The sequence below is a fragment of the Haliaeetus leucocephalus genome, unplaced genomic scaffold, assembly GCF_000737465.1.
Source record: "Haliaeetus leucocephalus isolate CR32 unplaced genomic scaffold, Haliaeetus_leucocephalus-4.0 Scaffold213, whole genome shotgun sequence".
Classification (NCBI taxonomy): domain Eukaryota; kingdom Metazoa; phylum Chordata; class Aves; order Accipitriformes; family Accipitridae; genus Haliaeetus; species Haliaeetus leucocephalus.
In genome coordinates, this window is record NW_010972649.1 from 9,586 (window position 1) to 114,687 (window position 105,102).

Here is a 105,102-nt window from a genome sequence, read left to right on the forward strand (position 1 = left end):
GTGCGGTGGGGGAAACCCCCCCCCCCCCCCCCCCCCCCCCATGTGCACGCCTCTAGGGTGAAAACTGGTGCAAAAATGTATTTCTGTTTTTCGGAAAGGGTTAAGAAACATTCTTGCTGAACTGTTATCAACGTGATTTTATATAATGAACCATAATCAGGAATAGTATGCAAGGCTGATTAAGGCTGTTGATGCAGTGAAACAGGAATACACCCACACATGTACTTTCTGTAGGTAATTTGCTTTTGAAGGGTTAGTATTGGAATCTAAATTATTGCAAATCTATTTTCATTTTATAAAATGTTTTGCATGCATGTAAACGGGGAACAGATGTAGATATTTCCCTTTACTGACCATGGCCGGGGGAAAAAAAAAAAAATCGCATAAGGAGAAAAGGTTTTTGCATCGTACTTCCTTAGTTTTTAATGCAAAACCCTCAAGTAGACATGCTGGACTATGTTTGAGATTCAGTTAGAAAGAGGTAGCTTTATTTTTTTTGTTTCTACCAGATATTGTAGCTCAACTTACAGAAAACACAATAAATTTTCTAAAGAATGAATTTACTGGTCTTGGGCTGGAAGGGCAGTTGGCAGAAGACATCTATAGTGTTGTGAAACCTGAGGTGTACCTGCATGGAGAGGTGGACAGGCTGGACACACACAAGTTTACTTACGCTTTGAGATAACTAGCAACATCCAACCATCCACCTAAATTTGTGCCTTATGTTTAAAGATGTCTGGATGAAGTGCCAGTACTGCTGGCATATGTGTGCTTGTAATAGACTGATTCTTATTTAAATTGCAAAGTGTGTTTTTTAGGTGTCAGTGCCACCTTGCTTGCTCTTTTCAGTTTGTATCCTGCTTTGCCAGCTTGACTGTCTGGATTCGTGACCAGAATTGCTTATGTTGCTTCTTCCTGGTATTCCGGTTTGGTGTAGGTTGCTTTATGCAATGGGTTGTGCAGAGATTTTCACAATCACTCCTTAAGAGTTGATGTATATGGCCAGCTAGGTATTATTTTCCCTTTGTAGTTGCTGGAGATAGCTGTGTGCCTTCAGTGGGTCGCTTGTATAGCTATCTTTAAAACTTAAGTACTGCCTATTTGGATGTTTTCAATTGCTTTTATTATATAGTAGATGTTAGAACTATAGAACACAATGTACCTATGCCATCAAACCAAAAGATGTCATCTACCTGTCGGTCACTGCTAAGATATCTACATGAGAGAGGATTTCTAAATAATGAAAAAACCTTTCTCAGGCGTGTACAGAGTTGTTCTTCTGTTTAAGTCTTCTGAAATCCAACCTGAACACCCACTCATAGTGCAGTGCTCACAAGAAATGAATCAACCAAAATATTTATATCTAACTTTATTATTTTCAAAACCATAAATGTTGCAATCCTGCAGTGTGCAGATTTCTGCTGAGTAACTGCGTATTTTGGCAGGTAATTTTTTTCTTCTTTCCACATTGTTTTATTCATTCTTATTAGAACTTGAAACATTTTAAATGTAAAATAGTAATTTATGTACAACCAGTCTGGCTTTTGTCTTGTGTTCTTGTGTACATTCCCATATGTAAAAGGAGAGTACCATTGGAATATTCATTCATTTAGCAAAGTACAAGGCTTGTGTAGTTGTACTTTGTTCTCTGCTAGGTTTTGAGAGCTGTTTACTGGTTTATCCATCAGTCTTCTGCATTTCACATTGAAAGCTTCAGACATCTCTCTCAGTTTTTAAGGTGATACCGTTAACAGATGCAACACACTCATCTTTATTGCCAGATGCTTAGTGCTCAGAAATTCATTTCAGTTGCTTACAGATCCCATCCATATTTTTCTGATAGATTTTCATACCCCCCCAAATTGGTGAATGCTTGCTTAAAACAGTGTTTGTTTTAGTCTTAATTTTAAAAGGATGTTGGAAGTATCTACAGGAAAATTAACAAGAAAAGCTATATAGAGTCCTACGTAGAGGCTGAGCTGTTTATTCCTTTATAGCCATAAAGATGGTATTTTTGAAAATAAATGTATAATACGTGTGGTTGTCAAAAGGACAAAAAACCTCTTTATATGTGTTTTCTTAAAAATAGCAAAGTGAATTATCTCCAGGGATCTCTGATGTCGTGCCTGCTTGTGTTATATAAGAAGCCTAAAAGCTTGTTTTTTTCTTGTGGATTTATGGTGCCTCATAAGTTTAGGTATACACAGCACGTGTGTCAAATGGCAACGTGACATGGTTTTCTTTTTTTTGGTCTGTGGGATGATCCCCATGCTTAGCTCTGAATGAAACCAAACACAGTAAAAAATGTATTCATTGTACAAAGTTCGCAACCTTTTTAGTTTAGGAATATCCATTATATCAGAGGACTGAGAGGGGTTGCCATAAGCACTGCTGAAAGAACAGGTAGTGACTTAATGAATCGGTTGCCATGCCTTCTAAGTGAACAATTTAATCATCTGAAGAAAAATGTTATTTCATCTGGTTATAGTTTTTACTTGCATGTATGCATAAAGTAGGCTTTAGACAACACTAAACATTGTTCCAGAAAGAAGATTGGGCCCCATGTTTAGTTTCCCCCTTTGGGGTGGAATACATTGGAGAAATTCAGCATACAGTAATCCATCAACTGGTCTAGATGTTTCTTAGTGGTAGTGATTTAGAGTCCTTTGCAAATTAATCCATAACTAATTTTGAAGCCTGTTTCAGTGTTCCACTGAAAGGGCACCAGAGTCAGGCTTGTAAATGGCATTGCATGTTTGTGAGTTAAATGATCACAGGCAAAGTATGAAGCTGATGGTCTAAGAGAAAAATGAAAAGACTGGAGAAGGTGAAGAGCTGCTGGAAACTATTCTTGCTTTCATATAAAATCCGTTGCTTACTAATTTTTTGGTTTTATGTTCTAAGATCAGTATCTAAATAAGAACACAGTTAAAACTTTTCTTATTTTTTCTTTAAACCCTTTCTTTTAACCTACTTTTATTATTAAGGGGAGTTTATTTCTTTGGGGTTTTTTATTCTACACTTTCAAATAAAGTTCTTTACACTGATACACCAGTATTCTTTTGAGGGCTTATAAGTATAGTAATACAAAACTTGTCATTTAAAAAAAGTAAATTGGCATATTGTTGAAAAGAATATTACTGAGTTTTCAGGGGTTTTTTTCCCCAAAGGATTTATAATGGAAGGCTGTGGAGGGTTCAGCTGAGTGCATTTCAATTTGAATGTTCCGGTTGTCCACAATCATTTAAAAAAAAATAAAAATTCCAAAGTATTGTCCAAGTTTTTGCTTGCAAGTCTGTATCTTCCTTTAAGGTTTTTAATTGGCTTCCTTTCTTGGTGTTGCACACTTGACTGAATGTGGCAGTCGCTTGAAACAGAAGCCGCTGTACTTCTTGCAAGGATTATTTGAGGATTACATGCTTCCTGAACTGTTCAAATATGTGAACTGTTAAAAGGATCTCTCTCTCTCAATCTCTGTAGCCCTTGTATGACTTTATAGTCTGGACTATGATTTTTCAGTGTTGTTATTTTTATGCTGTCTTTACATGACCAAAGTTTGAATAATCTGAATACCTAATACATTTCTGCTGTGGAGCCTATCGCAGGTTATTAGGTTCTGTAATTCAAAATTTCCCATAGAAACATACAATGAAAATTCAGTGGTGTTAGGTTTATATTTGTTTGTTTTTCTTCGTATAACAGTAGTGAATGCAGATTCATTAAGCATGTAAACTATTAGTAGTTGTGGGAACTATTGTTTAAATGACATGAGGATTCATTATGTTTGCTTATGTTATATTTATGTACTTCTGTCTAGACTATTCTCAGACTTGCTTTTGAGAGATGGCATTAACATCTTGTGTGTAAATACATGTAGATATATGTATACAAAAATATACATGGTATATATACCTACACACAAAAGCAAAACATCTTTTTTAGGGGAAAATACTTTGTGTGTGCTATAAAAGAGTACAATTTAGATAGACCAATGGGCATTTTTTTAATAGGTTATATGGGGGGGGACACCACATTTTTTTAGCTGTGTGCTTTCAAAATACTGTATTTCAGTGATAGCTTGAACTTGTTTTTCACTTTACAAACACAGTGCTGCATTTTATCTGTGTAACTTCCAGTTGCTTTCTGTTAGTTTTTCTAATATACAGGAACTGTAATAGACTCGAGTAATGACCTACTTTGTATTTTCAGGTCAGTAGATAAGGAAGCAAATTCAGTGAACACCTATTATTTGGAAGCTTGAAAAAATGATCTTTTGCTTGATGAGATGCTCAGCTGTCTTTGGAGTGGGTTTTGTTGAGGGAGCAAACTGAGGTTTGCAATTCAAATCTGATGTCATTTGTTGTATTCCATTGGGGGCCGTGGCCAAGCAGGCTGCATGGCAGAAGGAAGGGTCGCTGGGCTGAGAAGGAAGGATTGTGGAGGGTGATAGCTGAGCGTGTCAGCAGCTGGGCTTACACTGAAAAGTCAGTGTGTGTCTGGCTGCTGAGGAGGCCTGGGGCACAGGTGATGGAGTGATGGTGATGCGGGAGTCAGGAACACCTTGTGTGGGCATCTAGTAATAATCTCTCTGCTCCTCGTTCTCCTCTCCAGCACTGCAGCAGTACCTTTAAAGCAGGAGCAATAGTTGCAGGGGCATGTTCAGGAATGTGAATATGAAATACTCTCTAGATGGTTAATATGGGGGTTGTTGGAAATAAAGGCTATTAATTTTAGGTAAAATTTAACTTTCACTTCTGAAAAGCTGCTTTTGTTTCTCCCTTAAACACATGACTCTGTGATCAATCAGCCTATGCAGAAATGGTGCTCTGTGGAGGTCTGGGAGCTGGATGACTTTCACGAAGACAGCAGAACAACTCTTTGCAATTCTTTTGCCAAATCATGAGTTTAGGGAGAAGCAACTGTAGTGGTAGAGCAAAGGAATAAAACAGCGTTGGGAAAAATATCTTAAACACTAGCAAAATGATGGGTTTGTATTTTTTTAATAATCCTATTATCAAATTAGTGAGACGGTCTAACACCTGTCATAAAAAAATAAGCTTTTGAGTTGCACTCCAGACTACTTAGAAGCAACTGGAAGTTTAGAGGTAGTAGGTTAAACAGTCTCTTTTCCCCTCATCCAAACTGAGGTCTCTCACTCAGCTCTGATATTTGTGGGATGTCATGAGACATGTGGTGATGACTGCCAGCATCAGCATGCCAAGTGTGGCCAGCAGGAGCGTAGCCAGCAGAGCAGCACAGAGACCACAGGCTGAGCTCCGTCTTTGTATTGGTACCAAAGCTATGCTGGAAACAAACTTGTGGCCGGGCTGGAGGAGGAGGGCAGTGTACGAGCCTTTCTGCTATGGAAGTATGAGAAAGGATGCAAACCTCAGGAAAGTGCGTCCATGGTGCTTACTGTAATGCACGGCAGTTACGCTGAACTGTACTCGTACCAGCAAGTATCAGCCCATTTCCTTTGGGGTTTGTTTCTTGGTCTGGGTTTTTTTGTGTTTGATGTTGGTTTGTGACTATTCATAGGTCAGAGTCTTGCAGTATGAGAAATTAGTCATTGATTAACTCGGGCACTTTGCAGATGAGTAACTTTTACCAGAGTCCACACACCAGAGAGAGCAGTCTGTTTCTGGAACCATTACCCAGGGATGCAATATATCAACAGCTAGAAACTGAAAAAGAAACACAGAAGAGAAGCCTTTTTTTTTTTTTAAAGGGGTGGGGGGACGTAAGTGGAACTCTCTTTTGTAGTTGCTAAAAATTTTCTTTCTTGAGAGATGGTATCTGTGAACTAGAATATTTTGCTCTCATGTTTTGGCACTGGTTTGGAGTTGCTTCCTAGAGAGCAAGCGCTGCTATCAAAAATAAACTATTGCTTTTAACAATCTCATTCCAGGAATAGAATACAGTATAGCATACAGTAAGACTTGTCAGCATCTTTTTTTCAGATCCTGTAAGTTAGCTTCCAGGAAGGGGATTCTGCATTTTATTAACCAAATGAGTGACACTCGTACCAAAACAGAACATGAGTGTTGAAGTGGGAATGACCACGTGCAGTGCCTTTTCTCTCTCTCTCTCCCTCTCTGTCTCAGTTAAAAGGAATTTTAAAGGGTTTGCTTCAGCAACAGCTACTTGTACACTTGAGTATTGTGATATCCTTCTCTTGATTAGTGGTTACAAAATCGATGTGAAAACAGAGGACACAATTCTGGCCTGAGATATTGTAGTGTTTACATGGAGAATAATGAGTGGAAGTTCATAATGGAACAAAATGTGCTGAAATGCGTAGGTAGGGGATTACTGTCCCGTGTTCCTGTTATCTGTCTCAATTTGGTAGCTTTTATTATGCTTCATTTACCATCCTGTTACGTCATGGACATTTTACCACTGACTGCAAGGGCGTATGACTATTGAGTGTGACTTCATGGTCTTCTGCACAGGGAGGCCAGCTGGTTCATTGTGCTCCAAGATGACTGATGCTTTACGACCGTGGTTAGCAGGGCTCGAAACCTGAGGGAGCAAATTCTGCCAAGCACCACAGCGCATGAGCTCAACCTCTCCACCCTCCTCTAGTGACCCTCCAGTTGTTTCACCATATTGCAGAGCAAACTTGTGTTTGCCTGTAGAAAGGCATACTGCAAGAGTACAGAAACTGATGGTAGTAATTCACATTAATTACTGTTGCATCTTAAAATCAATGTAACCTTGCCTAAGTTCATATAATTTAGTGTGAGCTACTTCAACAGAGAATGAAGTTAAGAATAAAGCTCTGTTAAATGTCAGCAGATCAGTGCAGGTGATAGTTGTGCCATCTGTTGCCATATACACTCAATTTCCTTAGAGCAAAGGTTTTCTTCTGAGAGTTAAGGATCAAGGAAGCATTCCAAAAAAAGGCAAAAATGCAGACTAACTGATGTGTAGATCAGTGGCAAATTTTGTAGACAACATAAACTGGGGAGGTGGGGAGAGAAGAAAGAAAGGTTAGGGGAATCTATCTTTCATCCTATGCAGAGCTGACAATTGTTGCAAATTCAGTTAACACAAAACCGGCAATTCCTCTAAGTGTAACAAAAATAAAACTGATAAGCTAGTAAAATACCAAATACTATTCTTCAAAAAGCCTTTCAGTTGATAAAAACTTCATTTGAAAGATGAACCTTCTAACTTTCCTTCAATTATAAAGATGAAAGTAATCCTGTGAAGAAAAGGATAAAGTTAACAATAGGTAACCACATAAAGCAAAGTATTTCTAAAGACTAAATTGAATTTTTCTCCTCTGGGGAATTAATTTTATGAAATCAGACATCAATTTGTACATATAATAACTTAATTGGCTGATAAATGAATATTCCCCCCCCCCGGGATTTGATCTTTGTTGTAATTCAGGTAAGAATTTGTGACACAAATAGATAAGCTTCCATATATAAAATATTTTTTGTTGTTCTCATTTATTTTTCTGGTTTCAGAGGAGCTGCTAGTTTTCAGGTTTTATGGCGATGCCAGTTATTTTCCCAGTAAAAGTTAACAAGGGTTACTGCTAGTAACGTGTGTGTTGCATTGCATTTCCTAAGCTGGCTAAATTTCAGTAGACCATGTGGAATAGAGATGATTTCATTTACATTTTTAAAAACTGCTTGCTGTAAAATGTTAATTCTAAGCTCTTATCCTACAGTTCTCAGCATTTTAAAGTATCCCTGGTAACATGGTTCATTTACTATCCTCTATTATATTTTATTGTTTGGCGTGGGGTGGGGGAGTGGTATGGAGACTTGGCAAAAGTGAGACTTTTCTAGAATTTGAAAACCGATTCCCTCACTCCCAAATTTTTAATTATAAAATGCCACTTTTTAATGAGGGCTGATGGTGAAGTATGAAGTCTTTCCTCTGGAACATTATGAATCATAAATAATTTGGTGCCCCCAAATCTATCACTGTCAGCATCATAGTATTAAGATCATTGGCATCTGTGATCCTGCAGTCTGAAGTCTCAGCATGTTCCCAGCAGATAACGGAGTAATTATTAAATCTCTTCAGTAAGACTCGGTTGTGGGTAAAGTCACTACTTTGTAAGGGAAAAGAGCATGATCCCACATAAAGGTAAATCTAGGAAAAACTGTAATAGAAGGTCTCCAAATTGATGCGTCAGTCTTGATCTCCTTTTTCCCATTCATCTGAACAAGTAGATGCTGTCTTATCTTGTTTGGCTACCTGAATCCAAGACAGAAACTGATTAGTGTGCTGTAGTTGAGGATTTTTTACTATCCTGAGCTGATTTGAGCGAGACATTTCTTCTCAATCAACTGCTTCTGTTTGCTGCTTTGTAATCCAAAGGCCTCTGGACGAAGTCTTGACTGGTAGGTCTTCATTTTCCTGGTGGCTAACTTCAGTCACAAGGAATAAGAAACTAAGAGTTACCTGCCTTTTAAGAATGACGTAGAACTGCAAAACTATCTTGGGATTCATCTACAAGGACCTTTTAAGTTTGATCAGAATGGTCCTTTGTCCTACAGGTGGAACCCCAGTTTGGGAGGAGGGAGCAAAGTGATCAAAGAGGTATGAATAGAAAGGGAAAGAATGAAAACAGGTTAGTTTGTAGCTCATTTTGAGTTGAGAATAGACACAAGGACCTCTGGTGCTGGTAAAAAGCAACGAATAAACTTTGTCGTAAGGATTCGAGACCCATTTTGAACAGATCCTTGGACTGCTTTTCTAGTTACTGCATGCAATCTGATAAGCAGATCATTGGTTTTCCAAGCTTGTTCTCTTAACAGGTTTTTAATTGGTACAATCAGTACTAAATTTTCATGTACCTTTTTTTATAGCTTTTGCATAATTTTTCATTTACAGCTTTTTATACGTAGCTCTTCATCTGAGTATTTTGTTGGTCTCCTCAGTAAGTTCAGATGAATTGGAGAAGCACAGTTTTTCTTGGTTATGCTAGTTTGTCCTCACCATATTCTGTTCATGTAGCAATTCTGCTACTTAAATATTTAACTTCCTGCAGGTTTTCCAGTTCATAATATCATCTGACTATTGGTAACTGATGGTCATTTAAATCAAGTGTAATTCACCCTATCTTTGATTCCTTCATGTCTTGCAGGTAATGAATACGAGAAGAAGTACAGATTGTCATTATTGTTCCTTTTCCATTAAATCTGATGACCAGTGTACCCAGGACCTACGCATTAGCAGTTTTTAATGTTATCAAATGTAATGTTTTTACTTCATTGAAGCTAATCAAACCTTTTAGATCAGACTATTAGGTCTCAAATTAGACACCAGGACAGGAAGGTCTAGGGAAGCAACCACAGACAGGTAGTTACTGTGTCCAGAAAATCTGACTGAAGTGATTTAATTCATATAAAGATAGACACAGGCAAGGGAGGAGTTCAGTTCTTCAGACTATGATATTAACTATTACCTTAATCATTAATTGCCTGTATTCCAGCTGCTACAGCAGATGAAGTAGGACAGTTGCAAAAACCTGCAGAGCATGAAACAGCTGGTCCCCAGGGTGAGACATCCTTAATGCTGAGTCAGGAACAGAGAAAGTATTTTCTTTGGAAAATGTACTGTGTGGTCATGTAACTAATGACTGTACTACACATACAACAGGTCAAGAATAAGTTCCACGTACCACTTAGTTATATTTTTTTCATACATGATTTTATACAGAGAGAGAGAGACATACACACACACATCTCCTTAATTATTTAGGATTGTTGTCCTACATTTTTAAAGGGGAAAAAAAAAATAATCTGGGGGGGGGGGGGAACTGGTAGCATTTGGGATGCTTATATGGTTAGCACCAGGCTTGTCAATTTTTAGAGCTGCTGCATGAACTTGTGCCCTTAAGTTAATGAGAAACTTGTATTAGTAGGTTATCTGTTGCTGTAAGGACCAGCACTTGAGGGGGAGGAGATGTATACTTTGCTTTCAGAGATATTGATGGTGGAAGGGGAACGGTGAGGGACAAGAGGTCTTGGGTTTCATTGCAGGCTATGAAGAGGAGCGTACGGTAGTGGACACACTTCTGCCTGTTTTGTGTTCCACCCTCATCTTGACTCTTCCTTCACTATCCCTTTTAGCCTGTCTTCCTCCTGCCTTAAATCCTTACCAGTTTTCATATGATTTTTCTTTCCATTCTGCCTATAAAAAGCAAGCCTGTATAGCTCTTTAGAAAGGGCTATGCAGTGTTCCCATTTCACAGAGCTTATTGCATAAATGATATTTCCTATGGCACTGTTGAAAAGCATAGACAGAACATTAGGTTATGTGATGGTGCACAGTGTTTGCGTTTTTCCTTCCATGATCTGATTTGTGCACAAAGTTGTTTCACCAGCTTCATCACTTCTTAGACTGGAGAGTGTTTGAAATTTGTAAAAAGTTGCAGCTGAAAATTCAGTAGTTTTACAACAGCTGCATGGATAGACTGCCTTTCTAAAGTTATTCTAATTATATAGGTAGAAAAAACCTGTTATTTCATCAGTATCATTGTAGCAGAATTACAAGGAAAGTAACTGTAAATGTAAATGGCTGTGCAAATATAATAATACTCTAGATCACTTGCACTCTTCTTGTTATGTGTGATGCAGTCAGCTTGCATTTTAGGTATTCCTTATGTGTTCAGCTTTATATAAATAGCAGCTATTTCAAAGAGGTGTTGTCTATGGCAAGTGAAGTTAAAACATGCTGCATTTGGAGGCAGAAAGTGCCCTGGCCAGATATTTAATTGGTGTGGAGCAAAGTACTCCATAGTTTTGAGAAGAGACTGCAGAAAGTACTAGTTTCCCTGGAAGCATCAGAAAGCCTTGATTCGTAGACAATACTGTATTGTCAACATGGTGCTGGTTCAGCAGCATCTCTCTGCACACATTTGGCAAATATTTAAAGGCCACGTTTTGTGTAATTGTTTTAGCCTTTGAAAATTATTAACCCCTTTGTTAAAGGATGCACACAGCAGTGCAAGATTTTATCTTGACAATCTCATGTTTGTCTTCTACTAGCAAGGATGTATTAATGGATTATTTTTTTTAGCTCCTCAAAGGGTAGTATACTAAATGCTTTGTAATCACTTCGGTACTGATGAGGTATGGGAAAGCATTTAATTTGCATGGCTTTGTAAAGCTGAATTATACAGGAGCTGTGGCAGACAATATTTTGTTAGACAGGGAAATCAATGGTACTTTTCATATCAAGTTATTTAAAAGTATGTGTTTCTGTTTAGCTTTAGTCTTTTTATACGTTGTGAAATCTGGGCAGAGGTTAATACATGCTTTCTGGATCCAGCTAATCTGCAAATAAGGCTGTGCAAAACACAATAAATGTTATTGACAGCCATTCTATTATCGTTTTGTAATCTTTTTGCAATTAACTTCCTTCCTTTTTTTTTCTTAGCATATCATAGTTATTTACATTAATGGAAAAGTTGAATAGGTATTGTTAATACCTAATTGCAACCAAGGATGTATGACTTGTAAATGGTAAATTCTTTAAAGCATTTATAAATAAAATTTGGAGTACTCATCTGGCTCCTCTATAGTCTCTACAGGAAATGTATGCTATATGTGTCCTTCAGCTGAGGAAATTAGCTCCCTACTTGTGCTTTGTAAGGCTGTCCGCTAACATCGCTAAAAAGTATTACTTATCAGTCCATAAGGAAAAAATTGTATTTAGATGTGGAATCCAAATGTAAAAGTGTTTTTTGAGAAAGCAAACCAACAATATCTAGAAAACTCTTCATCACTGCATAACACAACAAAACTCTGCATTTTTGAGATAATCAATGGGATTTAAAAGTGTGTTTGTTAGAAATATTAATTCTGTGTAATAATTACTTTAATAGTTTCAGTTATGAAAAAAGTTATAAATGAAATGATTAATGCTTTTATCTCCCCTTTTCTCTGTTCTAGGCTTAAAAGAAGTATAAGTGATTGGATTACAACTCTGACATTTTGGAGCACAAGTGATGTTAAAACAATTTGAATGTAATAGAGCATGGCTACTTCTTAAAATGCAGAAGTTAAAGGAAGTTATTGCTTATCAAAACCTACTGAATATCTGAATTCTCTAGACATCCTGCATTTAACTGTGTCCTTAAATGTCAATGATTAAGATCTCATGCAACCATTGTATATTTTGGAGACTATTCTCCAAAAGAGAACTGTGCATTTAAAAAGCAGAAATGACTGTTTTCTCTCTTGGAACTTACTAAGGTTGAACATACTGAAGGATCATGACCAGCTTGAAGCGGTCCCAGACCGAAAGGGCCGTTGCCACTGGGGTATCAGTTGGAACAGATGGCACCTCAAAAGTCCACTCGGATGACTTCTATATGAGGCGCTTTAGGTCACAGAATGGCAGCTTAGGATCTGCAGTCATGGCGCCAGTTGGACCTCCTCGCAATGAAAGTTCCCATCATGTTACCTCTACGCCTGGCGTCCCTAAAATGGGGGTCAGGGCAAGGATTGCTGATTGGCCCCCAAGGAAGGAGAACATCAAGGAAACAAGCAGATCTAGTCAAGATATTGAAACATCAAGTTGCCTTGACAGCATGTCTTCTAAAAGCAGTCCTGGGAGTCAGGGAAGCTCTGTTAACCTGAATGCTAGTGATTCTGTCATGTTAAAGAGCATCCAGAGCACACTTAAAAACAAGACCAGACAATCTGAGAATCTAGACTCCAGGTTTCTTACACCTGATGGCTATCCCAGTTCCCCAAGGAAAGCTCTTCGCAGAATAAGACAGCGCAGCAACAGCGACATTACCATAAGTGAGCTTGATGTGGATAGTTTTGATGAATGTATTTCACCCACTTTTAAATCTGGACCATCTCTGCACAGGGAGTATGGCAGCACATCTTCCATAGATAAGCAGGGAACTTCAGGGGAAAGTTTTTTTGACTTACTGAAGGGCTATAAAGATGAAAAGTCTGATCAGAGAAGCCCAGCCACAACTAAGCTCAGTGAACTCCTGATTGCCAGTGGAAGCAAGGGTTCAGGATTCTCTCTAGATGTGATAGATGGACCTATTAGTCAAAGGGAAAACCTGAGACTCTTTAAGGAAAGGGAGAAGCCACTCAAGAGACGCTCAAAATCAGAGACGGGAGATTCATCCATTTTTCGTAAGCTGCGCAATGCCAAAGGTGAAGGGGAGCTTGGGAAGTCTTCAGATCTTGAAGATAACAGGTCAGAAGATAGCATCAAGCCTTGGACTTGTCCAAAGTGTTTTGCTCATTATGATGTACAGAGTATTTTATTTGATTTAAATGAAGCGGCAATCAACAGGCATAATGTTATTAAAAGAAGGAACACAACCACAGGTGCATCTGCTGCTGCTGTAGCATCACTTGTCTCTGGACCCTTGTCCCATTCTGCAAGTTTCAATTCTCCAATGGGCAGCACTGAAGACCTGAATTCAAAAGGAAGTCTCAATATGGACCAGGGGGATGATAAAAGCAATGAACTTGTGATGAGTTGTCCTTATTTTCGTAATGAGATTGGTGGGGAAGGGGAGAGGAAGATCAGCCTTTCCAAATCTAATTCAGGTTCCTTCAGTGGATGTGAAAGTGCCTCGTTTGAGTCGACTCTGAGTTCTCATTGCACGAATGCTGGAGTAGCAGTTCTGGAAGTTCCCAAGGAGAATCTTATTTTACATCTAGACAGAGTAAAAAGATACATCGTTGAACACGTAGACCTTGGTGCATATTATTATCGAAAATTCTTCTATCAAAAAGGTAGGTAAATTTTATTTCTCCTTGTGTTTTATTGATGATTTTTTTCTTACTGACATAAAAAAATCAAGCTGATATATAATAGTATTTGCAAGATTTTTTATTTTTTTTAATCAGCAGTGCTTAAACATGGTATATTTTACCAATCAGTACATGCTATGTCTAATAGAGTCCTTCACAGTGCTGGAGTAAAAAAGTTGATGATTTTTAGTACTGATACACATAACAGTTAGAAATGGCTATGAATTATAAATGTCTTGAAACACAGCTTTGGTATCCATGGGAGTGGGCAGGGGTTGGCACTTGAAAGATTAAAAAGGAAAGTAAAATCCTAAAATATGAGAACTTTCTTCCTTCCAAGTCAAGACTTGATGTACTGAGGATTTAATGGAATGTGCAGCTTGGAAAGTTAGCATTTACAATAATCTTTGGACATTTTAATATCTTAATTATCCATTTCAAAATGGGGGGGTCTGTTTATTTTAAGTCAATGATACCATATAAATAAAAATTAAAATTTTACTCACTATTTTCATTATAGCCATCACTCTAGAAAGAAAATTCTTATTTGTCAGATTTTGCAGAAGGAAACTATCACTGTACATACATAACTAGATATACACATACATATGGGTTGCAGTGACAACAACCTGTCTGAAAAAACAGAGTACAATTCTGTATCACATGGCTCTTTAAACCAAGGATTGTAATTTCCATCAATGCTTTTGACCTATAGAAACAAGCAAAACTCAAACATTACCCAGATACCCCCCTCACCAAAATGATGCTGGCACCATGAGATGCAGATCTCACTGTCTTTTCTTCCTGATTCTGAAAATGATCAAAAAGGAGTGCAGACCAAGGTCCTTTAAAGTTTAAAAGAGTTCTCTCTGCAGGATTGTGTGCCTTGCTATGGTACGTTCTGATGGATAGAACCGGTCTAATGACCAATGCTTGTTCCTTAGCTACCAGTGATCAGGCAGGATTGGGTTTCATCTCTTCAGTGAAAGCAGCTCGAAAGAGCTCATTTCCTGCAGATTAAAGCAACAGTAATGCCTGGTTAAAATAAGTGGATGGTCAGTTCAAAAAAACTTCAACTCATTAACTGTATGTTACAGCTCATCTCCCATTTTTCCCTTGCCTTGAAATAGGTCCATCTCTTGCCTCTTTTTCCCTGCATTGTCCCTTGGTTGGGTGGCTCTTGTCACGCTTGCCATAGTCTCCTTTTTCTGCAGTCTTTCTGGGGCTGAGAGATAGCCTTTGCTGCATGGTTTTTGAGAGTGGCGATCCACATCCTTTGGAGAGAAAGGAGTGAGGAAAAATATTGGTTTTCTGAGAACAGTAGGACAGACGCGCAATATAGGATGAGGCATGTTTGGAGGGGAGAGCCTGAGATTAGAGACCCTTGCCTGCTATTACCTTCCTTTCTGTCTCCCTCCAGAACAATTTGATTCCTTATCACTCAGGTGAGTTTTGCAATCAGCAACTAAGGGTGCAGTTTTGTGTTACAGCTGACCTGATTTAACAGCATTTCAGCACTAAAAGGGGAAGGCTTTATTTCTCCCCCTTCTTTGTACTAGTACTCTTTGTTTTCTGAAAACTTGATAAGCCAGTTTAGTTCACTAACCAAGCAGAAATCTTGCCATCACAATAAATTTGCTTTTTGTTGCTGGGTTATTTCTCTCCAGTTTTAGTGAGTCAAATCAGCTTTCCTTGCAGTCAGAGAAGTGCTAAAGCCTAGTGCCGGGTAAACAATGAGAGTGAACAGCAGAAGAGGAAGGAGGTGTGAGTGGGATTTCAGCCATTAGGCAACAGCAGTTTATTAGTTTGGCTTATCCTTAAGGGAAACCCTCACCCTCATGCTACTGCAATGCCAGTCACCATTATATCTCCACTTCTTTCTAGTTGTAATTAAGATTAATTAGATAAAATCAACACAACCTAGTCCTAAGGGTATTGGTGAGGGGTAACCAGATATAAAAGTGTCAGTATATGTATGGAGTGGGTTTGGAGGGAAAGAAGCATCTGTGATTTTTTTTTTTTATTTTTTTTTTCCCTTAAGCCCTAAAACTGGATTTTAAATTCACTGTGCTCATGTTCAGTCCAGCAGGCACAAGCCGGGGGCATTGTTCCTACCATAGATTTTTTTTGTCTGAAAAGAGATATACTTCAGAAGCCTCATCAGATATGCCCAAACACCACTTTTTACAAGTACCAAACACATTTTGTTGACCACCCAGTGTATTGTCTTTCCCCAAGCAAACTTTAGACTGATCTGAATGTGATGGGATAGTGACAAAACTTAAAGCAGCAGGAAAAAAAATCAAGGAAGTCAGTTGTAACTGGAAGTTTTTATACCATGAAGCAAGTAATGATGCAGAAACTTCCTTGTTTAAAGAGGTTTGATCTTTATTATGTTATGAATGGAATAGACAGTGACAAAAGACAGTTTCAGCAGGATCAGCTAGTCGAGTCAGCAGGCCTTGGGTAATTTTATAGTCTTGAAAGCATGAAGCAAACAATTCTGATTCAGCAACGATAACTTTAAAGGTCTGAAACCAGGAAAATTTCACAGAATTTGAGAACTACGGACATAATCCTAGAGCTTGTAAAAAATAAAGTGATGACCCAGAGAATTGTAATCCTTTAGTTTGTTTTCATGCCAACTTGAAATAACAAAGCAGGTAACTATCAACAAAGAACTGCCAGTTAAAAATCATTAATGATGCTAGTCAGCATGATTTAATGAAAAGTAAGTCTTGTCACAAAAAAAACCCACACACTGTTAATCTTTTATGTCATATAAAAAAGAAAAAGAGTGAAAGCCACTGCATTGATAAAGTCCATTTTAATTTCTCAAAGGTAATTTGGTGAGATGCTGATGGTGACTTGACTGAAATCTTTAATTATATGGAAGTAATAGCTCATTCTTTACAGGTATTGTTACTTGGATGATAGATGCATCTCAATTTTTAGCAGTGTACAGGGGAGGTATCAGTGAGCTGGAATATTACTAACATGGTCCAAATTAATTAAAATATCCTAATCTAGTTAGTGTAAAATATTTGCCTGTGACATTTATGGATGACTCTTGTGTAAGTTCATCGATGAACGCAAATGGATGAGCATTTGTATGTGAAAGAAATACTAAGGTGAAATCAACATATTATTTGACCCTTTACAGAGCAGTGGTAAAACTATAGATAAATAATATTCTGGCCTGGTGTCCAGAGTTCTAAATGTGAGAATACTGGTGGAGACAGCTTAGAGGAGGTTAGAAAAATAGTACAGATATTGGGAAAAGAGCCTTATAGCTGTAGTTCCCAAGGTTGGATTTGGCTCCTCTACTTTATATCTGAGCTAATTGTTCAGACTTCCTTTGTACTGAGTGGAGAGAAAGGAACCTTGCAGGATGATACAAGTTGCAGTCTTATTTCACTCAATTCTCTACAGAAGCCTTATACACAACTAACTCATGGAGATGTTTATGCTTACAGGAGCCAAATGCTACTCTTATATTGCAAAAGATGTATTTGCAAGGTGACTATTTAAAGGTCTGTTTGATAGGGGGACTTGTAATTAGAAATCTTAGTCTAGACATTTATAAGCACTGAGGTATGTGCTAATGCTAGTGCTTAAAAAAACAGGGGGGAGAGCGAAGCCAGCAGAAGAAAAATTTGTGAGGGTTGCACAAATTTGACCTTGAAATAAGATTAAGCTTTGAAAAAAAAAAAGGATAACTGTACATGGGAAAAATTTATTAAAGGAAGTTGTTCATTTTACATGGCAGTCATGGGGTTTTGTATGATATTTCCCTTCTCCTAACTTCAATGCCTGAAAGGACAGTTTCTGACCATTTGAGTTAAGATAACAAGGTCTCTTCTGGCAGCTCTGTTTCTTAGTCTGACAGAGTCCCATCTTTTAAGATGCGTCTTTATTGGAGGGGTTTGCAGTTCGTATAGATCTAGTAAGTAGCTGGACAGAGTAAGGCTGGCTTCAGTTCAGTATTGGTGTGCTTTCTCGCTTGTGCCATAATGTATATGTGCTTTCAGCTCTTGCTGCTTGGTTGTGTCCAAGGGCAACTTTGTAATCTGGAGCAAAATCAGAATACTGGCTGAAATACACAAATGAGATCATTAATAACAATAAAAATATTTCAAAGATGCTGGTACTGGGCTGTCCTGGTTTTGGCTGGGATAGAGTTAATTTTCTTCCTAGTAGCTGGTACAGTGCTGTGTTTTGGATTTAGTGTGAGAATAACTTTGATAACACACTGATGTTTTAGTTGTTGCTAAGTAGCGCTTATCCTAAGTTAAGGATTTTTCAGTTTCCCATGCTCTGCCAGTGTGCAGGTGCACAAGAAGCTGGGAGGGAGCATGGCCAGGACAGCTGACCCGAACTAGCTAAAAGGAAATTCCATACCATAGACCATCATGCTCAGTATATAAACTGGGGGAGTTGGCCAGGAGGGGCAGATTGCTGCTCGGGTATCGGTCAGCGGGTGGTGAGCAATTGCATTGGGCATCACCTGTCTGTCTTGGGTTTTATTTATCTTTCTCTTTGTTACCTTACTTTTCATTAAAATTATTATATTTTATTATTAGTGATGTTGTTGTTATATTTTATTTTACTTTATTTGTTAAACCATCCTTATGTCAACCCACAAGTTTTACTTTTTTTTTTTCTGATCCTCTCCCCCATCCCACTGTGGGGGGCAGTGTGTGAGCAAGTGGCTGCGTGGTGCTTAGTTGCTGGCTGCGGTTAAACCACAACATGGGCAAAATTTAAAAAAAAATGGTCGTTATTGAAATAAAAGATTTTCTTTCTAAACATGGTGCTTTTAGAATTAATCAGAAGGAAAACAGGTTGGACTTTTTTTTTTTCCTACACAGTGGCACCAAATGTAAGGGCTGGGAGGGGGAAGGGAAGATTTCAAGAAGCTGCCTGTGAATTGTTCTGGGGCTACTTTCTGGACTATTTTTTTCCTTGTAGAGCATTCTAACATTTTTGTTTGTCCTATGATTGTGATGAGTATAAAACCTTGCAACTATTCTTCTAAGAAAATACATGTTAAGACATCTGATGAACTTCAGTTTTGATAAAAAGTATATTTTTTGACAGAAAGGAGGAACAAGTTGTTCAGGCCTTCTTACTGAAATGTAAGAGAAGATGTCTTTTTGTGTGAGAAAGTGAGGTTCTTTCTTACATAACTTTCTACCCCCCACAATTCATTTTGTACTATGGACTGCAATGCTTCAGTTCATTTTAAGAAAAAAAAAAAAAAGGCAGCAAAACCCTCGAACTCACGGCTTCTGGACATAAAATTACAGTTGCCAGAGAAAGGGAGAGTCGTCTTAGGTCAATCCAAAACTTCTAGTCCTATCTTCTGGTAAAGGCCAGCAACACATACTGAAGGAAGAGTAAGAACAGGGCAAAAGCATAGCGTTAGTTTCCGGGTGTGCTTTGCCAGCCTCTGGACATGCCTGGATAATGGACTTCATAACCTGGTGATAGTATCATTTGTGTTTAGTAGTCTTTGGACTTACCTTTCAGGCATTTATCCAGTTGTCTGTTACCCTGAATAAACTTTCAGCCTTCACAGTACTCCTGCAGCAAGGAGTTCGGCAGCTTGAATACAGCTTGGTCATAAAGAGCCAATTTTTACTGCTTTGTCTACCGGCTTCCAGAATGAAAACTAGGGTCATCAGATTAAACAGTCTCACTGCTAGGTGAAAAAGTTTGGTTTTCTCACCTTTCTTTGCTATGTGTTATTTCATAAGCCTCAGTCATGTTTTGTTGCCCTTCTCTGAACCTTTTCCAGTTGAGATCAGGGCACAGTATTTAAGACAAGCAAACAACAGATTTACATACTATCATAATGTTTTCTGTTTTCTACTTAAAAATTCTGAATATAGGGCCATAACTTATCATCGAGACTTGAATTTCTTTCCCATACATGGGTAAAAGCTTTGCGTATATATTCTGGATGAAGTCTTACAAATGTTTGTACATTTAGGGAATGGATTAATTATTAGCAATAAAGTATTTTTCAAGGAGAACCATGCTTATTAGCCTATCTATAGTGCTTGATATTAAAGACTTATTTATTAACAATAATAAAACCACGGCGATGGAAAAAAAATTCTTCCATCAGCTTGTCTAAGTGCTGCTTAGAAAAGAGACCATATCCCTCTGGAGGAGCAGTCTAATTCTCTCTGTGTCCCCCCAGTTGTGTCTGGGAATTAAGGTTCTCATGGAAAGAACCGAGAGCATCTGTTTCGCTTTGGTCATCCTCAGGCAGTAGTTGCTAACATCGCTACCATTTAGGACAAATTTGAGTTACTGGCTTAAAATGAAAGACTTGACTGAGAAGTAAATAGTTTCCTGAGCTGGCTTTATAATGAGTGAGCTGTTGGTCAGCTTTCCTTTAACTGTTGGCAGCCAGTAAAAAACCCCTTTGCTCTAATGCTTTAAATTTCTGCATATTCTATCCCCAAATCAGTACCTTTCAAGTATGTGGCTAGACTTACAGAAAATTTACAGTTAACAGTCTGGTCATGAGCAACAGTCTGAAGACGTTAGGACTGAGCTCTAAAAATGCTGCTCTCTTGTTCCCGGAGAACTACTGGGCAGAGTTTTCCAGTGCCATAAATGCTGCGGTAGGATTAGAGGAAAATGCTTGATGCAGAGTTTCATTCTGAAGCAAAATGTTTGGGATTTTTACTTCTAGTCTGATTACAGAAAATACATCAGTTGAACATGATATTCAAAGGTAAATATGATAAAAGCACAAAAAAACTCATATCAAGTGCATTTACCTGGATTTCCTTTGCAAGGGAACTCACAGATATTTACACTTAGGTTCTTTCACTGGAAGTGTCTTTTGAATTATATGATAAATATTTAACTATTTTAAAAAGTATGTATAATCTGTTCTGATGACCAGGTACAAGCAATTAATTACTTCTTTTTGGCATGGATTTATAAATTAATTTATGACTGTTGCTAGTTGTTTCCTGAATGTCTCTTAGTTAAATAATATTTCAACAGTAGTTTAAATGAAATAATGTCAAGCTTGAGAAGTGTTGCTTTCAGTGAGATTCTGTGTGGGGTGGAGGAAAAAGCTGTCTTCTATGCTATTCATGTTTGGCATAAAATTCTTGAATTATAGTTGTGAAGTAACCCTTGTTTTGACAATAAATCTCCTTATTAATTACCTTTACATTGGATATTGAGCTGTGTGCACTTAAATTCTAGTACTGCTTTTCCTGCTACAAGAAAGAGAAAATGGTTGGATGCAAGGAAATTCAGGATGTAGTGGAAAATCAGGTGGAGGTGCACGAAACCCTGTACCACAGGGAAAAGTAGTCAGATGCGGGGATATATACTGTAGCTTGCAGAATGAATACAGACACGGGGTAGAGGAGGAGAAAGAATAAAGACAAAGGTGAAGACTGAATGAATGTAGTAAATGTGAATGGAGGTAAGGACAGTGTGAATAGAAGAGAGGACTGAGGAGATGCCTAAGAGAGCAAGACAGACAACTGCCCAGTGTAAAGTGAAGGGAAAGAGGATAAAAGACATTTCCTGTTAGCAGAGAAGTGTACAATTCCACACTGTGCATTTTTCCAAATAAATAGGAGCTAGATAAAAAGCTTAATCAAATGATACAGAATTGTACATGTGTGTTAATGCAGCTTCAAACATTCCTCTTACCAGCCTTCCTAAATGTATTTTCAAGATGTAGAATAATTTCTCCTGAGAAAACTATCTGAATTGCAGGCTAGACTGGTTACAAGATGCACGAATTTTATCATCTGTGCAGTTGTCAGTACAGAAAACTAATGTAATTTTTGGACCCTTCTAGTATGTACTACCAACACATCTTTTTTCTTTAAAATTTTCTATTGTATAAACAAAGGTACATCAATGTTTTTAAGTCACTAAGTAGTTTAGCGTGGAGATGGCCAAGCTAGCTCAGGTTTTGGAAGCTGCATAATATGCTGATAGAAAATTGGTCTCACATTCTGAATGACTGTGCAGCTTCTGCATTGAGCATCTTTGCCATAAACCAGTGAGCTATAAACATCTTGAAACAAGCAAGTTACTTAGTGGGGGAAGAAGAAATGCTAGGGTGCTAATAAGATGGTTTGGGTTTTTAAACAGTGGAAGATCTCTGTCGTGTTCACAGGGCTCATATCAGTGGAGTAGTATAAAGATTTAATTAGGCTTATGTGGATGGTCTAATTTATTCATAATTTCCCCACTCATGACTAATTCAGTCACCCAAAACTTAAGCCAATATTATTCCACAAGATATTAAAAGAATTTTGAATCTTAATTACCTCTGTGCAGAGTATTGGCTTTTGACGACTTGCAGAGGAATTTGGTGGAAAGCAAGCTTTTTAATGCTGTGAGCATGTTTCTTTTATGTCGTGCATGCTCTGAAATCTTAAATGGAAGACATTGAGAAAAGGGTAATAAAATACCAGATACTCAGGAATAAAATAGAGCCCCCAAGGGCTTAAAGGGGTGGACAGCTGTGTGAAGACAAAGGTGTAATTCTAGGGAGAAGTAAGTTCATAAGGAGAGAGCACCTACTTGAAAAACATATAGTGTGTTGGAGGAAAGTATAGCAAGAAGCAGTAAGTATAATTTTAAAAAGAAATTGGATAAAAAATGAGGCACTCAAATTTTTAATGCCACAAGCGATTTCTCATTGGAAAAATTACGGCCATTCACTTTGGATGGAGTGTATTTCAGTAGCTATTTTTTTGGTATTTTTAAAGATGCAGTTCTTGGTGATGACATTAAAATATTTTACATTTTATCTCTATAGCAGAATGGCTCATATTAGACTGTTTTTAAAGTTCTTGGTAAGTTCTGGTTGTTCTAAGAATAACAAGTAATCTGTATATAGTAGATCAGGCAGTATGGTTACGTTTCCTTTCAGGGCAGTTACATCTTTTTTTTTCATTCCACTGAATTTCACATTTCTTCTTTGAATTGTTGAATTTTCAGATAGTTCTGACTTTCTATTTTTGTGCATGTTTAAATTCATTCAGATATGCAGCGTATGGAAAGTGATGACATAGGACTTATTTTTCTTGTACAATGCTTGACTTCCATTTTTTGACAGTTTCTCTTAAATTTTTCTTTCAGGTATTGTATGCTTAAATTCAGTTGTTGTCACTTAAGATATGTGCAGCTTTATTTGTATGTTGCTGCATTTATGGTGATATACCTCTGTCATCAGTCAAGATAGTCTGTAACACTCAGAAGGCTCAATAGAAGAGCCTTCAACACTAATCCCTTAAATTGTTGAGCTTTAATTTTTGTAAACGCACTTTTCTAATATTTTTTCATGTAAAGCCAAGCTTTACGTGGGCATAGTTAAACAAATATAAAAATGTATCTTAAATAATCTACTGTTCAGCTAGTGAGCAATGTCTCCAGCCCTGTAGTCTCCTTTCTGCCACCTTCCCAACTAGGCTAGTTTTAGACTCATCTCTTAGCACTTTAAATTTACTCTTAGGGTTGTTTGACATGTTACTGTTAAATATTTATGCTAGTCACTTTGTTTCTTGTGCTTTGTTCTATTTTTCTATGGTACTGTGCTTTGCTGCCTTTTTTTTTTTTACGATGAACAAGTCTTTAACTTCTTTTTCAGCTTCATCAGTTTTTCCCCTTTTATAATGGAGTAACTTGTTTGACTGTTCTTTGCTTTTTCCATGCAAAAATAAGTAAGTTGCATCCTTTGCTAAGTACAATTGTTTGCCACTCCCATTTTAACAAGGAGTGGCGAGTTTCCCACTTCGGTGCATTTGGCTTCTTTGTTTTTATCTTTAAGGGGGGTTGTACTTATTTAGCTCAATGTGAATGAAACAGATTTCGATGTAAGAGCCAATGTAAGTGGTGTATCCTGTTTTAGGCCTCTTTAAGCAGAGATGCAATGTTGAATTTCAGCCTTCCTGTGTAAATGGGGCTCATTAGAGAACTGAAGCATGATAATGAATTCCTGAAGACATGCTCTTACTGACTCTAGTGGAGCTGGCAGTTAATTTCCAATATAACAGCTAAGCATGAAATATAGTTGAAGTGTAAGAAGTAAGATGGACTTTTATTTGTGTGTTCTTTTTTTGTTGGTTTTTTTTTTTGTATTATGCAAGAACACTGGAACTATTTTGGGGCAGATGAGAACCTGGGTCCAGTAGCTGTGAGTATAAGAAGAGAGAAGCCAGAGGAAATCAAAGAAAATGGACCTCAATACAACTACCGGATCATATTCAGAACCAGTGAGGTAAGCAGTTCAGGAATGATAGTAAAAGACACTAGAAGTCAGCAGGGAAAACCAGATGGTATGTGTGAGGTTTGTGTGCTTTTCAGCAGAATCTCCTGACAAAGTTATGCCACATGTTTATATTACACAGAATACAACTAAGTGTATCAGTGAGTGAGTTATTCCATAACATCCAATACAGAGGAAATTGTGAAGGTTGTTTTAGTTACAGCTTCTGTAAGTTTCTCAAGCTTTATTAGCTAGAAGCCAGCAAAGAGGAGGGAAATTACATCCTCCACTTTTATACGTGACAGTGGGTAGACCTTAGAAACGTACTTTTACAATTTGAAATGCTTTGCTAGAAATGGTACTACTAATCTTTTCCAGTTATTAGTTTCTTGTAAAACTTAAATCTGTTGAATCATTTGAAATATTCTGACTACTCTTAGCTATCAGTGAGTGACATTTTGTGTATCAGTGTCTGTTTCATGCAACATAAGTTATTTAGTGTCCTCAATCTCTATTGAGAATTGGAAAAATAGTACATTTTGCTCTATTGCTATTGCTAATCAACCTTTTCTCAGGGCATAATTCAATATATAAGCTATTTTTGTTTTGTGTGCTTAGCTGATGACACTAAGAGGCTCTGTGCTGGAAGATGCTATCCCTTCAACTGCAAAGCATTGCACAGCCAGGGGACTACCCCTAAAAGAAGTGCTGGAGTATGTGGTTCCTGAACTGAATATACATTGCCTAAGGCTGGCCTTCAACACTCCGAAAGTCACAGAACAGCTTATGAAGCTGGATGAACAAGGGGTAAGTGCAGAATTATAGAATGAGACAAATTGTCTTAAACTGTCAGATTATTGCCAGGAACTGCAAAATTACCTTTTAGCTTTAAGTGATTATTGTCAGTGTATTAAAATGCCTCATTTAAACTAAAGCTTGTCATCTGCAGGGAGAGTTATGTTGCATGTCTTTCCCCCAAGTTTTGCAGAATCTTTGGTATGTGTCAAATCAAGTTCGTTGCTCTAAGTAGTCTAAAGTTTTAGATTAATGTTATGGCAATTGTCCATTTTAGTTTCCTTTAAAAGAGACTAAGTGATTCTTTATCGAAGACTGTGGGGAGGAGGGAGTTCTGTTCTGGTTTTCTTATTGCTGTTGTAATGAGAATAGAAATCTCCCATGTTACTAAATGTTCTGTTGTAATATTCTATTGGGACAAGCTTTACCAGGGTGCTGCCTGTCTGTCTGTTCCCCCCCCCCCCCCCCCTTCCCTCCTCCTGAAACAAACTATGTGGTGAAATATCCTAAGCCTCCTCTTCATACAAGTGTTTTTCAATTAGGTGATAGTCCACCTGGTCTCTTAAAGAAGGAACCGAGGCTCGTTAGCTATATAGCTTAGACTTAGCACAATGAAAGTCCATGAGTAAAGTGAATTTTATGATTAAAAACTTCGACAGTGACATTTAACAGCCCTGAGTAGAGACTGTCTCTTTCTCCTGGTCATTTTTGCTTCTCATGATCAGTCTTTCCTGCACAGAATTAACATCTATGTTGTTATTTCTTCTTGCTGTCAGTCTAACATTGCCATCATAAAATTGAAAAGGACTAATCATTACCTGCTCCACAAGGGACAGAATATAGGTATTCTAAACAGGTTTATGAGTGACTATCATGAAGATTTTGTCAGCCTCCTTGTAGTTTGGTTATTAAAATGAACAAGGTAGAGAATCCCCAAATAAATACCTATCACAAGCAAAACTTGAGCAAAACACTTTGTCCCCTAGTTAGTTTCAGAACCTCATCTATTTCACTAAGAACACAATAGAATAGGATGAAGAAATGGGTAGCCGTGGCTCTCACAGAACATCCACACTAACATGGGAGTGGTTATGTGTGATCAGCCCAAGGTAGGTGCAGCCCGGAATTGTCACTGACCATGACCAACAGTGGGTGCCTGGGTAAGAAATAAGAACATGACGAGCATGGAGTGATACCTTCCTAGCTCCTAATAGCTTGTCGGCTTTTATAGGGCTCTCCATCCTACCCCTCTGCTTTACCAGTTTCATGAGTCCTAGTTTAGTTAGTTTTTTTCTCATGTAGAAGTTGTTCTGTACTTCTGGTCATGCTTTTGCCTCTCTCTGGAGTTTTTCCAGTTCCCCTTCCCCTCTCCCACATCCATTTTAAAACAGTGCAGTTTTGAAAATGGGGAAAAATTTTGGTTTAGTATGCTTTCTTGTCTCTAATAATTACTGGTATGTTTTTTTGCTTTATGGCTACTACTGAACACTGGAAGTATCTTTAAATGAACACCTAAGATCCTGTTCCTTAGGGCTATAAGTCAGAGCTCATTGCTGTGGATGTAAAGTTGGCTATCTTTGTACCACATGGATCACTTCAAGCTTTACTTTCACTAATGTTCATCTGCCATTCTTTTGCCCAGTTATCCACTATCAAAGGTTCCTTTGGTAGCTCTCATAGCCAGTCTTCAACTCCAATACTGTAGAGTAATAACTCAGTAATGTTAGCTAACTTGATTACCTTACCGCTCATCACCTCTATCAGATTGCAGAAGTGTATGTTGAATACTGTATGTCCAAGTTCAGATCCCTGCCTTACTCTACTGATCATTTTCTTCAGCTCCTTTTTGTCTTTTAGCCAGTTACGTGTCTAAGGAAGTTCCTTTTTCTGTACCCTGGCTAATGAGAGTTTTTGAGACTTTTTGAAGAAAAAGCTTTGTTAAATGTCTCTTGGAAATTCAGGTATACTCTGTATCAGCTGTATCCCCTGCATGTGCCTATTGGCTCCTGCAGAGAACAACACTGCAATGATCCGGCAAACACGTAAAGGTTGAGGGGAGATGGGTTTACTGTATAGCCTGCTAAAAGAAGGATGGAATCTTTAGATGCTTATGCTGCTCAGTGTAACTATTCTCTTTCACATTATGAGATCCTAATAAGTTGGAGGCCTGAGTGTTTTCCTTAGATGATTAGAGCAGTGATTCCAAATATGCACATATTCAGTGTTTATGATTTGTTACCTGAGCCTAAACCTAATCTGCACTTCATCCAGAATCAAATTTATCAGGCTCTTGGAGACTTAAGGGTATCTTTCAAATCTCTTGCCAAAGTTTTCTGTTTCAGCAGAGGAAGCAATAGAATTTAATTCAACATGGCTCCATAAGTGAGCCTTTGGATTAGGATCAGTACCTTCCAGATATGACCATCAAGAACCTGCAGTGGGAAAATTTTCACAAAGAAAAAAAAATCTAGCAGAAAGTTCTACTTAAAATAATAAATTCCAAAGTTATTTCTAGTAAATATCTAATTTGAAAGGCAATTTAGCATAATTTGCTTCAGGAGTCGGTTATCTAAAAAAGTGTGAGATTAAATTATCCTTATTTCATATCCTATATGTCATTAAACTCCCACAATATGGTGTATAGTATAGTTTTCTGTTACTACTTAAACTTTTGAAAATCATTAAGGATAAGCAATAGTTAAAATTGTATTATCTACATCAAAGTATTTTCTGTTTTTTGCAGTAATGAAACAGTTTGACACTTCTAACAGAAAAAGATAAGCATGCTCTGTACTAATTAGAAGCTGCATTTTTTATCAATTCCAAGCTAACAGAAAAATTTGGGTAACAGCTGCTCTACTAATTAGGTACACAGAATGTTTATCACTTCTTCTTGCTGAGTGTCACACTGTTTCATTACAGTACAAACAGGTGCCTGTTTGATATAGCAAATAAGATGTCTTGTAATTTTAAGAGTTAAGACTATAAAGTGACCTTAGCCTGACTTAGCCACTGAATTTCACCCAGTAAGCCCTTCATTGAGCCAAATTCACATGCACCAGTTTTCATTAAGATAGCCTATCTTTTTTTATATATTTGAGTGAGGTTTTAAAGCAGTTGGTTGTTTTCATATTTAAGAATTTGCAGTTCTTTATTTGAATTGATCTGCTTTCAGCTTCCAGACTTCTGATAGCTTTCTCTGCTACATCTTAAGAGTCATTTTGGTGTGAGATTTTTTCCCAGCAAAGGTTTTTGTGTGCAATGATTGAATCATCTGTTGGTCTTGTTTATGATAAACTAAACAGATTGCACTTTTCAAGTCTTTCACTGCAACATATTTTCTCTGAATTTCATATCACTTTTATGGCTGAGCTCTGTCTCTTCTGCTCTTTCAATATCTGCATATGACATCCAGTGTCAGAATGGGAATATTCTTCTTGCCCCAATTTTGTATCAGCGTTGTATGTCAAGCTGCATGTTCATTACTTCCCCTTAGATTGCTAGAGTCATAGTAACATCTGCTGTTCTGTACATATGGCCCCCATTGTCACCTAGCTGTTCTTTTATTGGCTTTATTAAAATGCATTCATTTGAATGGTTCTGTGTTAAAAAGCAACACAATTGTTCCATAGGGCTGTGCTAACTTCCTGGCTAATTACCATCTACTAATCTTTGCCTTGAATGCAGAGTTCACAGTAACTTACTTTAGGTTTACTTCCAAGTATTATTTAAAAATTTGAACATCAGGGCAGTTACTGATTTATTCCAGTAGAAGTTTATCTTTATGGCAGTTCCTCATTCACAGAAATACTGTGAAATGTCAGTCGGTTTTTAGTATAATTCCATATTTGTAATATAAACTTGCTGACTGCTTAAATCCAAGATAGGCTTTCCGCTGTCTTGCACTGGGTGCTAGACAAATACTTGAAGTGTACTTTTCCCACATATATAAATATGTAAATACTTCTAGATTATTAAAATGAAGCTGCTACTTTAGGAGGTTTACCACAGCAGAATTCATCCTTCAACTCCTTTTTTTAGCTTTTACTTGGAGTTATTACACTTCTAAGGACCCTAGATTTATCAGAAGGAGGTGTAGTAATGGGGACTGCATGCCTTTCTTCCCCCAGATCCGCTTTTTTGAATCAGAAATACCAGCTTGTGTTGTCCTTATGAAACTTTTTTTTTGACGTTCAGCAAATCTAAGAATATAGCTAGAAGGCATATCCTGCTCTTTGTATAGTTCTTATTTAGCTTCTTAGCTAAATTTTCATTTTCAAAGCATTTTTCAAAGCAATAAAGGACAGTTGTTTGGTTGCTTGTGGATGCTGTGGATCCTCTTTATGTTTATGCCCTTGAAAATACTTCCTTCACCAGAAATTGAAGCTTAAATAGTGTAGGTGTGCTTGGTGAGAATGGTTTTCTTTGTCCTTATTTATTCAAGTAAAATTACTAGAAACTATTGTAATTAGCAGTGCAGCTAAGGCATTGTGGTCCGATGAAACACTTCCACCCATTGTATTTCTCTGGGAGTGGACAAAGAGCATTATCTGAGCAGCAAACGTTGCCTGAACAGTCCAAGACAGGATCTGCTACTAATGATACAGAAATTGATGGCAGTGGTTCTGGCAGGAGTGACAGCAGTGCCACCTCTCCACCACCCTTCTTCTCTCCCCTCCTGTCTCCTCCTTTCCAACATGTCAGCAGTAGCTGGTCCAGGTTCTCTGTGAGAGCACATAGCCCTGTCGGCAAAGGCACGAAGTTTGGCTGCTGTGAGGCAATAAGCTTGCAGTGAGCGGGATCACATAGTTTGCTAGCTAAGCAGAAATCATAGAAATGTACCTGCAAACTTCATCTAGCTCCCATGATTCCTGAGCAAATTTAAATCTTAATCAAACAGTCGTCATGCAGAATGTTTTACACCAAAAAAAAAAAAAGCATGAGCCATCCATCTGTATCTGGATTGTTTTGAGTATTGTGTACACTGATGGTTGTTTTGATTTTTTTGTATTTTTTAGTGAACGGAGAGTTGAAATAATAAATTGTAACATTAATTTGCATGTGCTCAGTATTTGTTTTACAAATAAGTATCTTTGCTTCCAGTCTTAATACTTCGATGCCCAAAATATGCAGTTTTTATTCTTAAAGGTGAATGGTTTTGGTTTGGTCTCTAGTGCTGAAAGAGCATATCTCCTTTATAGTTACACAGAAAGCATTTCAAATAGTTAATGAGAGAAAAGGAAATAGAAATGTTACTTCAATGCACAAAATTGATTCCCCCCTCCTCCCTCCCCCCCACTTTCAGTTGAAATTTTGGAAGTTGGCCCGTGAATGTTTCTTTCATAAGGAATAGATTGAGATGAGGATGGGTAGAGAGAGTGGGGGTTGTTTAGCCTAGAGAAGAGAGGGCTCCAGGGAGACCTTATAGCAGCCTTCCAGTACTTAAAGGAGACCTATAGGGAAGATGGGGAGGGACTCTTCATCAGGGAGTGTAGAGATAGGATGAGGGGTAATGGTTTTAAACTGAAAGAGGGTAGATTTGGATTAGATAATGGGAAGAAATTCTTTACCATGAGAGTGGTGAGACAGTGGAACAGATTGCCCAGAGAAGCTGTGGATGCCCCATCCCTGGCAGTGTTCAAGGCCGGGTTGGATGGGGCTTTGAGCAACCTGGTCTAATGGAAGGTGTCCCTGCCCATGGCAGGGGGGTTGGAACTAGATGATCTTTAAGGTCCCTTCCAACACAGACCATTCTATGATTCTGTGCTGTATTCATATTTTATTATAAGAAATTTGGATATATTTAGAAGGTGCAAGTTGGGTAGTCACTGTGTCAAATGATAAAATAAGGGACATCCTGGAGGGGAAAAAAAAGAAGCCTAGAACTCTGACTTATTACATATGCTTAACTTCTCTAACAGGAGTAATCAAGCCAGGTTGCTCTTCACCCTTCTTTTTTCCCCTCCTTATTTTCCTACTGCTAATACTTTATCCCTGTCACCATTCATCCTTGGTAGTAAAAGAAGAATACAGTAAAATTGCAATTTTCAGAGGTTTTTTAATTTTAAAATTTACTTTTAGAGACAGAGTAGGATGGCTTCTGAGGGCTTTTAAATTATCCCACCATAAACATAAGAAGTTAAAATCGATTAATTTCGGTTTAATTATGTGTGTCCACATCGTCCCAGCAAGTTCCAAAACCTTTTGTCTCGCAACCTGTGACAGAAGCTTTGAGAGCAAGTCACAGTATATTCAGATGACACTGCTTCCAGTGCCCTTGCAAATAACTGTTTTCACTTCCCACTAACCTGTAGCCCAAACTTGCAAATCTCATGCCAGTTTCGAAAGACTTTCTTATGATGTTGCTCTGGCAGATCTGCTTGGTATTTATGTAAAATGGAGCCTCTGCAGAAATTTGTGTGGAGAAGGAAAGATTATTTACCCTGCAATAAGTATGCATTTTTACTAGATGAATTTCATGCGTAAACTCCAAGGCTTTCCTTTGTACTCTGCCAGTCAGAGCTCCTGCCTGTGAAATTGGTTTTGGTGATCGCAGTAAATGGCTGTGGGTGCTGCTTTCTTCCCTTCTGTTTCTGTAGTCCAGACATGAAGGGCACAGGTATGATCCTTTTTGCGTGTGCATCAATTTGGAATTGGTGGGAATAGTTTGCTTTGAAAAATCACAATTATGGTTGAGTAAAAAATTACTTTATTCACATCTTCAGTTTCTGCTGTATTGGGAACATCCAACATAAAATTAGAGGAAAAATGGAACTAAAGACCACAAATATAGTTGAAGGTCTATGCTAGTAAATAATATCTCTAAAGTATTACCAGCATTTCTCAATTTAGTTCTTTTCTTTGTTACTGCATTTCTAAGTCAAAGGCGTCCAACTGAATGCCATGGCTTCTTTCAACATTACTAACAGGTGAATGCACTAATAGGTGAATAATTTTTATCTTGTCTTACATGCTGTGCCCTACCCTTCTGTGTGGAAGGTTTAGTATAGGATAGTAACCATGGTACCAGCCTAGGAGTGAGAGTCAAGTTCTGGCATTACTGAGCCAGCGCTTTCCATGTGGCTCAATGCAAGACATTCGCCATTGGCAAGCTGCAGTGTTGTCTTCCTGAAAATAAGGAACATAAATGTTTGTTTCACTTCAGAAAGCATTTTGACATCTTCTGATGAAATATGCCATCATCAAGGCAATTATAGGGGAAGACAATGAGAATATTTGGAACTAGGCTAACATTTGAAATCAGACTGATAATTAGGTATTTTTTTCTTTGTGAATTATGAGTTTATCAGAAAATGTGGAGAATTCAATAAATAAGTTGCTGCATAACTTGGTATACATATAAGATTTTAACCTTCTTCTCTTTGCAGTTAAGTTACCAGCTTAAGGTGGGTATCATGTACTGCAAAGCCGGGCAAAGCACAGAAGAGGAAATGTATAATAATGAATCAGCAGGTCCAGCCTTTGAAGAGTTTCTTCAGCTCTTGGGAGAACGAGTTAGACTCAAGGGATTTGAAAAGTATCGTGCTCAGCTGGATACCAAGAGTAAGGCTTTTTCATTTATATTTTTTTTCCCTTAAGTGAACAAAATGCATCATATGGTTGCTAACTGACTTTTTATAGAGAGTTCTTAAAAATAACCTCTTAGCTGTAGGAAGACAGTTGCTCAATATTAGAAGTGAAAGCAGAGCAAGTACGTAATTTGACCCATACCCATATGGTCTTTCAACTCTGGTAATTATTGGGTTTTTGTACTAATTTGGTAGGAAATTATCACTAAAGCTGCAACAAGAAACCAGTAACTATGGAACCATTAATGGTGTTGCAAATCCATCATCAGTGTCTCGTCTAAAGAGTAATCAATACAGTTGGTATGTCATAATTTTTTTTAATGATATGCTAAGAGACTGTCACCAAAAAAGTTTTGAGAACCCATCTATGTAACTCCACCTTGGCAAGTTGATCTATTGCTTTTGTGCTGTGTCTGTTGCATGTAGTTTTTCTTCTAGGCAGTTTTGTCTTCCTCCTGCTATCAAATGTATTCCTCCCTCTGTGATTTCTTTCTTCTGAGTTATGGAAATTAGACTGGATTTGTTGGTTAGGTTATCAGCTTTAACTGTAAAACATATTGGAACAAAAATGCAGCTGAAAGATGATCTTAGGTGACAGTATCTATAAAAGAAACTCCCTACTTTTGGAATCAAGCTTGTGAAATACCTGTTTATCAGCTAGCGCATGCTATATTCAATTTGTAAATCTATTTTAAATACTTAGGGGAATTTTTGGCCTGTCTTCCTTTTCTTTGAGTATTGGAACTAACCAGTGGAAATATTGCTATTTTGCTCCCTTGCAGCAAAGGAAAATAATGAGTTGATTTGTGAAAGCTGAAAAGCATTCATCAACTTCAGTGCAGCAAAAACTGTGCTCTTGTTATGGGTCTCCTATCACAAAGACAGTAACTTGCTGTGCTTTAGTGCTGCACCATTCTACCTTGTGTCCTTAATTCTTACAGGGATCATGTTGCCATCTCTTCAGGCTGTTCTCAATCAGTCTTAATCATCACTCCTCATAGGGTTATTGTTGTGGTTTAAGCCCAGCTGGCAACAAAGCACCAAGAGGCCACTTGCTCACTTTCCCAGTGGGACAAGGAGGAGAAAATAAAACGAAAAGCTTGTGGGTCGAGACAAGGACATGGAGGGATCACTCACCAATTATTGTCATGGACAAAAAAAAGACTCCACTTGGGAAAAAACCCAAATCAATTCAATTTCTTACCAATCAAACCAAACAAGGATAATGGGAAGTAAAACCCAATCTTAAACCACCTTCCCCCACCCTTCCCTTCTTCCCAGGCTCAACTCCACTCCCCATTTTCTCTCCCTCCTCCCCCCAGCAGCGCAGGAGGACGGGGAATGGGGGTTGGGGTCAGTTCATCACACCTCGTCTCTGCCGCTCCTTCCTCCTCAGGGGCAGGACTCCTCACGCTCTTCCCCTGCTCCACCGTGGGGTCCCTCCCACGGGAGACAGCCCTTCACGAACACCTCCAACGTGAGCCCTTTCTGCGGGCTGCAGTTCCTCACAAACTCCCCTGGCGAGGGTCCTTTCTGTGGGCCTCGGAAGGAAGCGGCTGCTCCCGGGCGGGCTCTCCCACGGAGTCCCGGCCATCTTGGGGGGCATCCCCCTGCTCCGGTGTGGGGCCCTTCCACAGCCTGCAGGTGGGCATCTGCTCCCCCGCTCCCCTCCGTGGGCTGGGGGGGACAGCCTGCCGCCTCACCGCGGGCTGCAGGGGCATCCCCTCATCCTCCTCCTTCCTCCCTGACCTCGGTGTCTGCACAGGGGTTCCTCTCACATCCCACTCCTCTCTCCGCTGCAGGTTCCCCTTCTTAAATCCGTTCTCCCAGAGGCACTGCCACCGTCGCTGATGGGCTCGGCCTGGGCCAGAGGAAACTCTGACTTGGAGCTGGGGAAGCTTCCAGCAGCTTCTCACAGGAGCCACCCTGTTAGCCCCCCTGCCCTGCTACCACCACACCCCCCCCCAACCCAAAACTGTTATAAAACTTTCTGTGGTTTTAAACCTAAATTAATACCACTTTTGCACACATTTACTATTGAGCCTGCTTTCTTTTAGTTGCAATACTTATGTTTCCTCTGTTGTATTTACTCCCTTGAGTGCATTTACACATTATGGTTCTATCTCCTCTATGCTTTTGTGGTGGTACCCTTAATAAGCCAAGTCTCTCTTACTCGTATGGGACACATGGATTTATCTGCTTCCCACACATACACACACATGCAGTATTACCTGGTAGCCTTCCTCCGCACTCATCCAAGTCTGAATTCAGTCTCTTTAATTTTAGCGGCTAGGATTATATACATGATTCCAGATGAGATCCAGGCAGTTTATTGCTGTAACAGTTTCTTCCCTTTACTGGAAATATATTGTACAATAATTCTCAGGCTGGCTTTTCCTTTTCTGCAGCTCCAAAGTGTTATTTTATCAGTTATAAAAATAAGCTAGGTCAAAAATCAAATGTGTATGGAAAACAGAGAAAATGTTTATTATTTCATAGCTTCTGGGTTTATATTGTGACCTCCTTGTTACTTTCAGTAGTTCAAGTAAAATCCTTTCTTCCCTTTCTTCTAGTTTAGTTAAGACACCTGAAAAAAAAGCCCTCTTTTTGGTGTCAGTCCACACACACTGGTTTCTAGTACATATAAATGCTCTTATGATTAAGGGTTGATTCATCTGTTCAGATATACCCATGAAAGCTGTAACTGTGTCTCAAGTACTTGCTTGAAATTTTCTTCTAAAAAGCAGAATTTTCCAGTAAAGTTTGTGTTCCTTCTTGTTGCTTCTGAGTCAGTGAAAGAATTTTGTCAGGTTTTCATTCTGTGTACTACAATCTAGCACCTGTTGAATGGACATGTATGTAAACTTTTAGTTGACTGAATCTCTCCTGGTTTTAGGATTTGTCTTGTTGTAATGAAGGTTTTCTACTCCATGTTGAGAGCCTACATGTCTTTTTACATTGCCCCCTAGACCTGCCAGCTCCATTCTGTATCAAAAGATACAAAAAGGCTTTATGTGAACACTTCAGTGTGGTCAGAGAGGAAGGAGGATGCTCTGGGTGGAAACTGCTGCGTTCATGAAGGGTTTCCTACATTCTCTTTCAGTCAAGGTTTACAAGCTCAGGTGTAGGACTGTGGGACGTCTAGCTGATGTGGGATCAGCTAGGACTGCTTAGGAGCTCCTAAGTTGTCTGAAATCTTTCAGGTTATGTTTTCTGCAGGCTTACTGAGGAAACACGTGACTACACAGCATACGTGAGTTCTTAACGAGCAGGTTTAGACAGCAGCAAACATTAACAGTTGCAATAGTTTTTTTTAATTGATCTTGATGGTGCTATGTTTTCCTTTCTGCAAGTATGCAAAGCACAGACTGGAAGTGGTGGAAGAGAAGGTGGTGTTTTGGGGCCACAACACTAAGCTCTTTGGATAGCTACGTTCAGAAACCCTTATTGCATATTCTGCATAGGAAATGGCAAGGGAAAAAAAGCCACCTTGTGGTAGGCAAAATGCTAAAGACCAGAGATGGTCACAAGAGCTGCACCTCCGGTGTGGGGAATATGTGAACAGCAGAATACATACAGGTAATACATCTTTGATAGCTACCCTAAGTAATCAGTCAGGCTTTTCTGCCTTGGCCCTAACACAGAAAGGCCTGCATAGGAGGAGATTGTGGTCTATACCATGACATAGGTTTATAGGGTTTTGTTGAAATGGCTAGGTCTACAGCTAGGAAGCAAGCTTCTCCCTTCTCCAGCTCTGTGCTCTTCCCTTGCTAAAGATTGCTGTCATGAAATAGTTCTTGCAGTCTCATTACTCAGGAAATTTTCCTGCATAAAAATTCTGTTTAATGTCAGCACAGTTGATTGCAAAGATGCTCTTAAAAACAAATGTATGTTCATTAACTTGCAAGAAAGGTCAGAGCTATGTAGGCTACTTTACTAGTTCCTATACCTTTGACAATACTTTGCAACCTATGAAGAGCAGATGTATGATGTAAGATATGATGAAGGATTTTCTCAGCATGGAAGGAAGCTGATTTGTATACATACTCTGGAAATTTTCACAAGATGTTTTTAATTTATGCAAATTTAGAAAAGTAAAGTTGCTCTAGCAAAAGGCAGTTTCACAACAGTTGTTGTTCTTAGAAATTTTTAGAATTAGGGACCTAATTGGTAAGTATTTGTAACAGAGCCAATTTTAAAAGGAGGAATCTCATGCATCCTATTAACTGAAAGCCTGTTTAAGTATATTGGATCTTTCAAGGGCTTTAGCTTTGGATCTCTGCCAGTGCCACTGTGGAAAAGAGCTGCTACTTCTAAAGTTTTGTTTGTATATTTCTAGAATTACCAGAGGGGAAGCAGTCTATCTCATGGCAGCCTGCAGACTTTGGATAGGAAATAGAGCTTGAAAATGTCATCTATCCCATGGTTGCTAGGAAGTTTATGGGTATCACTTTAAAGTAATAAACATCACAGTAATCTTTCAAATTATAACTTCAGTCATTTTACTTTATTCTCTAGTTGTAATGCATGCTTTATTTCCCTCCCCCTCACTTAGTCTGATTTCTCAATGTTTTAAATTGGTAAATGCGATCAGCTGGATAATGCTAGGCCTGGTAACCTGGCATGTGTCCAGCAGAGTGGTAGCATGGTTGGTGCAGGAAATGAAGGAGATTGATTAATGTGAGTTGTAGGAGTTCATGAATTATCTATTTGATGGGATTATATATATAGCTAATAATGGTATATTTCTGTATTAGATGTTTATACTGCATGACTTTTTGGTTAAGACATGAGAAGAATATAAAAACTACAGAAGATACTAAATAGATTAAAAATCTAGGGAATTAATGGACTTCAAATTGTCATTTCATTTAGGGGTTGTCAATAACCCCCCATGTTTCTAATGAAATAAATCAGATAGATTACCTTATCTTGTACTATTTAACATCTTTTCAACCACATGGAAGTAAGAGTAGACTTACTGTTGGGTCTGAGACATTTGCTGGGAGACCAATAGCCAATGGAGGTCGGAGGTTCCTCAATTGCTTAAGAAGCAGAAATGGGTGTGCGGGAAGTCCATCTGCATTTCTCTGTATTTGTGTTACCCGTATACTTTTGTATGTTACAAAATAAAGGATTCTGTCCTCAGAAATAGTGTCTGAAAACAACTTGAATATTACAGAAGTCGAACATGAGTGCTTGGTGTAATCCTTGTGTGTAACAGAAAGGAGAGCAGGTTTGACAGGTACTGAATTTGGGCCAAATAACTAGGAGAAACTAGAAATAAGGCAGGGCTTTTTAGCAGCAAAGGTAGACAGGAACAACATTAAGCTCTGAAATGACTTGTTCTTGTGCATCTTTTATTGTGAGCACTGCTGCAGTTTGTAGCAATGGCTGTTCCTTCTCCTGACTCATCAATATAACTTATTTTTTGTTTTCCTGGAACTCCTTGCAACATGTTTTCCTTTGAAACACTGAGTTAGATTTTCTACTCATACTGTTTTGTATACAGTTTTCTAGTACAGAGGTTTTAAAAGCTGCTGTAGAAGCAGGATGACAAAGTCCTGTGCCTTCAGTGAGGTGAACTGATCAGCAGTAGTTTGTTAGTGTCAATCACAGTTTTGAGCACTGTTGGTGTTAGAAAAAAACACTTAAATGGGAGTCTGTTAAGAAAGTCCTTGTGAAGATAGCTGAGAAACATTGGAAGGAGAGAAGAATAAGGTGGGTTTGTAAAGGTGAATAATGATGGAAGGAAAAGAAGATCAGATAAGTCCTCAGCTACTAACCAAATCCAGCAATGGGACAAGACTGAGAAAGCAGCATTAATAGGTGCGCCATAAACTAATGGCAGGAAGAGATGTCTTCAGTGTAAAAAGGTGCTAATGAATTTGTAGATCCCTCAGGCCTCTGTTAAATGCAAGGAAATCAAAGTAGATTGTAGTGCTGGCTTACAGTTCTGACCTTGAAATGATGGATACTATTCCAGTGCACAGTCTTGGATTTTACTGCAATGGCAGTGATTTGATTTAAAGCAAACACCTGTAATTGTTGTGTTGTACTTCAGAAAAAGTATTCTAGATTTGTAAGAAAGAAGAAATCTGAATGGTGAGAAAGATGCACAGTCTGCAGTGGATATGGACTTCTGTTTGTAGTTGGATTTGAATAACAGGGATTTAAGCTCTGCAGTACTTGGAAATAATTGGAATCATTAAACATGTCATTTGAATTGTAGCCTTATTACTTAGTTTGCAGAATTGGTGCTGTTCTAAGAAAGAACCCTTTTCTGCCTGAAATGAAGTTCATCCAGGAAAGTTGAAAGTTTGGTTTAAATGCATAGGTGTTGTTCTAGCATATTATTTGTCAGAATTGCTTCATTCTTTTCTTCTTCCCCTCTTTTGGCACCTTCCTTCCCCGTCTGTCATCTTACCGACTTCCATTTCTTTTTTGCACCTGCTCCCCCTTTCCAGTTCTTCATAATATTTATGTATGCTTTGTTTATGAAAGGTGATGTACAAATTAGCGTATTTACAGGTAAACACAAAAAAGCCAGTAAGGAGTTATGTTGATGTTTAGGTGACTTTCAGTTGCATCTACCTCCTTCAGCGTTCATTGTAATGATCAGGCAGAGGATGGAGGCTGCTGTGAACTGAGTGCAAGATGAAGTTACTACCGTTCAGCCGTTGTGCTGTTGTAATTAGCATTAAAAAGAAAATGTTTAGCAGGTAGCTAGTTTTTCATAATGGCAGTGTTGGATGCTGGAAAAGAGAGCCCAATCTCCTTGAAACAGTAATTGGGGGGGGGGGTTTACAAGATTCCAGGAATTTTTTTTTTTTTCTTATTCCCTTTTTATTCTATCTAGATGATTTGGAAATGCAAAATCACTATGCAGCTATAATGTAGAAAACTTACTATTTAATTTTATGGATGATGTTGCAGTTTTTAATTTACAGCAAAGCTACCTCTACTTTATTATTACAAATTTGACAGGAAACGAAAACTTCTTGTCAAAAGCTTATACCCAAAATCTGGGTAAATAAACTGTATTTATGCTATTGTAAATGCCTCACAAATCTCAGAGCTATTATCTCCTTAGTAACATGATTTCTCTGCTTATAAAAACTGCCAAGGTGTCATACTTAACAGCTTTTTAAAATACATTGCTATAAATAGCTGAGATTATATAATATAGTAGCATGTTTATATAACTTCAAATAACCAGGATGCTTTTTTCCATATATAAATCTAGTTACTTTTAAAATTCTCTTTGAAAATGGGCTTTTTTGCACTTTGGACAGCAGTTATATTTAATAGAATATATTCACTATTTCAGCTTTAAGTGTGTTACTACTTAAATTAATGGAACATTTTTCAAGGTCTTTTTTTTTTTTTTTTGTGAGAGAAAGAAAACGTAAAAACAGAAGTTCCCAGTTTGTCTGTAATCAAGTGTTGTCTTCAACCAACACTTTGTAAACTTTAATAATATCCCCTCTTCTTTTTTTCTTTCTAAACTTCATAATCCTAGTTTTTATCATTTTCTCTCCACATGGAAGTCTCTCCATCCACGTATAATTATTTTTGTGGCCTGTTTCTGGATCCCTTCTCTTTCTTCTATAACTTTTAAGATAGGGTGGCCAGAACCCAAAACAGGTGAGAGTACCTTTGATTAATATACAAGCATCATGATGTCATTGTTGTGGGCTTTTTCCATCATCAGCTGTAAGCATGCTAGCATCCTGTTTGGGTTTTTGACTGCTCCTATCCATAAAGCACCTGTTTTAGTGAAGGTTTTATCTGACTTCATTACAGTTAATGTAGAGTCCTGATATTTATGTTTAAAAGAACCCATTCTGTTCTTTCATATATTGTGGATTATATGTCCATTGATATTTAATTATGCATGAAATCATGGTATTCATTTGCAGTATCTGTCTACCTTCCTTTCTGAAATCCTTTTCACATTCCTTACAGTTCAGTTTCATTCCGATTAGCTTGAGATATTGGGTGGTGTCTGAAAATTATTTCAGACTTTGTTATCACTTTTCATGCTTAAATAGGCTTTCTTCAGGGTTTTCTGGTATAAATTCCCTATTCCTAACAAGTTCTTCATTAGGAAAAGTACACAAAATTACACATGCCATCTATTTGTGTCATTTGCTTTGGCAGGTGAATAAACTCTGGGTAAGTTTTTACTTGCTGACATTTCAGCTAGGATCAAGGGTGAATAGGAATTCTTGTCTTGCCTGATGATTTTCTTTGATAATAATGAAACTTTGGTTTTAAACTTTTTTAAACAATGCTTTTCTTTTCTCTTTTTTCTTTAACTGAAGCTGATTCGACAGGTACTCATTCTCTATACACAACATACAAGGACTATGAAATCATGTTCCACGTTTCTACTATGTTGCCATATACTCCAAACAACAAGCAACAGGTAAGGTAGACCATGCCTATTTAGAATTAGTTTTTCCTCCATCTCAAAAGTAGCTGAACTATTAAACATTTATGACAACTTTCATTTGTAACTAGCAAAGAAAACACTTGAAGAATCAAAAGTATCAAAAGTAAAACTGGCCATCTTTGTGTCAGAAAGATGAGCAAAGCAGATCATTGTAGGTACATCATAGGTAGATTTTCTGCATAGGACTGTTTTCTATTTAAATATGCATTATTTACTGAAACTTTGATGTAAACATTATACAATTATGTCAGTAGCACATCTGTGTTACATAAATAAGAGTTCGTATCTTATGTCAAAAGGACCATAGTGTACTTTACATGATTTTTCAACCTTCTGCAGCAAAGTCCACTGTGCTTTAAGGATTGCATTCAGCAAATTGTAATACACACAGAATCAGAGGTGATGAGTGGGTGGTTCAGCACACTACACAAGAAGACATGAGACAAAATATGTTTTTTGTTTTAAATTTTTTTTGTTATACTGAAGAGCTGTGTAGGCTGACCTTCTTTGTTACTCTGAAGTACCTGATCTTGTTAAATACTAGGCCATCTTGCTGTGTGTGATGTATATGCATTTTACTCTAGAAACTATGTTATTTTGTGTTTCTGTGAATAAAATAGCATTTTCCTTTAACAATAAAAGGTAACACAGCATTCTTTTTAGTTTGCTTTTGTCCACTAAATGTTAGACTACTTTGTAGTTTACCTTTCTTTTTTGCTGTAGTTTTGGATGTACTGAAAGAAGCCTATCAGAAAATTATTATAGTATGTCTTAAGCACAATGACAACTATTTTCCACTTGAAATAGAGCCTACTTGTGGCTTGTAAAAATGTGTGAAGTGGGGAATGTTTTCCAGCTTCCGTGTATCACTAACTACTCTGATACTAGCAGGTTTTGTTGTTGGTTTTCCTCTTTGTTTAGCTTAAAATTTTCCTTAACAAGATCTTCCTGTGTGTTACATGTAGAAATTAAATTGTTATGAAAATGAAAATGTCCATGCCTGAAATTTATTAGATGAGTAACTAACATTCTGGTACTTCTCATATAAATCCTCAACTGTTTTCGTTTCTGGCTTGAAGTATCATTTGAAATAAAAAAATTGAACAATAGTAATTTATAATAAAGATAAATAAATAATTGAAAATTGTGAAGAGCCTGTGTTTTAACCTATGCATCTTTTTTCTGTTAAAGCTTCTGAGAAAGCGACATATTGGAAATGATATTGTGACAATAGTTTTCCAGGAGCCTGGAGCACAACCATTCAGCCCAAAGAACATTCGATCCCACTTCCAGCACGTCTTTGTCATTGTAAGAGTGCACGGTCCCTGTACTGACAGCGTTTGTTACAGGTAGCTATTGCTAGTTTCACTGAAAACATGGAATTTGAGTGCAAAGGGAGGAGTCATTCCTCTTTTAAATTATCAGTAGGGAAACATAGTGAAAGATAGGGGTGGAGGAGATTTGGGGTCATGTGAATTTAGAACACTTTAAAAAGTCAATAGACACACATGAGTATGGAATGGAAACACACCCAGTAAGGAGATTAATGCTGTCAGTATGTGTGTACACACACACACGTGTGCACACACAGACGCATGCACGTACACACACATCAATCATTTGGGAATGATTTTGAAATTCCATTCTCACTTCTTTTTTGTTCTCTTCATTAAGAGTATGCTAGAAGAGTATTTCTGTATTGATTCTTACAAATTCACTTTTTGTTCAGATAATTGGGCATCAGCTTATGTTACATTTTTGAAATTTAGACAGTGAAAAAGTATGACTAACCTTTCAGAAAGAAGCTAAGCTCTCTGAAATATTTTGTCTGAAATATCTTCATTTCTTCTGTCATTTCAGTCCAACAAATAAATTCCGCAGCTTTATGCAGCAAAAAAAAAAAATCTTAGTGTGATCTTAAAGTCAATATGATTAAAATGGAAGATGGTAATTGGTAGTAACATATAGTAAAGAATTGCAAGATGAGATTCATATTCAGCATAAATTTTTTAACCAAATTGAAAGCATAATGTTTTTGAGTTACACTTCTTTTTACAATCAGTGAAACTTTTTACCTTTGGTGTATCCTGAACTCTTAATGTATTTTTATTTTAAATGTTGACTGTCCTCAGCAAACTTTTCTAAAGCTTCTTTATTTAAAATATGAAGTATCAGAGTAATGGATTTAGAATGGTTATCTTGAAATGAGGTAGCCTTCAAATTAACTTGTCTTTACTGAAATACAAATGTTCACCTAAGTGTTTCATTTAGTCAAGTGCTTATTTAGAGGAAGAGCTAAAACTGCAGTGTCTGAGATGGTGTATTCGTGTTTTTCAAGTGAGTATAGTAAGGTTTAAAGGCTTTTCCCTCCCCCTGAGTTTTTGGTAAGGCTCACACAGCACTTCTGGAACTGGTGCTGAACTTTGTACATGTATTAAAACTCTCCTGGAGTAGGCATGTTTGTGTTAATACTCATTTTAAGGCAGCTTATTGACAGATTCCACTGCTACATAATTTATGTGGACATACCTTGTTCTTAAACTTTTAGACATATGTTTCGGCTCTTATTCTGTACAGAAACTGATTTTGAAGTAAAGGAAAAGTAGGAAATATATCCACAAGGGCTACAGATGCATTTCCCATTTGAATTGGATATTACAAACACAAAGAAATATCTGCTTTTGGTTATTATTTTAAATAATATAACCACATATTTTCAATTTCTTTCTTTTAAAAGGCATAGGAAAGATTTATATACTGTAATAAATTTAAATATCTCAGGGTTCTATTTCTGACCTTCAGACTTCTGAATTGCTTTCATTTTTCAAGTCTTCATAACTACAAGGACTGGAACCTTACTGGTTACTATTAGTAAATAAAATTTGAGAATTTCATCTTTAGTGATGCTACAGGCTTAAATTTTAAGGGGAGGGGGAGCAGGTAGGAAAAAAAAGTTGTGAGAGTGTCAGTGTTCATTTCGATACAGGAGACCGCCAGAGCATTGTATGTTCTGTGTACTGCCTTTAAGATTAAAATCCTTTCTTTTTTTTTTTGTCCTCTCAGTGCAGACACTTCATTTAAATTTATAGAATTCCATTATAAAAAGTTTTTCTAGGAAACTTTTCAAACTAAGTTTGACCTCTTTTTCACTGAATTATTTGGAACTGTGTCATAGATTCATAATTCTAGACAAAACAGGAAGCCATATAGCATAAAAATGTACTGGAATTTATATTAAAAGCTACATAAAAGGAATAAAATCAAGCACTGTCTTGGCCAGTGATTCTCCCTCCCAACTAAGATAAACAGTATTTCAAAAGCCTGGGTTCTCTGTCGGCATCATTCACTTTTTAAAACTTCTCTAGCATATGTTAAAGATTAAATTCTTATCCCTATGATTCATGATACTCAAAACCTAATCAAACAAAATGTCACTGGTAGATTTCATTACATCCAGTAATTGTGCTTAAGGCTTAGGCTTCTGTCTCTTAATAACAGACCCTTTAGGACCACTGGAGATGATCGAGAGTCAGATGGTTGCATCGTGAGCACCCCCTGTTGCATACTTCTAGATATATTGGCATACATTTGAAGGAAATATGACAGTCAATGACATCTTTCAATATCAGTTGCCAGAAAATATAATTAAAAACAACAAAAGCAAACACACAAATAAAACACCCCGCCACCCAAAACCAGAAGATATGGTTAAAGGTTGGGCAACTTAATTTTTATTTTTGGTGTTCCTGTGTGTGTCCCTGCCCCAAAAGCTTTAATAGTATTTCTGCAATCTCAGTTGCTGATTTTTGCGGGGGATTCTCTGATTATGTTTAAGGATTCAGATAAGTTAGAGCAAAGCGCAAAAATAATACCAGCCAGTCTTCCAAATGAAACACCACATACATTTCTAGTATGTTCAAGTCCCACCCTATTTTTCTTTATAAAAGTCCATTACCGTGATATTTTTGCCAAAATTTGTTAATGCTTTTTCAAATCTAGTTAATAGATATGTGGTAAATCATATTCGAACTGTTGGAGCATTTCTTGTCACAAAACTGTTGAAGTGCAGTTGTCAGTCTCTTCTTAGGACAGGCTGCCAAGGGAATGATACTGGACTGGAATGGCAAATCTTCAGTAATGCCAAACAACTCTCATCTGCTCTGTATCAAAAGAGAACTGACCGTGGAAAATAGCTAAGCTTGTCGGCATTGCCTAAGGCAACCTTATTGTCAGTCCATCATTTGATACGGAAACTAAAAGGAAGAGTTGAAAATGAAAGCATCTATTTCTAATATATGTCTCCAAACTTCTAAGAGATTTCTTATTTCTAATCTTTTTGGAGTCTGCTTCTATCACTAGCATGCAGTATCAGCTACTGCAGTTTTCAATCCAGAAACTTAAAACATAATCAGTAGCATGATGTATATATGCATTCAGTCACCAGAAGATGATTCTCAAAGTGAAACTGGCCTTGTGAGATGACTTTATTGTCTTTATCTTTTTAATGTGGCCATTTTGTCTGTATTTCTACTATTGATCATATACTTCACATTGCTTTCAGATGAGCCTTTCAGCTTTAGGTAGCTAAATTGTAAGCTAGCCTTTGTAACAGTGTGTGTTAGAAATTTTCTGTTTATAGTAAAAACAAACAAAATTTAGAACTACCATACATGAGTGCTTAATTTGTCAAAAAGCACTATTTTGCACTTGAAGCTCTCTTTAAGCTGTGGTACTGAGGATGACTCAAAAATGCCTAGATGCAAAAATAAGTGGCCTTGTGTTTGTACAGTAAGGGGGACATAATCTCCACACTGGCACCATTAAAGTGTAAATATAGGCATATTCCTGAGAAAAGGAGAGAAAAATTGAGGGCTTAAGGAAAAAAGGAAATGTATTTTCTGTATTCAAAAACTGCTGAATTTGCATACAGTGAAACACTCTGCTTCTTCCTTATTCTTTTATTTCTTTTAGTGTTGCTGTGACAAGATCCAGAGATGTACCATCCTTTGGACCACCTATTCCAAAAGGTGTCACGTTTCCTAAATCAAATGTGTTCAGGGACTTCTTACTAGCCAAAGTCATTAATGCAGAGAATGCTGCTCATAAATCAGAAAAGTTTCGTGCGATGGCCACCAGGACCCGTCAAGAGTACTTGAAAGACTTGGCAGAGAAGAATGTCACCAACACACCTATTGATCCTTCTGGCAAATTCCCCTTCATCTCACTTGCTTCAAAAAAGAAAGAAAAGTCCAAGCCTTATCCAGGAGCAGAGATCTATAGCTCTGGTGCTATTGTATGGAGTGTCCATGCAAAAGACTACAGCAAGGGTATGGAAATAGACTGTCTCCTAGGCATCTCTAATGAGTTTGTAGTCCTCATTGAACAGGACACGAAAAGCGTGGTGTTCAATTGCTCCTGTCGAGATGTGATAGGGTGGACTTCAACAGACACAAATATCAAAATATTCTATGAGAGGGGTGAATGTGTTTCTTTGGAGAGCTTCATCAGCAACATTGATGATATCAAAGAGATCGTCAAAAGGCTGGAGGTTAGAATGTGTTCTCTTGTTTGGCTCCCCTTCTTTGCTTTCTCCTCTCGCCCTCCGCCAAGTAAGGCTTCAACTTAAGTAATGCTTGGGATCCCTAAAACTGTCCTGATTGTCTTTCGTGAAATCTGTAAGGACTTACCTGATTTTATTTCTGATAATCCAGTATTGCTTTCACTTTTATCAGGTATCAGCCAACCTCAGCTGGTTGTGTGTGTGTCAAAAAAGTCTCAATATATTAAAAAAAAAAAAAAGGCAAGCAGGGCCTTCAGTTGCTCCCACACAATAAATACAGAAGCATCACCTTATTTCTTTTCCTTGTTTTCCTGCCCTTTCTCTGTTTTATAGGCTTTTTGTACCTTGTTTCAAATGAAGCTGTAATATCTTTGATACTGACTATGTTGCCAGCAGGGTGCAGTCCCAATCCCTATTGCAACCTTCAGATATTCTCTGAATGCATGTAATAAACTAAAAATGCAGTGAATCATGGTATCTGTCTATAAAACATCTGTCCATGCGCATTTTTTATCCGATTAAGTTCTGAAAGAATGTGTTACGTTTCACTGTCTTCCCTGTAATTTCACAACTGTAGCTGTATAATGACCAGGAAAAAGGGAAGACCAGGCCCCATTAAATTGGTCTTGACAGTTTTCATGCTCATGGTAGGTAGAAGAGTTGTCATAGACCCTGGTTTACTGTGCTTAAAGTAGAGATGCTTGTGTAACTCCATGTGTTTTTCTGTTGTGTGCTGCCATGTATCTTCTAAAATTCCTGTGGTTTCAGTAAAAATTTCAAGGCAGAACTTGGGTAACCAGACTTTACTGAAAATACTAGTTTGAGTGACAAGACCCATTTCAGCTGACTGTGTACCCAGGACTGTGATAAATATTCCTTGATTGTGTCCCACCATTGTCTTGGGATTTGGTTGATAGTACAAAAATGGAGCCCTTAAACCTCTGTTAGCACTGAAGGTCTCTCCGTGCGTTAAATTCTGTCCTCATTTCAATTCACAGCTTGTGACTAAGGGCTGTGAAACAGTGGAGATGACTCTGCGTAGGAATGGTCTGGGTCAGCTTGGTTTCCACGTAAACTATGAAGGCATTGTGGCAGATGTTGAGCCGTACGGCTATGCGTGGCAGGCAGGACTGAGACAAGGCAGCCGGCTGGTGGAAATCTGCAAGGTGGCTGTAGCCACTCTGAGCCATGAGCAAATGATTGATCTTCTCAGAACATCAGTAACAGTGAAGGTCGTCATTGTCCCTCCGTATGAGGACTGCACACCACGCAGGTATTGTATAATAGCTACATTTGGTCTGAAATTACATCTTGATATATGGGGTCGGGGCGGGAAGAAGGAAACACCACAGAATAAGTGTTAACCTCCAGAAACCATGGTATAATCACAATACAGCATCCAGTACTGTAAGGTGAAAGAGAAGGGCAGGAAAAACTGCTCATATCCAGACTCCAGACCCCACAAAATATTCATTGAATACCACAGTTCAATAAAATGTGTGAAGAATCTCATGTAGCCTTTAAATTCCATGGAATTTAACTTGGAAATCAAACAACTTTTTGTTGACAGTTGCATGTTTATGATGCATCAAAATTAACTGTACATTTCCTTCCCTGCTTTCCCGTTTGTTGATAGTTTACAATGTCTGTGGATGTAATTCTTGAAAGCTATGAATAGACTTATGTTCTTCTACTTCTGCAAAAGAGTAAGGCTGTAAATGATGAGAGTTTATCAAAGGTATGGATCTGGCCAGAGAAATTGCTGCAAATTGCAATTCTTCTTTACTCAGTAGTAGATCTTGCTGCATCTCTCTTGTATCCCATCTGTGTTAAGCTTGAGGCTTGTGTCAACTGTATTACTGCTTTTATAGCTCTAAAATGTTGTTTGATCAGAAATAAGCAGTAATACGTGCTTTTTTTGTAAGTTGGACATTGTCCCTCCGTTTTTCCTGAACTCACACTAAAGCTTTTTATAATTTTTGCTGCTCCCATCTCAACTGTCCACAGTTGTCTGTAGCATTCAGCCACATCACTAAATCGGATTCCCGTGTTCCTGACATCCTGTGTTAATATCTTGCAAATGCTATATGATTAAAATGGAATGATCTTTAATAGACTGAATTTGCCTGCAGGCTAGCTCAAGGTTTATGCTAGATTTGCCAAGAAGAAGCAAATACAGCTATCAAAGTTAAATGTGTTCCTTGCAATGAGAGACTGGGAGAGCGTTTTGCACTGCTGTTTTCTAATCAAGCAATATCTTTGTCAGGGTAGATGCAAAATCTTTCTATACTTAAGGTTGGGGCTGAACTTAAATGCATATTTATTACATTGATGTGAAATTGTGTCTCCGAGCAAAGACTTGTACTTGCATAAAAGAAGAATCGATGTTTGTTTTTACTGTGAGCCATGTTAACTCCTTTTGTAACTGGTAGCAAAACAGGAACAGAGAGAAAAGGAGTTTTATTTGTCCTTTAGTTGTCAGTAGAAAATTGAATACATGTCAGAGATTAAAATGAGCAGTGGCATAAGGTCACCCATGAGGTATTTGGAAAGCTTTTGTACAGTATTTAGCAGCCTGAGCAAATGGAAAGTTCAGCTGCAATCATAGCAAAAGGATTAGAGCAGAAAAATCTGTGTGGAAAGCACAGATCCTATTATTCCTGAACTAAATTAAGTACAGCCAAAAGCAGGCTTAGCTTTAGTGTATCCAAACCCATAGCAGGAAGAGAAATTACTGCACTTTTTGAAATACTGTACTCAGCATCAGAGAGTGGTGGTGTTGTCCGGTAGTGAGCAAATGTTCATGGTGGATTATTGCCTAGTTATAACATTTCATAACACAACTCTTTGTCCTGCTTTTGGTATCCAAAATCATTAAGGTTTAGGAACCGTGTCTTGAATTTGTTGCTATCCTACATATATTACTAGAGACTTGATTTAAATCTTTGCACAAAGCAATTTCTCTTTTGGCAATCAGTTTTCCAAAATTGGAGTCCTTTCATTGTGTCCTCTGGAGGTCATTCAGTATTTCTACTACAGTAACTTCTACAGACCGTAATTAAAATGAAGATCAGTTCTGCTTGGTATAGCACATTCATATGAGAACCATTCCCTATCCTAATGAATTGATTGGCATGAAGTTGGAGAAAGAGCAGGGGTGCAGTTAGATAAGATGACTTGCCAACACTCACGTGTACAAGGTCAGCAGCAGACACAAAAATATATCCAAATACCATGATTCAGAATCTAATGCCCGACACAGAGGCAGGCGTTGTTATGGTAACATCTCTACTAAAAGATGGTCATTAAAATATTGCCACTGAACTCATTTAGTGGACTGATTGCTGACCTTGAAGTAGGGACACAGCAGCAAGATGAAATTTTGTCATCTTGCTTCTTAAACTGTAACTATGTCTGCAAAAAAAAAGAGAAACCCAAACTACTAAAGTGTATGATCACTAGGGAAAGAATAGCAGAGACATAAAATATGAAAAGAAAAGAAGAGAAAAAACAAGGGTATCGAGATTTTAGTTACGTTGTGAGTGGACTTTGAAAACAAATCTCCTGATCATCCCCATCTACCATGCAGTGGTTCACATCAGAATGGCCTGGGAGCACACAAACATTTCCTTCAGATGATGCTAAACTACATGTGCTTCAGAAGCATACCGTGTGCCTTCAAACTGCTAATTTAATTTGCAGGTGAAGACTAGAGGGTAGGTCAAAGTAAAACCACGAAATGTGTATATTGTGGACAGTAAGACCTCAGTGCTGACTGTTTTGCTTTGTTCACTCCTATTAGACTGCACAACTTGCTAATGTCAGCATAGCCAGATAACAAGTTATCTGTTTTGTTTTGTATTTTACCTGGGAAGAGATATTGATATTTCTCAGCTGTAATGGTGTAATCACTTAGAGGAAGAGGTAGAAGTAGAAAATTTTGCACTGATTGTTTATTTTTCCTTCCCATAGATAATGTGCATAGATAAAGTAATCACAATAAAAAATTCACTTAAATAGAGATATATACATTTGTCAAGAGAAATACCAAAGTTATCCTCACTGAAGCTGAAGGTCACATCTGCTTTCCAAACCTCTCATTTTAAACGAATGCAGAAGTTTGTCTTGCATCTTATGTGGACTGCATTAGCTTATATCCTGTTTTACTCCAGTTTTTATGCTGTCCTGTTCCTGTACATCCTCAGGAAGCAATGGACATCTTTTGGGCTTGGCATCTACAATTCTTAGCAAGTGTTTTGTTTTCATAATATGCTAATTTATCAACTGAGGTACTCCAAAGGCAGAGATCTTTGAAAATAAAGTGTAATGCATTATTTCATGGAAATCTTGTCTTATCATGGATGTCTGTGCATCAGAAAGATTTATCTCAAAAAGAACAAACATTTCACATCTTATTTGTCTGGGTGCAGGTAAGTTGTAAAACCCATTAATTTTTTAAATTAGGAAGGGGAGATACCCTTCTAGCAGATTTTTTTAGCTTGTATAACCTAGTAATCAGATGGAGAAGATCAAAATTTGTTAAACATATGTTTCTCAAAAGCAAAATCTTACATTTACTGTTTCATAGAACTGATTCAGCTTCTGTCTTCAGATTTCTATCTGTGTGAACAGTATATATTTATTTTAATTTTTATAGCAGCATGTTAAATTTCTTCATTTCCAGGAGTTCTTCAGAAAACTACCGTATGCCCGTGATGGAATACAAAGTGAATGAAGGAATGTCATATGAATTCAAATTTCCCTTCAGAAATAATAACAAATGGCAGCGAAATGCAAGCAAAGGACAAGGACCTCATGTGGCTCAGGTACCATCCCAAATACAAAGTCCGGTAACATCTAGGATTGGCTCTGGGAAAGGAGAAGGGAAAATGCCACCCCCAGAACGAGCAGCCAACATCCCCCGAAGTATCTCTAGTGATGGGCGCCCGCTGGAGAGCCGGAGGTACGTGTCTTCTCCACAGATGGCTTTTCATTGCTGCTCAGAATCTTGTCTGGAACAAAGCACAGTAGATTTATCTAAGTATCTGAAGACTGCTTTTTACCTTGGTTTTAATTAGTCAAAAGGCAACATGAATATGAGTGAAACATTAGCCAAAAGGAAATACCTTTCCTGGCATGATTAACCACAAAATGAAGTATTATGGGATTGTTAGGCTATGTTTCTCTGTGTTTGATGGTATTCTAAAACTGCTGTATTGTTATTTACATTTTAAATGAGTAACAGTCAAAGTTTTTTAGATCTAAGTGTTCCTGAACTTCTGCATTTTGAAGAAGTAAATCAAAATTTTAGCTTGTTTATGGGCTTGGTGGAATTGCCTAAAGCTCCCAAGGCAGAAATTGCATCTAACAAGGTGTTTTAGCAAGAGAACTCTGACTAGCACAGAAAGCAAATTTATCTGATTGGGGAGTTTTCAGACTTTTTAGGCTAGAGAAGAGATTGTTTTAAGTTTGCATTTCTCCAGGGTGGTTTGGGGTTTTTTGTTGTTTTGTTTTTTTTAAACAGGAAAGCGATTATTATTAAGATAAAGGTATCAGGCACATCCTGTCACAGTATTTTCATTCTTTCATGGAAGAAGGTGTATTTGATAGTATTCAAATGAACTGTCATTGTTTTGATTATCTATACAAATCTGTCACTGTCTCTGCATTTACAAAGAGATCTGTAGAGGGAAACAAGCTTGTAGCTTATATTTCTTATTTTGGACAATTCCTTAAAAAAAAAAAAAGCTGTAGACATATTCTGATCGTGCTTTATGTTGCTGAAAAATATAAAGCAGTGGAAATAAGATGCATATTGTAGAAAAATTAGAGAGTTCTAATAAATTAACTTAAAAGCATTTTTCATGTCCTGAAGAACTGGGGATAAAAAAAAAAATAAATCAGAGATGGTACAGCCAAGACCAAGGAAATTACCAAGGTGAAATTGAAACTTCTGAGTAGGGACACCTTGTTAGGAAATTACAATAATTGGTACGGACTTCATTTTCTTACTTTCTTTTTCATTAGACGCTATCGTATTTCTGCACTCAAACTGATTAGAGTGTGCCCCCCCAGTTATAGCTTTATGCAAGTTCAATTGATGTATACTTAAAGCTCCCATCAGTGTGAGTTGCAAAAGAAAATTTGCAACACCGAAAGCTCTAATAATTTCACAGACAACCTGATAAGATTGACTGTGAAAAAGGTTGCAGAAGCCACTGAGACACTGGACTTAGCTCTCTAATGGTATATTTGGACCAACATAAAAATTGCATGGCTAGGCCATATCTGCCTGCTACAGCTGAAGAGATGCAGATATTGAATTTGAAGGAACAGGAGTTGGGGTGGTGGTTGGTTGTTTTTCTCCCTCTAGCGCTGTAGAATCTCACTGTACTTATGGAAGGCATAGTAATACCTGGGCAAAGTTTAAGGCAGTGGCAGAAGCTTAGATTCAGTTGAGTTGCTGGTTTTTTCAGACGCTTCCATCTCTTCGTGGTATAAACCAAAGAGTTTTGTCTAGAGTCTCAAGTTGGCTGTTCCACAACTCATACTGAGAAGAGTGAGCCTTTGACTGCACTGAGAGATGGAGTAATATTCACTGTGTTTTTCTTGTGCATAAAATCCTATGTGGGCAACATTGCATACCTAAAGCATCCAAGATTTATCCAGTCACTGGATGCTTCTAAAGGGGGGTTATGGCCTGACAAATGTTTGCAAAGTGAAAATTACATTTCCATATACTCAGCATTTGTTTTCAAAAAGTGAAACTTTGACTTTCCATTTCCTTCGTTTTCAAGGCATGTAGCTGGGCTTTTTCTCCTCCAGACATTCTTTTAAGTATTTTTTTGTTATTATTATTCAAAAAGGGTTCTATTGGATCTTTTCACCCTTAAAAGTATATTATCAAAGTAGCTTTTAAGTTTGGCTGGGAATTTTTTTGGATGCCTGAAAAATGTCTTCTCTCTTATCTTTCTCTCTTGTCTTTCTGGTCTGCTAAACATGTTAGTCTTGGCTGGATCAAGTTTAAATATAACAGCAGCTGCATAAGGTTAACGTGTTTCCAGTTAAAGTAAAGAAAAATATATTTTTGTCATTTTAAAGGAATACTAGAGGGAGGGGAAGCAATAAGCTCACTTTGAGACTCATTTGTCTTTTCTCTGCATGATAAGAAAGCTTTGCTTTTGAGGAAGCTCAGATACTTCTATTGTTATTGTGTTAAATCTAAAAAATTAACAAAGATGAGATTTTCATAGCCCTCTTAACTACTGTCTCATTTAATTTTTCACCACTAACTTTCATACTTCCCATAGTGTAAAGATCACATATCAGGGAGGTGCTGGGATCTGTGCGTGTTTCTGGTGCAGGTAGCAGCAATGGTGCTCCGCTGTGCTTTGCTCCCTGCGATTTGTTCTTTGCTCAGTTCTCAGTTGGTTGGGGAAACGGAGGACCAAGGGTAACCTGGTAATATGGGTACCGGGATCTGTACTGGTGGTCCCTGTGATCCAAAAAAAGCCCTCTTATTATAAACCTGACCCCACCGTACACAAGATGGCTACCTGAGTGTCTGTGTCTCTGCAGCATTTATGTTCTATCGAGCAATTTTAAAGGGTTTTAGAAAAAAAAACACCTGACATGGCTCATTAGCAAAGCAGTACAGATACCCTAGATTTTCTTACTACATTAGAGTTTCACTTTCAAAAAGAAGGTACTGCCTAAGTGTCAGTGGGGCTGGAAACCTATCTGTGAAGATCAGCATCAATAATTTCAGTACTAAATTATAGCTGCAATCTCAATTTTAATCTTTGGTTGTGGTCTACATATCCCTAGCTATCACTTGTGTTTCTGTGGTGCTGAGCCACAGTTGAGACTTGCTGATGTTTGACTGATCGTAATACTTAGTTGTTTTGAAACTGGAGCTGGCATTTATCCCTCTGTGCTCCTGCCTTTTGACTGCATGTTCTTCATTTATTGAGCTGGGCGCTGTGACAGTGATGGCAGATCTCATCTGCCACTAAGAAACAGCGATGTATAGTTTGTGATCTATGTTTTAAGGGACATGGCAGCTGAGAAACCCATAGTAAATTGATCCATGTGGCTCTTTGAGCTCTGAATCCAAGATGATTTTTAGAACTAGCATGATAGCAGTCACCCAGGACCACAGGTCAGAACCATCATTAGCCGTAGCTCTAGTAGGTGGGATTTCAAAGAATGGCATAGAGGCATTATAATATTTCTGAGGTATCAGACCTGACATGGTACTCATTTTAATGGTAACATATCAGCAATAAATCCATGAATTAATATATATTGAGTATTTAGAAAAAAACTGAAGATTTGAGGGATTTAATTTAAACAGAAACACCCTAACAGACAAGTGTTTCCCTCTTTGAGTACAAAGTGCTCTCAGAGTACAGGGAGTACAGGTGTAACTCTTTTTGAATTACACACTAGTGATAATTGACTGATGAAGTTAGAGCCTCTAAATGTGCGTACTGAGTGAAATAAATTTATTTTTTACCCTTGCTGATATTTCCACTTTAGTCAATTTAACTATGTTAAAAATAAATAAAAGCTGCATTACCGGTCCTGAGAACAGGAGGATTTCACTTCATATACCTAAAAACATCTTGCTCCCTATGGAGACTGCTGTTAGTAGGTGGGGAGAGTAGCTTGCTTGACAGTCCCTGATTCTGAGAAGCCAGACAAATGCCCAGTCCTGTGCCTAACTAGCAGAGTACTTAAATTTGCCTTTATTGGATTGTCTTCATGTGTCCAACTCACTAGCTTATACTTAAACTCTCCCTGTTTCTCGTAGTATCCTGGGTCCCTGAATGTATTCATGATTGATGTCCACATTTGTAGGCGGGAAAAATAACCCAAAACTTTATAAATCTTAAAATAAATCTCTAATGTTACTGCAACATTAAGACTGAAAAAGCTAACAATATAAATGCAGTAGTCCCGAGGTATGGCTTCTTTCACAATATTAATTAGTCCACGTGGGACACTCTGCAGCCTATAACCCAGAATAAATATCAGTGATACATAAAGTAAAACAACAATAAACCACATATATGTGAAATATGTCAGAGCTAATGTTATTGGAGAAGATGTAGTCTTAGACCTTGATTTATTTTTTTTATTCCCCTCCCAATTTTCAGTTTGTATTTTCTATACTTGGTTTCGAGACTTTATTAAGAAAAAATGTGCAGGGAAAGGAGATGAGATAGTGTTAGATGGTAATTGCTTCTTAATTAACTTATTATAAGCTGGAACCAGTCTTAACTAAAACTTGGTTCAACAAACAGTTGAAAAGTGTGAAAGCTAGTGAGAAAAGCATGCTGTTGGACTTGTGCAGTTCAGTACTGTTCTGGATGAAAGCTCAAGGCCCTAACTAGAAAATTTCTGAGCACAGTCAATATTTTAAACCAAATGGAAAACTGAACGGCATGACTGCAGTTGAGCACTGGCTGTAAAATTCCACAATATGGAAGTATTAGAACAATATTCATTAAAGCTGGTTTTAAGTCTTATCGAGGACTTCGGAGCACAGTCTTACCCTAAAACTTCATACTTCTTTGAACGATGGCTGTGTGTTGTCAGTGACAGTAACTGTGCCAGTAGTAGTTCATAGGTTAATTTCTGCAGATAGATTCTGGTTTAAACTGTTCCCATATTATATGAAAATACTAATCTGCTGCTGCTTGGCTTGGATCAGTGATGTTTTTCCTAATATAAACAAGCAGGTGTCTGTGCTCATCTCACCACCTGTCAAGTGAGCATTGTAGCACATGCATTGCCTACCTCACAGGGTTTGAGGATTTGTTATTTTTAAGTTTTCGTAACATTCTTCAAATTAAAAGATGTACTAACATGAGATTATATATTATGCATTTCCTGCTGGCACCAGGACCTAGAGCTGGGTGTAGCAGTGGAAAACTAAAGGTTTGTTGGTACACCCGACTGTATGGCCAAACTCTTGTGTTCCAAAAACATCTGAGAAGAGCCATGCTGTGTCATGTCAAGAGTTGGTCTCTCTTGTTTGGCTGGCCATCAGCAGGGACCAGGAAAAAGCATAGGAAATGCTTACAAGTATAAAGGAAGACTCCTGACCAGGTCTGACAGTCTCCTGGCTGTCTGCTGTTTAAGTTTGCCTGGAGCTGGATGCACCTGTACTGCTGTGTTTAACAGCTGTGGATCGTATCTCTTCATCCAGGTGCCTGCTAATTGGTCTCTTGATAGTTCCAGGTCTCTTGCTTGTTCTTTTGTCATGAGGGATAATGAGTAATCATTGTTTGCTCGATCCAATATAATTCACGTTTGGACAGATTGAAGCAGATACGATAAAATTCTCTATAATCTGTGGAGCCATATAGCCTATTCAGTGTTTCTTCATAAAGAAGCCATTCTGTACCTCTGGTTGTCCTGTTGCCTGCCTCTGTATCTTTTCTTGTTGTAATAAATGTTTTGATGATCAAATTGAAGAAAAATATTTGAGAAGGTATACAGTGTAGTGTGAGAAGGTACAATATGACAGCATAATTACATTTTCTGTTCATTCGCTATCCCCTTCCCCAATATTGCTGATGTTCTTTTTTCCTTTTCGAGTGGTTCGGTTTCCTTTTTAACGTGAGAGCATTGAGTCAGTGTTTTCAGAGAACTGTCACATCTTGCAGTATTATCAGGATTGCAAAAATCAAACACGTGGAAGGTAAGCATGCCAGAATTAAGATTTGCTGTGCAATTTTATTCAGAACTCTTGTGTAACCTTATTTTCTGATACTTCCTTTGATTAAATTACGAGAATTTAACAGAGGACATCTGCCTCGTTCAGTTCACGCAGTGGATGCAGCTCATTAAAGAAGACCTGTTTAATATTTCATTTTCCTCTTCATTACTTCATCCCTTATTTACTGGATAGCACTCAAATCCTGTTGTAAAGATGCAATTACTAATTCCTAATTTCTCTAAGCTTTATAGTGGTGCCCATATAGTTTCTGAATGCTTCACGGGTATTAATTAAACTTAATTTTCAAAACTCTTGTGTGAGAGGAGATGTCTTTGGCCCTTTTCAGATTAAGAACAAAGGTAGAGAGAGAAATTATGTTCTAATCATTTGCTCTGTCTTATCTGGGGCATCTCGTATTTGGAAGTGTGCCCAGCATTGTTAATATTGTATATATTCAAATTACAGCTTCAGTTGACTTCAGCTGCTTTGATAAGTTTTCAGCTCAGGAGTAAATTGGGCCTTGGAATCAAATAAGGCCTTTGCAAAACTTGCAATTAGTGACAATGAATGTAAAATTTTCTTTAATGAGTATGCCAGTGGTCATATTGGAGTGCTGCAGCAAGTGCAAGATAAGAATTCAGTTTGCTAAGTCAGCACTGAAATGCCTTGACTATAAGGCCATCCTTTCTCTTTTGCCAGCTGGTGCCTCCTTCATTTCTGAGCTGCGCAGCTCTTGCAGAAGTTGTAGTACAAAATAAAACTTCATGGGGCAAAGGTCCTAAGGGAGAAGGCACCTGTGTGTGATCATATAAAGACTAAAGACTGCCTTAGGCCATAGTCAAAGCATGCTGGACTGACATTTTTCTTATGATGTGTATATTACATACCTATGCATACTGAAGACATGGGGAAAATTACAGCTAATGACATGGAAATTTATTTATTAAGAGCAAGATGGATGCTTTCGATGTCTGTGTTGTCATACTAAACAAAATAAACATACACCCGTCCCACTCACTGCCTTCACAAAAGATCAGTTTCTTCCCATACTTGGCAAGACTCAGCCAGTCCTTTCAGGATGAACTAGATCAGTTAGAACTAAATCGTGCCGGGTATAACCCCAGTTCAATTGACTGCAATGTAATTGTATCTGTTTAATGCAATGGACGCTTGGCCTATTTTTAAATTCAATTATGGGACTCATGCACTTAAGAAGAAATTCCAAAATGGTTAAAGCTGTCTTTTGAAATAGATAATAGCTTGTTTTAGTTTGGCTTTTAATTATAAATAAAAGACAAGCACAGAATATCTTAACTATAGGGGCATACTGCTAACACAATAGTCCTTTTGTCTTGGGAAGTGCCTTTCATCAATAGATTTCAAAGCAGCTCAAAAAGTCAATTAAAACTAATTTACTCTAAAGTTCTTTTGTCTTATTTATGTGTTTCACATAAAATGAAACGTCTTTCACTATTAATGCTTTTTAGTGCTATTGTGAAGTGTACCAACAAAATGTATTGCTGCTTTAAGTAATAGGGTGTCCTATCTGACTGGTTGTTCATTGCTGTTGTTCAGACCACATTTATAATACAATTCTGTTTGCCCTCGAGGTCTTTCATCTTTGTAAATGAGTTATAACTCCATGACATAGTTCTGCAATCTTGACATTTCCTTCTGAACAGCACTGTCGCTTTTTGGTAAGGCATAGGAAGTAAAGAAGAGGCATAGCTGAATCTGAAGTGAAAATGTAAGCATTTTCCAACAGGAAATCATTTTACAGAAATTATTTGAGAAGTAATTTGTTTCCTTGCCATAAATTCTGATTTAGTATTGGGAAAAAAGTTCATACTTTTAAACTGTGTATTACTCTGCAAGCATAACTGAGTTTAAATGTGTGTGCCTATATAGGTGGGTGAATGCTATTGAAAGCACATACTCTTGTTGGCTGAACTTTTTTTTTTCCTCTTTATAACGTACCACTGGGAAAATGAACTGCTTGGCTCACGGTTCCCCAAGTTTCCAACTCTTGAACTGTGTTCTTTGCAATCAAATATTTCAGAATTGTTACTTGATAAATGCGAGAAGTTAAATTCAGTTTGGTAGACTAGAAAGGAATTACTGGATTTGGTATGGTACTTCTGGTGGTCAGGCGTTAGATCATTCCTTTCTCGTCTGGGAAAAAGAGTTACTATTAGTCATATGCACTTTATGAAATTCCAGATGATCAAGATGTTTGATCCATTCCTACTGCTCTTTCCATTTTAAGATTTTGTTAGTTTACTGCTTTTTTGCAAACTACTGAAGGGCGACAAATGCACATTTGGTATATATACACACACACGCACTCTTTGGATAGATACACATACATAAGTAACATTAATCAGTGCAATATTTTTTTCATTTTCAAAAGAGTTTTTGAACTTTAAAAGTTATTACAGAGTTGTGGTGAGAGCTGATTAAAATCTGCCACTCCTTTACAGATAGAGATGAAGTGGCTAGGCTAAGATCTTGTAAATCCCCAGACGCAAGTTGTGTACTGAGGCAACTATCTGTGTTTCACTGAAGTCAATATGCATTTTTTTAAATGTTAAAAGTTAGGTTGCATTTAACTTGTGTAAGTTATAGTTTTTTTCCTAGTTAAAATAAGTAAAGGTTTGCGTTCACAGTAGGATTTTGACGTTCATGGATGGCATAATTCAAACTCCATTTAAATGACTGCAGAAGTTCTGAATGCCTTCAGTCACCACTGAGTAGAACAAAGAACTAGGTAGCAGCAGTGAATTCAGCTGGGGTTTGGGAAATGAAATGCACAAAGCAGAAAATGATCTAAAAAAGCCTTCAACTACAGAACAGGATATACGAGTTGAGCAGTATAAGCCTGCTGCTTCCAGCCATTCTGCCCATGTGTTGCAATTCTAGCCCATTTATTTGCTGTACGGTTATTCTGACAGGAGAAGGCTTCATATGACTCAGGTGTGTATTTTCAAACAAGACTTCTGGTATGTTGAGATAGTTTTATATTAGAATGTTAAGTTTTTAGAGGGGAGGTTAAGCTATTTATAAATAACATTACATTTTTTAGTCCTTGTGATTTAATGTGGACAAGTTTGGTGGCATAGAGATAGGCTTGATACTCTTGACAGAGTTTGCAAAGACAGCCACTACAGTTAGTTTAAATTCCAGGCAAGAGTTTGTTTTGAGAATTGTTAATATTTTGTTCTGTTTGGTATTTGGGTGAGGAATGTCATGCTTCATTATTCATTACAAGCAATGTGTAAAAACAGATCAGGACTTTAGAAACTGGGATGTTTTCATAGTGTGTGCTGGGATTTTCCTCCCACACTTGCCTCTCTTTGTTTACTCCCCTGCATCCAGCTTTTTACAGCTGATTTTCCATGGTTTCCAATAGATTAATAAGGGGAAAATGTCTGATCCTTCAACTGACTTAATTTCTACTGCCTTCGTGGTGCCATGTTGTTTGCTGATGTGACAATTTGCAGGATGTTGTCCATCATGCTTTGTGTTATGCTATTGCTGATTCAGCTGGTTCATTTGCTCTGAACAGGTTGTCTCCCGGTTCTGATGTCTACGTCACAGTTTCATCCATTGCCTTAGCACGATCACAACAGTGCCGTAATTCTCCAAGCAACTTATCATCCTCAAGTGAAACTGGCTCTGGTGGGGGCACATACAGACAAAAATCTATGCCAGAAGGGTAGGCACCAGACTTTTTTTCATATTTTTTAGGCAGTTTTTTTGTTCTCTGTTCCATTTGTTGTAATGTATATTAAACTAAAGGACAGCTTCCAGCCTCCTGTCAGCTGTTGTTTACATGCATTAAAACATGTTTGTTTTCAAATATCACTGTCATGCTTCTTGAAAAAGTCAGTTTTAAAAATCCCTTGCTTCCACCTTTTCCCTTTGCGACCTAACCTCTCGCTCTGATCTTAGTCTACAACTGCTCAGGTTACTATACAAAGGGAACGTTATGTATTTAAAAATCTTCATTAAAGGTACTGGTTTCATGTTGCAAATTGCTTCATTTCACAGATTTAGATTCTAAAATAAACTAAGTAATAGGTTTGGGACTTTGCACTCTGTGCTAATAGTTGAAGCAAAGTAGTGTTGAGTGCAACTAAGACTTCAGACATGCAGGCACAAAAGTGTTAAGTAATCTACAGCTAGCATCTTTTTCACATATTCACAGTCATCCTGTTTTACGGCGCGCTCTTCCAACTTTCCAGAAAACTTCAAACTCTCTGAAGCAAACCAAAGTCAACGTAAGGGGCAACTTGCAGAGGAGGAAATTAAATCTGTATCATTTTCAGAGTGCGCTGAAAGGAGCAATAAATCAAGCATCTCCAAGTAGGGAAAAAATAATTGGCAGCAGGAGAGCTGTCTACCACATTCCAAATTACTTCCTATAGAGAAGATGAAGGGGCAAAACTGCTGATAGTTCACACTGCAAAGCTTCCCTCTGAAGTCATCCTGAGTACGTTGCAGGTCATTGTGTGTAATTAATTCTGGTTTGGGTCTTTTATAAAGTAAAAGTATCTTTTTCGCTATTATAAAAAAAATATTATTAGTAAGATTAAATACCAGTTGTCAGGAACTGCTTAGCACAAGGCACTGTCTTTTGCCTGTTTAGGTGCCTGTAAGGGGACACTGCTCTGTGTCAGCCCTGAGAACCCAGCTCGTGGTTCTGAGCATGTGTTTGAACAAGTGCTCCTTCTTGCTCCAGAGCACTGAAGATTTGTCCTCCCTGTCCTTCTCCTTGCAGCTTAGTTTGAGTTTTTCTGAAGAGGCCGTCTCTTCTCTGCTGCACATCTTCATGAAGGCTTTGATTCATGAGACTATCAGGCCTGTTCGGGTCATTATTTAAGTTTGTGCTTAAGTCCTGCTGCCATCAGGAGATTTGCTCTAAACCCATTAAACTTTGCTGTAAGGAAACTAAATAGAAGTGTGTCCAGAGCTCTGCAGCTGGAAAAAGCACTTAACCTCTTCATACACTGCATACTTCCTGGCTCATTCATGCCAGCAGCACTTGTATGTTGCCTTGAATTCTGAAGAGCAGCTTGTGCTCCCAATAGCTTGTCTGCTCTTTTCCAACTACCTCATTTGCTCTACAAAAAAGGTATTGCTGCTGTGTGTCCTTAGACCATCACAACTCTTAACTGCTTGAATAGGAAGGGATTTTCAAACTCGCTGGGGTTTTTGTTTTGAGTTGGCCTCAGAGCACACCAGCACCCATCCCAACCCTTTTCCATCTTTTAAGTTAATTATACACATGTGTTCACTACAGCATTCTTTGAGCATTTTGCAAGTTCAGCAAAGAGATGTGTCCTAGAAACCTTGCTTATACAGTCTTTTTGGTTTTGAAGTTTTAATTTAGTGCAAGGAAACACTGTTTAAATGGAATTATGAAAGAAGTAATTAATACGTGAACTTTGTATGTTCCCTGTTGGATGCTTTTTAAAAAAAGAAAAATCACTTATTAAAGTCCAGTTATTTGACTGTTATGTTCTATTCTTGTAGGAAAAGCACTTTGCCTCCCACACTGTCCTTGTACACATGAATCATATTTACTCAGGACTTTCCAAACATTTTCTGCTAGGCTAAACGGAAAGCATGAAAAATGTAATTATGAAGGAAGCTTTACCTTGCCTCAATAAGCAAAGTAATGTCTGTCGCATTACTGAAAATCATTGCAGTTCCATGTGCAGCTTCTGTTGAGATTCGTCTGAGACACCAGATCGCCAGATGTAGGGATGTTGGGTGTACCAGGTAGTGCTGGTCAGTGATTAACCCGCATATGTTGTTAAAATAGGGGAGAGATATTGTAGCATTCAATTGCTAAGATGTTGCAGAGAAGGATGGGCTGGAGTAGGGGCCAAGGGGCACCATGTCCTGAAGGTAATCTTCTCGAGGTGAGGCTCCAGTGTGCTTTAGGTATGCCAGTCCCTGAGATTTCCCAGTGCAGGAAATCTCAACTGCATAATTTGTGTATACATTTCTTTCTTATTGCATGATATGACAGATTTGGAAAGTTTGTGAAACTTAAATGACTGGAAGCATGGGTGTGAGTCCAACTTCTGTCAGACACCGGTAAGAGCAGTAACTGCTGCCTCTTCTAGATTATTGGCCCATATCCTAAGCTGGGTATAGGCAAAAACTTCACTGCCTTTGAGAATATCCAGATTGGTCTTGATGTATGTATGTGTGTTTCTTATACTTATCCTGTGTTTCCCTGTAAGTACATATATGTAACAAATAATTGTAGAATGTAAAAATGAAATTCAAAAATACCAAAATACTGAGTTTCTTCTTATGACACACACACATATATATATATATATAAAAAATGTATATTTAAACAATTTCACTGTTCTTTTAATCCAGATAGATTTCTCCTTTGAGTTTTTGGGTTCATTCCTACATACCCTAATGGGCTATATATTTAAGCAGCATAGAGTATAGCACCATGTGCATTTATTATTCCTGCTTTTAAATAGTCCAATTCCTGTAAAAAAGGCAATCTAAAGACATTTCTTGCTGCTCAATTAGTAGAGCAATGATTTTAATGAAATAAAATTAGAAACATGGTGGTTTTGTATATCTCTAATCTTGAAAAAAAGATCCCACATCATAAAATGTGCCAAATGCAGAATTGACTGATTTTATACAGGTGAACATTATGGAGTTTAGGTAAGAGGGCAATGCATAGAAAGTAAAACATTGATGCAGTGCGACTTTATTGCATCAAGGTTTCTTGGGGTTTTGACTTTTTCTTTTAGGTACAAACTTCTAGTTATTTTATCATGAAAAGATAATCTTCCCAAAATACAAGTCTTAGAAGTTCAAAAATTACGTCAGATCAGTGCTTAAAGGATCAATCAGCTTTTGAAATGTTGTGTTCAGACTTTTTATGCATCTGTTGAATTGGTACTGATTCGTCATGTTTAATTTAGGTATTTAAGTGAAATCCTAGCTAGTCTGTGTGAATAAAAAAGGAAAAGCATTACTCACTTCATGCAATTTCAGTTTAAATTGTTTGTATTCAGAAGGCAGATATATCCAGGTTTTGTTCTCTTTTTTTTATTCATCAAACTGTATGTTGGCTATACCAGGGAGCGGTGAACAAAAGGGAAGTAGGGTCATGTTTGGGTAAAATTTAGAAGGTCCAAATTTCAAAATGTGACATTTTGGAGCTGTGCTGCATATACAGGCATGTTCTAGCTGCTTATCTTTAAGGATGGAAGTGGGATTTTGTTGTTCTGAGTCATATGATGTTTCTTCAGCAGGTTCATTTGAGTTAACAAGTATATGAACTTTCAAATGGGATAACCACATTGAGCTTGTTCTGACAGCTGGGCAGATGTCTGTTTTACACTGGAGGTCGTGTGGGGCAGTCTGTAGCTAGTAGAGTGAGTAGAAAGCGCAGTTTGGGTATTTTATTTTCTGTTATTATGTTAGACACTTAAAGCTAGAGAAACTCCTTGATAGATATATGATATATCAGCTTGTTGTAATTCTTTTGTGTGTTACTGTGTGCATGTAGAGTTTGGGGAATTTTTTTTCCTTTGGGGTATGTCTGATTTAAAAAAAAAAAAAAAAAAAAAAAACCAAAAAAAAACAAACAAAAAAACCCCCACACAACCTCAGAAATGCATTATTCTTGATGAATTCTTAATGATTGATCTGCTAATGCTGAACCCAACTATAATTCTTATAGACTTGTGTTTTATATGTAATACAGAATTATAGATGTAACTCTTACAGGCTTTTAGGCATATGAAGGCATGTAAACTTCGGTACAGCACAGAGACACTGTGTGTCTCCTTTATCATTAGATTGTTCCCCTAAGTTTACTATGTCTTTATTGAGCTTCCAAATTTCATCTGACTAATCTAGCAGGATTTACAAAGTCCATTGAACAGAGTTTTCCTTTTGCTCTGTATGCTTTCTTCTACAGCAATAGGTATACATGTCTTGCTGCTTTCCTACAGCTGTATTTAGTTTACGCTAGTCCACTCAAATTATTTTATGATCAAATAACTTAATAATTTACAGAATTTATAACCCCCACATTTTGGGAATCCATAACCAATACAGTCAACTTTATAAACGCTTATTTAAAATATTTGGCAGTGTAATATTGTCCCAAATGAATCTATGTTGTTTACATGTATGTCTGTACCACCTAGGTATGACCTTACTAGTCTTTTGCTTAGAACCCAGGAAAGTGGCTGAGATCCATGGGATTGTCCCAACAAACTTTCTGATGCTCACTTTGACTAGTTTGACGTAATGCTTTCGCAATTAAAAGGATCCATCCTTGGTATCTTTTCCCAATAAACACACCTCATTTCCCTATGTGACTTTTACCCAGACTTTCAAGTTCTACTCATTGTGGTCAGTTTTCTGTAACCATGTAATGGTCTGGTCACCTTTCCATGTAAACATCTATGTAAATGAAGACTAATAATTTTATTTCTGGATGTTTTGGTCTCTTTTATTTAATTGCATGTACTGTAACCAGATGTTCTTGATCAAAGATGCTCAATAAATTAATGTGTACTGTAATCTTATGCATTAAAGGTGCTAAATGGGTCCTGAGAGCTGCCACAAAAGTTAAATGGAGAAGCCATATAAATCCCTTAAGCAGTTGTTCTATGCATTGGTCTGCCCTGTTGTTTGCCACTAGCTTCTTAGAAGTGCTCTTTTTCCCTTATGTGAGATTTATGCATGTTTAAAATCATTATCTGCTTTGTTTTTTGGGGTGTTACAACAGGTTTGGAATTAGCCGTAGATCCCCTGCTTCCATTGACAGGCAGAACACGCAATCAGATATGGGTGGTAGCGGCAAATCCACACCCAGCTGGCAAAGAAGTGAGGATAGTATCGCTGACCAGATGGGTAGGTAATTAATTCTTTACAATGTGAGCAAGTGGTGCTAACCACAAGGTGACTTTGGCAATACTTCTCCATGCAGAGCAAGAACCCTCTTAAGCACGTTTTTTTCAGTGTCTTTGAAAGTTAACCTTGTTCATCAGGATGAATAATTAGGTCTGGAACATGTACTAGCTTGGGCAGTCTGTTTCCTTGAGACCTACCAGTATCACCTGAGGAAGAACTGATTTCAGTTCTTCATTTGATTGTGGGACTAAATCTACCTTAATGCTCTTACCCTGAAAAACTCTGCCCTTTTAGAAGCAGTTGGGTAGACACACTTACTAATTTGTCTTGCTGTTGAGGACTTGTTTGACCTCACCTACTCTCCCGAGTGACTTGGCTTAGTTTAATTTTTGCTTAGTTTGTCTAAAGTGCTTGTGATGCTCCCTTTCAAATGGTGCTATATAAATGCAAATTGATTGTTTGATCATTGAAGCTATAAAAATACCATGTACAAAATGGAAAAAATGCAATTAAAGTTTAAATAGTGAAGTAAATCTATAGCTTGGTAATCACCTTCCACCAGCATATACATTTTCATCGCACTTGGCAATTAAGCTGTCAGCTGAGGGAACATATTAACTACATAAAACAGCTGGGTGCTGAGAATTTGCATTGTTAAGCCTTCATTTGAAGTTTTTGCACATAGACCTTTTGCTACAGCTATGGCTTGACTCAAGTGGATATCATTGAGACTGACACCAGTGGAAATGTCCTGTCTACAAACAGCATTGATCTAATGTGATGACCATGGTCAAAATTGCTAGATGGGTTTTTTCTAACTTTGTTACCATAGATTAAACAATTTAATACTTTTTCTATTACACATACAGATAGATCATTTTACTGCATCACAGCTTTTGCTCTATGTAAGTGGCTGGTGTTGAACACAGAATAGGGTTCAGGGAGATCAGCAGGAGTTTGCTAAGGCACATGCCAACCTCAAGTTCTGGAGTTGTACTTTGTTCACACACCTTCACAACCTCAGTGAGCTGTGCCTTGTTATTGAAGCCATCTGTCAGTCCCTCTGTCACAACTCCCCCCATACTTCTCACTACAAAGCTGTGATTATACTGATCTGCAGTTCTCATTTTGACAGAACGATTTTTAATCACATATGTTTTGATACTGTGTGATGGTGACGACAAATCTAAAACTGATCTTTTGCTCAGCATTACTTTTGCAGACGAACAGTTGGGTGTTGGTGCTGGCACTGAGTGGAGCTGCCAGCAAGTTCTGTTCTACAGTGTCAGGTGTCACCATATTAGCAAAACAAATAAATAAGGCCAAAAAGAACAGGAAAAATTGTGTGGTAGAAGAGATGGCTCCGGCATTTGGCAAAAGCTGAGAAATGCATACTGATATATAATCCCTATATTTTATCTCTTGTGTATTGTCCTACATTCGTAGAGTTGCAGTTGGAAGCTGTATCTCTGACTGGAGACTTTATTGCCAGTCTGGTGAATCTAGGTGAAAGTTTGGTTCTGTGACAAATAAGCACATTTCCACTTGGGATAATCTGTCTCAAGGTAAATAAGGCATTAGGTGCAATGAATCCACACACTCACTCCTTCCTGGCCCATTCTTAGCTACAGAAGACCTTTGTTCTGTGTGCACTGACACTGCTTGCTACCGCTTGCTAGGGGGAATCAAGTTTGGGTTTGGGGGTTTTTCTACTATTATTATTTTTTTATATTAAAAAAAAAACCTTTTTCATTTGTTTTTGTAAAAGCTAGTAATGCTGCAGATGAAGATGAACAAACTGTAGCTGTGTTGGGGAAAGCACTGCTAATTACCATGGGTATTGTCAAGTACTTGATGTTCATAATAAGCACATATTCTACTTAAAATCAGCACTTTTAGAAGTGCAGAACATTGCATAACCACAGGACGGAAAATACATGTAAGAAGTCACAACTGAGAGAGGTTCTTCTAAAATACTGACCTTGGGCTCTGAAAAGGCAATTACCTACCTGACAGGCTGTGTCTGAACACTGTCTAGACCTCCTTATTTATCTCCTGGAAAAAAATAAGTTTAATTGGCAAAGAACACCCCTATGAGTGTCCATGTAAGACAAGTGATTTGAATTCCATCCAATTTTGTCAGGTTTAGTTTAATAAGTATTCCTTGTGTACATCTGTGCAGTTTCGACATTCACAGCCAGCAATTTTTAAGGGGATATTGTGATTTCAACACATTTTTGCTGTCTCTTCAATTAGAAAATGTTTATTTAACTCACCTTAACTTTGACAAGAAATATGCACAGTAGTTGTATTGGAGAAAATGTGTTCATGTAAGTGATCGCTGTAGACTTTTGCTATTGCCCTCCCTTGTGTAGAATACAATTTAAGGAAATGTGGATCTTTGGGTTTTTTAATCTCTGGCCCACAGGCAATGTGCATATAGAGATGCAATGTCAATACACTGTGAAAATGAATATTCCGCTGCTTTAATGCTCTGATACAGTGCTGTTGGAGGACGATGGGAGCATGATACCATTCAAGTTGTCCTAACAAAAGTCAGGATGGTGGCTGCTGGTTTTTCGTGAAGTCTTACTGATTTACGCCAAGCAGGAATGGGCCCTCACTTACCTGTGTTTTGTCACAATATGTATTTTTTTTATTTGGAATGAATTTTGTATTAGGTATCCAAAGTTTTTGGCTAATGGTAGTATTGGAAAAATTGCAGTGTAAAATTAGGTTACACATTTTCTTAGTTTGTTGCACTGCATATGCTCTTCAGTACATCATTGTGTGCTGTATTGCAGAACCAACATGCCATCTCCCAGCAGTATCAAAAGTACTGCCATCCTTCAGAGAAAGCCCCAGTGGAAGACTGATGAGACAGGATCCTGTGGTTCACTTGTCTCCAAATAAGCAGGGTCATGTAAGTTATCCTAAAAAAGGAATTATTTAATGTTTTTGCCTTTGCTCCACAAGCTCTTGATACCAAAAGTGTTGTTCAAAGTTATATTTAGAGTGTCAGTTAAAAAAAGAAAGAAAAAAAAATCTTCAAGCCCTGTTCCCTACTAGAACATGGAGGAAGCAGTAGAGCAGACCTGTTGCTCCCTGAATCCTACAGAACCTAAGCACAGCCTACAGAAATACTTATTGGTTAATAAAGTTTTGTTGCCAGTTGAACAGCAACTTCTTATCTGTTATCTTGTGATAAGTAGAGGATTTGTGGGAGTTTACAAAGCTCTTCCTAGGCCTCACATACAAGACTTAAAGTTTACTGATATATTTTATAATGCAACACTCAGAAAGCTGCTTCTTTGAAACAGAATAGTGATCTTGCTTTGGGGTTTGTATTTTCTCCATTTTCCTCATCTAGTGTAACTATTATTTCCTTTCCATAACCTACCTTGCATGCTGTTGGAAGACTTTGTCTGAAAGGTCTGCTGGAATCCTGCTGAAAAAAAAAATCTTTCTTGTTTTATTCATGTTTAAGGTCTAAATGGTAAATTTTGCCTTTCTGTCTCTGCAGAGTTAGAAATGCACACCTTGTTGGAGACTGTTACTTCCTGATTTACGTACAGAGAGATAGATAAATGCAGTAATGCTCATAAAGTTAAAAAGTCTTGAAAATTACTTAGGTCACTAGAATAAAAGAAAAAAGCACCCTTTAAACTTTAAATTACTCAGTAAGCTGTATGGCTTGGTTTTTTATTTATTTGTACAATCAGCTAAAAGATGGAGTTGTGTTGCGTGATTATACTGAAAGTATTAGTTGCATTTATTTAGGTGTGAGAAAGTCTTTAATTAGTTCCTGTTACTTGCTCCTGCTTACCAGCATTCTTCTTTCAATACAATTGGCAGTGTTGCTTTTAGGTTATTAATTCATAACAGCACATCTTTATTATTTAAAAAAAAAACTACCACCACTCCCCCCCCCCCCCAAAAAAAAAACCAAAAACCAACCAAGAACAAAGCACCAAAACATCACTACCACATCTCCACACCTGTCTTCATATTCTTTGGAGCACAAACTAGTTTTTATATTTGGATTGACCTGTTTTCCATGAGATGTATTTGACCGTATAATGATGTAATACATAACTCATTAGCTTGCATGCAAAGTGCAGCACTGGAATTATTAATGCTTGCATTCTTCTCATTTAGTCATTGTTAAAGAAAATCTTTATTATGTGAACAGATGGATGGGGGGAGTGATGTAGTTCCTAATGAAGAGCAGTAACTTTAATTGGAGATAACTAGGAGTCCAGATCAACTTACTTAATATTCCTCCTGTTTTTCTGTCAATTCTTGCTTTAGTACAATAAGAAGCGTGGATGCTGAGACTTCTTGCTCTCGGTATACATCCATTCTCTGTTTTCCCTTTTTTCCAGTGAAAACAGAAACAGTATCTTTGTATTTGGCTCGGATCTCTGCCCATGGCTGTTCAGTGAACCTCCAGAGGTAGACAAATAGGAAAGGTGGTTCTAAGTCTCCTTTCCATCCCATCCCTTATTCCTAGGCCATCTGGTCACCAAACAAGTCCATTGCCTACTGAAAAACTGCTTCAGTTCTGATTATATAGATGATCAGAACTTAGATAAATTCTGTAGATGGAAACTAAAATTGACGAATCCACATGGATATAAATACCCAAAGGTAGGTGAGCTACTAAGCAATGATGAGTGTATGGCAAGAAATTCTTCCTGTAATGGGGTATTCCACCCACTATGGAATTGAGGGCGTTCAGTTTCTTCGTAACAGCAAGCTGTAACCATGGACAGAAGATACAGACCAGGCAGACACTGGCATGCCCTGATAGGACAGCTTAAAAGCATTGCATTGAAGCTTCCTTTCTTGCAATTTTGCCTTTTGGAAAACAATTTCAGATTAGTTAAGTGGCATTTCAGTGGTCATTTGCAAAGGACACTCCTGCCGAGGAGGAGATATACCCTACTACAAAGGGGTAGGATGAGCAGTGGTTATTTTGCCCTACTTTAACCTTTTGATAGGCAATTGGATTATTAAAATAATATATGCACTTTCTGTGGATTTGTTATGTTTCATGTTGTAAAACATTGGAGTCTTAAAATTAGAATATTTTTAATTATAGTAGTTATAAACCAACTCAAAGTCTGCACAGCTCAGCCAATTTCATTGGACTGGGCTGAGCAGAACTGTGCTTGAAAGGAAATGGTGTCAAGTATTTTGGGACAAACCACAAACAACTCTGGCTTTCCTTGAATAGTTAAGACATGGCTTTCAAATCCATATGAAAGCTTTTTATGTGTACCCAGAACAGAGTATATGCATTGTGTTGGAATGAAATTTTTAGCGTTTATTAGTCTCCTCAATGTATCTATCCAATACCTCAAGGGAGAAGAGCTCCTATTGTGCAGTGGTGACTTGTGTAACCATTTTTTTCCTCCTCTTTTTGCCATAATTCTGAAATAAACCTACAGGTGTGGTTTTTTTGGATTGTTGTTTTCTTCTGTAGTCTGACAGCCACTACTCCAGCCATTCCAGCAGCAATACTCTCTCCAGCAATGCCTCCAGTGCTCACAGTGATGAGAAATGGTATGACAGTGGAGAGCGCACCGAATCAGAGCTGAACAGCTACAACTACCTTCAAGGGACTTCAGCTGATAGTGGCATAGATACCACTTCCTACGGACCTAGCCACGGCAGCACTGCCTCCCTGGGAGCAGCAACATCTCCCCGTACAGGGCTAACAAAGGAGAAAGTGGCACCTCTGTGGCATAGCTCCAGCGAAGTGGTCTCCATTGCAGACAGAACATTAGAAAAAGAGAGCCACATGGACCGAAAGACTGAGTCTTCACTGAGCCTGGATCTTCACAGCAAGAGTCAACCAGCCTCCAATCCTTTAACGAGGGAGAACAGTGCTTATAGTCTTAGTGATGCTGTCTCACATACAAGGTAATTTTCACCTCTTATGAGACTGACCCCTCCACGCTCATTTTCCCATTCTCACTCTAACTTGTCAGAAGTGAGAAGTGGATGTTAAAGAGAGAGGTTTGAAAGATCTTACTGTGCAGAAAGCTTGAAAATTAAGACCACCTTTAGTCTTCGCATCTGCTACTGCTTATAATACTAAAGAATGTCTTTGAGAGCATATTCCGTACTGCTGCTACTAAACTAATGTAAGACAGACATGTGTCTGATGTGTTCATAAGGAATATCTTGCAACAACTGTGGTTCATATGTGATCAGAAAGGAGATCAGTCCATTTTATTAATGAACAGTTTAATATGGGTTTCTTTTTTAGTCTTGCAAGTACACATTTCAGATGTTTTGCATTTTTTTCCTCAGTCTTTTTATTTAGAAATCTGCTTGCAGTCAATATGATCAATACTGAGAGCAAGTTGCTTGGGAGTGCTAGCATGTAGATTTTAATCTCATTCTGCTGCAAGCTTGTGGGTATGACACATTACAATCACCTTCCCTCTCTCCCTTAGTTTTGCCACTTGTAAAATTGGCAATATCAAGTACGCGTATAATGTGCTTGAACACCTCAGATGGAAGATATCCACTTTACAAGTTAATCAGAGCTGCTAGAGGCAGAAAATATTTTAGACCATTTTCCTAACCCATTTCCCAAGAAGTATCCAGTGTGCTTTTTGAAAAAATACTCATACTGTGTCATACTAGCAACAAGAAAAAAAAAAAACAGCTCTCAAGGAAGACATGTGATCATCATAATTTGTTGGCCTTGTAGAGCCTGACTTGCATTTTTATTTTTAAGGCACCTCTGTTCTGAGTGTGCAGCTAAAATACCTACAGACTGGAAGTCTGAAGCAATTTTTACTAATCATTTTGAGCAAAGCTACATTTATGCAAGGCTAGATGTTTATGAGACAGTTTAACAACTCCTCATACAGTAGCTGCAAATAGGGGATTGTCATAAAAACTGTAACGTAGTGCTTGGTCTCCATGTACTTTGTCATGGTAATTTTGACTAAGTAATCTTTAATGGTAGTCCTGGTCTGGTTTTCTGCCTCTCTTGGTTGGCCATTTTTGGCACTAAAGCTCATATTCAGTTGGTATAATTCCCACCCAGGTCTTTGAGACTGGTGTTTCTAGTAGCTATGCATGCATGAAGGACTTAAGCAAGTCTGTAGAAAACACTATGCAGAGGGATTTACTTAGATTTTGGGCAGTGTTAGCATACGCCCCTTTCTTGAAGGTAAAAATCTATATGGTGGTTATCTACAGGTGTTTATACCTTTTATTTTAAGACAAGCATGTTTATATGCATTTTTTTAACATTCATTAGAATTTACCATCTGCCCTGTGGTACTTGTCTGAATGTAACTAGCAGTAGCATTAAATGTGAGATTCTTATACAAAATGCTGATTGTAATAAAGTTGTCAGTAACATTTCCATTTGGAAGGATTTTTTCAGAAGCGACTCAAAGAAGCCTGGAAAACTTACATGTAACTCTTGGAAGCTTTATTGTAAAGGTGTGCCTAATGGGAATGGTGCCTTTGTACATCTGAGATGCTGGTTTCCTCTTCTTTGAGCACAAAATAGGGTTAGTTCAGTAGAAAAGTCAAGAAAATTTAATAGAAGGAAATGTATCTTTGCAGGGCAGGCGTACCCTGACAGCTCTCATTTTTGTCTTCCATGGATATTCTTTGCAACTTGATTGAAAACTTAAGTCCAGGATGTTGTCTCGTTATTATGTGACAGCATTGTGTCTCCAAACATGGTATTTTCTCTGGTTGACTTGGATTAATTTACGTGATGTTTCTCTGATAGTACTGAAGTGATTCTCTGCATGTTTGGGGGGGGGGCTGTTACTGAAATTTCCGGATTAAGGTTCCCTAGACGTCATGCTAGAGAAAACAGTTGGCGGGTTTTTTCAGTTTCGTTTAAAAATCACATGTTAAAAATGCAGCTCTTTGCAATAAGGAGTAGTAGCAATTTGTAGAACACATGGGGCATGATACTTGAGAAGTACTGCAATCCTTGCACCCACAATGTTTATTTTGGTGGAGAAAAAAGAGACTGACTTGTGTTCCTTCTTTATTATTTATTTTTGAAGACTAGAACATGTGTTTGATGCCTCACAATAAAGCAAAGGCACAGTCTGGGCTAAAAAGCTTTCATTTTGTTTCTCATGGCATCCTCGGTTGGTGGTTGCACACTGAACAGCAGTGCTGACCTGAGGAAACCTTAGGTCCAGCTGTTCGCTCCCAAATCTTGCATAGCTCTTTCTCTGGAGATGGAAGCTTGTTAAACTGGCACTTGCGAAATGTAACCACAGCTGACTGCTTCAGGGAGGTGAAGGAGGGGACACTAAAGGGTGATTCTGAACAAGGCTACTTATTGTGAGAAATGAACAGCTTAATTGGTGTGTTTCTCTATCAGTTTCTAAATTGTTATCCTTTGTTGCTTCTCACTTTTTTACCTTTTGCCTGTGGATGCCAGAATGTCTGTAATGTCTTTAGAGCTGGGTTTCTGAGCAAGAAGAAAAGGAATTTGGCCCTAAAAAGAACTCAGTGACAAAAGAAAAGAAAATAACCACAAATTAGAGTGTTTGTGTCTGTAGAAGACAGGAGCGATAATTAGTGTTCAGATCATTTGATGGTGCATAAAAGAACTTGTACCTGAGAATTGGTGGCAAAATGTAAATTATAGTGATTAACTTTTACAGCAGAGCTTCTGGCTGTTTTTTATTTTTCTTCTCCACCCCCATTCCCAAAGTCCTTCCTGATGATTGTGCAGATTTCTCTTAGCATCCCAGGAGAATTGCATTATGTAGGCCAGTAATTATACAGAATCGTTATAGCTGAATGTCATTAAATGAAGCCATATGCACTGATGGCATGAATTCCCCAGGAAAAAAATAAAATCAGACTTTCATTTCCACCTAAACTGAACGGTGTCTTATGGTCCTCTTACCAAAACTTAAAGGAAAATCATGGCTATTTCTAATCAAGTATATTTTTCTTTACTTGTAATAATTTTAAGATACTTAAAATATTATTTAATGATTGTAGAATACCTTTATGAATGGCTCATCTGCAATTCTTGTAGATTGTCATGTAATGTTTGAATTTTTCCTTAATTTAATCCTTCATGTCTCAATAATTGAGGTGGGAGGTGGGGGACTGTAAAGCTGGTCCAGGTGTCTGTTATAGTAAGAGGAATCTTCTGCATGCTTCCTGGTGTCAAATACTCTAACAACTTATAGCACTCCAGCTCTGATTTAGTTTTTCTAGAGTTTATCCAAAGCCTTTTGCTCTCCAAATATCCTCCCAGTTAACAAGTGTGTCTCTTTATCTGTCCGTATCCTGTTGGCCTACATGTGTTTACTTCTAGGATGAAAAACTTCAGTCGTATCCACAGTTCTGTGCATAGTTCCTGAAGCAGAATATCCTCCCAAAATACTATATTGTAAAATCACAGCTCAAAATATGCAATACACTTTAAAGAAAAGTGTATATAAAACTGTATGCTAGTTTTGCTTATTTGCCAGGCTGCTCATGGCATCTATTATGTGATACATATTGTAATAAATATTAAAGTAATAATACTTAAAATACACAATATGTGTATACAATAGGATATCTAATAAAATAACATTTTATTAGATATACATCTGCATTTTATATATAAATTTTATGTAGAGCATACTGAACATCATTTTTTACCCTCTTTGCCTAGTAATATTAAGGATCAACACTACCAGCCTATCTAGGAGTTGTTACTGGTTTTTATCAAGAAATGTTTTCTCACAGCTAGCACTTGCTTGAGAACTGCCTGATGGATTAAAGAATTCTGAAACGTGATTGGAACTTCCCTTTTCCTACACTGAAGCAAAAGACTTCTCCACTTCTTGAATGTATTTAGAAGGGGGTAAAGACGAAAAAAAAAAAAATAGCCCTGTACGTTTTCTTTAAAGATGTGCGTCTTCCCTAAATCTTGGCAGTTTAATTTTGCGGTGGTGATGCCTGACAGATGGGCTGGTTTACTTAGCATGTGTAGGAGTTTTCTTTCAGTATTGAAAAAGAAGAGAAAAGGGGGAATGAAGAGAAATTTACTGCCTCTCCCCCTAGCTCTTATTTTTCTCTGCTTTCTCGCTATAAATTCTGTTCACTGTTACAAATACGAAGTTTGTGATGTGCAGCACCAAACATACAGGCTTGATGGACAGGAAAATCTCTTCCTATATTTTCCCAATCTGCCGTCTTTTGTATAGGCCTTTCAAATGTACAGATGGAGGGAAGAAAAAAAATAATTATATAATAAAAAATATGTAGTATTGTCACTTGATTTGCATACATATGAGATGCCTCTTACCCCTGATGTGAGGGACTTCACAGCCATCCCTATGTACATTAGATGGAAGCATGAGCTGCAGTAGCCAGTGCTGTTTGAGGTGGAAAGACTACAGTCAGCTCAGGCTCCTCATTAAATCCACAGCACTTAACTGTTGGGACTCATGGTGCTTAACCTGAGCCATATGAAAATGAAACATACTTGAAGGTGATTTTTTAGACTTCTTCTGTTGTTAGTGGAGAGAGAGGAGAAACTCCAAAGCATTAATTCTCCCTGTGGATCTGAGACATCTAATTTAAGATGAGGAGGATCACCTCCTAGGATATTTCTCCATTGACTACAGCAGAAGCCAGACAAGTGGCATAGATTAGATAACTAACTGACTTCTATAAGGCTAAATGTAGGTGAGATTATTTCCCAGGTGACAACATAAATTTAACCTTAAATTCTTTTTTTCTGTTTCAGTAAGAGAGAGAGATGTGAAAATGCATTGTTTTATCAAGATATGAAAAGAGTGGTGAAGAATTTTCTGTTAAGCTAAGAAAGAAGAGATTATTCAGTGCCTTTATTCAGCCTTCCAGCTAATTTTTATTTCTCAGTCAGAAACCGTTCTTTACCACAGGGCCATCTGTTTCAAATTCCTTCCTTGCAGTGTTGGATACAGGGATGAAAATGTGGCTAAGTTGTGTAGAGAGCTGATAGAAAACTGGTCTCCAAATATATAACACTATTTCAGTATTAAGGCTGTACACAAAGTTTTCCTGTAACTGTACTTAGAAATGCCTGACCTTTTAAGGTTGTTATAGTAAATACTGTCTTAAGCCCTAGTGCTCCTGATACTACGCAAGTTGCATCAGATTTGAATATCAGCATAATCAAAGAGTAGCTCCCATCTAAAGCCCCCCTCCTTCTTCCAACAATAAGCTGCAGTTGGTCATCCCAACTCTTTTTTCTGTCTAGGCAAATTGTGATATATGTTAGAGACCTGCTCAAACTTCTCAATTTAAGAGTCTTTTTTTGCAAATGGTAACTGATTTTCAGGCAAAATCCAGGAAGCCCTCTTTTGAAAGATGTATGGGTTTCTTCTCTGGTTTGTTGTGGGGTCTGAAAGAGATGTTTCCTGTTGCTTAAGTTCTTTCAAAAAATGTTTTTTTCCACAGCCAGGAATTCCAGCAAGAAGTTGGACTTGGGTTCTTCTTTGCTGATTCAGTTACAATCTCTTGTATTACTTTAAAGCTGCCTAATGACCGTGAACCCTAGATTTCCCATTTATGAAGGGGAATGAGGGGGCAGTGGTTGCATCCTTAGAGGTTGCTTACAAAATTTTTCATTACTATGTGAGATGTTTTTAATGAAACGTTGGTGGAAGGCCCTTAAGAAGAGCAAACTAGTTTTGCTACTCTACCCACTATTGATAAGAGTAATATCTTGCGCCCAGAGTTCTGCTTTAAAAATAGTTAAACAAGGTGCATATATACACATTTGAGGCAAATTTTGTCTTTATTATGTTTTTCTCCTAGTACCATGAGCTCACGACACTCTGCCAGCCCAGTTGTTTTCACCAGTGCCAGAAGCTCACCTAAAGAAGAGCTTCATTCTGCTACTTCTCCCCAGCTTGCACCTTCTTTTTCCTCCTCCTCTTCCTCCTCATCTGGTCCTAGGACTTTCTACCCTCGCCAGGGTGCTACTAGCAAGTATCTCATCGGATGGAAAAAGCCAGAAGGGACAATAAACTCAGTGGGGTTTATGGATTCAAGAAAGTAAGACTGTTTTTTGGTTCTCTTGTTTGGTTATTTGCTTTAATTGTAAAGAAGCATTGAGATTTGTGACACTTCTCTGTATAGCAGAGCTCAAGACTATTTAATAGAATGCTTAGTCTTGTGTAGAACTTAATCTCTAATCTAGAGTTCTGCAGTTAGGCTTAAATATTTGATAGTTAGCTAATCTCATTCCCTTGTAACTTGTAAAAGATATTTTTTTAATCGTTTCTAGAGAGCTGTGTGGATTTCAGTCCTATTAAAGCTTATCTTTCCTTGGGACTTCTTAAAGGTGACTCAAAATGCTCTTTGAGCAAATATTAAAAATCCTCTTAATGTAGAGCCTGAGTTTTCCTTAAGCTTCTCATCCATGTAGTAGTAACATGCATGCTATGCATTAGCTGTGTGGCACTCCATGTTGCCTTGCTAAGATTGCTGCCAGTATCCAGTCTAACTGGCTTAAAGCAAGCCAAGATCTCTCTGCATTACAATCTGAAACCATCTCTTTTGGAAGAGAAATTGAGAAACAACTTAGTAGTGAAAATATTGTTCCTTTAGGACCAATGGAAAACAATGAAAAAGAACTTGGAAAGCCAGTGGTTCATCCTATTTCAAATTCAACCCTTCTTGACTTTTCTTGGGTCAAGCACAGTATCCCTAGATGTTACCAATAACTGGCTGTCAAAAGGAGATAGTGAAACTTTGTGATAACTGCATTATAAAAAGCCAGTTAAATGATTAAAGAAACATGGGGATTTGCTGCTTTTGGGCTCTTTGAAGACATTTACATTATTTAGTTTTGTACAGAATACACATTATTTTAATAGATTCAGTCCCGTATTGGGAAAACGTATTATGATAACCTTTAAGTGTATTGGTAGTTTTCATTTTTAAACAAGTTTATTGCTTCCACAGGTATTCATTAAGATGAGGCTCTACTGTATTAGCGAAACTCCTTCCCTCCTCTGTGCCCCCACCTAGGTTTTTTCTTTGGAAGTCTTGAGGGTGCTATAATTCCTGTTTCATTCATGCCTCCTGCCCCAGGGCTTTGAGACCTGAATGTGTCTGTTCCATTTCATTTAAGACGTCACCAGAGCGATGGCAATGAAATGGCCCACCCTCGGCTGCGTGCTTCAGCAAGAGATCTACGAGCATCACCGAAACGAGCATCCAAGTCCACTGTTGAAGAAGAGCTGAAGAAATTGATAGATCTTGATAGCCCAACACCTGAATCCCAGAAGAATTTTAAGGTATGTTAAAGAGAGAGTCTGTCATCTGGCTATCTCTTGTCGCAGTTAAGTGAAATCTGAGAATACGTGAAGAGCAGTGTAGAGGTCCTCTTCTGATCCGAGTCATAGTTCTGTTGTTACAAAATAGAAATGTGTAAAGTTATATTTTATAAGAATTTAATGATTGAGTTCATTGCTGCCTAGGCGTATCAACTAATAAAGCAAATGCTTCACAATTTGGAAAAGGATGAAGGCCATGAAGCTCTTAAGATTTCTGTTGTAGAAAATGCTGAGTGCTTTCAAAGCAGTCAGAGCTGAAGCGTTCATTCATACAGAGCTTACTTGGTTGGACTTTGCATTGAACTCAAGAGTTTCTCATATAGGATCTTTTCTATTATCACCCTTAACAGGAAACTAAAATGCAAGGCGTTTCCTGACTTCTCATCATGGACAGAAAGTCATCTGTTTGTCACAGACTTACCTACTAGAGAAATACATTTGGGGAATTTTCATTATTACAGTCACTGCAATGTTACAGTTCTGTGTGAAATTTAAAGAGACTAGTATGCCAAATTGCAAGAACATTTAGGACTGCTGGCTTATGGAAAATCCTGTAGTGTCATCTTATGCATTTGAATTGTTCTCTGATTGCATCACTAGACAGTGACTTCTTGACAGTATTGAAACTCCTTGCAAAAAGCACGCTTTTGTGCCTCTCTAATCCTGTTACTGCACAAGGACCAAGAATGCTCCCTAAACTTAAACAAATATTTATACAGAATAGTTAGAAATATTTCCTGATGTGTTTCAAAATATGTATAATAACACAAAAGTGCATATATTAATTTTAAAAATCCATCATTTTGAAGAGAACATCTTGATTTCTACAGTCTCCATGTATAGTCAGTGCTTAACAGCCCAGGCTCATCACCTAGAGCCCAAATGGTTTCCACAGCAACCATGCAGAAGAGAGAGCGGCAACTTCTTTCTTTGCTTGTAGAAACCCAAAGTGGCTCATTGAAGCTTGTAAGTGCTGGGTTCCGTACACGGATTATTTAAGATATTACCTTTGAGGACGGAGGCAAAAAAAAACTTTGCCAATGGCAAGACATCTTTTTCTTAGGTTTGTGGTAGTTCTGAGGGGAGTGGGACATGGGAGATGTGAGCATCTCCTTTTGGTTGTTTTGAGCAAGGGGATTGTTCTCTTTCCAAGAAATTCCATTCTGTTTAAAGAGGTGACATGAAGACCATGAAAAGTGTGTATGTTCCCAAGTTTGTTGGTTTTCTGCTTTGGGGTTAGCAAATCAATTCTTACCCTGATCTTTGTTTCCTGGTGACTGTAGAAAGTACGTTAACTCAGGTTACACTTTTGGCAAATTCCAGCAGGTTAATAACATTCTATCACATGAATAAATTATATCTTTACCATTTTAAAAGTAACTGTCATTTCTGCCCACTGCATGATTTATATTTCATCTTACAAAAAAGTTGTTCTTGCAGCATAAATTTTTTTGACAGTTTAAAAAAAAAAAAAAGAGAGAATGATAATAGCTGTCATTGGTTCACTGCACAAAGACCAAAAATATTCCTCCTTTCTGTCTGTTGGTTGCCAAAGGCTTTGTTTGGTAGTAGAATTTGTTCTAGGCTGTGATTTTGTGTTTTGTGTGTCTTTTTATTATCTTCCCAGCCTTCCTTATCTCGTTACCTACTACTTATGCATTATATCTTCTCAGACAAGTCACCTTTCTTTTTCTCTTTCCTCTGCTCTATTACCAGAAGACAATTCCTACTCATATTGCCTCTGTTCCAACTCCATTAGGTGTTCATATCTGTGCAACCTTTTAATCTCAATGTCTGATATTAACTGGTGATTCCAGCTCCTAATTCTTTAACACTAAGTGAACTACACCACCCTCAAGTAAATGCTGCTTAACTTAGCAGCTCTTTTTTTCCTTTGCCACTTCAGGACAAGTACTGGGAGATTTCACTGGATCATAACATGAACCTGCTGACTGAGCTTTTGAATTTCAGAATAAAAAAGCGGCTTGATCCTTAACGTAACATAGTGACAACTGTGTACCAGAGTGTATATGCAAGCCTCATACTGTGATGGGCATGTCCTGAGGGATGCAATGCAGAAGGGAAAATCTGATGTATTAGAAAGTTGGCATGGGACATGGCTTCTCTTCCCTTCCTTGTCTTTTGATGATAGCAGGTTTTTTGAAGTAATGTTAGTTGTTTCTGATCCTCAACCATGAAACCAAAACGTGCAGCAGTCTTTTAATATTAAAATTTGTAACATTTTGGAAAAAAAAAATCTGGCAGATTGTCTTCCACTGTACAGTACCAATAGTCCCTCCTCCACGCTCTTCTCCCACCTTGTAGTGTAGGATTTTGATCCCAGGAGTAGAGTACCGTCTGTTTAAATGGCTTTTTTCCTTTTTCTGAGAAGAGAGAACTATTTTTATGTGCAAATGAGCAACTCTTTATAAAGTTTAATCACTCCTTCAGGAAATCTCATTATCTCCTTTTTTGTTTAAACTTGTTTACACAGCAAATGGGGGTGGTGAGGTCCTCCGTTTTTGTTTGCCGTTTCTTCATGAAAGCCTTTGGACCAAATTTTAACCAAACCATAAAGAAATGTTATGTCTTAGAGATAGTTATGGTGCTACAGGTTTCATGAAAATCAGTGTCTCTGCTGATCAGAATGGTTATGTGTTCTTTGATAGCAGCTCACTGGCACTGACCAGAGAGTATGTAACTCCAAGCTAACCACAGCATTTCTTTCTCCGATGTGGAGCATGGAGGAAGCTGGGATGATGGTGGGGGTAAGACACAAGTTCTCTTACTCATGGGACTATTTACTTAATTTTGATTCAAATCCTTCTGAAGAATCAAAGCGGTGGTGGGCGTTCCTAGTTGTTCAGTAATATGAGACTTTTAATTAGTTGGCATTTGCTGGTGCTCTGCCTGCAGGAAGGCAGCCTCCCCTGGGCACAAGGGAGAACTCTGGTTTATGCAGCATTCAGTCTGTTTCTGTAAACATTATCTCTGCTACACGTCAGCTCTAGAATCCACAAGGGCTGCCTGAGATTTCCACTTCAGGGGAATTTTGACGGGTATTTAAAAGGTAGAATGTGAGATAGGCTAAAAAAGACCTATATATGTTATCTAGTTATAATCTCCTTCAAAGCAGATTCCTTTAGATCTTTTTCCTATCCACTCTGAAAAAATACTGTGTTTATACTTGCTTTCTTATTTAAACAACAACAAAAAAAATTAAAAAACAATTTCAACATAGACTTCAAAAGTTTCTTTATTGATTTTTTTTTCTCATTTCTTTTTATTTGTTTTTATGAATGTATAGTCACACACTCTGTCCTGTCAGTCTCCCTTTCCCAGCACTCCTACTACAAGGCGTGCCTTGCAAAGGACTTTGTCAGATGAGAGTATTTACAGTGGTCAAAGGGACCACTTCTTCACCTCGCGGGCCTCGCTCTTGGACCAAGCCATGCCAAATGATGTACTATTCACCAGCACGTACCCTTCTCTCCCAAAGTCGCTGCCATTACGGAGACCATCATATACTTTGGGAATGAAATCACTACATGGTAAGTGTATTTCCCATTTTTCTACTTTCAGAGGAATCCTTTGTGAGTCATGTTAAGGGAAAATGTTTGTTAGAGCAATTAGTACTTCCATCTTGATCTTGCTAAAATGAGGAGAGTCAAGTCACATGCCTGAAAACATAAAATAGGATGGGAAATTTTTTTTTTCCTCACTTCAGTAGGTATAGTAAGACTGCATGACTGGTCATGCAGTTACCTTGTGGAGGGAGCGCAAAAATTTGCCTCATTGGCTGTAAGTTTGCACCATTTCTTCCAGGAGTCATCTGGACTAGTTGGACCAATCAGCAAATAATGTATGCCTGGTTGTCCAGCAGTGACAACTTCAGGTGTCAGTTCCTTTAGTGTGGGATTATGAGAACAAAATACTATTAGGAAAATAATGATATAAAAGTGGATAAATACTAGTGGACATTTGGATGTACAACTACACCAGATACTGCTTTTATTGCACCAACTGTTTTTAAATTCACTCCCTTACCCTATTCATTTTACAGGACTTGAGTTACTTATTTTAGTCACACATCAACAGCTAACGAGAAAAAGTTACTTGGTAAACTGCTATCAAGAAGGCACTCAGCTTTCCCTCATCAGTTTACTGAAAAATCTCAGTAGGATTATCTGATAGGTTGTGTGTTGCTGCATGTGAATGTCTCAGTTGGTGAGAAAGGGAATTTTCACAGGTTCCCGCTGTACCTCATAATTAAATGTGTACTAAATGGGTTTTCCAGAAATAGAGCTAGATCTCACAGTGTAGGATTCTGCAATGTTTTCTGAAGAAGTACATGTCTGCTCTGATTTATTCATGTCTTGGTATGTTTCAAGAGGAAAATGCAAGGCTATCAATAGATTCAACTCACTATAGTGGGCCCTAAGCATGGTCTGTATTTAGATACACCGGATACATTTGACAGTGAAGGCTGCTGAAGAAATCTATTTTAAGTTCTTTTCATCTGTCTGTGATCACCAGGCATCAGTTTTTAGTGTTGAACCTGACATTTTCATGAGCTGTTGTTTCTGTATAACGTTTCTTGCATAAGAGTTAGGAAACTGAGCTCTCTTCACTTCTGCTTTTTATATGCACTAAAATAACTTTGCAGACTTGGTTACACTTGTAAGTGGCTGGTGGATTTGGCTTCTTAGGGTTTGGGGTCAGAAGATTAATGATGCCATCTGAGTAGAAGTGGAAAGCAGCACTCGGTCTCTTCAATTAGATGCCTATATTTTCCGAAAAGAAAACCACAAAACCTTCTTTCACTGTCACATTCTCTTCCACACCAAACCAGTTACTCCTCCTACCACATAAGCTTTCTACATTTGTCAACAAAATAAGATTTTCTGTTTTCTATAAAATGTAGGCCTGCATGATAAAAGGACCACCTATTTGAGTGGCACACGAATTGTCTCCGCCCTACACATGCCTTTGCTGAGAGAAGGATTAAGTACAGTTGGATATTTAATACCACAAGTATTTGTTGGCTTCCAGCTATTCAAAATTCTTTTAATTCAAAGATCTTAATAACAAAGAACAGCTATTCCAGAGCACCTTCATTTGTTTTGAAGAGGGAAAACAATGAGCTAAAAATATTCTTATTTACTCCTGTCTTAATTAACAATCCAACTCACACTTTTAAAATAGGTAATTTTTCATATGGTAAGTTTTTTCTTCTAATTCTGTGTATCTTTTCACTAATTGTAAAATATTTTTATGTTAAGAACTTTTCAAATAACTGCCCTCGTTTTGGAAGATGATGCAAGAATCCTCAGTGTTAATATTGAGCTGAACTTCCATTTATAAAAAGTAAACACAGACACACAAAAAAAAAATTCAAGATTTTTGAGCAAAGGAATGAATGCAGCGTAGCTTTTCTGGTCATTGGTTCCCAGGCAGCAATATTATTTGGCTAAAGTTACTAGAAAGTTATTCTAGTTGTTGAAGTTATATAGTTATTAGACTACCAAAAAATAAAGGCAACAGTAAGCCACACAGCTAGTGGCATTTGTCTTCCAATGGGCTTGTATCCTGCCCACCACGCTGTCTTTCTGTTCTCTCTGGTCCAAATGGATTCTTCACTATACCGTTCTTCTCTGCAGCCTTCTCCCAGGTGCCCAGTCCATCTTCTCACCCCTACATCTCTGGTGCTTCTAATACCACCCACAAATTTTTCAAAACTTTCTTTATGCCTTGACAGAGGGCATGAGGAAGTGAGTTGTTGCTGCTTCTGAGCTTACACGTGTGCTGACTGACCAGGCATTGTGCATTTTTTGATTGTCCAGTCAGTAAATTGAAATAAAGTAGGTAATTGTTGGTTCACAATTTGGTCTTTCCCTAATTAGTGGCAATAACTCAAGTGTTTCACTTTTCTAGGCACCAGTTTGCACAAAAATTACAGGGACCTTATATCCTTCTTTCGAGCTTGCCAGTGTTTTTTCCGTAGTGGGCCGTGTACCAACTTATGGATGGGTGTGGGTATTTTTCAGTAAAGATCAAGAGGTTTCACTAAAGTGCTGAGAGATAAGCAGTGCTTTGGAAGTAATTTTAAGGGTTTTCTTGTTCTGATTCATCTTGGTAGGCCTTAGTTTGCTCCCATTGGTTTATGAGTCTGTAAAGAGAGGGGAAAAAAAAAACCCTCACAATTTTGTATGTTTACAGGAGCAGATAGGTGCCACGGAGTGTAGAAGCCCCAGCAAGCTGCAGAGCCCTCCAAAGTATCTTCAGCTTGTGCAGAAGCAGGAATCATTGGGTAGAAGAGTACTGCCTCTGGCCCCAGTGCTGGCGGGGGGCAGAGATTGGCTTTTGAAGTGCTAAGCTGCAAAGATTCAGACAGGTTAGAAGGGAGCTGAATGCCCTGGTGAGAAGCACTGTCTCAGAAAACAGGCTTGTAACATGCTGTACCTGGTCAGTTACAGTTGATCAAACATTATACTGAGTTCTGGTTCCAGAAGTGCTATCCCAGAAAAATTAAAAATAGGGATGCATTAGTATTAAGAAAGGAATTTGTTTGGGTTTTTTTCAATGGAGTTTATAATTTGTTCTGCATTACTCTAGGAGAGTTTTCTGCCTCAGACAGCTCCCTCACAGATATCCAGGAGCAAAGACGGCAGCCCATGCCAGACCCTGGTCTTATGCCATTACCTGATTCTGCCTCTGATCTGGACTGGTCAAACTTGGTAGATGCTGCCAAAGCCTTTGAAGGTAAGTTTGCAGAATATAATATTTAGAAAGCTGGTCTTTGTGCATGCTTCATTAAGGAGTGGGTTTGGGTGTTTTCTACTTAGTCTGAAGCTTAAGCTCATTTAAAATAGCAACTCGAGTCTTAAGAGCCTAAAACTTTGTATGTAATACTCAGATACCATTTCTTCATACTGGAATCCCTCTGTGCTATGGTTCAGCCAAATCTCAGTGAAGCTGGCTACTTCTCATTTTGAGCAGTTGCAGACATCACAGCTAGAGTGGAAAAGACATCTGACACGAAAGTGCAAAAGTAAAGTCAAATAGCAGGGGAAAAGCATATGAGTACATTAATGATTGCTTGCTTACTGCACTAGCAAGAAGTTTCTGTAGTACAGCTGAAGTGCGCTGCCAAGGTAATTTGGGAAATATGCTTTGTTGTTATATACTTTTCCATTGCTGTTCTTCCCTTTGCATACGCTGAATACGTAGACTTGCACATAAGTGTCATTTCATCCTATGGCGCTTTCCATCTCCTTGACACTTAGTAAACTGAAGAGAACTATAAGCTGCCTAGATGTATTTGAATTTAAAATTAAATAGACTTCAGCCCAAAGGGAGTTTACCTTACAGTTAATATAATCCAACGGAAAAGTCTTCTAGGTGCATTAAACAGAAGTGCCTTTTCCTAATCTCTGCATAAATGCTGTCCCACCTTCATGAAAGTGTTTTTGCTGATCCTGAATCTTTTAGACATTATTCTACATGGTTGGAGAAGGCTGTGAAGTAACTTCCTTTCTTGGCTGTTCTCTGATAGTAGCCATATACATCATTAAGGCAGTGCTTGTCTAAGCTGGTGTTCAAGATGTACATGTGTGCTCTGCTCTATTGCCATAGGAGTGGTAGGATCAGCATGTCTCATATTTCTGCTCTGCAGTCTTGGGAAAGAGTATTCAAAGTAAGCCTTAGTCCTCAAGACGAGATTAATTTGTTGTGATTGGTTTTTTACCACCACATAGGGATGAAACCCAGGTTTTAGTGCATTTCACAGTGGTCAGGAATTTCTGTTTAAAAGATCCCCTTTTTTGGTTAGATTTATTTGACTGTCCTCATTAACCTGAATCCCTCGCTTTTGTAGGTCCCAAACTCACTTGTGTTTCTCTTTAGACGTGTGAACAAAGTCAGTGTGGTGAAGGTAACAAACTGACAGCTCAGATGAAGAAAAGCTGGGGTAATGTGTTGGCTGGCACCTTCATCTCACCGCTGTAAAAATATATTCAGATTTGACTTGGAGAGGGAACAGCTGTCTGATGTCAATATAATCCCAGTCTCTAGTCTCTGCCAGGTGCCAGTAGGGGTTGACAAGTACCAAGCAGCCTAAATTCTGATTTGTGATCCTGGACACCTTTCTTCTACATTGTTGGTTGGTGTCTTCAGCACAAGCCCCTGCAGTTACAAATAGTGGTATCTGCAACCAGCTGAAACAAAAGCTGCCTGGATCCCTGAGCTACACCAACCTTCAGTATTTTCATTCAAAGGAAAAAAGAGGGGAGCAGGAAAAATACCATCAAACACCAAGGCACATTAATTTTAGCCTTGTTGAAAGCATAGAATAAAAATTTGCCCAGCAGAAAAGGATGATACTGTTCTATTTCCAGTGAGAGACCAGCAGCTGCTGAGGGAGAGAGATGTTAATTTATTAAACTAAAAAGTGTTTATGTTACTGTTTGTGCTAGGAAACTCCAGAGGTAGGCCCAGTTGGGAGTTCACAGTCACATCATGTGACAGTGATTTAGAGATGTGTTAAAACATCTGAGCAGTTACAGGACAAAAAAGTGTAGACGTAAGGCAGGAAAGAGGTTTCATGTTTCAATCTGAAAATGTTTTCTAAGGCATAAGGAAAAAATTTCAAGTTCTAAAAAATTACATTGGTCATTTTACTTTCCACATGTAAGTTGTGCATAGCGAGCTTTTCTTTCCTCAAGACAAAGCGATCCTTTATGGAGTGAAGGAAGCTAAATGTAGTCACTGAGCTATTGGGTAGTGTCATGCAGTTGTACCCAGGAAGTTCGGCACAGCTCTTGTTGTTCCAGCTTGGCTTCTTGCCTCTCTTGGAACTGGCCTTGGGTGGACTCTGTGAGCACCGCCAGAGTATCTCTGCTTTGCCCTCTTTAGCATCTCCCTCCTGGAGAGATTCTTAGCCTGAGGGTGATGCATGATCTGTGTGAGCATGCAGTGCTTGCTTGTTGAATCCAATACAGTGGAGAACCTGGTGCAAACACTTGCAATGCCTGTTTGCTTCTGTCAAGTGGATATTGGTATGTCGTATCATCACTTTACCTTGCTTGAAACAGACTTAGATTGCTTTGAGATCCTGCGGTGTAGCTGTTGCACTGTAGCATGCATAAACAGATAATCATTACTGCTGCCTTTGTTTTTCTCTGTATGTTTGCCTTCTCAGTTCAGCGAGCTTCATTCTTTGCTGCTGCTGATGAAAATCACAGACCTGTGAGCGCTGCCTCCAGTGGTGATCAGGCTGAGGACCAGCTTACTGCACAGATAAAGCCTTATACAGGGTAAGTAAATACACCAGATAGGCAGGCTTCCTCAGCTACAAACCAAGGAAAAGAGTAGCAACACCTTTATTTGGAAGCCATCTCCGGGCTTCACAGAACCCTTCGCAAGTTCTCATGAAGATGGTGGTGGGAAGTGAAACCAGAAGAATCTTAAGTACAGTTGAACCTTTTTGCAGGTTGTCTGAGACATTCATGAATGTGTCCAAAGCAGTGGTAATTCAAGGCACATATAATGAGCAGAAGTAGAGAGAAGTTAAGTGATAGGATGGCCCCAATTAATAACGAGTTAAATTTGTTCTGTGGATTAATGTGCTGCATGTGTTCCATGTGCTCTTTGTTAGGTTCTTTTTGTTCGTTTTGTGAATTCTTAGTGTACCTGAGTGCATACCTACATAAAGCCACTTGGTATAGACAAGGCTGTTAGCTACCCTATGTGAAGACTGTAAGTCATATCAGTACCTATTCTTGTTTCCTGCTTTCAACAGTAAAGAATCTCCTCCAACTCTCGCCTCTAAAGTGGACCAGCTGGAAGGTTTGCTGAAGATGTTGCAAGAGGATTTAAGGAAGGTAAACATTTCATCTACAGAAAATCTCTAAGACATATATTTAGTGCTGGTAGGTGATGCTAATAACTATGTAATCCTGCTTTACCATGCCTGTGACAGCCTCATCCTTGTATGAGAAAGACATTTCTTTGCTACTTTTCGCAGGCCATACTTCTAATTATGCAAAGCTAAGGTGGAGTGTCTAAATTTGTAGGCATCTGGTTCCTCCACTTAAATTAGGAGGGTGATTCAGAGTACCTCCAGTCTGAATTCAGGTGACACTGCGAAAGGCTTTAAGTTAGTCCATGTAAATATATGCTGCTGATGTTGAAAAGTGAGAGTATTACCTAAACATATAATTTCTACTGTGGAAACTTACTGTATTGTGTTACTGCCTGCTTGGTCCAAGAAGGATCTGCTGTGATCAGACAAAAAGTCTCTTAGCTGGGGAAGTATTTGCAGGAATATTTCCTATCCCTTATTTAGTTAACCATCTGCAGTTGTATATATGTGTTGTACATACAGGGCATGCCCAATTTTATTTCATCACTTGGGGAACTATCTTCTGTATTAGAATTTAATATAGAGAAATCCTACTCATTCAAGCAAAAAGTGAGGAATGAAATGTCACAAATGTCCCTTAGATATAAAACCATGTGTTACTGCACATAAAGTCCTTATAAAAAAAAGAAACTTATGCTCTCTTAAGAGATTCTTGTCTCTCTATATAGTTAGGAAGCATGACCTAAAATTTCCACTAAGATCTGTATTTTTTTCTTCATGCCTAAGGAAAAAGAGGACAAGGCCAGCCTTCAGGCTGAAGTGCAACATTTGCGGGAAGACAACTTGAGGTTACAGGAGGAATCCCAGAATGCAACTGAGAAACTGAAGAAATTCACCGAATGGGTTTTCAACACAATTGATATGAACTGAGAACAGTGTACGGGGAAGGAAACTATCTGTTATGAATATTATTACTGGGACTTAAGCTTTAATGCCACCTTAATCATGACATGTGAAAGTATAGTCAGAGCACTTCCCTGCCCTTCATCCTCCAATAACCCTTTTTTGCATCTCTGCGCGCACTCAGAACAATTGCAGATCAACAATCAATGTCTGCCTTTTGTAGAAAAACAAAGTAAATAATTTTAAAAAGGTAAAATAAAAGTTTAACTGCTAAAATGTGAATGTCTATTTTTTGCACATTGTCTCTTTATCTGTTATGTACAAAATGATTTGGAGGCAGGATCAGGCTTGCTGTTCCATCTGCCTCTGTTTCCATCAACTCCTTTCTCTCTGTTTCAGGTAATCTGCTTTTCCTTGCAGCTTTGGCAAATATTATGACATCTAGAAAATTAGAAAGAAATGTTTATTTTACTGCTCTTCTTACATTGTTTTCTGAAGTATGCCACAGACAAGGGGATGTAATGCAATGTTTTAGGTGTCTCCTTAGCAATTTGCGCTTGATTGCTAGTGCTACCTTCCCATACATTACAGAGAACGCGTGTCCATAGTGTATGGTACAGTACAACCAGCATCATAATATTTGGAGAGAGACTAGAGACGTGGGCCATGGGTGAGGCATATTATCACACATCTATTGCATTAGCATTTCTGGTAGCCTTTGTTTCCCGTGGAAACAATGGCTGCAAGTAACTACGAACAGCAAAACTAGGCATGCTGCAGTTCATGCTGTATCAGGCAGGCTGAGAGATACTGAGTAGTGTTGCTGTACTGCTTAAGTATAGTCCCCTTCCCTTCCAGGGGAATCTGTTACTTGCATATGTGCAGAAGACTTAGGCTGAAGTTGTAAAGAGATTAAGATTTCTTTCCCCTGAAGTGTTTCCATAAAAATCCACATAAACCCTCTCCGTGCACCTGCCTTCCCATTCCATTTCTCCGGACTTCTCAAATCACAACAGATTTGAGAAATGTTTATTCAACTTGTGTTTTATTACATGAGAGGTCTTATAAATCTTTTACTATGGTAGACAGATGTAAAGGTAAATTAGAGAAGTGTATTTTTCAAACTACTGGGATAGGATTGGAGCTCTGAAATCCCCAATCCCCAGTGAAACTGTGTAGCATGAGATTTCCCAAACTGCCTCATGCCAAGAAAGTTAATTTCTTGTTCTTTGAAGGAACAGCTAACTTGCCACAACGTGTTACCTCTCTAGAAAATACCTTTTAGGTGTCAGAAAACGACTTTTAAGCGCTGCAGTTTGCACAGGCATTGGAACTGTGCAGCATGCTGAGAAACCTTTTCTACTCCCTTCTGAGTATACAGTCACTACCTTAAAAAATATTGCCTTGCATAAAGTGCAGTATATTTGGAGGTTAATTTCAAGAGCATCCACTCCCTCCCCTTTACCACATTCTCAAATAGACAGATTAAAATCATTGGGCATAGTCTTGTCACAGAAACTTCCACGCTCTTTTCAAATCCTTTTTTCATGCTCTTTAATCTTGCTCCACACAAGTACACACTACACTTCAACCTCAAACTTCATTTGTGATGCTAATCCCCATGGAGTTCTTCTCTAATGTTTTGTCATGGAAATGGATCTCTTTGGAACTATTTCTGGAGTGCTTTTGTAAAGGTTTAGAATGTCTTGGGTTTTTTAATGACTTGTATGAAGGAGATTTATATAATGCCTGATATTATTTGTAAATGGGAAATATTGCTAACATCTCTGAGCATCCTGAAGTCTTGCTTTTATTCTCTTTTAAGTTTGGTTTTTATTTTATTTCAAAAAATATTTTGGGACTTGGGGCAGACTATTTATTAGAGTTTTGCAACAGAGTTCTTCTTGTATGATGCCACTGAAGGCTACTTGTAAAATTCTGACAATAAAACTCATTTTAAAGGCTCTTCTAAACCATTTTCTTCTGATTTTGTTGGGTTTGTTGTTTAAGACTTTCCAGAGTGTCCATTTTTTCCTGGTTTCTTCTTCTACCACTTTTCTCGGTGCTTAGCGATTGAAGAGTTTAATTCTCTATCAGATTTCTACTTTTTATCCCTTTGAAGGCCATTACTTGGTATGTATACACACACTTCATCCCTTGACTTTTTATTTGTATTACTGCACAAATGTTTTTTCTTCCACCATTTACAAGGTTTGCTACCTGTAACGGTGATTCTGAGCTTCACCAGGTTGATATGGTAAAGGAGGAACAGTGATTTTTTTTTTTTTTTTAATCATTTATCAGGATTTTAGAACTTACTTGAAAAATTGAAGCCAATTTAGGTCAAAACTAAATTTGCCTGGCCCATCTGCCCAAGGGCACGCACAGCTTTCAGCATCCCAGAGCCAAACCTGTGAGCATGCAACATCAGGTGTTAAGTTTGTTTTGTTTTCCAGATCCCTTCCTTTGACTTGGGAGATAACCTTGGATTGGACATGTTTTGAATACACCTTTTCTTGGCCTGGTGGATCACCATTCTGCATGGCTCAAAAATGTGGAACTAGGTCAGTCTGCAGGAAAAGTGTCTTCCAGGCTCCTGAATGGATCCTTAAAAGGCACGTGGGGAAAGAAAATCCATCTCTTTCTGGCAGTGAAGTATCTGACCAAGAGAGCTCTGAAGCAGCAAGAACAAATAGAAGCATCTGATTGAAAAACAGGGGTTGAATCTTGGAAAGAAAACTAGATGCTGTTTTACCATTTGTAATTGGATACTGGCAATTGAGTTGAAGCAGAAAGTTTCCTGCGGGTCAAGGAGTTGCCCTGCCCATGTTCATAATGAATTTGCGCCAGAGGTTCCCACGCTCCACCGTGCGCACTGCGAGGTCAGCCTAAACCAGGGCAAGATCTAACTTGCAGCCATCTCCTCACAGCCTGAGTAGTTACTGGCCTAAGCAGAAGGTGGGTGGCTGTGGGAGGAGCGTGGGTAACAGGGGCTGCCTTCCTGTTTCACCCTTTTCTCCCAAGAAAGTGATGTTTTATATTCCTGGAAATGGTTTGTATTCCTTGTCTACGTTCTGGTGCGAACGTACTGGTCTCCCTGTGACAGTGTTTTGGATAGCCAGATGCGGCTGGTAGAGCAGCAGAAGGCTGCCTTCTCTCAAAATGCCCAAATCGGGGGGGGGGGGGTCCCACAGGGGGACTGAAGCTTGCATGATCGATAATACTCTTATCAAAAGTAAAGCAGGGTGTAGGTAACAGGTCAGAGGGTATCAGGCTGTGGTAAGAGGTGAGCTGTAAGGCACGCAGGAGGTGGGATTGTGAGGGGCAGAGGGTGGTGGGAAGGGGCCTGGGGAGCCAGTTATGGGGTTAGGGGAGAGATGTGGGGATGAAATGCAACACATCCAGGTTTTGCTCCTCTAAAAGTGTGGTTGCTGTGTGATAGGCTGTTGTTTCTGTAGGAAGCTGTGTTCCAGACCCGATGAAGGCGTATTGTGAGGAAGCCTTTTCCCCAGTTTTTCCTTTTGTGGGAAAGGTCCCTGTGAACCAGGCACAATTTGGGAGGGTTGTCTTGTCTGTTTTTAAGACCTTTACGTAATTCTTCTCTCTTCTCCTACTGCCTTCTTTTGGGTAGACAGTTAACAAATCCTCTTTTAAAGCAGTAGGCTGTCTCCTAGCAGACACTTCAGCATGGTGTTAGTCCTGTATGTGAGCAACTTGCTTCGCTGCAAGACAGCAGGGAACAGAGGGGGTTGCTGTTTACCAGCTGGTATGGCATCCAAAATTGGATTCCCTGGAGGAGAGATGACACTGTCCCTCCTCCACTGCTGCAGCTGGAGCAGAGACATGGGCTTTGCTGAAGCTGTTCTTAATGGACAGGACCTGAGTGATGAGATGATGAGGCTTGTACAGGTGCCTTCACCTCTTCCTGGTATTAGCTGTGGTGAGGAAATCCTTGCTGTGCTGTTTGAGGCAATGCTGGCGGTGAAAAAAGCTCATAGAAATTACTTGAGAGCTCTGCAGTAAGAGCCCCTTCCCCTAGCGGAGGTTTCAGCTTTGGCTGGGCGTGAGGGGAGCGAGGCTGAGCAGTTTGCATGAGTTGGACTTGTCAGAGGCCAAGGTCTGGATTTGGAGCCCCATTTCTCTGAGGCAGGCAGTGGCTGACAGCAGCTACCTACAACCTCTTTCTGCAATGAAGACTGGCTGCAGCTGCTGGCTGGGAAAGGCAGGTCTTCTCTTGCTTTCCACTGCAACAGCCTGGGGGAGTTGCGCTCAGGTTTGGGGAGACGCAGCTGGCTGCTGGGGGGCCTGGCTGGGTTTTGCCCCACTTGGTATGCAGGGTCACAGCAGGCAAGTCCCTCTGTCCGGCTTCTGCTCTTGTGTGGACCCCTCTCCCCGCAGAAGGTGATTTCAGTGTGTCAGAACCAGCTTGTTTTTTTCCCAGATGTTTGATGTCTGAATGATTTTAAGTGGGCTGGGCTGCTCACGGCACAGCAGAGTGTGGTCAGCTCAAGTGGGAACTTGTATGGGTTGCTGCAGTAAGCTGCGTGGCCTTCCCAAACAGCAGGGCTGGGGATGCAGAATTTGTGGTTTATCACAAGGTAAGTCCAGTTGGAAGGATCCTCAGGAAGCGTCTTGTACAACCTCCAACCAAAGCAGGGTCAGCTCTGGGGTCAGACCAGGTTGCTCAGGACGTTACGGAGTTGAGTCTTGGAAAAGAAACCTCCAAGGATGGAGACTGTACAGTCTCTCTGGGCAATGCATGACTGTCCTCATCATGAAAAAGTTATCATCAGGGTTAATTTTAGAAATGTGTAGCCTCAGCAGCAGTTGCAGGCTATGTTTTGCCTACATTCCTCCAAGAGCTCATGACACAGGAGTCTCTACCCTCCTTGAAAGCCTGCGAGCCATCCCCTGCCTGGAGCAGGCAGCAGAGCACCCACATTTGCTTTCCCTCTGTTGAGCCTGGCAGGAAGGAGGCCCTGCGGCTTGGTGCGTGCTGAGCTTTGCTCCACTAATCCACTCCCTACGGTACAGTTCTGATTTTTTCCTAGAGATTTCTCATTTCTGTACTCAGTACCACTTACTCATGCTTTAAGGCCTGGATTGAGCCCCCTGGTTCTGCTTCCCTCTGCACTGCCTGTGAGAAGGACGCACATGCTGCGAGGTGGGGAGGCACAGCTGTGGGGCGGACGATGGTCTCGGCAGCTGAAGGAGGCCCGTCAGCTTTTGGCACACAGAGTCAGAGACTGAAACTAGGATGCGTTCAAGGACTATAACTGAAAGTGGTTTCCTAACCTCATGTTGTGACAGTGCCAGATGTCACCAACTAGTAACTAAAAAGAGTTTTCACGCTACAGGGGCAAAAAAATAGGGACTTGGCCTGGTACGGTTTTAAACTTCATTCCTGTTCTTTCCTCTTGCTTCCTCCCACCTGCTCCTGCACTTTTCTTCCAGCAGTTTGTTCGTTTTGTCTGGTGGCTGGTGACTGCTGTTCTGCCGCCCGGGATCTGGTGCAGCGAGAGTGACTGCTGCGCCAAACCTGGCAGCGAAGCTGACTGCCTGTGGCTGAGCTGAAAGGGGAGACTGAGGCGAGCAATTGAAGCACTTGGCTGAACAAAAGAGCTTGACTGCTCACTTGATTTTGTGAAAGGGGTTGAGGCGCATTTGCATCTTCTTTGCATCTCACACCCAAAATGGAGTTTGCTTAGCTGGAGCTGGGAGGCTCAGTGATAACTTAGCTGTACGGAAGGAACAAGCTATGTCATGCCCAAAGAGCTATGTACCAGAGATAACACCTGGGATGTGTCTACCCACACACCAGTATGTGCTTGCCTGGCACTTCATCACTCGGGGGTTTCAGCTCAGTCCAGCTCTGCACAGAGGAACAGCCCAGAGCTCTGCTGTGCCAGCTTCTGCTGCAGGCGTAGCATGGATGGCAGTTTGGGGAGATTTCAGTCTCTTGTTTCCTCCCTGACCCATCACATTTAATCCTAAGAGTGGCATAATATAAATACCATCTATTTGCTTTTAACAATCTTTTCAGTGCCTTTTTTTTCTTAAGAGGTTAGGTTTTTTCATGCTGTGCACAAGCATTTGACAAATGCCATTCTTCCTTGTGACTTCTTCATATTGGTAGATTGGTCAGTCACCACAACCTGCAAGTCCTAATAGTATTATTGACTGGCAGATTGTTTTGTGACCTTCCTTGCTTTATATTCTTCCTCAGCTCATGCTCAATATGCAGCCTGGTGAAAAAAGAAGGGGCAGAGCGGAGAACATAGAACCAGCTTCTTGCCTACTGAGTATTTGCCTCTTAATGTTGATGCTTGCCTTTGTTTTGCTATACTTGTTGAACTATTGAAACTGGAGAATTTTGCATGCGGGAGGTTTTCAAGATGACCTGGAAGTCCCTCATGGAGGGCAAACATCTGAGAGCTGCGCTGCATTCTGCTAACTGTTCAAGCACCAAGCAAGAAATTGTCTCCTCTTCTTGATGAGAAGCTTGATGAGGTTACACCTATAGCATGGAAAACATGAGTCTCCCTCTTGCCTGTGTTTTCTCTTTTAAGGCTTCCACGGCCTAAAAGCAACCCTGAAACCAGCATTAGTTCCACAGCTCTGATTTGTTTGCCCTGACTTCCCAGTTAGATCTTGGCTGACGTTGTCCACTAAAAACCTGTCGGTTTTAGCCAGATTTGTTTTTCAACTGAGCCATCTTTATTAGACAGTCAAAATATGGGTCACATCTCAGCCTATGTAGAGGAGACTTATCGGAATCAGAGCATGTAGTGTGGGTCTCTGGTCTGCTGTAAGATGTCCTCCCCAAGTCCTGCCACTCCTGCGGGTTCTCGGGCATGCTACCTGTGTCATGTCATCTTTGTGGCTGGAAACGGCAGAAATGATGGGAAGTGCCTCAGAGAGAGGTGCTGGCAGGCAAAAACATCCCTGTCTGAGGTCAAGAAAAGTCAGACAAATTCTTCATGCAACACTCAATAGACGAGCCACAGCCGACCTGGACGAGAGCCCTTGAGGTGTTTTCCCAGCAACTTAGTGGCCAGCAGAACAGGAAAAACCAGGGCAGCTGTCTGTGAGACACCGACCATCACACCGCAAGAGAAAAGGGAGAGGCAGAGTGAAACTCTGCATGTAGGCACACACCAGTCTCTCTATTACTGAAGTTTCCCAAGTGAGCAGCGACAAAGTAGTCTTGGAGTGTGCCTTTGGGAACACAGAGAGAATTTTGCTTCAGCTTCATGAAGTGGGGTTTGTTGTTTGGGGGTGGGTTTTTTTGGAGGGGGGTGGTGGTTTTTTTAAGGCATACTGTCCACTTGCCATCCACTCTGTCTTAAAATTGACTATATTTTAGTGGTTTTATACAGGGCGGGCTTGAAAAGATCAATTGGCGGTGTCCAAATACACAGATAAAGGCTGTATTGGTTTCACAAAGCACCGAAGCGGGTGAAATGCTGAATTTCTGTTGGCTTGTGAATTTCACCTCTGTCCCCATGTGACATGGAAAAACAACAAGGTTTCCCCTTACATAGCTTTGTACTTGTGGGCTTTGTAGCCACCATCAGCTCAAAACAGGAGCCTTGAAGGGAAACTGAGTCCTTTGGGGAAACTACAGAGAGACCTGAAAAAAGGTTGGAAAGCAAGAAACCGGGGCCAGATTTCTAAAAGCTACAAGAGATCTGATGGAGTTGGAGCGGGATCTCCCAAAGGGCCTGAGCAGGTGAGGTGCCCATCCGGCAGCAAGCCCAGCTACGCCTGTCAGGTGCATGGGGCAGCTCCATGCTCTGGCAGTCCTCAGCCTGCCACCAGGTCCCTGGACCGAGGCTCTAGCCTGAGCTTGGAAAAGGCTGGCTGACCTGCTTTTTAGACTATTGCATTTGGATTTGTGGTTGTTAAGCCAGGCATAATTGATCTTTAGGCTTGGGGGAGTAAGTCGATCCCCTCTGTAGCCGCTAACAAGCTTCCCCTGCGTACACCGTGCTGGATCTGGTGAGAGCTTTTGCAGACTTTACTAAATACAGGATACTGGTCCCCGTGCCCCAGGCTGAGCCAGCGTGATGGATCCTGCTCTCCTTTGTAAGCAGCGACGAGCTGGGGAGGCCTCATGCTCACTGAGCAAACTCCCACTGATGGAGAACTTGTTCCCTGCAAATCCCCCAGCAGCTGCGGTTTGGCTCTGGCTCGTATTTTAGCTGCACCCTGTGCTGAAAGATTTGGATGAACGTTTCTGGGCTGGTTATGCTGCAGTAAGAAATAAACCAGGAGGGTGTTTTAAATGAAGCTTATTTAAACAGTTGAATATAATTGTTGTTGGATGCGCACAAGTCTGTTCTAGAAGGGGTTTTTTGTTCTGTCCCGTGTTTATACTTTCTAGACATTTTGCTGAAGAAATATGTATTGATCTCAGTGTGTCTCAGCACTGAAACGTGCTGGTTTGCAACCAAATGTGTGACCCTTTTTATTGTAGTTACAGTCTATTTTCTTAATCTGGGGATACATTAATTACTGAAATGCGGATTGCTATATGTATTTTAACAAGTCATATTTCTGATGTTCACATTCTTATGTCAGAAAATGATGGATGATGCATTCCTTTTTTAAATTTGATTAATTTACATGCCTGACTTATGTCCATTAGGGTAGAAACTGAAACTTAGTACAACAAAACAGGAAATTTTATCAGTTAAAAAGAATAACATTAAGTAAGATAAAATAGAAAAACAAGTAAGTTTATTAGACCTTACTTTATGTTTGAAATGAAAAGGCATTATGTTTGGTTAGTTAATTGAAATGATTGACCCAGGTTCCCCTGTCCCATAACTTTTGGAATTGCTAAATATTTTTTAACCTAGATTAGAAAAACCAGGGGGAAGCCTTCCTTCTTCATTTTCCCATTGGTTTCTCAGCTTTAAATGAGCTGATTGCTGCATTACACTAATTGGAAAACTGAAATGCAGAATACATTATCTGCACCCGCACAAGGGGTGCCCGTTGGTGAGAGACAGGTGCAGAGCTTCAGCAAACATTGATTCCAGGTTCTTAGTCAGTGGTTTCCATCAATTCAATGGGTTACCTGTTTTTTCAAGTGTCAGTAAAAAACATCCTGTTGGAATTATATTCATATAATTTCAATACTATTAGCAGACTGTAGCATATTTCATATGTACTAGTCTATGCTGGCATTATTTTAAAATCATAGGATCAGGAAGCTGAATTTACACACGTGAGCACTGCCAGAAGGAGGGCCTGGAGAGCCAGGTTTGAAAGACTCCCTTCCCAGATCTGTCATGTTCTGACGTGAGACTGGAGGGGGCATCGCAAAGGTATTAAATAGTTCTGCACGCCTGATCTTTGGGGCACCAGCACTCATCACTTACCTGCTACTGTGTACTCACAAGGTCTTGTATGTAAGGCATGACCAAAAATCATTTCATACAATGAATTTACAAATTAAGACACTCAAAATTAGTAGCAACCTTTGAGGACATCTTCGTCTTGGGGCCATCCAGTTTCCTCCAAGTTCTCTGCAGTCTTGGTCTGATAACACATACCAGGAGCTACCTGACAGGCAAATTGTGGGATGTACAGTAATCCATTAATTATTTGTTCATACAAGGATTTGATAATCAAACTATTCAGTGTTTGTAATGGTACTTATCAGCCACCCTTGCAGAGGTATCTTAAATCATAATAGCATGTTTGCATTTGCCTGCCATGGAAAAATGTATTTATGCCAAATCCATTTGTTTTCACATTTTCAGGGAGGGATGTAGCATCACAGACAGAACCAGGCTGATTCTGAATTTTTAAAAAAAGAAAGAAATCAAAATGTAGAGTCATAGGATGTTATGCTTTTGACCTGTCTGTAGCCATCTATATATTTAATGCCTCGCTGATGGCAGCTGAAAGTTTCTTCTGCTACCGTGTCTATGCTGTGAGCTGGTTTAATTTTTGAGACCAGATATGTTAATAAATTAGTCCTTACTAAACTGCAATATGTTTTAGTTATCTTCCTCCCGACATGAATAAATACCAGTAAATTTTTTTTTTTTTTTCATTTGACAGAAGGCAAGTATTCTACTTGATCTGAAGCAGTATTCCCCATCTGGGGCGCATACAAGCTCAGCGAGTTAGTTGGTAGTATTGGATGAGATGGAAGCCAGCCTGGCTCAGTGTTCGGCACTGGGCGTCTAGCTACAGATGCAGAAACAGGGCAGATGGACAAGGTTATTCCTCTAGATTATACCTACAGCAATTTTGTTTAGGGACGTCTTAACCAGAGGGGTCACGATTGTATGCAAAAGCCCTCAGTGGATTTTCTTCCATGAACTTTTGGTTTAAGTCTTTCAGAACCCATGTAAGCTTCCTGGATCTGTCCCACAGAGGCTCTTCAGCTAAACCTGTTAGCTTATTCTGAGTTTCCACCCACTAGTTCACAGCAAATGATCACTCCCTATTTATTGTCCCCAAACCACTTCTGATTTAAAATACCTTTATCGTATCGTCCTTCAGTTGTCTCTTTTCCAATCTTAGTCTTACTTTTTGTATGGAAGCACTTTCAAATCTTTCCTGCTGCTCTTCTCTGAGCCCTTCACATTCTGCTAAGTTGTTTTGCAGATGACAGGACCAGAAGTGCATGCAGCCTTTGGGATGCAGATGCACTGCCATGTTATCCTGATGTTCTCCATTCTGTTCTCTACCCCTTCCCGAAGTATTCCTAACACTTCATTTTCTAACTGCTACTGAACATAAACTATGTTGACGTTATTTCTCAGAATCAGCTCAATGTAATGAGGTCAGCACTGCTTTTCCCACGTCCATTATTTTGAATTTCTAGGTTTCAGTTTTTCTGCTGTTTTCTCACTTTGTCACTTGATAGCATATGGTTGTTTTGCAGCTCTTCACAGATAACCCTTCTGTTGTTACTCAGCATATCCTCATGCCACCAGGAGGTTTGTCACATTTATTACCCACTCATTTTCCAGATAATTTACCGAGTCCACCGAACATTGTAGCCTTCAACACTCGTCCCTCTGATACTGCCCTGGGAAACTTCCTCCATTGTGAAAGGCTGCTGCTTATTTCCACCTTTTATTTCCCCTCCTTTAATCATTCATCCACTCTTTACCCCATGAGCATTTATATTCCTAGAGAACCTTTGGGGAATAAGCTTGATTCAAGGCCCTTCAAGTAGGATAATCAGGCGCTTGTATGCACTGAGTCTTTCTTGTCCACATACTGGATGGCTGCTTCAAAGACTTCTAATAGAATTTCCAGCAAGAAGACAACGTGGGAGGTGGAAAGGGAGAGAGAGGGTGGAAGTGCTGGTATAACCTCTCTTCTGCCAAACAGCCCAGTGGGTATAGAGTTTGTCCAGGATGCTGAAGGACTCCGCTTCATTGCCTCCTTTCTCTAAGGGGATTTGATATTGCATCTCCCAGGGAAGCATCCTAACTACCAGACTATTAGCTTAACTTGTATTTTCTCCTAGCTTTTCTTGTTAGATCTCTTTCATTTGGCTTAAAATATGCATTGACTCAAGGATGGGAATTTCTAGGCTGGTGACTGTCATTCAGGTTCCTTTTTATCCATTGCTGTTTCAGTGAATATTTGGTTCCTCCAGTTGAAAGTGTAACCAATGGCAATGAAAGAGACTGACAGCAGAATTACTTAAAGCCCACACACGAGGATGCTTGAATAAGAGAGAGTGACAGATGTAGATCTGAAAAGGTTTGTGCTGGCTTTTGCAGCACTGCTAAACAAAGACCTCAACCACCTTCTTCACAGTGAAGTCCAGCCTCCATCATCCACCTGCTCCTCTTTTTCCCAGAGAACACCTTAATTTGTCGAACAGTCTTGCTTTGTCTTCAGACACTTTGAGGGATGATGCATATGGGGAAGAGGCTGGGGACAGAACCACTGGAAGTGGGAGCAATGCAGGGATGTGTGTACCCAGAGCTCCTACGATGGGGAAAGGAATGGGGGCCCTAACATCTCGCAGGCAAATTGGAAGGAGAGACCCCAGAAACAGGGAGGATTACCAAATCCTGCACTGCACTTGGAGGAGAAGTTGGAAAACCCAATAAAAGGAAACAGGATGGGGAAAAGGCAGATTTCGGGCATGCAGCTGTTGTGGAGGAAGGACGAGTAATCCCTGGAATGAAGGACAGGACAGCAGGCAGAAAAATAGGTAAGGGGGTGTGTTGAGGGACACAAAGAGTCCCCAGCTGGTGTGATGTCCTGGGAGCCCCCTGTTAACACCTCACCATGTTTGAGGCCTCTCAGTGCTCTGACAAGCTGCAAGCCAGTTTTCAGCCCCACTTTTGGCTGGAAGGAGAGGTCAGTGCCTGGGTTAGGTCTTCAGAACATTTCCCTTTCTTGTGGATGTCACTGCTCTGAGCAAGCATTTGTGGATATTCACAACCCCTTGAGCTAGCCACATCCCAGCACGTGTTACGGACAGCTTCTCTGGCAGAGATAGGGAAAGCAGAGATGAGCATCACCAGCTGATGGGGAAAAAAGGATGTGACTGAAACCAGGTAGGTGTAAGAGGATTATAATTAAGTCAAATGACAGTTGATCAGCAAGAAACTGTTTTCCCTTTGGGCTTGCAGTAATGGTGTAAAGCTCTGGACAGGAGCAGAGGAGCATTTGCCCAGCTTGGCTCTTCAGCACTCCTGTCCTTAGGACCTTGCAGATGGGAAATCAATCACAAGTCTCTCTTGCCTAGGTAAAACAAAGCACTTGCACTTACCCTACAGAGACTAATCCTGCTGTGTTCCCCCCAAGGATGAGCTAGGCCTAATATCTGATGTCTGTGAGAAAGCCAGAAACCCTTAGTAGGGTATTAGCTGACACAGGGATACTCTAATGCACTTTGTAATTTGGTTTTTATTCATGAGGTCTGACAGCTGTTTCCAAAATGTGCTTCAGGACTGCATAGTCCCCTTGGACGGGTTTCTTCTTGCTATTTCATGTACTTTGGGTATTGAGAGACAATGACAAAAATGTTTGTGCGTGGCAGCTTTCCTCCGTGTTTTTAAGAAGGCAGAAGAAAGCGGTAAGCTATTGCCAAGACAGAACCAGGAATGGCTTCAGGACTCTTTTACTAAACCCTTTGGCCTCAGATAATAATTTGGACCTAACCACTTCTCCTGTCAATGCTATGAGTTCTACAGATGTACTCAATGCTCTTGGAAATTGCCTGGTCCAAGAGGCTTTCTGAGTGCCACAAGGCTGCTTCTGTTTAAGTCTCTGATCACTGCCGTTACCAAGCAGCTCATTCTGGGAACAGACTTGTGAAGGCTGGGAGCATCTCAGATGGGCGCAAAAGCCTCTTGAGTTGGAAAGGACTTTCAGCAGCGCAGAGGGTTTCTGATCCATGCCAGCTGATGCTAATAGGAAGATCTGTACTGGCTCACATTGGGTAGGATTTTGGCCACTTGCATGGCTGTCAGATTGCGATGTTATGTGCCTTCAGTGGCAGACAGGAACTAGGAGAAGAAGAGCAGATTGTGGCCTGCCAGGCAGCTGGGAGGTAGTCTGATGCAGTAGGAAGGGATCAGATATGATTAAGAACACCAACCTTTGTAATGATGAAGGGGGAGGTGGGTAGGAGCTGTGAAATACTAGCCTTGTCTTTAGCACCTTTTTCTGACCATGGCCTGAAAAGAAATCTATTGGGAAGATAAAGAATGTAACACCTGAGAAATGCCTGACCTTTGCCCAGCAATTTTTGCCTATCTAGGGTTTAGGAGGAGGTAGAAACTTTGTTAGAAATGCTAGCTTTTCTGTAAGTGCTTGTGCTGAGTTGGAGAAGTGACAACAGGCACTCTGGACCAACACACAGGGTGTCACGTGCTCTCTGTTCCTGCGGCAGCTTCGATAGGGCCTCTTCTAGCCAAAGTCCACTGGTCCACTGAGTGCAGGATCTTTGACCTTGACCACTAGAAATCAGTCCAGGTCTGTCTATGGGTCTTCTCTGTAAGTGCAGTTCCCATAGTTTGACCAGAACATGTCTACCATATCTCACATGTTGTTTTTAAGTGGGACTGATGCTCTAAAATAGGTTACTTTCAGTTGCTGCTGATTCAGCCTCCCTAAGGTTTCAGACACCTCCGAAGGCTTTTCTAGCTGGCCTTGCAAAGCACTCTCTCCTCTTACCTGTCACAGGTAATCGAAAGTCTGGGTCTGCATCCATGTGTAAACTTACCTGTGAGAGACAGGCAATGCTTTACTGGGCAGCAGACTCCCGCTGGATCAGGTGAGCAGTCCTTTCCTCCCTGCATCTGACAACCCTTTGGTGGCAGGCAGAGGGGCTCCTCTCCTCTCATTGTGGGTCGGAGAGTGCCTCAAGTGAGCAGCGTGGAGAGGCCTGGCGGCGAGGAGGAGGAGAAATGCCCGGATAAGCCACGTAGAGGATTTTTTTCCTCTCCCACGAAGTAAAATGAAAGAAAAGGGGGCCGGGGGGGGGGGGGCTCCTACACCGAGTACGGTTCTGGGGGTGATATTAACTCTGTTGTGGTCAGCTTGGTCCCCGACAACAGGCCTGTAGGACTTGGTCTGAGAGACCCTTTACCTGCAGGGTGGGCTGTATTCCCTGCAGAGTGCCTTGGCCCAGCGAGAATAAAGCCGTGAGACCCCGGGTTAGGCAGCCGGGCGGTGCGGGGAGCTGAGCCGCACCAGGGGCGACCGATCACCGCCACCCCCCCGCCACAGGTCGGCCCTGCGCACCCTCTCTTCTCAGGCAAGGTTTTCTTCCCTCAGCCCACAGGCTTGAGCGCTCGTCACGGAGTACACCCGGGCAAGCGGCCGCCTCGTCCCCGCTTTCCAGCGGTGGGGTCTGACCCAGCTCGATTTCCTGCCGTTGGGAAAGCTGCGAGCCCTGAGGCCGGCGAAGAGGAGA

The 105,102-nt window shown here is 39.0% G+C and overlaps 1 protein-coding gene across 2 annotated transcripts; it reads left to right on the forward strand.

Annotated features, from left to right (window-relative positions):
• Positions 1-11,930: 11,930 nt before the first annotated feature.
• On the forward strand, positions 11,931-92,158 carry SIPA1L1 (signal-induced proliferation-associated 1 like 1). Of its 2 annotated transcripts, none has more exons than XM_010566476.1 (20): positions 11,931-13,745; positions 23,912-24,042; positions 24,649-24,837; positions 32,214-32,388; positions 40,742-40,845; positions 42,064-42,221; positions 45,844-46,420; positions 47,431-47,705; positions 51,117-51,395; positions 60,727-60,876; positions 65,953-66,077; positions 68,882-69,000; positions 71,566-72,005; positions 77,895-78,134; positions 79,216-79,381; positions 82,728-82,971; positions 86,036-86,182; positions 88,620-88,734; positions 89,220-89,301; positions 90,069-92,158. In XM_010566476.1, exons 1-20 carry the CDS (start codon positions 12,248-12,250, stop codon positions 90,210-90,212), a joined length of 5,358 nt encoding a protein of 1,785 aa, XP_010564778.1. In that variant the 5' UTR covers positions 11,931-12,247; the 3' UTR covers positions 90,213-92,158. The 2 variants fall into 2 exon arrangements, with proteins under 2 accessions (XP_010564778.1, XP_010564779.1); XM_010566477.1 differs by having other exon boundaries at positions 82,749-82,971.
• The last annotated feature ends 12,944 nt before the right edge of the window (positions 92,159-105,102 follow it).

What these genes read in the sequence shown, in the direction of transcription:
- SIPA1L1 (XM_010566476.1), top strand. Translation starts at nt 12,248, where the DNA reads ATGACCAGCTTGAAGCGGTCCCAGACCGAAAGGGCCGTTGCCACTGGG. An exon ending in ACTGACAGCGTTTGTTACAG is followed by an intron (nt 42,222 to 45,843) that starts GTAGCTATTGCT and finishes TATTTCTTTTAG; the next exon opens with TGTTGCTGTGACAAGATCCA. An exon ending in AATCCCAGAAGAATTTTAAG is followed by an intron (nt 79,382 to 82,727) that starts GTATGTTAAAGA and finishes ATGAATGTATAG; the next exon opens with TCACACACTCTGTCCTGTCA.